Here is a 118019-nt window from a genome sequence, read left to right as displayed (position 1 = left end):
TTACCATGTTCATTTTACAAAATTTGGCAGGTTATGAATATTTAATCTAAACAGTTTATTTGCGTCTCAAAATTGTTACAAAGTATCTTATGTGCACCTGTTAGCTGTTCTGGGCTCTCTGCTAAAAGCCAATTAAGTGAAAAACTTTGTTTCGTTTTCTGACTGTTAAGTTCAGAGAAAATAGGGACTTTCCAGTACAAATGAGGGACTGCAGGTTGAGCTGTCAAAAGAGGGACTGTCCCTCCGAAAAAGGGACAATTAGGAGGTGTATTGAAGCTAGTTGCCCTCTCTAGCACCCGCACATTAGTGAGGAGAGGAAATGTCATAAACCGAGAATGTTAGCAAGTGACTGACAGAAAATACAACTGGGACGCATAATGACGAACCTACTGCAACTGGATTCGATTTATTGCTTTAAAGGGCAATTCGGCAAATATCAAAAGGAAATAAAAAATCCCTGCATGGGTGATTAATGTCCCCTTTTCTCTCAAAAATGATGAGAGAAAAGAACTATCTGTGAAGCAGATTTATACGCCATACACTTGATGTTACTTGATTCATTTATTTGGCAAATACAGCTTTAGTTCACAAAATAACAGAGGTATTGTGCTTATGGCATGTCCAGTGGGTCTTTGACTATTTTTGTTGCATCCCCCTTGCAAAGTCATCATAGAAGTCTTCTTTTAAGGAGACATTCAGTGTAAAAAATAAGATTGTACCATTGCGTTATACTAATTTAGATATAGAGCTTGAAAAAGTCAGGCTGATTTATTGAATATTTCTGCAAAAACCCTATTTATCCCTCCCTTCTCTTCCACTTCCTGATCCCTGAATTCCCAGGCTGTGCAGGGGAGCCGGTGGCTCTCAGCTCACTGCACTGTAGGACAGGAACCAATCAGCAGCTAGCAGGACCTGACAGGGAACTGAAGCCTGTCTGTGCTTGTGTGACTGCAGGCCTGTGATTGGCTGTGCCCCTCCTAACACAGACAGGTACCAGAGAACATCTATAGGGGGGCAATAATAAAGGGGCTATTTTTAAAGTTAATATTTAGCACCATGTAAAAGCAACACCATATATTACTCATAATTGTCTACAAAATTAGGGCTTTTTAATGTGTCCTATGTCTCCTTTAAAGCCTTTATAAAGAGGCTGTGATCACTCTGCTGGTGCCCATTCATTCCAATAGTGGAGAGGACAGCCTTAGAAGAGAGGCAGAAACCTGCAGCAATGTATCTTGGCATAACTTTGCTTTAAATAACAACATAAGGCAAATCTGGTTTCAATGCAGCAAAGCCCAGTACCGTTTTGTATGTAGCTTTTGAGTTACTTGTTGGACAGTAGAGGGGTGTAGTGAGAAGCATGTGAAACGAGTCAGGCAAAGAAGTTCAAGGGTTAGGAATTTGGAGGGTTAAAAGATAAGACCTTGTTAATACAGTGTTTAACCTGCACTCCTCAGTAGATTGTAGATACAGGGATGACACAAGGGGAAGATTACTACTGAACAGCCAAGTAGTCCCAATAATAAGTCAGTGGTGCTCTACTGCAATCTCACCTTCACACTGCCCACACAGAGTTTAGCCCACATTGGCTTTAAATAATAAAATGTGATTTGAAAGGATAACCAATTATGTGGGCAAACTTATATGCAAAGACTTACCATTTAGAATTCAGCATTTCTTTCAGTGCTTCTTTGAACATATGATGTTGATTTAATTTTATCAATGACTGCTTATGTAATTAAAGGCAGATTAATAACTTGTCTTTTTTTTGCTATACAGATTCTATGGCTGATAACCAGCACACGTGCAATTAGCAGGGAGCTTGCAGGAACATAGGAAAGTTGTGATGGGCTGAAGGCTCTCTGCTCCACCACCCAGGAAAACAGGCAAGGCAGGGACCAGGTACAAGCCATGAAGGAAGCTGCAGATTGGGGAAGTGTCCTGTGTATTAAACAAAGCCAACGTTTGCAGGAATTGTAAGAAAGTCTACTCTATATATTAAAAGCAGAGAAATACCCATATTTCTTGCCACTGCTACAAAACAAAACATAAATAATAGCTGTAGAAAAAAAAAATTATGACCTATAAATTCTGTATTTGGAATTTTCCTCAATGCCAACTTGGCTTAACATTGGTTCGTTCCCAAGAAGCAGTACAGTTATGTCTCCCCTATAAATGCACAGGAGAAGGTGCCCTTCATGGGGATGGTTTCTCAGACTTTTTTTGGTTGAAGCCTCCCTTTGAGATACAACATTTGGTGATGAAACACTGTGGTTATCAGATATTCAGATACAGTTCCAATAATACTTTGAAAGGAAAATTAGTGTTCAGCCCAAATTTCACCCTACTCTTTCAGGAGTATGTAGTAGAGCAAATAAACATTGTAACCCAATGTCAAATTTACTGGGACTTGTCCGATGATCCAATGATCAGCCACTTTTGTTTTTGCTTGGCTCGAATTAGCATAATGACGAACAATTCACAAACCAACAGAAGAAAAAAAACAAAAAACAGAACACTCCTTCAAAGCAGAAGGCAGTTGTGTTGTCCTTTGAAGGGTCCCAATACCTTGTTTTTTGTTAATATTTATATGCGACTATGTGAATGTTTATATGTGTTGTGTAGTTAATCAAATAGTGGTACTACAGGGCTGAACAGGAGATTAAACTGAAGTCTTCATTAGCAGCCTTGGTTTTCATATGTCCTGTACCATAATTTACAATAAAGAGTAAGCTATCAAACCAGTCTGTTGCACTAAAAATATTTCTCAAGGAAAATCTAAGGGTACTGAGATATGTCCTCTTTTCCCCAATGAAAGATATACACTTTTATACTCATTTGCCTTTTTTGGTTCAAGACTAGCCTGCATGCAAACAAAGAAAAAAAAATACTGGTCAGTGACAAAAAAGAAGCTTTACTTAAAGCCAGAATTAGTTTTTTTAAATTCTTTATTAGTCACTTTTCAGATTTTGTTTCAACCAAAAGACAAGAATACACAGCAGTCTAAGTATCCCATGAAAATGTTTACACCTTGAATGCTCCCCAAAGACTTATTTTTACAAGGCTGCTTTTACATCTCAAAAATAAGCCTGCAGTAATAAGCAGTTCATTGTCAGCCCCACTCACAGATGGAGATTCAGTGTTCCGTTCAATGAGGCTACTGGGGGGATTTGCAGAGAAAATGTTTCACTTAAAGGAAAGAAAGAGCATTTACAGAAACAAGATGTGGCAGAAGAGTGCCACAAGCAGGAGCAGACAACTCGGTTTACCAACAGGTGTCAAATAAAAAGTTAGACCAGTGCTCACAGGTATTGAGGGGGTGCCTGCCAATCAGTACCCACACCTGGAGGACAGATCTCAGCAAATTCCTGCACCTGCGGCTCTACCTTCTTGTATCCATAACAAAATTTCTGTTGTAACTCATCTCCCAAGAAACAAACAAAAAAAGGTTTATCTGTATAGCTGCAGAAAACAAAACTGGTTCAGTTCCTTCATGATTTTACAATAGAGAGAGAGAGGGTATGTACATAACTATAGGCCACAGTCTCTCCCAGTGTGCCAGGATGTAGCCTCATTGCACTCACAATTTACAGATTTATGTGGGATGTGATGCATTAGCATCATCTCTCAGGCACAGAACTGTGGGAGTTAAGAGATTTAAGAAGTCATTAGCAGCTGAAAAGTTTGAAAATTGAAATCAGGTACTGAGATTAATAAGCGCCCCTCAGATCTCTGCGGCAGAACGGCAACCTTTAATGTCATGGTTTGTATTTCAGTACCATTTATGTTGAATCAGCCACTTTATCCACTAGAATCAAATAATCCATCAATGCTGAGGCTTGAATGTCTTTTTTCCCAGAATGGTTCCCCTTCTTCGGCCTTAAAAGTGTTTTTATGAGGCACAGTAACCTGTATGCAGCTTTATAAATCAAACAGCAGGAACAAACATTCAAAAATCTGCACGTGTTGGAGGTGGACTTTATCATTACATGAACACATAACTGGGGAGCAGCAGAACTTTCTGTGCAAATGTTACGGACAGAAACAGCTTTAAACCCATAAAGGATGCGCACAAGCAAACTGAGGTGTAGAGATGGAGAAGCAAGCATCCCCAGGAAAAAGAGGTTATTTTTTAAACAAAATCCTAAAAACAGTTAATTTACATATCCAGGGGGCAGATGGACGTGAGTGGAAAGCACTGCAGGAATGTACTGTGGGAGATGGGGATGGTTAAAAACACAAAATCCATGGAGATCCAGACAGGAAAGACCAACTCTGATTCGAATTGAGAGATTTGTGGGTTGAGAGAGACCCGGCTATTTTCTCCTGAGTTGGGAAAGGAGAAGCAGCTGGATTCTCTCCTTGCGCACATGGCTTCACTTAGCTGCAGAATGTCCCTCCATCTTCTCTGTTCCCCCAAGGCCCAAAGTGCAATCATTGGTAATCCAGGGGCAGAGACTCCAGCCCAGAGTTCCTTCATCTTGGGTGAGGGGTGGGGGGGGCGCGAGTATGAACACAGCACTTTCTTATTGCCAGGATTGAGGGGGAAAGTTGCTCACTTCAGCAAGGTCCTGTATAGCTGAGCCTTTATGATTATATGTCAGCTTGACTCGCATGCGCAGCTGTTGCTGTGGGAACAAAAAAAAAACAAAAATCAAAGCTGAAGGTACACAAAAGTAATAAAAGGATAGAGAGGTGAACATTACGAAGTATAGCTTGTAGAATAAAAGACTAAAGCAAAAACAAAATACTGTTTATGCAAAGTGATAGTAACAAGTTTGAGGTTTTTCAGTTACTACTCAGTAACTTGAGGTTTGCAGTTTTACCTATTTATTTAGAGAGTCACTATTTTCTTTCCCTCTGCTGTGGCAAAGCCCTAACAAGTGCTAGTTTTAAAATGTGGGTTAGCCATTCTCTCTATGGCGCTGCCCATGGCATGATGGACTGGCCAGTATTGATTGCTTATCTTAAATAAAGCTAAAAAAGAAGTTCTCAAACCTCCTGTGTTCCACTCCCTGGATAGAATTTACAGTGACGCAGGCCAAATTAGCCATTTACTTAGTGTGAGCTGTCTCTGAGCATTTACATTCTCCTGACACTACATTTATGTATCTGAAAGTATTACCTGGCATATTAAAGATTATATAAATACATTTTCGGAATTATGCTTTTAATGAGAGTATATAGGGGAGGGCTGGATTTACCTTCTGGGGATTCAGCACTTTTATGACCTGTGTGATGCTCCCAGCATTAAAGGCCGGAAGGACGTTACTGCTTGGAGAAAGCAGCTGCAGCTGGAATGTCTGTGTGGGAAAAAAAAACATTCTAACAATGTGCTCTGTACACAGAAACATGCTGAAGCAGCTTAGTAAAAGCTTAATAAGACACACAAGTCCAATGTGGACCTATTGCAAAATGGAAAGAGACAGGAGCCACACGCGTCCAAGTTAATGCAAGCTTTGGCCAGATTAGTAGCACTTCCATCTAACAACCAGTGCAATGATCAATGCACATTCAGTGTTCTCAAGTGTTATCAAACCATCAAATATGTGATGCTACCAAACCTTGCTTAAAAGGAAAGGAAGTGAATACTAAGAGCTTTATTTTATAGCTAGCCATAGACACTTTACTTTCTTGTACACCAGATACACACAGATGTACCTTGAGCCAGAGGCTAAAGGTATAAGACAGGAGAATTGGAACAGCCTTTTAAAATAAAAAAGCAGGCCCTGAGAGAGTGAAGCTTTACCCTCTATTAAAGTCCTCCCAGACTTAGAGGAGCTCCTGAAACCTCTCATCTCCTGGCTTAATGTGTATCCTACCATACAGTATGCACATTGCTTCTGTTCCTCTGTAGTCTTCTTGCCTCCTGGACATTGTTATGGCCCAGAATAAAAGGAAGGGGGTTTGCAAATAAACAGCATTCCCAAATATCAGACCAGAGTTATCTAAGAGGGGGAAAGCTGTCCCCTCTTTGACAAGGATAACTGACAATCTAATCGACCCCATAACGTCTGTAGCACTAGAGAGGGAGATAATTATCCATCTGAAGCCATACAGGTACAATTTATCCTATCGGCCATTTTATTGTTGTACAGTCTCTATAGAATGTTCTAGCTTCCACTGCTACTCTATAAGAGAGAATACTATCATGGGAATTAAAGGGCAATTAAAGTTCCATAAAGTACTTATCTGATAACAGTGTAGCCTCTTATTCAAAGGGCCTCTGTGAACCAGATTTATGGCATGTTTTGGCTGTAAAGCTGGCCATAGATGGACTTTCACATCTCCCGACCTGCCACTAACCAGTGGTGATCCTAGAGTGGGGCGGGCCCTGGTGCGTGATGCACAGCCGGGCCCGCCCCCCTCCGTACGGCTGCATTTGCCGGCATGTTCAGCGGCGAACGGACTGCCAGGGGGGCCCTGAGGGGGTGCGGGTCCTATTTAATTTAATCTATTTAATGCATTGAAAACTATTGTGTTACTGGCAACATTCTAAGAGCAACATTTTGCAATTTTATTTCCAGTTATGAAATCTGTAGGAAAGATACTCATCCCATGAAGACAGAAGTCAGTGTTGTACTATGATTATTTCCTTACAGTTCATTGAAATCTGAAGAGAGCTCTGACATGCTACACATGGCAAATTAAGCTATACAAATAAATGGATTTAGATGCTCTGTGATACAAACCCAGCTGGATAGTGACCTCTGTTGGTCACTCTGGACTGGCAGTGGCCTTCAACAAACAGTAGATACCACATTTCCATCATGCTTCCAGTAAGCAACCAGCCTATACATAGCCAACTTTATAGCAAGTGCTCCATCTGTGACTTAAAATTACACAGATGGAGATGCTCCAACCTTTTCGACCATGTCCAAGCATTACATAAATAAAGATTTATAACCCTCCACCTTTATTCAAAATACCTTTGGTACTGCAGCCTGGAACACAAACTCTGTCATATCACTGTCTGTGCAGTTGGATGCCTGAGTTGTAATCACGGTTATACTGGCATTTGTGCTGGATCTCTCAAAACTAAAATCTATTTTCAGTCCATTCTTGTTGTACGCAGTGATTGGAGGAATACCTGCAGATAAGAAGATATACATTCAGATCATCAACTTCTTGAGAGAAAAAAAACATCATTTATGTAAAGTGTTAGGGAAGTAGGACAAAAAAGGAAAAATTGACCTGCAATATCATTGAAGAGAGGCTGTGCAGATAGTCCATCCAGCAGCAGCTGAGGTGCTGGCATCTGTGGAACTGCAGCTGGAGTTCCTAATACATAAGAAATCATTTGTTGAACCGAGACCAAAAAGAAATGCAAATTCATATCAGGGCTGATATGAACTGTTAAATCAAAACAGTGCAAATGAAGCCCACCACCAAGACTCACCACTGAGATTGAGGTCTCCAAGCAGGTCTAAAAGCTCTCCTCCTACAGAAGCAGGCTTCGAAGGTAGTGCGGTGGGTATGACTAGCTGAATATCATTTCCACCCAACAGATCTAACAAGTCATTAGCCTGCAATAATGAAACCAAACAGTCAGAGTTAAGGGATAGAAGCTATAGAAGTAATATTTTATAACAGACCTGTCTAGATCCATACTGTTACTTGCAAAACAGAGGCAGAACATGTTTTAGGAGAGTTCAGATGTTACCTGGCTAGATGGCTGTGGAGTAGACTGAACTGGCTTAGCATCAATAATTGTAGGGTCTGTTTCTCCATTAGTTTGTGCCAAGTCTGTTGGTCCATTAGTCATTGTTTTCTCCATAACCGGCATTCTTTCAAGGAGTGCAGATCTAGAAGGATGAAGTTTCCCTTAATCTCACAGACTCACAAAAAAACTGATAGGTATTTGCTGCAGTAATGCTGATATATTCCTTACCTCATGTGGTCATATTTCTTGAATAAAGCATTATATTCTACTGCTCTTTGCTGTAACTCAACATCAATGCTGCTGCCATAGATGGATACCACTTTTTTAATACGGCTACAAAAAAAACAAAATCAAATGGGACATTACAAATGCATTAGTAATTTTCATAAAAATTGGTTTAGGACCCTCAACTCTATCATCTTTTGGAGTAGCATATTAGAAAAATTATTTAAATACAGCAAATACAGGGTGTGGTTTAGAAAAGAATATTTAGGATCTGGCACACCCGTATATACAATTACATTAACATTTGGCCTTCCCTTCCCTACTCACATGGGGCAGATTTATCAAAACTGAAAAAATTCAAATTTAAATAAGTGCGACAATTTTTATTTTTTATTGATCAAAGAAAAAAAAAGAAACTCAGGAACAGTCGAAAAAACCCTGAAAATTAAAAGCTGCTGAGTTTCTACAGAAGTCATTTGGATTTGTCTCAAGCAACTTTTCCCCCCCCCCCCACAGATTATTAAAACATTCAAACTTTTCAGCCTAACTGAATGGAACAATGTGATTTTCGGTTGCAGCGCTTTTTCTGGAAGAATAGTTACACACAACTATTCTGAATAAAATATAGTTGTGTAAGAAGAAAAAAAAAAAAAAGTCATGAGTTATGTCTCTTGTTTTATTCTTCTCCATTATCACTTTTTTCCCCTCGAGATTGAAAATTGATAAATGTGCCTTCCTGGTGCCCATCACAATCTTCCTCTCCCCCAACCTTTAACCCTTTCTTAACTCAAAGGAGATACGTACTTAACAGTGCTGTTAAACCTAGTGGAGTTCTTCATGATGGCCGTCAGGGCAAAACCTCGCGTAACAGATGCCGACATGTTGGAGATCAAAATGCTTTCTAAAATATCCAACACCTCATCTTCCGTAACCTACATTTAAGAAATACAATCTTAGGCTGTGCCGGCCAAATCAAGTTATCCTACTTTCCCCAGGGACCTGGATTTACCTGTATAGGTTCCTCTTCCTCACACTGGCCTGAAACCAGCAGATCTCCATATTCACCTATACACCATGAGGATACCTGGACCAATGGTTGCTAAAGTAAAACGCCAACGGCAAAGATTATAAATCAATTTATGTTGTATACTGTCAAAGGCTTCATAGTAGACGTTAATACAGACAACATAAATCTTCTCTACTGGTTGAAATATATTTTGAGTTCTGTACCTGAGAAATATCATCCAGAATGGCCTTGTACAGCTTTTGCACAGTATACTCATGCATCTCTGTGCTATTCGTGATTAGCTGAATAAGATTTGGAACTGCATCATCTCGTACATAGCCTCCAGCCTAAAAAAGAATGAGTGCAAGAGTCAAGAAGAATTTCCCAAGCAAATGGGACAATAACAAAATAAAAAAAGCAGCCCAGCTTGAAGGAGAAGGAAAGCTATGGAGGCATTTTATTGCCAATAGATTAGCTGCAATAGCGAAAACTAGAATGCTATATTTATTCTGTAGAATATTTTACCATACCTGAGTAAAAAGCTCTAGAAGCTCTCTGTTTGTTTAGTATAGCAGCTGCAGTATTTGCTTGGTGTGACATCACTTCCTCCCTGAGTCTCTCCCTGCTCTGGGCTCAGATTACAGCAGAGAAGGGAGGGGAGCAAACTGAGCATGCTCACGCCCGGGGCAAGGAGGTTTAAGCTGACGGCAGGAAGTCTAATACAGAAGCCCATGTGTACACAATAGAAAGAAAGAAATGCAGTGTTTCTTTTGATAGAGGACTCAGAGCAGCACTACTTTGAGGGTTTACTGGTATATTTAGGTGGACCTTTCTGATAAGGCTTACTTAGTTTTAACCTTTCCTTCTCCTTTAAAGGGAATATGTCATTTTAAACTTTCTTTTTTTTTTTTTGCATTTTTATAAAAAACACACATCCATAAACACTGTCTGGCAAATTAAATGTTAATCCACAAATCCATGCATTAATTATTTTAGTTTGTATTTTGTCATGGGGGCTTCCATTTCTGCTCATTACACATTCATCCTGTGCTGCTCTAACAGCAGGCACGGCATTACCTGTGTGCTTGGAGGCAGCCACTCTGTAATGAAAAGCCAAGTCGCACTACGACATGAGAATCCAGCTGTACACTCCCCCTCCCCTCTCTGCCCATGCGTGTGATGTTTGGAGGAGAGAGGTCACATGGTTTGCAGGGAAGCAATTACTTTCACTTTCCTACGTCCTGCTCTACAGCTGCACTAGCGGCCCCTCCTCCCACATACACTATCAAAGCTCCTGACGTTCTGTAAGTTTGTTCTCTGCTTTCCTTTGGAGGGGGAACTTTCTCTCCTTGCTGCCTTCCTAGTTTGTTTTACTGGTTACTAGATGAGGTAAAGGAGCTGTGAGTTACCTCTGCTATCCACCTCACACAGACCTTGCTCCTATCCTGCCTGCAATACTTCTTTTTTCATTAACTACTTACTGCCTCCTTTCTCATGAGCTATTTTAACCCTTCCTAGACTTCCTCTTAAGTTTTCCTGGTTTTCAAGTATGTCCTCCTTATTTTATCCTTTTTTCTATTCCATGTCATCAGTCCTGGGAGTGTACTCCTGTGTTTCATTTTTGTGTAAACAAATATAAATAAACTATCTATATAAAATATTTTTTCCAGTGCCCAAAATGAATTGTGTGTGTATATATATATATATTTTTTTTTTTTTTTTAAATGTAAGCGGGGGCAGTGATCACAGGACTATATTATTATTATTTATATGTTTGTATGAAGGATTTCAGTCCTTCTGAAGTGGTGTCAGTGGGAGCTTATCTTGATTCCTGCCTATTGTTCAATTGACAGGCTCAGCAGACAAGGCTCTATTTACATTACAGCAGCTTGTAGGAGGGAGGGGTAATGACATCACTCCAACTTGCAGTGCAGCAGTAAAGTGTGACTGAAGTTTATCAGAGCACAAGTCATATGACCTGAGGGCAGCTGGGAAATGTCAAAATGTCTAGCCCCATAGCAAATTTTAAAATTAGATATAAAAAAATCAATTTCTTGTTTTGAAAAACGGATTTCAATGCAGGATTCTGCTCTAGTAGCACTATTAACTGATACATTTTGTAAAAAACATGTTTTTCCATGACAGTATCCCTTTAAGGTTTACAGGCCTTACACATTTATGTAAATAAATCCCTCAAACAATGGGTATGATTGATGCTTTGGACAGCAAAATAAGCACGATTGAGGAATTTATTTATATGTGACCATAGCATGAGAGTAAACAAGGAAATGCTTAGGGTAGTTTGGTTTGTGAAAGTTCTCATTCATCCAGGTCATGGTATATCTAAATAAATAAGTCCAATCAACTGGCCCTGCTGTGTTTTTTTTCCTTGAAGACGCTTCACCAGTCATCCAAGTGGCTTTCTCAATTCAGAATAACTTGTACATAGGCTCTTGCTTCGCTTTATATCCTCTGGATATATATATTGTCTGCCAGACACAATGCTGTTTTGGCACCTCTCCCTGGAAGTTTTAATAACAATCAAAGCTCCAATCTTGCTAATACAATCAACACCTAACTAAATGACATCATTGTGGATTATGCTGATTGGAGCAACATTCCAGAGGATATAAAACAAAGCTATTTTGAATTGAGAAAGCCAGTTGGATGACTGGTGAAACGTCGTCAAGAAAAAAAACACAGCAAGTCCAGTTGATTTGACTTATTTCTATAGATATTTAGGGTAGTCCTCTTTTAAATCTTCACTTACTGTTGTAAGAACTCTCATAATTGTGTCTATGTGCCAACGCTTTGAAGGAGCATACCTTAGAAGAGAGAGAGTAAAGTGGTTAATTAAAAAATAAATCATAAAACCCTACATCTCTTTATTAGCAATTATAAATAAAAAATAAATAAATTTAAAAAAAGAACACCGTTTTAACACAGAACACACAAAATAATGTATTGAAAATTATTCGCTCACAAGCAGTATGTGTAGGTGCTAAAATGCATGAACCATAAAGTGAAAGCAGCTATGTCTTCAGTGCCAATACACCTACTGGGCCTACATCTGTTAATGAAAAACAAGGTACAGCATGCAAAGGTGCCAGAAGCCCTACATTTTAATCTGCCATTGCCAAGGTAGCAATTTATGCTCCTACTATATTACTGTGTCCACAAAATCACTTTAAATTGAAAGGGGTGCATGACCGTCATAATGATTTCTGGAATTCTAGAGAAAATGCTGGTGGTTGATTACAGGAATCATGCTATACAATGTAAGCTCCAATTTTAGTGCACTGACATGGTTTACTACATTCCCAGCAGAGGCATGATTGTTATGAAAGTTTTTCCCTTCATTGATGGGCCTCAAATGAAGAATAATGCAGCCCTATATATTACCATACACATGCCAATCCTGTATGGTATCACAATGATCGGCCTGTAGGCCGAATAGACCAACACTGCATCAGGGGCCATACGATGTATGGCCAACACTACATTATTAAACATTTCTGGCTAGCACATACGTACAAAAATTGGGGATTGGGGAAGAAAGGTTGTAGGAAGACTTTGTTAGGCTAAGGAGATTCAGATGGCAACTTTGCATAGATCTACACTGTCACACAGTTTGTACCCCCAGTATATTAGGCCAGTATATGGTTTACTTTTTAGCCTTATTTTTTGTAGAGTTTTGTTTGTATTTTTACGACCTTGTGCAGTGTGGCACTCTATTGAACAAGGTCAAGTTTTGTATAATAAGCAGATGACTGACAGATCATTGCAAGTTACTTACTTTTCTGCAGCTAAGAAGATGCCTGAGGCACAGTCAGCTTTAAATTCAGGTTCACAGGAGTCCAGGAAATATAGAAGCTCTTTCATCATTCCACGGATATTATTCCCATTTACCAATGCAAAGCTAAGCTCCATAGCCCGCCTAAAAAGAAAATGGTATAATGAAGACAAAGTCTGGCTTTCTGATAGCAACCAGAGTAACTGTAGTCAGGTCTGGTTGTAGTCAGATTTTAGGATCTCAACATCGTATCAAGTCTCTGCCGATGGATCACTTAATAATCATCACACACCAAACTCAGAATACACAGTTAGCTACACTGTAAAACCATATAACACATAATATATTCATTTCTATCTACCAAAACAAATATCTGTACTTTGGGCATTTTAGGAAGTCTCTTACCGTTTAATAGATACATCCAAATCCTTCAGACAATCTACAATGGTGCTACGATGCCTCTGTACTGCATTGTGGTCAGTCTGTACTGTTTTTAGAAGAGAAGTCAAGGCCACATACCTGGAAAAGAGAAAGTTGCTTTTTCACATCATTCATTCTTGCACTTCATTCTAACAAGGAATAGAGAGAGATAAAACTTACCGAATATTTTTATCATTATTTAATAAGAATCTTCCCAAAATGTTAATAGCTAAAACCTGTAAAAAGCCAAACAAAAAATAAATTGTTGTAGAACCGTATGAAAAGGGAAAGCCGGGTACAGAGAAGAAACACCTGACAAACAGAAACAGCTGAGAATACACCATTCACTGTTGAGCTAGTGATACAGTAATAGAAGGCAAGGAACAGTTTTTAGACGATAGGGAAAAAAATGATGCAGTAAGGCAGAAAAGAATAAAAATTAATATACTTGTCTCTAATTTATATGAAGGAGCAAAAAGGGTGAATGTGAAAGTTTATCCTTTGATAAATATGCCTTTCAAAATCCATAGACATGAATGGAGAGGCGGTATTTCACTCTAGAGGACTGTGGCGACCTCCAACTTCACTCTTTGATAAATATACCACATAGACTTAGAGTAGCATACTGCTACCTGAACGTGTATGAGCTGGCAGACATGGGATCAGCCTGTTAGCACACAGCATGGATTTTGGTGTGAAAAGCTAAAGTATGCCATTTTGAGCCAAAGTATGCTCTTTGTGCACTGATGGGGTAATTCCGTGCCTGTAAGTGCCACGCATTCAGGGAGTGGAAGGCATTAGATTGGCTTCTCTGAAGAGAAGAGGAACTGGAGAAACAAGAGGCACTGGTGGTGTAATTGTAGAAACCTCTCTTATGTATGGAATAAAGGGATTTTAAGCAAAAGATCTGATCTGACACATACCCGTAGACCACTCTCTGACTTTATGTCCATGATTGTTAAGACCGTCTCATACAAAATGGCATTACCGACATTTTTACTAGTCTCTGTGTTGGTTGCAACCTAAAAGAGAACAATAGGACAATAACTATATAAGTGATGGAGTGTGTGATCTTTAGAACCCATAGCACTATTACTATCATTCCACAAACAAAATCCATAAATCTACAAACCAATATCATACTTACATTAGTCAATTTCTCAATCAAAACACATTCAATCAACTCCCACACCAGGCAAAAATACAAAATCGATTATCTACCTGGTAGGTGGAAACATTTATTTCACCTGCTTACCTGTGCCAAAATATCATTCATGGCTTCACTTGAGTCATCATCATTTCTGCCTAATATTCGGAGAAGCCGCAATATTCGAACCTTTAACAGCCCAATAAAAAAAGTGATTAGTTAACAAATGCATCTTACAATTTAGAAATAAAAACCTTCTTACTTTCATTGCCTACACTCACCTGCAAAAAGGGGTCACTGATCCCAGATACATCGTGTTCTGGAGAATACCCGGACATGATAAGGTTTTTAAGAATACGAACTAACTGGGGGACAAGCTGGGGGAAAAAAAAAAAAAGATTATGGGGTAAAGATAAAATTATCAAACTTTATTTTCAATCTCCAAAAATTACAGTTTTTATGGATGTGGATAATTCTGCCCCCCCCCCAAGCATATACACATTGTATTACCACCAGAACACAAATCTGATACCACAACAGACAGACTGGCTCAAGCTACAAAACATGTATTAGTTGTAAACGTCAGATTGGGTTGTGTGCATGGAGATCAAGGTAATATGACTCGGTAGTCAACACAAAATATAATGGTTTAGGAGTATAATTAGGAAAGTAAGGACAGAATTCATTGAAGGCCAACCACTGGACTCCTGAAGGTTCCACATAAACATCAAGGTTTTCTTTTTTAATTCGTGGGGGGATGGTAAAGGAGGATGGTTTTTAACATTACAAACATCTAGAAAGTCGGGATTGATTAGTCCTAAAAGTACATTTGTAAAATGTGATTTCATTAGTTTGTATAAATTGATCAAATATCTGGGCCAGAAACGACAAGTGAAATACAAGTGGAATCTTACCTTTTCATTCTAACATTCAGCAGGATCCCAAGCAAACAGAGAACAAAAGACAGGAAGCAAGCATTAGGGAGATTTGCAGAGCATACATATTGGTGCTCTGATGTGAAAGTTTTTTTATAGCGGCCACATTCAACAGGTCTAATATTTTAACATGTTTTGCAAATAAAAAAGGTAATTTTCTAATAGTTCCTGTTCTTATTTTGGTAGTTAATTGTGACAAAACAGATTATTCTCATTTTGGTACAACTATGCAAGTCCTAAAATGCCAGAATAAATTACCATTTCACTAATACTTAAGCACAAGCCTCCCAGTGACTGAGCTACTGTGAAAGAATTGTAATAAAGGTCAGAGGGGTGGCAGAAAGTATGCAAGAGAGTCACTCAAGTACAGACTAACTTAGGCTGCCAAGCAACTGCACAGCAACAGAGCAAGTTGGATGGGAGGATTAAAAATCAGAGACCTATGGCTTTGCTTAAGAATAAAAGAACAGGGCTTGAAATGGTTATGTGGTTTAGAAAGCAAGCACAGCTAGGTTTATTAAAAATACATTTATTGTTTCTTTGATGAGACATAAAAGTATAAACCTGCTCATAACAAAAGCAGGAGAAATAAAGTTCATTGCAAAGGTGCTCAGAAGAGCACTATGGGCAATTTTACATTCATTTGGTGGTGTATAAAATTTAAGTAAAAAATTATGTTTTTAAAACTACTAATAAGCTGAGGTTTTAACAAGCCAGCATTTGAGCACAGAGTTGGAACAGCCATGGACAGTTTTAGTACCAGGCTCCCTATATTTTTCAATTTTATTTATATATTTACATTTACATTTTTTAAACATGTTCAAGAAAGGCTGATGAACTCAAAATGCAAGCCCAATGAGAGTAAGCTGAAACATGTAAATCACATTAAAAAGAAATATTGAATAAAAACAAAAGGGAATGACAACACAGGTGGAAGTAGCATTTAAATGATGGGGGGGGGGGTCTATGAAATAAATTAGACCTGATGAATACGAGTTGGTCAGAAATATACATTGGTGCTTGAAAGTTTGTAAACCATTTTTAATTTTCAATATTTCTGCATAAATGTGACCTTGAATATACTATTTTATACAGGTATGCTAATAGGTTAAAAATATAATGAAGAATGATCCAAATGTGTGTGTGGAAAATGTGAACTTTTAGGACTCTCAGTTCATTTGAAAGGGAAATTAAAGTCAATTGGTGCTTTAATTAATGAGATGATATTCAAAGGTTTAAAAAAAAAAAAAAAAAAAGAGAGAGAAATCTGTGCCTTCACTCTAATCTGGTTTGTGGTTGTTTGAAATGGCACGAACAACTAGGATTTCTAAAGACCTCCGAAAAACAATTATTACAGCTCACCAGAATGGAAAAGCATTCAAAACTATTTCTTAAGTGTTTGACCACGGCTGTAGTGGTGGAGTCCAATCAACAAACACCAAGAGTAAGGCATTTAATACTCAGTCCACCATCAGGAGAACACTGAACAACTATGAAGTGTATGGTAGGGTTGCAAGGATTAAGCCATCACTATTCAAAAAGAACACTGCAGCCTGTCCACAGTTTGCTAAGGACCACGTGGATAAGCAACAAGGCTACTGGAAGGTGATTATGGGCCAAACTATGAATTCTGAATTATACCAATTCTGTAGGAAAAATGTCTGGGTATTGATCCGTTAACTGAAGCAGTAGGGCAGGGGTGCCTAAAAAGGTAGATCGGGATCTACCAGTAGACCATTAGTTGGTGATCAGTAGATCTCAGGACACAGTCAACAAACAGCTTGTCTATATCACCCTATCCTATTTCATGCTTTTTATTCAGATAATTATTATGTTAAAGTTACATAAAAAATAGTTGTTTGTTAAACATAGCAATATACTTTTTCCCATGAATCAGTATTTAAGTAATATTTTCCATGGAATATAATGCGAACAATGCTTTTATGGAAGTAGATAGGGTTGCTCCCTATTCTGGAAAAAAATACCGACCTTCCTATATATTTATCATTTTTCCCTATTAATAACAGTGGGGTCAACCATCATTTTTACCGACCAGGCCTGTAAAACACCGGTCAGATGGCAACCTTAGAAGTAGATCATAATGGGACAACATCTCTAAAAGTAGACCTCTCATTAGTTAACGGGCACTCCTGCACTAGAGAAAATAGATCATGCAGCAAGACAACCACCGTAAGCACACAAGTTGATCAACTGTAAGGAGAAATGGCCTTCTCTAAGGGGGTTATTTACTAAAATCCGAATTTTGGCTAATAAAAAAAAAGCTTGACCAAACTTTCATGCTTGATTTAGCCTTATTTATTAATAAAATAACTTGAATAGATCGAATGGTGGGGAAAAAACAATAAATTAGAGCGAAAACCCTAATCCTACAATTTTTTCAGATTCAATTTTTCCGGGTTCTTTATCGGATTTTCCTGAATTTATCTGATTATCAGCCAAAACCCAGCACAAACCACAATATCTTCAAATTGAGATAGGGACATCTCCCATTGACGTAAACTTGCCCTGGACAGGTCTGAGATGGCGGATTTTCAGGTTCTGACTTTTTGCAGCATCGAGGAATAATAAATCTCGAAAAAAAATTAGTTATTTCCCCCCACGAAAAATTCAAGTTTCTGCCCCAAAAAAGCCCGACCAGATAAATGTGAGGTTTAGCAAACAAATGAGCAGACTTACAAAATGTACAAATGTAACCCACACATACCCGAGATCAAAAAGTCCTATTTATAATCTTACCTTCCTAAAGTGAGTGAGCATGTCTGGACTCCTCTCACACATCTCTGTCAGAAGCACAACAGATGTGTGAAGCACTCCTGTGTAGCAAAGAAAATATGTTCACAAGTACAGCATTACTGATGATAATAAAAATACTGGCGTCTTATAACAAAAGCTTCCGTACCATGGTTTTTTTCATTCAGCAAATTTTTGGTTGCAGGCAAAAACATTTCCATCAGTTCTGGGACTTTTCTGATGACGTGAACAGCACACAGTGCCGCCTGAACAAATAAACAAAGCAGAGACAATAAATAGCGAAATAATGAACATAACTGACCTTAAGGGTAGGGACACACTGGGCGATTTGGGGAGTTTTAGTCGCCTGGCGACTAATCGCCGCGACTTTTCTCCCCGAATGCCTCCCCTCGCTCTGCGCCTGGCTAAAATGAAAAATCGCCTGCGCTAATCACACGCGGCGATTCGTTTTTCGAAATCGCCCGAAGTTGCCTCACGAGGAAACTTCGGGCGACTTCGGAAAACGAATCGCCGCGTGTGATTAGCGCAGGCGATTTTTCATTCTAGCCAGGCGCAGAGCGAGGGGAGGCATTCGGGGAGAAAAGTCGCGGCGATTAGTCGCCAGGCGACTAAAACTCCCCAAATCGCCCAGTGTGTCCCTACCCTTAATGATAGTACAGGTATGGGATTGTTTTTGCGGAATGCATAAGACCTGGAACCTGGAAGAGTTGTGCCAAGTTACAGGGAATGAGCTGTCAACATTTTAGCATTCTGTGTAACATGCCAACATTTGGATGTTTTATGGTCTCTGTTATATCTGTACTTCTTAAAACTGTCCTGTACATATACAAAAAACATGCATACAAATAATCCAACAGTACCTTTTTCCGTAGGTAAGAATTTGATGTTTTGAGCAGTTTCTCCACTTCTCCTGCCAGATCTCTGCACATCTCAGCAGATCCCATGCAGCCCAGTGTGCAAAGAGCCAATCCCTGCACATACTGCGTGCTGTGATTTAGGTCACTAGGAAAGAGACAAGTGTCACATTAAGGTTTTTAAAATATTAAGTGTCTATTATCCTATATACTATGAATGTTGACTTTATACATGGATAATACTGAATGCAAAAGAAGACCAACTGTGATTCTAAAAGGAGCAGGCTCCATTAAGCAACCCCCCACCATGCTGAAACATCTGGCACAATTGACAGTATACTATAGGTAATGACTATTTTAAAGTATGGCACATTAGGTCACTATGTTGATTTCGTATTGCGAACGTTGTATATTGCTAGCCTAAGAAGAAACCTCTAACAAAGGGAAGCTTAAAATGCTCCTGATTCATTTGATTAAACCATGTCAAAAGACCCCAAAACAATTACACACTTCTGACAAGAAGAATACAGGGTAAAAACCAGCGTGATGCTAGGTTGCCAAAAGTATATGTTTTTTGCATGAAAGTACAGAATGGTGAAAACGGACTGTGATCTTAAAGTCTTAATCAGAACTTTAATTGTTCAAATCTGTCTGTCAAAATTGTCACAGATCATATATGGCACCAACTGTTTACAACACTGTAGAATTAAGATGGTATAAGGCTCTTCAGAGTGACTAAAATAGAAAGATTTTTTTAATGAAGGTTTAACTGATATTCTGCAAACATCCAATTTGTCAGCTTAGCTTTTGAACAAGTGTACTAAACAGCAACTTGGATTTTTGCATGTGAATAGCACAACATTTTTAAATACGTGTGTTCAGTTTCCGAATTAGTGGAAAACACGTCACACTGTTGTCATTGTTCACACGTGAAATGACACTAAAAAAAACAAGAAACTGAAGGCCACATTTCCTTACATCACTACAGTTCTTCTACTATAGGCCATTTTTAAAGTATCTCAGCAATTTCAAGGTATGAGAAGCAAAGTACGCGCGCACGCACGCGCACGCACGCACACACACACTTCTTAAAAGTAGCCCTACATTTTACACATTACTTTTTAATGCAGTTGGTCATCAGCAAATGGACATCCTGTCGCTCATCTAGAAGCAGCATTGCTCCCAGGTACCCAATCCGTTTATCTGTGAACTTCTGAGAAGCTATGAGTTTTAAGCACTCCAACTGAAAGAGAATGAAAAAAAATCCAAATACATATCTGAAATATAATTTACAGTACAGGTATGGGACCTATTATCAAGAATGCTCGGGAACTGGGGTTTTCCGGATAAGGGATCTTTCCATAATTTGAATCTCCATACCTTAAGTTTAAGAAATTATTTAAACGTTAAATAAACCCAATGGGCTGGTTTTGCTTCCTAATTATGATTCATTAAATCTTAGTTGAGATCAAATACAAGGTAGTGTTTAATTATTACAGAGAAAAGGGAAATCATTTTTTAAAATTTCAATTATATGATTAAAATGGAGTCTTCGGGAAATGGTCTTTGCGTAATTTGGAGCTTTCTACCTAATGGGTTTCCGGATAACAGATCAAATACCTGTACACTATGAGGTCTTCTGCACAGTAAATCTTAAATTCTACATACATTTTTTTTATCACACAACTACTTTGACTTTATTGCCCTGTGTTTGGTACTGAATTAATGTTATCAGCTATTTTAATCACATCTTATGTTTTATGTGTATAGGGAATTGGGGGCAGCTAATATGCAGTCACATTTTAATAGAATATTTACTACCCAGTTTTTTTACAAATCTGCTACCCTCCCCCAAAAATCAGCTGACAATATCCACTCAAAAAAATAAATTTTTACACAAATTTAACATTGCCTGCTGTATATTTGATTAAACAGCTTCTTCAATCTCTCTCTACACTCACTATAAATACATATTAAATGCAGGATATAGGATCTATGCAGCCTAGAGAATGCATTTCCTTTACAAATTATTGTAACTAATGTACAGCATACAGTGATCAAGTCCTAGGCTTGAGTCGAGCAAGGAAACTATCTGCAAGGAGATTGTATGCTCTCCCTGTACTCACATGGCATTTGTCTGAGCTCTTCTTCGACAGGTAAATTGCTTCCTTAGAAAATTGACCATAGTCTGTGCTATATTAATAAACAATAATAAATAACAGTAATAAAGCTAAGTTAGAGTCTAGATGTGCAGTCGTCTTATCTAACTGTCAGACTACAATATCAAGGAAATACAATTCCTACCTGCCCAAAATGAGCAGGATATCCCAACATATGCATGTACAGTAGTTTGGCCACATTGCGGCACCGGTAGGTATTGTCTTCCTCACGGAAAGAAGACCGTATGGCAGCACATTCCTTCTGGATCATTTCCCGCTCTTCTGCCTGAGTACGTGCCGTCCGGATGGTACGGATAAGCTCCCGCAATCTGATGGGGGCCGGCATTCTCTACAAGAAACAAGCACAGAAAACAAAAATTTAGAATTTCTAGTAATAAGCAAAATTCATTTTTTAATATGCTTGGAAATGCTGTGAGTTTATTTAAAGTAAATAATGGAGAAAGCTACAATGGTCCAGTCCAACTCAGAAAGTAGCAAGAACAACTTTAAGAACAATCACACTAAAACCTCTTATCAACTCACTCACTTAGCAAAAAAAAAAAAAAAAACACATATAGCTAGCTTGCTTATATCTGCGTGTATTTCAGATTTGATATTTCATTATCGGTGCTCATGATTTTTATGATGTAGTTTTATTTCTAAATTACACTGCAAATAATTCACTCTACAATATAAAATTGAATTCCTGAACCAACAAGTGTTTTTTTTTTTAGTTGTAATATTGGTGTGTAGGTCTCAGGTCATTTTGCCTGGTCATGTGCTTTAAGAAAGAACCAGCACTTTAGGATGGAACTGCTTTCTGGCAGGCTGTTTCTCCTACTCAATGTAACTGAATGTGTCGCAGTTGGACCTGGATTTTACTATTGAGTACTGTTCTTATATCTACCAGGCAGCTGTTATCTTGTGTTAGGGAGGTGTTATGTGGTTACCTTCCTATTGTTCTTTTGTTTTTTGCTTTTGGGGGGGAAGGGAGGGGGGTGATATCACTCCAACTTGCAGTACAGCAGTAAAGAGTGACTGACGTTTATTAGAGCACAAGTCACATGACTGGGGGCAGCTGGGAAATTGACAATATGTCTAGCCCCATGTCAGATTTCAAAATTAAATATTAAAAAATCTGTTTGCTCTTTTGAAAAACGGATTTCAGTGCAGATTTCTGCTGCAGTAGCACTATTAACTGATACGTTTTGAAAAAACACAAACACATAAATTAGCAACTCAAAGCACAGATGTAAACAAGATATCTGAAGATATAACTAGAACTTTGTTAACTTCTTATGTACTGTGTTTTTTTTTTGTGGCAACATTTCAGTGTTGCTGGGGACATCATTAAATAGATATTTACAAAAGAATTATTCCTCAATGATGATATCTTTTTAAATGTGAAACAAGATCATGTAAATTATGCCATCATAAAAAATCCAAGAAATGTAGCAGACAGCACCATCCAGGAATAGAATTAAAAAGCCTTTATTAGTTACTTTAAGGCTTCATAGTCTGGACAGATACAATGTTTCAAGACAAACATTGGCCCTTAATCCTAATTTGCTGTACCTTTTGTTCAAATTAAATTATTTATTTATTAGGAATATTTGCAAGAAATGGTCAGTGGACCACATTTAATTGGCTATTAAAGCAATAATAAAGTTTCAGTAATACATAAGCTTTTCCAATTATCTTTAATGAACTGCAAATTATGTGGTGAGAACAAAAATGGGTTTGAGTTTAATTCGCCATAATACAATCCAATGAGAAAAGGAACTGATTTTATATTGCTAATTTATTTAAACTATAGTAGTCTTTCTGAAGCAAACACACAGATTTTACTAGTGCATGGTAATTGGTAACTGTATATTATATGTTTTAAAATTCGTTCAAGAGATATCTGACCAAAGTCTGTAGTTTACATGTGGCTGAAATCTGGTAAACAATTAACTTACAAAAAAAACAAAAAAAAACAACATCAGAATCTAATAGCGAACGAGTAAAGGTAACTGCAATTCTGTATAAAAGGAAAAATACACACACATACACACAACACTATAATTTGCAGGAGAAAAACTACAATATTCATAAAGAAAAACAAACAGGAGGTGAATTTCCTAAAGCATGAGCACACTTCAAGCATTTTATGGGTACACTACATTATTTGTCAGGGATAATGTTTCTCTAACCTCTGCTACTGACTTGAAAATCTGATAAGAAACATAATAAAGTTTAGGGCACAACCAGATCCCAATATGATACATTACTTCCTCTTATGGCCCAGGATGTCTGAGCTACTACCATTGCCAGGAGCTTCTACACCATATAGGATTTTGATTTGCAAATGTCCATGGTTTTAAAAGGAGTACCATTGCACAAATGTATTACAAATGTATTAAGCACTCAGAACACCTGTGCTAGAGAAACATCAAATGCAAAGTACAGTGGATTGGGGCCCTGGCTTATGAAGTGTAGAGCTGCTGGCCATGGGAAAAATGGAAATAACAATGATGTGCTATTGTTTAGTTGCAAGGGTCACTATACATTTTATTTCTACTTTGTAATTGTGCAACGCAACATAGTAAATTAGGTTAACTCTATTTTAACCTGATCCAGAGGAAGGCATGAAAAGCTAAATGTTTTATTGTGCTATGTAGCTGCCAGTCACTAGGCTTAGAAATCTGCGTTCCTGAGCTATAGTTACATATTATCACAATTGAATGAAAAGCTTGTTTTGAGCACACCCTGAGAGGGCCGCAATGTCCCAAACATCCTTTGAACCACATTGAACTAAACTGAATATCTGTATTTTGCAGGGGAAACGGTGCAAGTTGCCTGTAAGGCTTTACTGTTATAATTTGTGGATGAAAGAGAGTGGGGTCAAAGCAAGCAAAATATGGATGAAGGTCAGAAGTAATGATATGGTCAGAACAGTATAAAGCAATATATATATATATATATATATATATATATATATATATATATATATATATATATATATATATATATATATATATATATTATAAATATATATATATATATTATAAATATATATATATATATATAAAAAAAAAATATATATATATATATATATATATATATATATATAAAAATATATATATATAAAAATATATATATATATATATATATATATACCCGTGTTCTGAATAAGCCAAATAAATAAAAATTAATGATCAAAACATTTTCCATGTTCTAAATTATTTATTAAAGGAAAAAATGTATGTGTATTTAATGTTTTCTAAGCCACGCCACTATAAGAGAAGGGGGTGATTAAAATACGGATTATTATACCCAATATGATTGGCTCAGGCAGACAGAGGATCTTCTTACCATGTAAGGGAAATAATTTAATCTACATCCAAATTAACGATGCAGATTCTAGGTGCAGAATGTGTAAATAGAAAATCTTGCTCAAAGAAACAGAAGCCATTTGTCCACACCACACCTTGGCACTGAAGTGAAACGCAGGTGGAAAGAAAATGGAGGGGGGAGAGTTGGGAAAAAAAGGATGGTCAGCGAGCCAGGGGGGTCAAATTGCAAGAAATGTAACAGATCAAAGGAAAAAGAAATGATGGTTAAAAAAAGTCTGTTTTCATGAAATATGTTCTTTTCACAATTTAATTAATTTAATTTAATATTTTTGTTAAGAGCAGCTCCCAGTCTGGCATTGCATAGCTCCGACAGTCCTGCAGTACCAGTCACTATGTGGTTAATTTAAACTATGTGAAAGAGTAGTTTCCTATATGTTGGAGAGTGAGGCTTCTTTGATATGTAGAAGAGCCTAAACCTACACTGTTCGTATTATAATAATAAAAGAAAAAAGAAGAGAATGGCAACAGACAATAAGAAAAACAAATGCGATGGGCACAATGGAAAAAAAAACAAAAAAAAACAGATGATAGAATAAGATGCCACTAAAAAAAAATTTTAGATTTAGAGTCGATACACACAGGGACAGTACAAAATGACTAAAGCTTCCAAATGGCAACACAATAGTCACAAGGAACATGAGACTGTTGCCGAATGCATTTTCCAGAGGATGTAACGTAATACATGGAGCACATTGCTTCCAACAACCAATATGTCACAGCAGTTTTTTGTTTTAAGGGGAACCAACTGGTTCCTGAGGTCTGTATATAACAGATACAGATATTACAGATACAGTAGTTCCTGAGGTCTGTATAGAACAGATACAGATATAACAGATACAGTAGTTCCTGAGGTCTGTATAGAACAGATACAGATATAACAGATACAGTAGTTCCTGAGGTCTGTATAGAACAGATACAGTAGTTGTGGGACAGAACGGTGCGCTCTGCACCTTCATATTAAGGGAAACTCACTTACATACAATTCTTCATAGGACCAGGTGTTGCACAGTAAGCAGAATTGTATGACAACACAATCTGTCAGTGAAACAGAATAAAAATCAAAACTTTACTTTCGCATCAGTTTTCTAGTACATGGGATCTATTATCCAAAATGCAGTCATGTAACAACCTGGGTTCAGGGGGGACCCGACTCAGACATTTTCAGTGCAGAGGGAGACACTAGGGTGTGAGATGGACACATACTATAAGTGAAGGGGTGCACATACTCGGAGAGGGGGTGGGGGTCCAGGTGCAAAACCTATGCCAGGGCCCATGCAAGCCTAGTAATGTTCTATTATTACACAGAAAAAGTAAATAATCACATTTAAATTATTTTTAAAATGGATACTATAACTGATGGCCTCCCTGTAATTTGTAGCTTTCTGGATATGGATGTTCTGGAAAAAGGATCCCATACCTAAATCATACTTCCAGGTTTGCAATTTGTGAAAGAGCATATATAGAGTTAAAAGTTTGGAAATATCATTGCCAAAGCATTTGATAAGGTCGAAGGCCGTATCTGTGGGAGGTAATAGCAGCCAACAGTATAGGTTCAGTGTATACTGCATATGTGAAACTATTGTACAACAAGCCACAGGCCTTCCTCAAGGTAAATTCATCATCAATGACCTCCTTCAACCTAGCCAGAGGTACCAGACAGGGGTGTACCCTGTCCCCCTTTTGTTTACACTAGCAATAGAGTCGTTTGCCCAGGCATTGAGATTGCATCTGCAGATAACAGGCTTGGAACTAGCTGTTAAAACCAAAAAAAATTCAGCTGTATGCAGAGGACACGCTGATATACATGGGGACAGGGGCGTCTCTGTCACTGACTTGACAGACCTCACTGACCTGTGTGTTAGCCAAACCAAATCTGGACTATTTCTGATTGATCCTCTTACAACTTTCGAAAACCTGTAAGCATGCCCCCTACAAATAGTTGACAAATTCAATTTTCTAGGGCAGTACAGGTTTCTCTGCCCCTAGAGCAATACTATAAGTTCAATATTAAATCATTATTAGCTTGGGCAAAGCACAAGATGGAGGCGTGGGCCACATTACCTCTGGGTCCAGTAAGGCTGCTTACAATTAATAAAAATGGTTATTTCACCAAAATGTACAATACCATTATGGAATTCCCCAATATGGGTCACGCAAAACTTTTTTAAATCCCTTAAAGACCTCCTAAAGTGCTTTTTATGGGGCAAATGCCGTAGTAAACTTCCACTAGAGAACCTCCAGCTGCCACAGAAAGCAGGAGGCCTAGCCTTTCCCCGACATGTTCTTACACTTTATATCAGCCCAACTCACACAAAGTAGGCAGTTACTGCCCCAATTTGCGGGGAAAAAAAACTATATTTCATCTGTGGGCCTGTACTGCACCTGAATGCGCCACACCTAACTACTAAGGAAGGCGTGGAACACAGCACACCAACTAATTGAATTCCAAACATGTCACCCACAGGCCCCAGACATCAATAACAAGTTTCCCAGCTATGGAGCGAGTTACGCTGCCTCTGATATGGTCAAAACTAGGGCTGTGCAAAATAGGTAAAGTATGGGAGTCAAACAGTCCAATACCTTTTGCAGCACTTAAAGCTAGTTCGGGCCTACCTAACTCACAAGGGCTTGTATACAGTAGCCTTTGCTTGGCCCTGGTAAAACAAAACCGACTTACCCCAATCCAGATAAGAAGCTCACCAAATAGCAGCTGCCAAACACAAAGGACTAATGTCGAAGTTATACAGGACTATACAGAAACATAAAGCTGAAAAGAGAGCATGTCAAGTGGGACCAGAACTTACCTCACAGAAAACAAATGGTCTCAGGCACTTTTGACCCCATCCCAAGTATCCCTAAACTACAAATACAGGCTCATTCAGATATACTTTATCCATAGAGCCAATTACACCAAGACCAGACTGCATAGAATGGATCCCACCATCTCTCCCCTTTGTAACCGCTGTGTTCAGCAGAATGTTACCCTTTTCCATACTCTATGGACCTGTACAAAGTTGGTCTCATACTGGACCAAGATCCTAGAAACACTATCTAGGCAGGTAGGGACCCCCTTACCAAAAGATTCCAAGATGCGTCTCCTTGGCATTACTACCCCGTTTGCGCTCCCTACACCTTTGGTAACGTATCTATGCAAATTGTTATTTTTGGCTAGGAAATGGATAACTCTCTGCTGGAAAAACCCCGACCTTCCAACTTATGAACAGTGGTATAATTCTGTGAAGGACCTGGCTACAATTGAAAAAGCTTTCTACACTAAGAATGGACAAGTCTTATAGGACAATATGGGAAAAGTGGAACACATCATAAATTACTCTAGTTACTAATGTAATCCTAAACCCAGATCACAGTGTGTAATCATTGATAAATGCTATGTCAAACCATGGTTTGTAAACATTTGCTTACATTGCGTCTATTCCCTGTAGTTAATGCATGTATGTATACTATCTTAAATAAACTGAGCAAAAAAAAAAAAGGTTGGAAATATTTCTAATTTAGAAATTGATGTGATGTGATGTCTGCTTGCATTCTGGAAAAGCACACTGAGACACACTGGCACCAAGCTTCTGCCTAGAAGTCTGGGGGGCAGCTACAAAAACACTAATGAACCCAGAAATAACACAGCCTATTGCAATATACCTTTGAGAGAGTAACTCTTTAAAAGCAAAATACTAAAATAAATCCTTAGCCAGAGCAGGTGAAGCAACCCTCCATCAGAGTTACAAGAACATATAAATAAAACCATTAAAATGATCTAGCCCAAAATCAAATTAAGCACCTATTATATTAATAGAGGAAAATGGGAAATGGAGAAATATGCCAAACAAAGCAGTATGCACAATCGCTAAAGCAGTAAGAAGTCAGCCCTTCTAACACATGAGGAGGAGCAACTGGCAAAGGCCACAGTGCAGAACAAATCAACAGGAAAGCCATACTGTTAGAGGAAACTCTAGGTTAAATTTATGAAAGTTTTAGGCAAAAACATCCACCATCAGCCACTTACACAAACCACCACCCATCTCTGTCTTGCTCAGTACTCCAGGAAACCTACCAATGAAATAGTATACAATAGCAGTTGTGTATCTCCACACTATGTAGGCATATTCATGTAACCTTTTTTAACATTAACAGAAATGTTCGTTCCTCCTCTCCATGGATCCGTGCCTGGAATGTGACTCTGTAACCTTGTCATGAAACAACCTGAGCAGCGCCCGTGAAACTCTGACTCCATGTAAGCCAATCTATTTGCATGTCGCAGGCTGTCACACAGTGTTCCATGCTGTTGTTACACAAGATGCAGATTATTCAATTATTTTTAGAAAACAAATGTAAAAAGCAATTTGTGAGAATGAGGCTGCTTTTCATTCAAAATCAAAACAGAGGTAGGATGCACAAATCCATGGCCAAAAGGGAATATCAGAACAAAAAATAACACAATCAAAAAATGAGGAACGACTGCTATACATTTCTACTGAAAAATGTATCCAAATAGCTGGTGCTACATGTAGGAAACAGTGGTGTGCAGGATGAGAAATTCTCGCTGGTCCCCTGCATTTCGGGCCTGCCCACACATCACTAGTAGAAAAGGTATTGCTAATCCCAAACTGTATTATCATTCAAGCCCAGAATCCAACATGCCTATACATTAGTAAGCAGAGTACTCTGACTAGGCAGACTAAGGGGGTAATTTAAGAAAGGTTGAATGTTAAGAGTTTTTTATACCTTGTATGAATGGTTTCTTATTTAAGAAAAAACTGGAATGGCAAAGCCCCCCAAAAAAACTTGAACATAATGAAGGCTATTACATAATGGTTCAAGGGAGCTCTGCTATTGACCTCAAGCTATTTCCAAGGTCGGGGTATAATAAATCTTGAAAAATTCATGTTTTTTTTTTAACCTGAAAATGTGAATTCTGACCAAAAATATAACCTTGAAAGCTCAAATTTTCATGGAAAACAACTTGATCCATAAAAAATAACCCCCTAAATCTGATATCCCATGTTGCCCACTGCTAGCTCTATCAGCAAGAAAAGGAGAGACAACTCGTTTTCACTTACTGCTTCTTAACGGAATAATAGAAAAGTGTCCATATCATGTATGGCCGCTTCTACGTTCTCAGTCTTTCAGCTTGTGGGCTGATCAGTCAGGAAGCATACACAATTATGGCAGCCTACACACTTGTGTTTGAATTTAAATGTATCAAAATGCATATAATGCTTTTAAGCGTGTTTTTGTGAGTTTAACATGAATTTCTCTGTTTATATATTCTCAGTACCCAGTTTATTTGCATAAAAATACAAATCTGAATACTGAAAAATGGAATCAATTAGCGTATATATTAACAGAGCTGTGGAGTCGGGAGCAATTTTAGGTATCTGGCGTCAAGAGTCACCAAAAATGTACTGACTGATTCCTAATAACTTTAAATACAAGCACTGAAAATAATCAAATCAGATTTAAGAGCTTCTATGAAGGAGGATATGGCAGGAGCAAATTAGGGACGGGAAGGGAAAAAGTGGGGAAAAAAAATTAACTTTTTTTTTTTATTACAAAAAGTTACGTGATTTTCACTTCCCGTCCCTAATTTGAAATAGGTTCAGCCAAGCACTAGGATATAGCCGAATCCTGCTGAAAAATACCAAATTCTGGCCCGACCGAATCCTGGAATCGGAAGAGTCTGAGTAGAAACGTATATGTACCAACTCCACTACCCTGTGCGTTTTATGCATTCAAATGAATGAAAAAAGTAGAAAGTAAAACGTTCAATAAACAGCACTATCAAAGTTAGCAAAATGTTAAAAAGCCTTTGCTGGAATAACATGACATTGACATCAAACAAAAAAAGCTAAGTTTCAGGCCACCATTGGTCTTTTTTTCAAGAGCCCTAACTGCCCCAAACTTTGCTTTAGATCAACAGAATCATCATCTGAATGACAATGGATTCTACAATACTCTTACTTTCATGATTCTCAATGCAAAAACCCAACTGTTCATTAGTTACTATGTATAACTAATGCAAAGACAAAAGCGGGTCTCAAAGTTTCTTCACTCACCAAATATCGGAGGAGGTTCAGGTTCAGCTAAGGGAGTGGATTCAAACCATATTTGTAGCATGAGCAGGCACTCAAGGACCAATCCTCCACACAAGCATGTAAAAAAAAAAAAAAAAAAAAAGGAATATTTATTTGGTATATACAGCATGGCCTTTACACGTTTTGTATCTCTAGACACACTTAAGCGTCTGAATATACGAAACGAGTAAGGCAATGCTGTTAATACCAAATAAACACTACATCATTTTACAGTCTGCGTGGAGGATTGGTCCTTGAGTGCCTGCTCATACTACAACTATGTATAACTAAAGCAAATTTACACTGTATTGGGTAATAACAAAACACCTCTAGAATTTTAAAGAAGAACTGTTACATCTATAAAGATATATTTATCATGCCTTGTTAAACAAAGTAAGAGGGGATATGGACATACATCAAACGCCACATTAATGCCATTGTGTTTTCAGATTGTTCTCCAGAAATAAAGACTTTGTTCAATTTCTTTACATTTTTATACTTTACAGTTTTTCCAAAGTTTATAGTTTAAGCTTCAGTCTGGTAGCTCATTGATTCAGGTGCAGATTCGGTGCAGTTACATTTTTGCAACATTTAGTTGTTACAATTGTATCAATTATAACAGCTGACTTTAATGAAACACAGGGATTCTTGCTCAGCAGGGACAAAGATAATAAATGTATTAACTAAATGTATCAATTTAGAACAGTTTACAGGGTTGGCAACCCCCAATCTCTTTAGAACTGCTTTAGAAAGGTGAAAAAAAATAAAATTTACACTTAAATATTAAAACCATTATCACACATAGAAAAAAGAAAGTAGTTGGAAAAAGTCTATTTCTGTTGAACTATCTGAAGCCAATTGAACTGAAAAAAGTATTGGATGGTAAACAACCCCTTTAAAAGAAAGGTTGGCTTGAAAAAAAAAAAAACATTAAGGGAAATCTTTTTATGCCACAATTTCTAGGCTAACTGAATTTGATTCTTTTTAAATATTTATTTTACAGTATGTCTTTTTTGCCATAATCATCATTTTACACAACTTTACAAATACAGCAGTTAGCCTGCTTCCCTTTAAAGTGTTCTGCGCCTTAGGATTGGGACATAATATGGTCCCAATGGGGTGATTCATGATACCTTTGAATACAGTGACTTGTACTATAGACAACATTAATAAAACTGATACTGACACATTCTAGTTTGTCAGTACCAATTCCTGGCTACTCTGATAATCTGTTAAAACTACAATTTGCCAAACACATCAGGTCTGTTCTTCTGGCCAACAACTGGATCATAATGGGGACCTATGTAGACACGACAGGACAGGATTGCATCAACACACCCTTGTGGTCCTCATCGAACAGGATTTTCTAATCTGCATTTTACATATCTGGACAATCATCAGCAACATATCGATTAGACGTGCACTCAATATATTATTCATTCACCCCTATTTGCTCACTTTTTGTCCCAATTAAATGTTTGAAATGGAAATTTCAATTAAATGCTGTCATTATTGTTTTAGTATGTAAAAGATTGTCCTCTCAATTTTTTTGGTCACACTGCATGAGCACAGCTCTATGTTCCCACTGTTACAGAGCGAATAGTTAAGTTTCCAGGGTTACAATTAGCTGCAGGCAGTAGTATACCAAATACCTTTGCCTATAAAGGAATTAAATAATTAAGGAGAGATTCCAGGCAATGCACATTTTCAAAATATACTCTCAGGAGCACACTGTCAACCAGTAGCATAGACAGAAGTTGAGAACCCTTGCAATTATTTGTCTAGAGTTAGTCAAATGTAACAATGGTTCTTTCTGTGGTCTCCAATTCTATTTGAAGATAGTTTAAAAGGATTCTCCAATTTTGGAGCACTGCATTTTCGGGAACTTCTACACCAGGACTCCATGTTGTTATCTCTTGTTCTGATTCAATTTTTTCTCTGGTCTGTCATCACTGCCGCTTAGGTTCAGTGGATTCCAGTAAAATTCCAATCTCGGCTCCAACTACCTACTTTATCTCATTTGCTCTTTTCAGTATAGCCAGTCTTAATTTCTCTGATACAAAAACCTTGTCACTTCTCCACTTGATCCAATTCTACTCTCAGTAATTCTTTCCATCTTTCCCACTTGATCCAATTCTACGCTCAGTAATTCTCTCCATCTTTCCCACTTGATCCAATTCTACTCTCAGTAATTCTCTCCATCTTTCCCACTTGATCCAATAAACAAAGACAACAATTATTCCAGCAGTCTACATGCTTCCATTGTCGGTGTCCATTAAGATAAGATTATTAATTTTCATAGCAATATTCTCTCTTAAAAAAAAAAGTTAAAATTTTCTCCTTTCTTATGACACAGCTTTGTCAATGTTATACATACATGAATATGTGACTCAACATATATTAGGTATCATCTCTTAGGTACTACTTCTATCTACTATGAAAATGTGTTGTTTATTTTTCCCTTGTCACCAAGTCTGTGCTCTTCATATCAACCTTCCTGCTCAGAAAGAAAAAGCAACGTTGTCCTCTCTTTCTGGACCGTTACCTTATTGTCATGCACCAATGGAAATCATCTAATCAAATTGGCGTATACTTGGAAATAAAAATGTCCATGGCTTACAATGAACCATCATTACGCGAGGTTCTATGAGCACACTCACAGAACACCAAATAAAAAAAAATTAACAGGAAGAAGTGTAAAAATAGAGGACACAGCTATGTCATATAAGCACCCTGTGTGAGCCAGAAGGAGGTACTTAAGCAGTAAGTGCTTGATTTTGGGAAGATACATAAAATAAGAGATATATGTTTTTCATAAAAAGCAATTTACAAAACACTGAAATAAGTGCCATGTTATAAAGCAAATATTCTGCATTGTCTTTCATTTAGGGGCCGATTTATAAATGCGAGAGCTCACCTCAGAAAACTTCTCCCACTTCTATTCATTCCCATTGGATTTGTAGAACTGTATTTATCAATAGGTGAAAATTAGAGTTAACCATTGATAAATACACTTCTTAAATGGAATTAATTGAAAGTGGGTACATTTTTCTGTTGTAAGCTCACTCACATTTTGATAAATCTGCCCCTTAGAATGTGCATGTCATTAATAGTGCTCTAAATTTGAACGGAGGTTAATAATTGGGACACTGACCTGCGCTTGCTCAGAAAGGGCAAAAGGAGAACATTAGTTGCAAGGGTAGTTCCAGCTAAAGGGATGATGGATGTGAATTCATTTATCTGAAATGTATCATCATTTTCTGTAGTGTATCTACCTGATGCAGGCAAATATGGAGGACAAATAAAACTGGGAAGCATGACTAAGGAGGTCTATTAAGCACATTGCTGAAAGCAGCAGACACCTGTCTGTTCCTGACAGATGCTTTTAATACGTGACCATTTGTTGTGATTTAACGTTTAAATAAATCTTCTTTAAAGGGGTTGTTCACCTTCCAAACACTTTTTTCAATTCAGTTGTTTTTACATTGTTCCCCAGAAATAAAGACTGTTTCCAATTACTTTCCATTATTTATTTTTTACTGTTTTTCCAAAATCTAAGTATAAAGTTGAATGTTCGTGTCTCTGGTGTTAAGAGTCTGGCAGCTCAGTAATTCAGGTGCAGACTCTGAACTGTTACAATTTTGCAACATTCAGTTGATACATTTCTCAGCAGCATCTCTGGAGTATTAGCAACTATTGTATCAATTCTAACAGCTGCCTGCATTGAAACCCAGAGATTCTGCTCAGCAGGGACAAAGATAAAAAATGTATCAACTCAATGTATCCATTTAGAACAGTTTACAGGGTCGGCGACCCCCCTCCCAGAGAGAAATGATACTTGACACGTCAATATTAGAAAAACGGTCACACACAGAAAATTGAGAGTCATTGGAAAAAGTAATCATTTCTTGTGATCTATCTGAAAACAACTAGTTGTTTGAAGGTGAACCACCACTTTAAAAAGTTCACATATATATTCATTTTCATATCCAAGTATAGATCAAGATATTTTCATTTGTACCTGCGGTTTCTGAGGGAAAAAAATGTTACTAGAAAGAGAATGCAATTTTGTATACACACACTTGTATTTATCTGCACACAGATAAATAGTGACCTCCAATGAACATTCAAGTGTCCCTAATGCACACAAATCACAACATCCACCTCAGCTGTCACAGCCCCATGTAATCTAACATGGAAGCTAATCGAGTGCAGCCCATAAAATCCACAGAGAAACACTAAATGACCCTGCCATCCATTCTGTCACTTGTGCAACAAGTCGAATGCCCCAGTCTCTCGACAGATCACTGTTAAGCTGCACGGAGATTTACTGACACAGCGCCCATGCACACATTATCGCGCTTCCTTCCTGTCAGTGTCCCGTCACACTTGCATACAGCCTCTGGTCAGTGCTCCTCCAATTTCTTCCTCACGCCCCACTCGTCACAAATTCAGTGTTACTGCTGCCCAGAGCGAGCTACCATCCCCACTATTACTATCCGTTCCCTCCAACCTGTCACTAGCCTACACCTTAATCACTAGCCATTAGCCAAGTGTCTTTCCTCTCACCGCCCGGTACTGCTGCTCTCTACACGGCTCCGGGACAAACCAAAATGGCGGCTGCTGGGCCGCAGCACCGCGGCTGTGCGGAAGGATCCCGTAAAGTCAGCGGCCTTCAGACAAGCGACCAGCACTCTAGATCTTGAAATTCACGTCAAACGTGTATTCAATGACGGCCTGTATACCGATCTGCTTCTGAACTCAAGAAGTCACTTAGGGCCGGAACTCTTTCCTGTACGCGGAGGGACACTGGCAAGTTGACAGGGAAGCCAGTGATGACGTCAACTCTGTGCCCCGTCACTAGCAGACCCGGAAGTGAGAGAGGGCGGTGCCCTGATGTCACGTGCCACCTGACCCAGGTAACTATGGGCGGGGATCGTGTCATCTAGAATTCTGGGCTTGTCATTGAGCCTCACTTCCTGTCATTGCGCCATAGATTGGGTGCACCAGCCAAACCAGTTTCTCTAGCAACGTCTTATTGGAATATGGAAGCTGGAGTTAGCCAGTAATGTTTGTAGCCGCATCTGTGGGCAAACAGTGGACCCTGTGCTCCTACAAAACACATTTTCTTTGTGGCTTTGGAGTATTTATTCACATTATACAATTACGTATATGCATTTCTAGCAGCCATATGGGCAAATAGGCCATATTTAATTCTGCAATGCTTGATCTATTACAAGCCCTCTGTTCTCATTGTATTGTAAAGTGCTGGGTAACTTGTTTTAAAGGGGTTTACCTCTGAATTAGCTCTTAGTTTAATGTAGAGAGGGATATTCAAAGACAATTTGCAATTGTTGGTTTTCATTTTTAGTTCTTTAGCTTTTTATTGAGCAGCTCTCCGGTTTACAATTTTAGCAATCTGGTTGTAGGGTCCAAATTACCCTAGCAACCATGAATTGATTTGAATACGACTGGACTATGAATAGAGAGATGAAGAATAAAAAAGTAGCCATAACAATGAATTTGAAGCCGTACAGAGCATTTGTTTTTTTAGATGATGACCCCCTTTTGAAGAAGAAGGCAACTTTTTCTAACCCTGTAGAAATGACAAGCCCATTGGTTTTTTGTTGTTGTTTTGTTTTCATATTGAGATACTACATTTCTTGAATAGCACAAAATAGAAAGGGTGGCATGTGTCCATCTCTACAAGGTCTGCAACAAGTTAAGCTCCCGCACACCCTAATACAAAGAGCAATAAAGATACCTGGTGCTCAAAAGGTAGAGGCTCGGCCACCTCACAGGAACAGTTGAATAAAGAAATCCAATTGCACACAGGATTAATGCAAGCAAATCTGCCTTGCGTGTTTAATGCGAAGTGTTTAATGCGGAGTGCATTAAAAACACAAGGCAGATTTGCTTGCATTAATCCTGTATGCCATTGGACATCTCTACAAGGTTCCATGTAGTGTACTCACTGTGTGCAATGCCACAAATATGATACTGTTAGCTTTAGATGTACCAAATCCCTGATTATATTAAAGTATATAGACACTTGCGTATATTCTTGCGTATGTTCTTTGTTAGATTAGAAGTGTTTCCTTATAAATTTCTCCTTCACACGTCCAAATAATGACTTGTTTTACAAAGCAATGTCAGAGTAGTGGCACACAGGTCTGTTTCTCCTATGTAGAAATGCAGGTAGAGAAAGCAGATGCACTTCCATCTGCATCTTCATGCATGTTAATTCACAGGCACAACATTAGCCTGTGAGCACACAGAGTGGATACCAACATGAAAACGAAAAAGTATGCATTTTTGTGCCAATATTTACTCCCTGTGTGCTAGCTTAGATATCCAATGGAGACTCCTTAGCACTGTGCAATACAAATGACCCTGGACAGCCACAAGAGATCACTATGAAAGCCAATAGTGTAACTAGATGAAGTAGACCCTGCAGTCACAGGGGGGCCCACACCGCAGGGCCTGCTTCTGCTGAAGATGGTGGCATGACATTCATATGAAAAGTACTCAAAAAGTAGTTGATTGAATGAAAAAGTGATTGGAATTTTTTTTGTTTCACAGTTTTTCTACCTAGCTACGTAGGGAGCGCATGGGAGCTGGTCCCCAACCGTCCACCTATGCCACCCAACGCATTTCACCGGTTCACTTATGCCCCTGAAGAAGCCGGGTAACCGGTGAAACGCGTTGGGTGGCATAGCTGGACGGTGGGGGACCAGCTCCCATGCGCTCCCTAAGTAGCTAGGTAGAAAACTGGGAAACAAATGGAAGGGAGGTGTTGGGTTGGCAAGAAGTACCTTTTGAGGTTTTGTTTGTGTTTTGCCAATTTGCAAGTGGCACGATAATTCAGTAAGATTACTCACAATGAATGTATAATTTTCAAACTTGAAGTAAAAGGGTGTACTATATAGAATACTGAAATAGACACATAAAGAGTGGAAATAATCCACACTCGATCTTTACTATCTTTATAATACTGTGACTGAGAATTATCAGTTCACTACTGCGCCACTGTTCCATCCTATGTGTTTTTAATCTTTTTGTATTTTATGGACACGGTCCAGCATCACTATGGTTAATTTTCAGTGATGGGTTTTGTCTTTGGTTTTTTGTCAGCGTGGTTTTTCTTTTTTAATTTATTCAATAAAGGTTGAGTTTTAACATTATTCCTATTACTTTAGCACCTGAACTGGTTAACTGGACAATCACATAGTGCAGTGCTGTCCAATTTATATGGTACAGAGGGCCGGAATTTTTCTAATCTACATGGTGGAGGGCCGATAACGGAAGCCAGTGCCACTCCCTGTTTTTAGACCACAACCACTTTAAACCGCAGCTGTCTAGGACACCATCATTGAGGAGGCACTTTTAATGTTCGTTTTTTTTTTCAAGCGTTTATTTAATAATTTGTTTCAGTAATCATGGTCACTCAGTCGGGTGGAATCCTCCTCCTTCACCTTCTCCTCTTGCCAGCAAGTAATAGCTCCTTCTGTGCGGTGCGGCAGTGCAGCGCGACGTGCATATACGCGTCACTGATGTCACTGATGCAGTTGGATGACAGAGAGAGGCAAAGAGCTGGCGGCCTACTTGGTGTGGCTCCCGCTTGCTGCTCTCAGCCTTGCACAGTTGCACTGAACTGAAGACATTCATTATATTACTGTGAAAGTGTAAAGCTTCCTGCTGACACAGCCAGGTACAGATTGGGCTGGGCGCTGGCACAGGTACATAAATACTTGGGGGCAATATGATGTGATCAGATTTTTGGCTGCTGCTGACACAGGTAAAGATTGGGGGCAATATGATGGCTGCTGGAGGGCTGTATGATGGATGGCTGCTGGGCTTGCTGGTGCAGGTATGGGGGGCAGTATAATGGATGGCTACTGGCACAGGTATGGGGGGGCAGTATGATGGATGGCTGCTGGGCTTGCTGGTACAGGTGCCAAACTACCTTGGCCCGGCACCGGCAGGGATGTCACTCGTGAAAAAAGTTAAGTCATATTAAGACATACCCTTAAATCCATATGCCTCCTCCTCCTCCCCTGTGTATAATACAGTACCACAGCATATGATTAAACACCTTAGGGGCTCCTAACAATAATTTTCAAATGCTAACAAAACCCCAGAACAAATACCAGACTTACATTCCATAGGGATCATAGGTTAGGCAGAGTATGGCAAACACAGGGTGCAAAGAATGACACACACAGGGAGCACAGGGAAGGCAGAACAGAGCAGGAGAGAGGAAAATCAGGACCAGTCTAATATGTACTACATACAGTGACACAGTGCTGGTGACCCATTAGCATTTTGAATAAGGTGTGAACAGGTGAACAATGTGGGCAGTTTCAGTCTGGGTCTCAGGTGTGAACAGTACAGGCCTTTAGGATGTGAACAATAGAGGTGTCACAAGTGTGAACAATGCTGGAGGATCACAGGTGTGAACAATACAGGAGGATCACAGGTGTGAACAATACAGGGGTTTAGTCTGAATTTGAGGTTTAAACAATGCAGGGGCCAGTTAATCTCTGTAGTGATACCTTTTAAAATTTACATATGATAAACAGACACAGCAGGCAGACTTTGATATGGAGGGCCACATAAAGGGGGTCCGCGGGCCGCCAGTTGGACAGCCCTGACATAGTGGATACATAAATTACTAGGTGTCCTTCTCTGTGATTGCTCGAATGTAACACGTTTTTTTTTTAATAGTAACTTTTTATTGAGTTTTCATTAATAACAAGAAAGAAGGAAGGAAGGAAGAAGAAGGTAGACATGATAGGATATAAAGACAATTCTCAGTAGACCTATTTAGTCATTGTTGAAGGTGAATCCAACCAAGGAGACCATATTTTATCGAATTTCTGTGGACAAATTGTAACACATGTTTGATACGTTTAAAGGTTATTAACTTGCGGGTGCATTGATACACTGTAACATACTTTGTTGCTACTCTACAAGTCAGTGATAAACCAGATCAGACACACAGAAACCGGAGAGTTGCTCCCCTGGTTCTCATATCTGCAACAAAAACAGGCCTTTTGCCAGAAATTCCAAAGGACCATAGTGTCCTTTGTGGTCACTGAAGTTAAAACTACTCTCAGAAACCCCTCCTTTAAAAAGTTGATCACCATACTATACTCTCTACTATTCTCTACCCTCCAATCTCCCTTTCTCACAACTCGCACAGTTTGGCGTCAAGCCCTACTGGAGCTTGATGATGAAGATTGGGAGGAAGTGACAGACTATCTTCAGGAGAGACAAATGAATCCAATTTAAAATCACCCACAGCCTTTGTGGGAGCCCGAGACTCGTCTTATAGCCCTAAATGCTGTATCCTCGATGTGGACTACCTCCATCTAATATGGCTTTGTTTTATGCTAGGAAGTGTATCCTCCTTTAATGGATGGTTCATTCTCCCCCAAAACTTACTAGATGGCAGAACCTACTTAGAGCCCTTTTCCCTCTGATACAACTGACCTACACTGCAAAGGGGTGCCCCCAAAAGTACATCAATATATGGGGAGAATGGGCTGAGGCTATATAGACACTTTATGCCTCTGAGACTATAGCCTCTCCCTCCAGTGAGAACCCCAAAGCCCCCCTTTTTCTCTAGCAGGTGACTGAACATCAACTTCAGTAGGTCGTCACTGACTGACTCATATAGGTGTACTGGGTGTATTTAAGACACAGAAACAAAACATGTTTGTAGAAACAATGTTGTATTGTTTATTGTCTTAATCACAAATGTCAGTTACAAATGCTTTATAAAAACCTTTTAAAAAAATTTGGCCATACGCCGGCAGCTCTGTATTTTGGTCTGGTTACGCCCCAGGCACTGGACCTCCACACACCCACCCCCAAGCCCCAATGCGCATGTGCAGGCAGTATGGGGCCCTTCGACAGGCCTCCCTGACTGACCGATACCTTGGCAAAATTGGCAAGATATTAATATTGGCAAGGAGCATGTTGGTTTGTCGATGCGGTTCTTCAACTGATGACCTGATGTCTGTAAAAGATCTACTTCTTTGCTGACCTTGCCAAACAAGCAGACCTTTACATATATGACCAGCGGTAGATATTCATTTTCTATGACTAGACTGCCAATCCAGGACATATAGGTAACATTTCCTATGGCACACATTTTGCATCAGAAATGCCTGATACTGCGTCCTGTTATTTGCATAAATGGAAACCACCTCTCCTGACAAGGTGGTTTTCAGCCCAAAAATGCTCATTTGCCCTTAACCTTGCCCACATTTTGTTAAGTCCTGCTGTTAGTGTGGGATGTGATAACTATATCTTTATTTGAGTTTCTTGGTATAATTGTATATGTGTATTTTAATACATTTCCCCGACACTCCCCCTACACTGATAGTAATGCATAATTTACTGTACAAATGTAGTTTAAGTTTTGTGACACTGGGCTCATTTTGGCCCATGAGCATTTTTGTGGTGAAATCTGCCCCATGTGTCATTTTTCTCACAACTGACATTTGGCAGCAATAGGGCCTTAGTGTTTTCTCTTCTGGCGAAAAAACAGTTGACCAGACATAAGAACTTCAGACTTGTTTGAATACATGGGCCTCCAAAAACCTTTCCTCTTGTTTTGTTAACCTGTGACTTGTTCCATAAAATCGCCTTCAGAGAATGCAAGCTTGGATATGTTTATCTCCAAACAAGTGAGCTCAATCAGTATCTTTACAGGTTGTCTTGGTGTTTAATAAAAAACAGATTATATCTAGGTCAAACAGAGAAATAACAAAAATCAGCAGTCCCACCCATTGTTGGGGGCCCTGGGAATAGACCTGGGTCAGGATTCAAAATAGTCCCTGGCATTTCAAGTACACAGAGGTCCAAACAACCCCCCCTCCAGCCCACTTAATATGGACTGTCTATGGCAGTTTACAGCAGCCCCTCTGGTATTTGGTAGAATCCACAGATTATCAATCAGGGACTGCCTGGGAGCATAGAGGAGTCTATTTGGGTATCACAAATGCAAATTTTGCATATATGTAAATAAAGGGATTAGTTTACAAAATGTTTGAAGCATGGAGGAGACCCTAAACAAATTAGTGATATCCAGAGATATGTAACTGTGCCTCTATAAGCATATGTCAGGTCACATATACTTGGGCTGAACCATAATTATGTACAACACAAAATCTTACTTAGCTCAGTTTAAATGGGAGATGTATGAGGTTCAGCTTGTGAGCATATTGCACATATTGCTATTGCATGTATGAAGTCATATTGCTGTGCTTTTCAACAGTTTTATCAATGAATAGAATCCAGTCATGATTTTCCTTCTGATTTAGGTGACATTATTATAGCATTGTTAGTCATCCTACAACTCCTCTCTCTACGGAGCAGGGGAAAGGTCCTAGTCTGATGCAAAATCTGTCAAAAAAATATTTATTTTAAGTAGTTCTTAAAGCTCTAATTTTAAGAGAATTAAGTAATAGCTAATACCAAACAATGATATTTTCCCAGCTAGTTAGATTGTATCAGCAACTCCCACCAACAACTAGTTACATCTATTTTCTGGGCTCTGCTTCCATAAGCTAGTGATCCCTAATGTTGTGTTTTGGAAAAACAGAATATTATAATCTGCAGATTTGTAACACATCCTTGTGACATGGACTGAAGTACTTAACTTCATGTGGATGCCCTTCAAAGAGAAAAATAAATACTGTAGGCTATATTTTTAAGCTTTGAAAGGATAATAGATGTTAGCAGAGGAATGGATTTGAAATTGACACATTGCTATTTTAGAAAACACATAGTCAACTGAATAGTATATTGCTAAAACTGAGGTTGGCCTGTAATATAAGCTGATCCTACAGGGCTGATTATTAAATTCTGATGCTAGTTGCACTGGTTTCTGTTTTACCATGTAGTAATTATCTGTATTAATTATCAATCACCATTATATTTCGAATTTATATTCTATATGTACTGTATATTGTGAGTCAGTCCCTAAGCTCTGTAAGTGACAGCAGCACAGAGCAAGTGCAGCAGCGAATCAGCAGAAAAGAAGATGGTGAGCTACTGGGGCATCTTGGGTGGCACAGATCTTCCCTGCTTAGGGGCTGTGATTACCATGGGCTAGTACAGAAGTCCAAAACATAATGTACAGCATTTCTAGCCTACTTCTTTAGTTAGGCTTTAGTTCTCCTTTAAGCAGTAGCATAACTAGAAACTGAAGGCCCATCCCCATTTTATCTGCATTCCACCAACAAACCACCCCTTTCCTCTGGGACCCATGAGCACCTTCCGTTGTTCATACTGGCTAGCCGTTTAACTTCCTGAAGATCCCCCCTTGTGGGCCTGATGAGTGACTGGACTCTGGAGCAGTCACACTCCCTGCTCCATGATACTGGTGTTTTAAGGGCATATTTAATTAACAGTTGAAAGGTTGCAAACCCAAATATACAATTATGCAGATTGAAAGCACACTTCTTATATGCATTAAAGATTTTCAATGATCAGAATTATTATAAATGCAATTGCTATTGTACTTTGTTGTTACTTGCACTGCTGTATCACTGAAAATATTTTGCCTTTGCCAACAACCCTCCAGTCAAATCTTTAAGAATGGGAAGCGAATTGCAGAATAGTCTCGAAATTCTGGGATCATGTAAAGCAATTGCTATCTAAAATATTGCACACTAATTTCCCCAAAGACTCGGCCACCATGATCTTAGGTAAGCAGCCTAACAGATTCTCCAATCCGGCCCATAGGTTGTCACAACATATCCTCACAGCCGCAAGACTGATCATCGCACAAAACTGGAAAAAGGCTACTATACCCATGTCTATGCTAAAAGCAAAAATAATTGATATAGCAGCTAATGAACATATATGTTACAAAACGACATGAAAGCTTATGAAAAGATCTGGTTGCCTTGGCTAGCCTATGAAAATGATCCCTTGCTTTTTTCAGTACTGCATTTATAACTGGTCAGCATTGTTGGCATGTAAATATTCTTAGTTTTGAAACCAGCTACACTACGGGGCCCATTTACGTAGTTCGAGTGAAGGAATAGAATTAAAAAAAACTTTGAATTTCAAATTTTTGTTTGGCTACTTCGACCATCGAATTGGCTACTTCGACCTTCGACTTCGAATCGAACAATTCAAACTAAAACTCGTTGGACTATTCGACCATTCGATAGTCGAAGTACTGTCTCTTTAAAAAAAAACTTCGACCCCCTAGTTCGTCACCTAAAACCCTACCGAAGTCAATGTTAGCCTATGGGGAAGGTCCCCATAGGCCTTCTACGTATTTTTAGGTCAAAGAAAAATCATTCGATCGATGGATTAAAATCCTTCAAATGGAACGATTCGAAGGATTTATTCGTTCGATTGAACGATTTTTCGTTTGATCTAACGAATTGCGGTAAATCCTTCGACTTCGATATTCGAAGTCGAAGGATTTCAATTCGGCAGTCGAATATCGAGGGTTAATTAACCCTCGATATTCGACCATAAGTAAATTTGCCCTTACATGTCTGTACTTGTACTTGTTAGTATTTAGCCCAGCCGCCGCAAACTACCTTTTTATTTATTTTTTACTTTGATTTATTTTATTTTATTTTATTTTAATTTAAGACATAATTTGCATTTATCATGACATTTTATGCTTATGTGTTATGAAAATCCAAGCAATGATATGTTAAACTTTTCTTTGGAAAATCAATAAAACATTTCAGTTTAAAAAAAAGAATGGGAAGCTAAGTCTTGGCTGGAAGAGAGCTGACTATTGCAATACTGATTCAGTGGGACAACAGTGCAGGCAATAGCAAAGGTCAGACAAATACTGCATTCAATAGTAATTACATTATGCTTGGATTCCGATAACTATAAGAAGGAAATCCAGATCTTGTGAGAGGTCTTGTCAGAGATTTGCAATATAACAATGTGACAAAGAAGTCCTAATTAAAGTCACCTGATACTACCCTGATAATGATAACACATCTTATCACTGAAATGTTGAATGTTCTGTAGTTAAAGGGGGGTTATTTAGTAAACCTTGATTTTGTTGTGATCTTTTTGGGCAAAAACGTACATTTTTAGAGAAAAAAAAACTAAAATTTTTCAAGATTTATTATACCCCGAAGTTGGTAAAATCCACCATCTCCAACGTAGAAGTCAATGGCAGATGTCCCTTTTACAGTTTGAAGATATTGTGATCTGCACTGGGTTTTGTCTAATAATCCGAAAAATTCGCAAGATTCAAAGTTTTGATTTTATCTAGTCTTTTCCTGACTTTAAATAAGATAAAATCGTGGATGGCAGTTTGGTCAAGCTTGGTTTAGTAAAAAAGTGAGATAAATCTCTAATTTTAATAAATCTGCCCCAATATTCTATTCTATTTTCTATTCCCTTCCTACATAACAATGTTATGTAGCCTCGGTTGTAAATTATATGATTATTTGCTACAACACATACCTGCCTGCATCGGACTTCCGGGTTCCTTTTATAGACCTGCACCGCCCGCCCCATCGATGATGTCACAAAAGGGGTGGGGCAAGCAGGCGATCGGCTATAAAGCCGAAAGTCGGAAGCCATCATTTGAAGGTGGCGGCAGGGAGCAAAAGAAGAGCTCAACCCGCACCATCACCCGGAAAGAGGAGTGCGAGGTCGGCCCGAACCGGTGGTATCGGGCCAGCCCGCACATCACTAGTGTTGATGTACATTATCTGACTATATGTATCTCTGATTCTTTTAATTATTTTACAAGTGATACATAAAAAAGCTGCTTGTAATTTGCTTTCATAATGCAAAATGGTTATATTTGAGTTTACTGTTGTTCCAGTAGGTTTGTATATAATTGCTTTGTAAAGTAAACATTATCTCCAAAAAAAAATCTATACACTTTACTGTAGAAATTACTGTAGTCATGCTTGAGTAAATTCTCAAATTTTATTTTTTTCCAGATAAGCCTCATGTATCTTTCTGTGTAAATTTGGTAATTGTGTGTTGAGGCTGATAACACATATACGATATCAGGTATTATATACAAGGGGAGCTAATTATTATTATCACATATTTACAAAGAGCTGCATTATCATGCAGTGCGGTACAATTAATTGGTGTGTACACTGAACATACAGTTTTTATACAAAACACCCAATAACTGATACAAGAGGTAAAGAGGGCCCTCCCTAACAGAGTCTTACAGTCTAAAAGGGGAATGGGTCTGAGACAAATTGTCAGAAACATCTACAAATGAATGTACAGAATCTAGCTTCCTTCTTTTGAACATGGATGACTATCCAAGTAACTAGTGCAAAAGAAACTTCCATATTTACAAAGAGACAGTCTGCTCTATAACTGGAGATGACAACAGATCCTTTATGTCTTCTTTTTCAAGTCATCCAGCCTTTTTGACAGATCCTCAAAATCAATGTCTTCATATGGTGCTGTGTCAGAAGGTGGGGCAGTGTGAGCCGGACTGACAGGTACAGATGGGAGTTTAGGAAGTGGCAGATTATTATACTTTCCTGCTGCATTTTCTCCTTGACCTGCAATCAACATTACAATTACTATAGTACGTTTTAAATCATAAATTAATCATGACACCCACTGTATTTCTTAATGCATTTTTCTATTGGTCCTGCGATTTTGCCTTTTTTTCTATATTAAGTGGCAGAGGTGAACCCCTTCATGCCCCTGGGGTTGTTATGTTTTTGTATATATTTATATAGAGTTAACGTATTAAGTACCTTTGACTGTGAATATCACCCTATAGTACTTTGTTTTTCTGTCTCAGTAAATATTTGCTCAATTAAACGGGATTTGTGCTTTCCAGCCCAGTACTTAATGCTATGGTACCTGGCAGCTTTGCCCTCTGCACTAGATTTTTAATTTAACAAAGAAAGAAAGTGCAGCAATATCCCAAACATTGATGTTGGGTAACTGAGCTCTGAGCCCCTTAGTGCTATTTGTACCACTAGCATCTGTTTATTTTTTTTAATTTTTTTTTTATTGCTTTCAGCAATAATGCACATTTACAAGATTCATCCAATGCTTCAGATAATTCAATCTGTAGTAAACTTTACTGTTTTCTGGTACTCACCAGAATTCATTACAGGACTGGCTCCTGAGTCTCCACCTCTGTTGTTCATCTTTAAAATAAAAGAGAATGACCACAATAAAACTTATTTACCTCATCCCATTGTCTCTGTGGTAACCTTTGGTCTCAGCAAAGAAACTTAAAGGTACAATAAGTGATAACCTACCATGTTAGAGGAAGGGGGAATGTCTGGAGCATGAGGAACCATTTTTCCCCTTGGTGGTGGCTGTACAAAAGCACAAGGCTCATATATCCCTACGGATGGATCAGGAAAGGATTTCTGTAGGATTCATAGAATACAGTATGATATTAGCACTGAATGTATCAAGCCATTTATCATCATCATTTATTTATTTATTTATTTGAAACATAGAGAATATGAAAACAATTGGTGATTTATTATAAGTTGATGTCTGATAAATCAAGAATCAATGTATATACTTCCCTAAATAGGTAGGCAGAGGGGAGGGAGGGGAGAGTGACAAAGGGGAGGAGGGGAGAGTAACAGAGGGTGGGAAGGGAGACCAACAGAGGGGAGCAAACACAGACATGGGGAACGTGGCAGAATACCCTTTAACAGGTACCTTCCCAGCACCCCCTCTATTGTTGTGTCCTAGGCAGATGCCTCTTCTGCCTACCCCTAGTTCCGGCTCTGACAGGAAAGAGAGAATTTTATAGCTCAAGACAGAATTCTAGAGACAAAAGTCTTGCAGTTATCTCTGTTTTTGGTAATATAGTGTTCCCCTCTGACCTCTTTCTCTATAAGAAAAATTTTTCATTCTTAAATTGTCTGACTCTTCCATCTGTAGAATCAAATCAGCTTTTCCCAAATCAAGTCATTGTTTATTTATTTCGACTTAATCAGTAATTTAAGTATAATAGCATACTGTATCAGGCCTGAAGAAGATACTCATTTCTTTTGTATGATCAGCAATGCATATTTTTATGAGCATTTAACACAGAATCTCTAATGGACCCAAACATCTACTGTTTCAGTCAGTGAGATGGCAAGCCAAGCAGCACAACAGTTCCATTCTTGAAGGAAGATGTATTTTAGCATTTTAATAGTAAACCATTTATAGTTATATACAGTTATTGACTTGTATTGTACTGTACTTGATCCAAACTAAGATATAATAAATAATTATTGAAGGCAATGCAAAACAAACCTATTGGGTTTGTTTAATATTTATATGACTTTTTTAGTAGACTTAACATATGAAGATCCAAATTACGGAAAGATCTGTTATCCAGAAAACCCCAGGTCCCAAGCATTCTGGATAACAGATCCCATACCTGTACCTCTGTACAGGAAATTAAAAAAGCCACATTTATATATGGGGTAATTTTCCTTTTAGCATTTCTGTCCAAGATTTTCCATCCCTTTATGTAGCAGGACATCTGCTATTTTACAAGTTTGGGGCCAGATTATTATAAATAAATGATGTCACACAAAAGGGTCTATGGAATTTTTAGGCATGCTGGGCCAATAAAAATTTCTTAAATGGGCATACCCAACCAACATGCTTCCAGTTCTCCTTCCCCTATTATGGGGTAAATTTGCTAAGCGGCGAAAATTCGCCAGCGACGGCTTCGCACCCATAGCTACACTTCGCCAGATGAAAATTCGCTCAGACAATGCTAATTTACAAAAATACTAAGTTGTGTCCAGGGTGCCGAATGCTGGCGAATTTTTGCTAGCGTTACTTCGGCAATCAAAGCGAAGATGTGCTAGCGTTGGCTAATTTGCATATGGCGGGAAATGATAAAGTTGAATTGCACGTATATGTTGCAGCAAATACATTACATTACACAAGTCCAGGGAACCTTAATAAAAAAAAATTGAGTTATAATGCACTACACATGAGCCCAGTGTATAGTTTATGTTCCATATGTTACAAAATGTAGGGGGGAACCCGGGTACTATTGCAAAAAGATGCGAGGACCTCCAATAATAGGGAAGCAATGAATTAAAAAATTAGAACATTTATAAGAACATAAAAACCTAACACGTTTCGTGCCTATTGGGGCACTTACTCATAGGCCTATGAATAAGTGCCCCAATAGGCACGAAACACGTTAGGTTTTTATGTCCTTATAAATTTTCTAATTTTTTAATTCATTGCTTCCCTATTATTGGCGGTCCTCGCATCTTTTTTGCAATAGTGTTTTGGATTTGCACCCTGGGACTGGGGTGAACTGTGAGTAAATCCTCCATAACTAATTCAACAAATTTAGATTTTGTATTTTTTGACTTATTGATTATTATTTCTTTGAGTAGTACCGTATATATACTCTTTTTGTGTGGCATTAGCACAAACCTTGTTATTATATACACGGGAACCAGGTACCCAAAAAAAAATTTACGGACTTTTGCAACCTCCCCTGAAAAAGTGAAAAGACGCCTGTGTTTTTTGGGACTTAGAAAATTTTTCAACAAAAAAATTAAGGAAGTACTATACACTCCATTGCCTGGTCTGAGCTGGCGAAGGCAAGTCTGGCGGAACAGCTAATGTTCAGTAAAATCCGCATCTTAGTGAATTTCTGCAGTTACGGCAGTTTGCCAGAGCGAAAGTGCGAAGTTGCGCTACTCTCCTTCGATAGCGAAGTTACGCCTGTGCCCGTTAGTAAATCGGCGAAGTACTGAAATGACATCAAGCTGGCGAATTTTTGCCAGCGTTAGTCACTTCACCCTTTAGTAAATTTGCCCCTATGTATCTATTTTGCTTCCATTTACTTGAGGATGGGGTTTGATTGCATTAGAATACTTACTGGATCATTTGGACATGGGTAAAGTTGATTACTTCTGAAGTCTCCTCCTCCAGACCCTCCTCCAGTGCCAGGACCTCCCTTCTTATCGTCATGAACAAATCCGATAATACTGGGGTCCACTTCAGAAAATGTGGGAGCTTCACTCTAAAAAGATATCCATGTACAGAACAGCGATCAAAGTTTGCCCATACCTGGTATCACTTAAAAGTCAAAATATATGGACTCTTAAACCAACAGTGTTAGCATAGAGGTAATAATGTTGTTCACCTTTGTTTTAACTTTTATTATGATGTAGAGAGTGATATTCCAAGTCAATTTGCAATTGGTTTTAATTTTCTATTATTTGTGTTTTTTTAGTTATTTATTTTTTTATTCAGCAACTCTCCAGTTTGCAATTTCAGCAATCTGGTTGCTAGGGTCCAAATTACCATATTACCCCATGCACTGATTTAAATGAGAGACTGGAATATGAATAGCAGAGGGCCTGGATAGAACGATGAGTAATAAAAAGTAACAATACATTTGTAGCCTTACATTACAGAGCATTTGTATTATAGATGAGGGTCAATGACCCACATTTGGAAGCTGGAAGGAGTCAGAAGAAAAAGTCAAATAACTAGAAAAAAGCTATAAAACATAAATAATGAAGACCAATGAAAAAGTTGCTTAGAATTGGACATTCCATAACATGCTAAAAATTAACTTAAAGGTGAACCACCCCTTTAAGTCCATATCTGAGGTATGTAGTATTAAGAATACATAATGCAGAGCAATCATTGTTAGTGATGGGCGAATTTGCGGCGAATTTGCGCGATTTGCCGCCAGCGAATAAATTTGCAAAACGCCCGCGAAAAACGAGACACCGGCGCCATTTCGCGAAATTTTCGCCATTTCGCAAATTTTTCGGCGAAGCGGCGCAAATTCGCCCATCACTAATCATTGTAGATTGTTATGTAAATTGAGTCATTTACACAAATGGAATAAAGTAGAAGCACTGAATCATAGAGAATTATTTACATGGGTTCATGTTTTAACAAGAAACAAAAGAATGTTCATTTCAATGTTATTAATAGTATGAAAAAAACAGCTTTTTTATTTACTATTGTTAATTTAAATATTATCATCTGGCATTAATAATAATGCAGTACCTCCCCAAAGTAAAATAAAAACAAATTGAAATAGAAGACTTCTATTAGCCTTCCCTTGCTTACTATACATGATATTTTCTAACTCCTACTCTGCCATTAGAATATACAGTATTTACATAGGATATTTGTGGTGTTACTCACCATAATTACTGCATCTGGCTCATATGGGACTTTGTAATTCTTTGCAATCTCAATCAGGTATTTCTCCACCAGGATTCTAGGAGGTGCGGCAGCACTTAATTTATGCATTAGCTGTGAGAAGAAAATGACATTTGTTTTCATTAAAACCATATATCTTTTTGTTCTTTAATTCAGAAGCTTATTTTAGGCATGATCTATCTGTAGGTCTTTCCTGGAATCCTACACAAATGTTTTAGGGCTCAGTTGATTAAAATGAGGCATTTATAGGGGTCATTTATAACTACCCCTGCATGCAAAAGCACATCTCTTTGTTCTCATTCAGGTTAGACTTGCATCCGGAAAAGTGTCTTGTTTTGCAACCCGACGCAAGGTGCAGAGTGCAGTGGGTGTGGGCGCAGGACAGCATTGGGGTAAATTTACTAAGCGTCGAAAATTCGCCAGCGACGGCTTCGCAGCTATCACAACACTTTGCAAGGTGTAAAGGACAACGCCAAATCCCTAAAGCGAAGTTGCGTCCAGGGGCCCGAACTCTGGTGAATTTTCACTAGCGTTACTTCGGCAATCAAAGAGAAGATGCTCTAGCATTGCTTAAATTGCATACCGCGGGACATGATAACATTACATGGACGTATATGTTTCAACAAATACATTACATCATACAAGTCCAGGGAACCTTAATAAATAAAATAGAGTTGTTATAATGCCCTACATATGAGCCCAGTGTATAGTTTATGTTCCATATGTTAGAAAATGTAGGGGAACCCGGTTACCCAAAAAAAAAAACTTTGCAGGCTATCACTCTGAAAAAAGGAAAGGACGCCAGCGTTTTTTGGGACTTAGAAAAATTTTGCACTAGAAATTGAAGAAGTCCTATACACTCCACTTCGCCTGGTCTGACCTGGTGAAGGCAAGTCTGGTGAATGAGTTAATCTTCAGTAAAATCCGCATCTTAGTGAATTTGCGGAGTTACGCCCGCTCGCCAGAACGAAAATTCACCTGGCGTTAGAGTGCGAAGTAACGCCAGCGTCTATCTCCTTCACTAGCAAAGCAATGGCTGCGCCCATTAGGGAATCGGCGAAGTTCCTAAATGACGACATTGTCTTTACTGGGTTTATTATTGTTGTTGCAGTATCACTTTTAAACCAGTTTCTGGTTATAATGGAGTCAATTTATAGCTTGTCAACTTACCCTTTCACTGACTGTTCCAATCTGATTTGTACGACACAGATTACCATACTCTTTGCTGTATTTGTGGCATAATTGACTGGCCACCTGTAAAAATATGCTCAGTATCAAATAATGTTGATTAAAAAAACAAAAAAAATTCTCCAGTTTTTATTTATAGCGGTTTTTTTTTCATTATGTCTAGTAGACGTAAACCTAGAGCAACTGGACTGGCTGATTAATCATTGAAGACGTTTTACTAATCATCCGGGCAGGTCTTCAGTTCAACTGACTGATTTTTGGCATAATAACTCTTCTAATAATCCTATCACAATGGTGCAGTGTAACTATCCAACGATGAGGTGACAAGTGAAACTCACAGCAGTTGTGGATGCTGTGTAGTTACTGTGATAGAATGAATTTGACCTGAAGAAGCTGCCTGGATGAGTGGTGAAATGTCTTCAATGATTAATCAACAAGTCCAGTTGCTCTAGATTTACTTCTACTAGATATACTATGACCTGGATGAATGAAAATCTTCATATATATTTTTTCATTATGTTATCCAAACTAAAGCCTTTGAAATGAATACAAATATAATTATCAATTTTACACTGGAGTCATACATCCTAACTACAGTAGGTATCAGTCTGTGCCCACAGCAACATGCCAAGCGACAGAACTGTATGCTAGTAGGAGCATACATATCTCATTCCCCTTCTACTTTAAGGAGAAGGAAAGTTCATATCACTGGGGGTGCCAAATGTTAGGCACTCCCAGTGATTACAATAGTTTACCAGAAAACGGCACCAGACCAGGGTATTTCTGCAGGAGTGCCAAGGACCGATCTTCTTATGCTTCTTTATTCTTCTTTGGCACCAGACCAGTGCATGTGCAGTAGAGTGAAAAGTCCAGCTTTTTACTTTTGGAGTGGCTTTTCACTCTACTGCGCATGCATACCATGAGAAATAAAAAGTAACAATACATTTATAGCCTTACATTACAGAGCATTTGTTTTATAGCTGGGGGTCAGTGACCCACATTTGGAAGCTGGAAAGAGTCAGAAGGAAAAGGCAAATAATTAAAAACAGCTAGAAAAAATAAATAATGAAGACAAACTAAAGAGTTGGTTAGAATTGGTCATTCTATAACATGCTAAAAATTAACTTAAAAGGGAACCAAATGTATTTGTTGCTCCATGGTACTTCAGTGTGATGTTTTTAGTCAATGGAGACTTTGCCTGACAATATACTGTATTTAGGCAACTCACTATCTTCAACTCAGAAACCTCCGACTGGAGGCGTGGTGCAGCCCAGATCAGTGTTGAAACAGCTTCAGCCAAACCAGGGTCCAGTTCCCTTTAAAAGAGAGAAATTACTTAAGATTTTAAACAGATTCTACCAAATTATAAAAATATAAATCACAAGTTTGCTCAGTTTGCCTCATTGTTCTTAAAGCTCATGTTTCATTCTAATCCCCTTATTTGCTAATTTATGTTCTCTGGTTTGATGTAGTATTATTATTATAAAAAAACACTGTGTAATATGTTGACATTATATTAATGTGTGGTACTGTAACCCAAATTCCATTGATTATCCACTTTCTGCAATTTGCTATTTCAACCTCGCAGTTCTCTTGCACACTTGTTTTGAGTCACTCAAAAAGTATAGCCAAGTTTGTTAAGGAGTATCTCCACGCAGCAGTTCCTTAAAATCAACAAGCTTTATTCAGGTTACATTTAAAACCATGAACAGGGACTTCAAAACAATCACACTTCCTGACAAGTGTGATTCTTGTGAAGTCCCTGTTCATGGTTTTAAATGTAACCTGAATAAAGCTTGTTGATTTTAAGGAACTGCTGCGTGGAGATACTCCTTAACAAACTTGGCTATATGTATAATTGGCTGGATTGGAGACCAGCGTGTTGAGGAGTGAACAGGAACAGGAGGTGTGCCAATGAGTGAGGACTGGGGGATGTGGACACGTGAGTTATACAACACTCAAAAAGTATGGCATTATAATTATGGCAAGGTACAAAGCATGCCTGTTTTTTGCACTTTGCCCCCCCCCCATTCTAATGAATTCCATTTTGTGCCCACTTCTTTTATTTTCATGCTCATCGGAATGAGCACAAAAAGAGTTGTAGGGTTTTCCTGTATCCTGTTTGCTCCCTCTACATAGGAGTGTGGGAGGGACGTTAGGACATACAGTAGGTATCTCCTTTCACACTTTTGTTTGTATGTCATTTTAAAGGGCAAGTTAGGGAGCACACAACAGCCCTGTACTTACTGCCTGCACATGCCCAAGATTCAATTGTTCTGTGCATGAGCACAATTTTCTACCATTAGTGCTATTGCACTTGCATCTGGGGCAATAAAAAAGGAGTTCTTGATACTGGCATTATGGTTACAAGAAGTAGAGATCATGGCTACTACAAACTGGAAACAGTTTACTGTAGCTGGCCATTAACTCCTATCCAAAGAGGAAATTGCAGGCTACTGGAACAGTTGAAATAATCTGTTTTTTCACGATCAAAAACACACAACATATTCTTATCCATAGTAGTTTTTCTCCATAAAAAATACTATTTAAAACCCAATCTTACCTCATTGACTGGATTAAACCATAACGTGCCAGTAACAAATCACAATATAGTTCCAAAATCTCCATGGCCTCTACAAGGTAATCTTCTCTAATAATATGTTCAACTCTGATCCGTGCTCGCTCATCCTTCCGACAAGACAAGTAGTCAGCAATCTCCTTTCTGGCCTTCTGTGCCATCTCAGCTGCAGAGATAGAATTTACATGGAATATGTACCTTGTGCTTTGATCAACATGTTTAACTGTCAAGGGTCCCCAATAATGCTGGAGACATAGGGCATACAGGTCTTGTAAAGAGACGGGTACAGAAATTTACGGAACTGGCTAAACATTAAGCTGAGCAAAACATGGCTGCCAAAGGAACCAAACCCTGGCCCCAAATCTGTGGCCAGTATTCCACATAAATAAAAGCTTTGATGGAGGAAATTAGGCTGCAGCTTTATTAAATAATTTCACATAACAAACTTACACCTGCCAGCCAGCAGTGACAGAATTAAACACAGAACAAGATTCCAGCTAAAAATTAAGGCAAGTCAAATCTACCACCCCACATGCAGCTTAAAGCAAGTGCATCTTTAAAGTAGAAGGAAAGTCGTTTACCACTTGGGGGTGCCAAATGTTAGGCACCCCCAAGTGAATGTATTTATCAGCAGAAAACTGCACCGGCTCGGGGTTATTCCAGCGAGCACTACGGAGCGCTTCTCTTCTGGCTTCTTCTTTCTTCAAATTTCTCAGGGCATACACATGCGCAGTTGAATGAAAAATCCGACTTTTTAGTAAAGTACGGCTTTTCACTCTAATGCGCATGCGCAGCCGCGAGAAGAAAGAAGCTGGAAGAAAAGCATTCCGTGGTGCTCACTCCGTGCTGCACCGGCCTGGGGTTTCAGGTAAGTAAATACATTCATTTGGCACCCCCAAGTTGTAAATGACTTTCTCCTTTAAGATAACTTTTAGTAATTCTAATTGACCTTCATTTTTACTTTTTATTATAGTTTCTGAATTATTTGCCTTCCTCTTCTTCTGACTCTTTCCAGCTTTTAAGTAAGGGTCAACTCCAATAAACCCCATTTTCAGAAGTGCCGTCTGCCTTTCGATTTTTGTTGAGTGTACAGTGGGGACACTGTTTGACTGAGCACCTGTCCTGAGGGGAGAGCGGTGAGCTGTTTGCGGTCCTTTTTTTGCTCTTTTGTCTATTAATTCATTTGTTGCAAGAAAAACTAATCACTGTCACTGACCCCATCTAAAAACAAATGCTCTCTGTAAGGCTACAAAATTATAGTTATTGCTACTTTTTATTGCTCATCTTTCTATTCAGGACCACTCATTTCAATTTTCCAGTCTCTTATTCAAATCAGTGCATGGTTGCTAGGGTAACTTGGGTCCTCGCAACCAGATTGTCCAAATTGCAAACTGGAGAGCTGCTGAATAAAAAGCTAAATAATTAAAAAAACACAAATAATAAAAAAATAAAACTAATTGCAAATTGTCTTGGAATATCACTTTCTACACCATACTAAAGGTTAATTTTAAAATAAACAACCCCTTTAAACTCAACAAATATGTACTGACAGTGGGGAAAACATACCGGTATATATATATATATATATATATATATATATATATATATATATATATATATATATATATATATATATATATATATATATATATATATATAATATATATATATATATATATATATAAAAAGAACAGCAATATAGTTGTGTCTCCCTGAAGGAATAGAGGACATTTAACCTCTTGGCCTGCCACTGGTTATATTAACAAATTATTGTCTCTTACATCTGAGCATATTTTGTGTGTGGCTTGACTGTACAGAAACTGTGGTTTATATGGATATAGCTAGCATGCTAACCCTAATTATACCATATTGGCAACAAACTTGCAACATAGTCATGGTTAGGCTAATTAGCCAGTACAGAAACTACTCTTATTGTATACACTTTCAATATGCTAATACTGTTACTGAATGCAGAGAATGAAAACTATTTTTTCCTACTGGGTTGCTACAAAGCAAGAGAACCATAGGGTTCTTGGGACCAGGTCCAGACTGAGAATTCAAATAGGCCCTGGCATTTCAGGTACATAGAGGTCCAATCAGCTCACAAAGAGGCCCAAACAGCCCCCACCAGCCGACTAAATACTGACTTTCTATAGCAGCCCTTCTGGCATTTCCCAGAACCCACAGATTGCCAGTCCGGGCCTGCTTGGGACCAACATCAGAAAAACACTAGGTTGCCTTGGGCTTGTTATTAAGGCACTTCATGCTCCTCCCCCCATTGAACTTACTTTTCTTCTTCTCCAGCAGCTTTAGTCGATTAATGGCAAGTCTAAGATTAACACGAAGTCTCTCTGCCTTAAACCCCGAACCCAACATGGTGGAATGTCCTGCAAATAAAAAATAAACTAATTAGAGTAACATATTCTTCATTATCATTTAACGGATCTTTTGACAAAAATCACGTTTTCTTTTTTGATATGCATTACACTGTAACGTAACTAGACTTTTGATTTTTGCGGTCTATTATACATTTTTTGGAAATAAATTGGTGACACAATACACCACACATCACCAAGCATCACTGTGTAAAAATGGTGTATTTATCAACCTGTGTATTCATATCTAATGATCACGTTCCTCTGTGTAAAAATCTGGTGTAAACCAAAGAAGCTGTTTGAAAATATGGTGTTCATAGATTGTGTTTTTTTTCATATCTTACAGGCTGCTTGAATTTTTCCCATTGACTTTAATGGATTACTTTAGGTTGGAACTGGTGCAAAATGATGTCACAATTTGGCGTTAGTTCGTGCAGAATAACATAAAACACACACCTTGATAAATTCACCATCTATTTTATGTAGCTTTTTACACAATGAAAAACACTGTTTTTCTGGTGTTTATTGTTTTACACAGTATGATAAATAGGCCCCTTATTCTTTTTTCACTTTTTCAAATTAGTAATACAAAAAAAAAAGATTGTTTTGAAAAATATGAGTGCTAAATTACTGTATAAAATGAGATTCAGCATAGTTTTAACAAAAACAGACTAATCAGTTGTTGCTTGCAGAGAGTCATTTGGTCAGATTAATACTAAATTATTTGTATTGTGCTTTCACACCAAATGTGTCCATGTCGGACTATGCCCTATGTTCATTGATAATCAGATTAAATTAATAGTACACTAGTATACTTTAGTCATATAAAATTTCATTTGCTATGATACAAATATGTTACAATTAAGTTTGGTTAAAATATATACATTTTGAATTGGTTTACCTTACTGGATTTCTGACTTCCTAGTGAATGTCTCTGGATTCCTGTTTCTTTGTGAAACTCCCAGCATCGAATCTAACATCAAAACCAGCAATCAGAGACAAAAGGGTGTTTACCTGAAACCAGAAAGACTTGTATGTGACGTGTATTCAGTCAGCTGACAAGGCAATAAGAAGGGTTTGTGTAGGCAGATTGGCTTGCTTATGTTTATAATAGAGAACAGGGAACAAGCCCAGTTTAAGAAGGAAGTGGTCTTTGTGCAATGCTGGGCCAACTTCAGTTATATACTTGGCTCTCTTGTAAAATTGTAACAGTTCACAATCTGCACCTGGATTACTGAGCTGCCAGACTGAAACACATTCTAACATTACTAACTCTCACATAGCATAACCTGCTTCCTACAATTTGATAGATCTATTTAGGGTCCCCTCTTAAAAAGCTACATCAACACCAAAATACAGAAATATGCTCTGACCATTGGTGGTGCTGGAGTGCAGTCTTTTCTATCTTTGGCTCTATAGAAGCTTCTAAAACATGGGCTTATTAAATGTACAAGCTTCTGGGAACTGCACTCCAACAAGATTTGGGGACCCAAACTACTAAACAACAGTATAATAAAGAGACTTCTCAATAGAGCAGAAAGCGTTGTGTGCCTAGCAGTGGAATAAGCACACAGCTACCAGAAGGAGGCCCACTACACTGTTAGGAAAGTTTTAGAAATAAACAGACCTTTTTTTAGGGGGGGGCAGATAAGTACACTAATGGGTCTTAAATCACTGTTTTAAATGATCAGGGTTGAATAATTGGGTTAAGTACTATATTTCTGGTGTCTATAGCTCCGATTTGTACTTCTTACCATTTATGCAGGTGCAGAATGTAAATTGAACTTCCAGTTCCAAGTTTCATCCAAATCCCTGTAATCGTATAACACACTCCTTTCCTTTATCTTGGAAAATATTGGTATTGGTTCACTCTTATTCTATGAATACTCTGTGAATAGTACACAGGCAGTATGGACCAAAGGTTCCAGGATAAAACCCTTGCCTGGTCACAAAGCAGTCTGACTGGCTATATAGGAGCCTGGGCAAGTCACCAGAATAGCACATGGAAAGAATAACCTTAGCTGCAGCAGAACAGGGAGTTGTTTCATGTGATTAGTGCAATGTCATAGTATCACATGAATTCCTCATGTAGGTGTGTGGATATTTTCCTCTCGGTCATGCTCTTTAATATAATAAAAATTAGCAGAGTGGCTAAACTTCCATCCTGTTCCTATTTACCTCACACTATACACATGCATTTATGTATAGGCAATGAGAAAACTTAGAGAGGGTGCAGTGGCGTAACTACCGGGGGAGCAGGGGTTGCGATTGGGCCAGGGCCCGCACCCCCTCAGGGCCCCCCGGCAGCTCGCGCCCCACTCTGTTCTGTGGCCGTTTCCGGCCGTACGGAGGGGGGCAGGACCCGGCTGCACGTCCTGTGCCTTGGCCCGCCCCCCCCTCTAGTTACGTCTCTGAGAGGGTGTTCTGCTAATGTTATGCTTATGGAAAACAAATAATTCTTATTGAAAGCAAAACCAGCCTATTGGATTTATTTAATGTTTACATGATTTTCTAGTTGATTTAAAGGGATATTGTCATGGGAAAACGTGTTTTTTCAAAAAAGCATCAGTTAATAATGGTGCTCCAGCAGACTTCTGCACTGAAATTCGTTTTTCAAAAGAGTAAACTGATTTTTTTTATATTTAATTTTAAAATCGGACATGGGGCTAGACATATTGTCAGTTTTCCAGGTGCCCCCAGTCATGGGACTTGTGCTCTGATAAACTTCAGTCACTCTTTACAGTTGCACTGCAAGTTAGAGTGATATCCCCCTCCCTCCCCCCAAGCAGCCTAAAAATAGAACAATGGGAAGGTAACACCTTCAGTTACATTGAGTCGGAGAAACTATTGCCTGCCAGAAAGCAGTTCCATAGTGCAGTACTGGCTCTTTCTGAAAGCACATTACCAGGCAAAGTGACCTGAGATGGCAGCCTACATACCAATATTACAGCTATAAATAAAATTTGTTGGGTTAGGAATGAAATTTTACATGAGTTAATTATTTGCAGTGTAATTTAGAAATAAAAACTACACCATAAAGATCCCTTTAAACGTTTAAAGATCCAAGTTACAGAAAGATCCATTATCCGGAAAACCCCAGGTCCCAAGCATTCTGGATAGCAGGTCCTATACCTGTAGCAATAAAATGTTTGTGGAAAATCTTTAGTTTAGTAACAGCTCTTCTATCCTGTTATATAACATGACAATGGAGATGATAAGGAATATTGTAGCCAGCCAACTTAAGTGAAGGAACAAGGACAAGTTAGACAAGAGTATAAGGAAATGCATAATCTTCTCCCATGAGCAGAAAAGCTCAAATGTAACCTTTTCTGTGCCCTGCGGCATATGGACAATGTATGGGATTCTGCATCCCCTTCCAAATGCACCTGCAGATTAGTTTTATGTTTCAGTCAGGCAGACAATGCTGTTACAAAGGCAAACAGAAGGAAACATATTATTTGCCCTAAAAGTACAAGACAAGCCAGGAACACCTACGTGCAATAGATCATAAGGAAAGACCTCTGGACCTTTTAGTCTGACCGCAACAAAAATAATTTTGTGCAAAATTTAATTTTCACATTTACATTCCATTTAGGGTGGAACAGCTTAGGCCCAGCACACAACTAGGAACCAGGGTCTCACTGCTTGTGTCCAGTAGCAGACTGGTTAACCTTAGGTTGCCTGCCACACTGGGTATTTTCTAGGTATAAATTGAATTTATGGGTATGTGTGCCAGTTAACATCAGTACCAGGTTTATTATGATGTTGCCATTTCTAGTGTAGTAAAGCAGATCTGGTTTTATAGTTGTCAGAAAGTAGCAAGTTAGGGGGGAAATGCAGTTTTAAAGCAGTTGGAAGCTGGATGTGGATCTGGATTGCAAAAACAATCTTATTTCTTGCTAAAGAATCTTATGTCTTTTAAAGTGGAGCAGAATTTTTGAAATACAGGTATGGGATCTATTATTTTGAAAGCATGAGACCTGAGGTTTTCCTGATAATTACTCAAAAAAAATAAAAATTAACCATTATATAAACCCAACAGTAGGGCCAGGCCAAGCCGTCAGGGCGCCCTAGGCCCCCGCCCCCGTGTGCGCAAGTGCATGTGGTATAAGAAGAAAACAAAGGGGAGAGTAACGAAGTGAAATGGAAGGGCAGGGAGGGAGGGGAGAGTAATAGAGAGGAGGGGAGGAGAGGAGGGAGGTGAGAGCAGCAGGGGAATAAAACCACCCGGACTATGGGTAGGCAGAAGACTTTTGAACAGGTACCTGCCCAGTGCCCCACATTGTTGCGCCCAAGTGGCTCTTCTGCCTACCCCTAGTACTGGCCCTGCCTAACAGCATTTTGTCACCAAAATGGATTCATAGCTTACATAGGATCAAGTACAAAGTACTGTTTTATTATTACAGAGAAAAGGGGAATTACTTTTAAAAATTAGAATTATTTGCTTGAAATGTAGTCTATGGGTGATGGCCTTCCTTTAATTCTGAGCTTTCTGGATATCGAGTTTCTGAATAAGGGGTCCCATACCTGTAAGCATGGCATGTATCTAGTTGACATCTATGCTTCTGACTTCAGAATAAAACCTGGTAAACTGTGTTAAAACAAAACACAAACTTATGTGATACTGTGAAAGCTGTATAAAATCGTTAGAAACTGAGAATGTCATGTTAATAGGCCGCCAGAGTCAGAGAATAGTTCTTGCCTACATAAACGCCCAGCTAGCCACATCTGGCAGAAGAGGCTCTGTATCATTTTTCTCCTTTCAACTCTTTTTTTCCCCCTTTCATTCGCATAGTTTGAGCATGCCTCACAGCTGGGGCACTGGACAACAATTTCCTGTGAGGGGAGAAGCAAAGGAAGCAGTTCAGTAAATCTCCTCACTCGCTAAGCACAAGGAATGCAGTCCAGGATGCCTGCAAAAATATTCATCTGCCAGCTGGCACTTTTTGTCATTCTGATCCAGGTAACAAAAATTGGACCAGGGGGGCCTTGAACTGATATGTGGGGGATACAATATTCCATTTATTTAACATTTGCTAATACTACTTAGTCTGTTGCAGAGTGGCTGCCTGATTATCCTGAACAGCGAGTAACACAAAGATTGGGATATGTTTACCCATTAATGCAGCATTTTTTTGCACCAAAATTAGCACAACTTCCGTGTTTACTTAAGTGCAATGTACCTAATTTATGTTGCAAGAACTGACGTTGTTTGTGCACGTATAATAACTAATTTCAACTTTATTTGTGGCAAAGTTTAATATTTTTGTCGCTGTTTAAGTCATCTCTATAACCTACTATAAATATTTCTGTTACTAAAATAAAAGAGCCAGCGCCAGAGGCACGGGAGACAGACAAACAGGCAAATAGGGTAATATCGTTTTGCAATGTTGCCACCTCTTGTGTAGGGAACAGATCGCTTGTTACACCATATATGTGTGACCTTTCTTTACTGTTAACCTTCACCAAAAAGGGTTAGAAAGGACTCTCCTCAGGAGCTTGTTTAGGTGGGTACTCACAAACAAATAGTATCAGCTTGCACGTAAAATCTGGAGCGTTTCCCTTCGTGTAGACTGTAGATCAACAAATAGCAGCAAATAGTGTAAAAAACTTTTTAATAATTGTAAAACAAGATTAAAATGCACTCACATGGCAATGGTTAAAATAGAGCATATCTATGCACCGTCCAACTGGAGGCCCCCCTGATTGCACCAGTCCACAGCAACAAGTCCCAAGATGATCAGGCTTGGGAAAACGAATAAAAGAATGTTTTCGTTCGTTCCTTGTATGTGATGATTGTTTGCGTTCATTCCTCGTGTGCAATACTCGGCGCCTACCAGTGACGTCACCTGCCTTACGCGTTTCGTCTTGCGACTTCCTCAGAGGCTTGATTTTGGCTGCACATGCGTTGATCTTTTATTCCGTCTTTCCTTGCGTCACTTGACGCTTTCACTCCACATTCGTTCGTTGCTATAGGAACGCGTCGCTTTCTGATCGTTAGGTCATTCGTTGCCATAGGGATACATAGTCAAGTGACGCAAGGAAAGACGGAATAAAAGATCAACGCATGCGCAGCCAAAATCAAGCCTCTGAGGAAGTCGCAAGACGAAACGCGTAAGGCAGGTGACGTCACTGGTAGGCGCCGAGTATTGCACACGAGGAACGAACGCAAACAATCATCACATACAAGGAACGAACGAAAACATTCTTTTATTCGTTTTCCCAAGCCTGATCATCTTGGGACTTGTTGCTGTGGACTGGTGCAATCAGGGGGGCCTCCAGTTGGACGGTGCATAGATATGCTCTATTTTAACCATTGCCATGTGAGTGCATTTTAATCTTGTTTTACAATTATTAAAAAGTTTTTTACACTATTTGCTGCTATTTGTTGATCTACAGTCTACACGAAGGGAAACGCTCCAGATTTTACGTGCAAGCTGATACCATTTGTTTGTGAGTACCCACCTAAACAAGCTCCTGAGGAGAGTCCTTTCTAACCCTTTTTGGTGAAGGTTAACAGTAAAGAAAGGTCACACATATATGGTGTAACAAGCGATCTGTTCCCTACACAAGAGGTGGCAACATTGCAAAACGATATTACCCTATTTGCCTGTTTGTCTGTCTCCCGTGCCTCTGGCGCTGGCTCTTTTATTTTAGTAACAGAATTTGCAGACTTGAAGGGATACAAGTGGGAGCCGGCTGGGATCTGTGGACACAATCAAACCTGGGCCTATCTTTCTGGTTAAGAGATTTCCTCTATAAATATTTCTGATTTTTCTTGCACATTGCAAAAGACAATGGGATCTATTATCTGCAATGCTCAGGACCTTAGGGTTTCTGGATAGGAGATCTTTCTGTAATTTAAATCACCGTACTTTAAGCCATTTAAATAAAAATAAATCCAGCAGTATTGTTTTGCCACCAATATGGATTCATACAGCTTAGATAAGATCAAGTACATAGTACTGTGTTATTATTACAGATAAAAAGGGAATCACTTTTAAAAATTAGAATTATTTGCTTTAAATGTAGTCTATGGCTAATGGTCTTCCTTTAATTCAGAGCTTTCTGGATAACTGGTTTCTAACAGGTGTCACCATTTAGGGGGCCCAAATTAGCAATCTGTGGGTTCTGGCAAATGCCAGAGGGGCTGCTGTAAGATGCCATAGACAGTCACTATTTAGTGGGCTGGTGGGGGGCTGTTTCAACCTCTGTGTACTTGAAATGCCAGGGCCTATTTTGACTCCCAGTCAAGACCTGCATTTAGATCATCTCAATAACCTGCTATAAATATTTCAGATTTTTCTTGCATATTGCAAAAGATATTATATCCATGGGATCGAATTTGCCACAATGCGTAGGCCCTTGAGGTTTCCGGATAAGACATCTTTCTGTAATTGAAATCACCATACATTAAGTCATTATAAATAATAAATAAATCTAACAGTATTGTTTTCTGCCGATATGGATTCATGCAGCTTAGTTATTACAATCAAGTACAAGCCACTGTTATATTATTACAGAGGAAAAGGAAATCCTTTTAAAAAACAGAATTATTTGTGGGAGAGGGGTTTTCTGGATAACCAACATGGAGCAGGCACTTAAAAGGCTGTTTGACACGATAGACTTCTTCACATTTGAACATTTGCCTGGTGGAGGTTTTGCCTTTTGAGTGCCTGCTCCATGTTGGTTTTTCGGTTTGTCCGCCCCTTGTGCTGAGGGCTCAGGGCGGTGCATCTGGGCCACTTCGTTGATGTGGTAAGTGACCATTGTACTATCAAGAGCATACCTCCCAACTGTCCCTTTTTCGGAGGGACAGTCCCTCTTTTGACAGCTCAACCCACAGTCCCTCATTTGTACTGGAAAGTCCCTCTTTTCTCTGCACTGAACAGCCAGAAAAAGAAACAAAGTTTCTCACTTAATTGGCTTTTAGCAGAGAGCCCAGAACAGCTAACAGGTGCAAATAAGATACTTTGTAACAATTTTGAGACACAAAAACACAGTTTAGATAAGGAGAAATATTTTCAAACTTTCATAACCTGCCAAATTTTGTAAGACAAACATGGTAATTAGGGGGTGTGGCCACAGAAAGGGGTGTGGTCAAAAAATTGCTGCACTACATGCGGAAAAAAATTTTTTGTCCCTCTTTTTACTTCCAAAATGTTGGGAGGTATGCAAGAGACCCTACAATACAGAAGCTTTTTTTAGGGGTTTTCTGGATAACAGGTTTCCAGATAAGGGATCTTTCAACATATTATGAAAGATCAATGAAAAAAATCCAAACAGCAGCTTGCTTGAATGCTGAAGAGACATTTCCCATTGGCTTCTATAGCATCACTGCAGGTTTTAGGTGGCAGTTTTTTCTTCAGATTTTTTTATATTTGATAAATGTCATAAATATAACTTTAGAGAACGCAATCACAAATACGTTCAAGATTGCCTTTTTGTCCTGCAATTTTTAGATATTACAGCAAAATCACAATCTCAAATTTTATGCTTCTTTATGTCAGTTATCAATGACGTTTTCATTTGATTTGATAATTCTTAATGTATTAACTAATAATATAATTATCATTCTTCTCCAATTAGACCCACTAATGTCACAGGTGTAATTACAGAAGTGATTTCTGGCTCTGATGTTTTTCTGGCCTAATTTCAGACACCTATAATTATAACCCGCTAACATGCTTTAGCAAATATTTGGGAATTTCATAACCTGATGGCCCTTGGTGTTTTGCCTGCCTCTGCCTGCACAGCGACAGTGAAAAACCCTGTCTGTCTGTTACCACTTGTACTGTTTATCAATGAAAGTCTCCCTGTTCAGCTGTGACAGGCAAACCTTTGCTCAAAAACTGGGACAATTTTTTGTCTGGCTACTTTTGACCAAAAATGAGTCCAGATGCTTATGGCCATGTGGTTCAGTAGTCCTGCCTTGCCACTTCTTTCAGCAACAAACTAATAATATTCCAGGGAAGTTATTGAGTCCCAAGGCAGTGACAAGGACAATATCTTGTGTATTGTTTGTTATACGGTGCTGTTATATTTACCTGTTTTCCAGGTGCCACCAGGAATATCTGAGGAGCAGAAACAGTGTGAGGCTGGATTTAGTGAGTCACGCTATGCATTTTCGGTGATGAGAAAGGTACTGGAAAGGGGGAGAATCTTAGGAAAAGGTAGGTGCAAGGCAAATGTATAAGCCTGTTAAACGTCTACTGTTGCAAAGGAGGAGGAAAAATATAATCACTGGGAGGTGCTAATTTGTTAGGCACCCTGCAGTGATTATAATTGCTTACATCAGACCCTCTTGTTTGCTGACAACTGCAACTGCCACGTCTCCACCTTCTTCCTCTTGGTGGATCTATGTACAGCTACTGTGCACAAACTGACTGGGAAGGGTTCCTGGGAAACAGAAGGAGATGGACACATGGCACTCCTACAGTAGTACCCTGGGTTGGTGCAGTTTTCAGTGAACAGGAGCCCCAGACACAGGGTCTCAAGGGAGCAATTATGATCACTGGTGGGTGCCATCTTCCAGTGATTATACCTTTTCTTTTCAGTTATGGTTATACTTCAAGTCACTTTATATTGCCTAGCTAGAGTAATGCTGTCCTACTTTTCTGCAAGGCCATTTCCCAGTCTAATTTAGGCAAAAAAAGTCTATTTTTCTCTGTAATAATAAGACAGTACCTTGTTCCTAATTGTAACTTAATTGTAACTATTATACTTCAAGTCACTTTATATTGCCTAGCTAGAGTAATGCTGTCCTACTTTTCTGCAAGGCCATTTCCCAGTCTAATTTAGGCAAAAAAAGTCTATTTTTCTCTGTAATAATAAGACAGTACCTTGTTCCTAATTGTAACTTAATTGTAACTAAGCCACATCAATCCCTATCCCAAGGAATTCTAGGTAATAGATCCCATACCCGTATTTACTGCTACTTATATTACTGCTTGTTCATCTTCTGCTTTCTCTGTCCTTTAGTGAGATTTGAGTCTTGTTCTGGAAGATCTCGTTCCCTGTATTCTTCTGAAGACTCACGTTTCCGGGTTCTTCCCGATGGGACAGTGTCAGTGAAAAGGCAGCTTACCCTGCACACTGGCTCAGTCAGCTTTGTGCTTAACGCATGGGATAGTGCAGGCAAGAAGCACTCTGTGCCTGTGTTTATCTGGAATGAGAGGGAGCAGCAGGTAAGGACCAGAAGGAAAACAGTAAGCAAGCTTTTTTTGCACTCCCTGGTGTGCATAGTGCAGGATACATTTTTACATTGGCAGTAACCAATGGCAACTAATCAGTGATTGTTTCAGCCAGCTGCAGGAAGAACAATTTAAACAAAAATGTCATTAGTAACCCAGGTGCAAATCTACCCTGTGTTGCTCACTGAGGAGCTCAACATCAAGGCAAATTCCTCATATTGCTTATGGTCTGATTGTGCCCTGTACAGCATTTATCCTATTTACAATGCCACAGTAGTGCTTTGATGCAGGTATAGAGGACATCTTTCATAACCAAGTTTTTGAACTTTGCACCCATTCATAAATGAGCTCTCATACCTGAATACTAAAATGCCTACCAGAGGTCAAGAGGCAGGGTGTTTGGCTTGGGGAAAATCTGAATTCCTCTAATAATGGCTGCTCACTCAGAGGGTTTTTTGGCCAATAAAGAGTAATTTACAATGGCCCATGCATTTTGGCCAATTAAGTTTGCACTTTGCACACTGCATGGGGTTTTTGAAGAATGAATGCAGGCATCTGCACTCCTTTTCAAGAGCAGAGGCCTGTGGCATGACCTGTGGATTGAACTCTTGACTGTGTTAGTCAGTGCATGATCTAAGATGGGCAGGGGGAGTCGCGTAGGCATCCCCAGCCTGCTTCCTGCTATTTGCATATACAATGTCTCTCTACAATTTGCTGCTCTATGCACCTTGCGCCAAATTAAAAATTCTACAGAAGATGTAAAGTGCAATATTGTATGCCAAAAGGCAGCCCTGTACATAACCTCTGCTACAGTACAGAATTCTTCTGCACCTTGGGCTCTGAATTGCTCTTAAAAGTGATACTGACACTAAATTTTTGTTTTCAAAACATTAAAGTGGACCTATCACCCAGACATAAAAAGCTGTATAATAAATGTCCTATTCAAATTTAACATGAAATGCAAATTCTTTTTTTATTAAAGTGTTCATAGCAGTTGTAAACTCCTTTAAAAATCTCAGCTGTCAATCAAATATTGTCTGCTCCTTCTCTATGCCTTAGGCATAGAGGCGGGGTAAACAATTACTATTATTTCCCATTCGGCACTTCCTAGATGTCACTGCTCTCCCCACATTCTCCCAGCTCTCTTAACCATTTAATTGTGTAGCCAGGGCACGGGGATGGTCATCAGGCACCCATTCTGGTGCTCAAACAAGATTCTGAGATGATTAAAGGCTTGCCTTAATAACAGTGTCCACAAAATGGCTCCCGTCTGCTTGCTATAATTATGAGTTCCCAGACTGATAAAAAACAAGATTCAAATAATTTATACAGTGTAATTAAAGTTAATTTTGCTTGTCTAACATGACAAAATAGGATTTGGAATAATTTTTCCCCTTTAATCTACATTAAAAATTACCTATAGGTTATGTTTTTTGCTGATAGTTCTTCTTTTGTGAGTAATAGTTACCTGAAGTTCCTAGTTTCTAATGCTAATGGACTTCTGCTGCACAAATATGGCAGCCTCTCATAGAGCAACATGGGGGTAAGAAAGGTAATGTAAAAACATCAGGCAAATACTTTTATGGCAAAATTATAAATAGCATTCAAAGACAACATTATGATAGATATAAAAAAGTTTATTTTCTGGTGTCAGTATCTCTTTAAGTTACATAATATGTGCCACCCAGCCCCTATGAACAGAGCACTGCAGAACACAGGCAAATCTGATTTAGAGGAATGCACAGCTCTTTGTGCTCAGTTATAGGCGTGCAAAGAGCTTTAGTTTCGGGCATAACCCATAAGCAGGGTGCATAATTTGTAAATTACCCTCCTCGTCTTTAAAATTTGCCATGTTCCAGGTTTGGTGTGTTATTTGATTGTTTCTATATACATTCTTTTCAGCATGTATTAAGAATTTGACAGACTGTGAATATTGTTTTCTCTCTATATGATTTTAGGAGGCCAGGCTTACCCAGTAAAGTATATGGGATCGAGAGGCAGCCAGTTGGTGGGAGCTGAAATATAGAGGTCATGTTCAACTGGATGTTTTGGATGGGGCTTTGCACTCTTCGCAACTGATAGTAAAAACAATATAATATTAAAATCTTAATCAAATCAGAATTCTGTGTTTGAAGATTTATTTGCATTGTTTTGGATTTCACTTGTTTAGCCATCTTCCTTTGACATTTTAGAAACGATTTCCTTTGATTTACCTTTAATTTCAGGTATGGTGCTACCAATATAGTCAGTTCATGTGCATTTCAGCAAGTGCATGTGTAAGAAGGTGATTGGGGTTGTGTGCATGAAAATGTGTATTGTATGTGTAAAGTGAATGTGAGTGTTGTAAAAATGTTGAAATGATTGGAAGTGTTAAATGTTTTGGAGACTGTAATGTGTAAAATGCACCACATGGTGGCAGTGTTGTCATGCAAATGTATGATAAAGGTTTCATGTGGTGAATTAGGGAAAGGCATATGCACTGCAGTGAGGACAGTACATGATAGGGAAATGTTAAAAGCACATGTACAGTGAATGTTAAGGGGATGGTTAATTAGGGATAGTATATAAAGGGATGAAACACAGTAATGGGTGTTCAGTGGATGCTTCTGAAGAAAAGTAGATAGTGATAGGCTACCGTAAAAGTACTAGGTACTATAGATAGTGAGTGGACCAGTAGAATGGGTAGCCAAGACCCCAACGAGGAGTAAGTGGCTTAGGAGCCAAGGCTTTGCCAGTGAGGGCTGGAGTGTTAGGGGGAACACGAACATCCTGAAGGAGGGGTGCAAGAGAAATCCTATCTGGAGTAGGCCAGAGGGGCATAGGACGTATGCCGGACTGGTAGGACCAGAAGGTGGAAAATTCCGATCCTAAAAGGTCAGCGGTGCACTGCTGTGGTGTCAGCCCGACTGAAGTAGGAAGGTGGTAAGTCGCCTTGGAAAGGGGTGTTCCTGTGTCTCCAGTGGTTTCGTGTGAGGGGTTCATAAAAGGAAGTTATTGCTCTGCAAGGAAGGGAGTAAGTGAAACCCATGGGACTGTGTATGGACTGTACAAAGTTAATGGATACTGGAAAGCATTACCAATAAAAGTTCTTCATTTTTGTGATTTTACCATCGTGTGGATATCCATCATTCCAGTGAAGGTTGGTTGCCATGGTGACGGCGGGGCATTAACCCTTAACCCCCCTTACACATGGACACTACACTAATTTGTATTTTGACTGTAGTTCTTTCACTGCATCCGCCTAGTGTTTGTGGCAGAAATGAATGGACTGAGTGCAATTACAATATGGTAGAAATAGAGGATGTTTGGGGGAAAGGGGAAATTAGTGAACTGGAGAGAATGGCAATCAGGTTTGCCCTCATTGTCCATTCTACTTTGTGACCACTAGAGGGCTCTCTACACATGCATTAAAGTTTGCAAATCCTAATAATGACATTTTACAGTGAAACCTCCGTTCTCAAAGCCACCTAGAGAGTTGGTTGAGAGGCCTAATTGCTTATGCCTATTCACCCTTATTCCCTGCTTTACTGTATTAGATAATATGATATAACATTTGTTGGACAAAAAGATACAGCAAAGATACAGCAGGTCTGGAATGATACAAAAAGATACAGCAGGTCTGGAATGAATCAAAATAGGCTTTGGCACTTCAGTTATACAGAGGCCCAAACAGCCCACATAGAGATCCAAACAGTCCCCCACCAGCCCAATAAATACTGCCTATGGCAATACTGTCTATGACTATCTATGGCAACTTACAACAGACCTCTGGCATTTGCTGGAACCCACAAATTGCCAGTCCAGGCCTGGACAGGAGGAGGACGACAAGACAAGGCAGCTGCTGCACTTGTTATGCCACACATTGAATGTGGAACCATGTCAACAATCTCAGGATATATTTCTTTTTAGAGCACTGAACGGCATTTGTTAATATTATAAAAAGCAGTGTGATAGTCAGTAGAGGGGTGCAGATGATGGTGCCACTGCCAGGTGATACTGATTCTCATATAGCTATAGATAATTATGGGAATTATATCATACATGTAATGTTGCTATCTGTTTGATAATGTTGAATGTGTTGCACTGTAAAACATTTTTCCTGAAAACAGTTTGGCTACTGAATGTCAAGGGAAAATGTAGCCGCGTTATTTGGCACCACAGAGAACAAATTTTAGTGCACACATGACACTTGTGAATTAGACACAAAAACAACATCCTCATTCATATGACACTTTTGAAAATGTTGGGGCCTTATAACAAATATAACTGCAGTGAATTAAACATATTTATGACACTTGTTTGAAAACCTTCACTTTCAGACCTGAACACTAACTGAAACTCTTGGGAATTCCCCCTTAGATTTTAATTTTGTTTAAGTGTCCCATGTAACTATTTGCCCTGTTTCTATGGGCTAGGTATATTTTATGGGTAAACGTCACATAAAATAATCTGAAAAAATGTTTCCTGAAAACATTTTGGCTACTGAATGTCAAGGAAAAATGTAGCCGCGTTATTTGGCACCACAGAGAATAAATTTTAGTGCACACATGACACTTGTGAATTAGACACAAAAACAACATCCTCATTCATATGACACTTTTGAAAATGTTGGGGCCTTATAACAAATATAACTGCAGTGAATTAAACATATTTATGACACTTTTACAGTTTGAAAACCTTCACTTTCAGACCTGAACACTAACTGAAACTCTTGGGAATTCACCCTTAGATCTTCATTTTGTTTAAGTGTCCCATGTAACTATTTGCCCTGTTTCTATGGGCTAGGTATATTTTTCAACTTTTTATTTATATCTTCCACAATCAAGTCAGATAATACAGCAGGCAGGCCACACTAAATCAGGAATTCCTGGCAAGTAGAGGTAGGTGGATTGTGAAAGTATCATATAACAAAAAGTAAATACAATAGAAAGAAAAAAAGAAAAGAAAAGAGAGTGATAGAGGAAAGCAGGGGGGGGGGGAAGGGTGTAGGACTCTCGCCAATTGAAAACATACAGCATGCATATATATGAAAAACACATCACTTCAAGTTGCACCGGGAACCTTACAATTATCAGTGAACCTCATGAAAGACATTATCAAAGGACAGTCACACCACAGTTGCTGGCAAGTTGGATGGAACTCGTAAGTCCGTCTCAGTCCAGAGCATCCACGGGCTCCAAATAGTAGCATAATTGTCCATGTTATGTTGGATCATTGCAGTAAGCTTTTCCATAGAGGACACCCACCATATTTTGCGTTTGATTTCCATGATTGTGGGAATACCTTCTTTCCATTTTCGGGCAATAGCACATCTGGTAGCCAAGCATATATGTGAGCAGAGTTTAAATTCTGTCTTAGAAAGAGACGTAGATGGAAAGGTAAGAAGAGCAAGCCAAGGATCCGGCGCGATCTGTTTGTTTAAGATATCACTCAGAAGAGCAAATATGTCTTGCCAAAGATCAGAAACTAGTGGGCATTCCCACCACATGTGTAAATCATCCCCAAGTGCTTCACAGCCTCTAAAGCAAGTAGGGTCAGAGTGGTATATTCGGTTTAGCTTTACTGGGGTAAGGTACCAATCATATAGTAGCTTATAGGCATTTTCCTTGATAATGGTGTTAATGGATGCTTTCCTGATATTGTCAAAGGCTCGTTCCCATTGTGCCTTCTCCTGTATCTTATTAAGTCTCGTTTCCCAGCGTTCCATATATTTGTTTTTATCCGGAGTGGCAGAGGAGCGGAAGTGAGCATAAATCAAGGAAATTTGGCCCTTAGTGTGAGGGTGGGCGCAGAGAAATTCAAAAAAAGTTTTCGGGTTCGAAGTTTTACCTCTGTGTGTTCGGAGAAAGTGGCTGAGTTGCAGATAGCGATAATGTTCACGCAAAGGAATAGAGTGTTTGGATCTCAAGTCCTCCCAAGTAATAATTTTGCCAAGTGGAGTAAGGCTATTGATATCAAGAAAGTCATTGTCTATCCACCACCTGAAAGAAAGCAAATCCTGTCCTGGAGGAAAAACTGGGTTATAGAATAGTGGAGTAAATGGGGACGGATTCGAGCAAAGCCCTACACTATATTTATGCTTCAATCGATCCCACAACATGGAGGTATGTTTCAAGATAGGGTTAGTAGATACAATCGGAGGTCTAATCTCACGTGGGTACCACAGGAAACCCCTAGGGGACAAAGGTGACAACAATTGTGCCTCCAAGGATACCCATCTAACCGTATTCGTGGGCAGGTGAAGTTTAGTCATTTGAGCCGTCTGATCCGCACACCAATAACTATAGAGGTTAGGAAAATTTAAGCCACCTTGATGCAGAGATTGCATAAGAATCTGTTGAGACACCCTAGGGCGTTTGTCATTCCAGAAAAAAGCTACCATTGCACGTTGAAGTTTATCAATATCTGGCTTACAGATAGGAATCAGGAGGGTGCGAAATAAGTACAGTATCTTGGGAACTATAACCATTTTCAGAGAATGTAGTCTACCTAACCACAAAATCTTTTTTTATTTTTCCAAGATCTGAGGGTAGACATAAGTGTCTTAATCATCGGAAGATAATTATGGGAATATAAATCAGTAACCTTAGGTGTAAGGAAAATTCCCAGATATTTAAAGGACATCTTCTGCCATTTAAAGGTAAAATTCAACTCCAGTAATTTCAGAACAGGTTTAGTCAACGAAAGCGCCAGTGCCTCAGACTTTGAGTTATTAACCTTAAAACCCGAAACCGCAGCATATTTGTGCAGTTCATTAAATAGATTAGGCAATGTGGTCTGTGGGCGAGTAAGTGAAAGTAGAGTATCATCCGCAAAGAGGGCAATTTTATAAGTGTCAAGCCCCGCATTAATCCCGAAGATATCAGGGTTAAGTCTGATTTTCTGAGCTAGAGGTTCCATGCAAAGAGCAGGGGTGACAGAGGGCAGCCTTGTCTCGTCCCATTTTGAATAGCAAAGGGTTTCGAGTAGTGGCCTGCAGTACAAACTCTGGCTGTGGGGCCGTCGTACAAGGCCATGATAGCCTCCCTAAATGGAGAAGTACAGCCCACAGAATCTAAGACTTCTCTCAGAAATATCCAGTCCACCCTGTCGAAAGCCTTTTCCGCATCTAGGGAAAGAAAGACACTGGGGATCTGCAGGCTTTCGACATGGTGGAGTAGGTGCGTCGTCTGCCTGATATTATCCGCCGCATCCCTCCCCAACACAAAGTGGGCTAGGTATATTTTATGGATAAACGTCACCTAAAATAATCTGAAAATTTGAATAGCCTTTTTAGTATATAGTCAAATCCATCCCTCTCTGTTTAGTGTGTGTGTGTGTAGTGCAAGTTGGGTGAAAGTGCAGTGTGCAAATGTACTTTTGGGAGAGCGTGTATATAGTGAACTTGTGCTTCATTCCTCAGGTTGATGACCTCCTCTGTCAAACAGGAAAAAGCTGACCAGGGGCCAATTAGCAGAATAGCAAACTGTGTTAGTTAATCCTACATGGCACAGGGGAGATAAATACAGTCCCCTTAGGGCACATGATCTAAAGTTCACTCTGTGTACTGTCACTGCAAGTATGAGCAAAGGGCGCCTGCAGCTTATTCAGCAGCATCTACAAGGGACAACGGAAAGAAATCAGGTAATAAAACATGCATCAACTCGCTTGGCAAATGATGGGGTTAAAAGGGAAAGTTATTGCTAAGTTTACTGCCCAGGGAGACCAATAGGTGCTTGAGTACGATAAATATGTACGTACATAAATAGATAGTCAGGCCACATACAGACAGTTAGATAGATAGATAGATAGATAGATAGATAGATAGATAGATAGATAGATAGATAGATAGATAGATAGATAGTTGGATAGATGATAGATAGAAAGTTGGATAGATGATAGATAGACAGATAGATAGATAGATAGATAGATGATAGATAGACAGACAGACAGACAGATAGATAGATAGATAGATAGATAGATAGATAGATAGATAGATAGATAGACAGTTGGATAGATGATAGATAGATCGATAGATAGGAGATCGATATAGAGATTTAGATAGATTAGATAGTTAGGTAGATAGATAGATAGATGCAGCACACTTGGTGGCAGTGGAATGCTGTGCACATTTCAAGGTACAAAGTACAAACCAATGTTCACAATTTCATTTAAAATTTCCAAATCTCTGGCAATATGCTTTTCTATATGCGACTGATCAGCCTGCAGCTCCAGTGAAGGGATACCGTACAAGTTGGGGGGGGGGGACAGCAGGGTCAGCTTCCTCTATAGCCCTTTATTCTGAAACTTTGCACACCCACTACAGGCACGCACTCAAGTGTGCAAGGAGGTGGGAAGGGGGGGCAAGTTGCAGTATGTAATGGGTCCTTTTGAAGATCTTTGCATGGAGGCCGGCTTCATGTCATTACACTGTGTGTACAAGGGTCATACACTATATGGGCATCTTCTATTGTTTAGTATTGTTGAATAAGGAAGTGAAAAGGAGCTACAACTCATCTCCGCTTCCTCTTAATTGTTGCAATCTTTTTAATGTTACAGTATTTATGGTTGGGGATATTACATCGCTACTAAGAAGATAAAACCCCTGGCGAATTGGTGGATAAATTTATGGGATTTGGGGTTTATTGCACCTTTGCACTTGGACTAAGGAAAGACTTTCCTAATATTTCAGGACCAATTGAAGGGGCAAATTCACTAAGATGCGAAGTTGCGCCAGGCGCAACTTCGCCGCACTTCGCCAGGCGTAGTTTCCCCAGCGCTTCGCAAATTCACTAAAATCCAAAGTTGCGCACAGGGTTAGCGTAAGGTTGCGGAGTTGCGCTAGCGTTGTTTCGCTATATGAAGTGAAGTTGCGCTAGCAAAGGCTAATTTGCATACGGCGCGAAATTCAAATTTCAATGGAGGAACACGTATCTGCACTACAAATGCCTAGAAAACCTTCAAATCTGCAAATAAAAATTTTATTTTGCCCTACACATGTGCCCACTGTCTAGGTAAGTTGCTATGAGTCAGGAAATGTAGGGGGGAGGAAGGGGAGCCCCAAAAAATTTTCAATCTTTTTCAGCCTATCAGCCATCATGTAGAAAACACGCCAGCGTTTTTTGGGACTTAGAAAAAATTTTGACTTTTTTTGAAACAATCCCTATCTACTCTATTGCACTTCGCCAGGTCTGAGGTGGCGAAGGAAGTCTAGCGTAAAAGGTAGAGTTCACTACACTGCGCAAGTTAGTGAATTTGCGTAGTTTCGTCGCTAGCGAAGATTCGCCTGGCGTAAGGTTGCGAAGTAACACTAGCGAAACTACGCCAGCGTTCGTAGTGCGCAGTAGCGAAAATGCCAAACGCTAGCGAATTAACGCTAGCGTTCGGCGCTTCGCGCCTTAGTGAATTTGCCCCGAAGAGTCTGTGATGTCACTTAAGGAGGAGTTTCATGGTTGTGCTCTGTGTTAAAAAGTTTCTGTGGTTTATTGTATTTTACACTTGAAAAAGGATCCATGTAGATCCGAAACATGTCGTGTTAATAAATATTTTGCAGCAAAGTCTGCTGAATTGCGTGCTCCATCCTATGTATGTATGTATGTATGTATATTTTTATTTGTAAAGCGCTCCTTGAGGGCAAAGCACTGTACAACAAAACAATAAATTAGTAGTAACAAACAAGGGGTCATTGGAATAAAAAGTAACAATAAGTGCATTATTAGAATACAATTCACATAAATATAAAATATAATTACAATGCAGATTAAGTGCTCAGTGTCAAGGAAACAGAGGACCCTACCCCGTAGGGCTTACAGTCTAAATGGGAAGGTAACATACAGACACAATTCAGAGGGGTATTAAGGGGCTATGGGTTACAGTTTGTTACACTGTTATATAAGTGCCAGTTCAGGTGTTATCCAGGTGCTCCCAGAGGTAGTCTTTATCTACATAAGATTGGTGGCTGTGGCAAAAATCAACTGGCGAAAAATACACCGCAACAAAAAAAATTGCTGCGTGTCAAATTGTCACACGTATAAAAATTGATGCATGTGAAAATTATTCTGACGCCCATTGACTTTAATGCATTTGGACAAAATAGTCACGCTTTTAAAAATCAAGAATTGACGCACGTCAAAATTATTTTGATGCCCATTGACTTCAATGCGTTTTGGGAAGTTTCACTGTTTCACAAATGTTTTCATCATTTCGCCAATAATTCGGTGAAGCGTAACGGGACAGATTCGCCAATCACTAATGTTCGGCTTAAAGCCTTGACTGAATTCAATATAGTTGTATGTATCAATCCTGAGCACCCAGGTGTGTATGGGTGCTGCACACCCCTCCCTATTATTTTGTTGTCACCACAGTGCCATCTGGGGGGTTGCTCAATTATAACCAGGAAGTAAAGGAGGATTTATCCAAAGCTGAATGCGAGAGCGTGTGGTGAGTCCTGAAAAATCAGGTTTTCTTTAGCAGCAGAGCTTTGTGGGACTGGGGCAGTAGAGTAGTACAGTATAATAATATTGGAGTAGCTGCATGTGCTTACGTGATGTAGCAAGTGTGGGGCAGTGTAGGTATAGAGATGGGGGAAGTGTGTAGCCTGGGGGTTGGCAGTCAAATCAAATCCCTCTAAAAGCTTACAGCTGGTGCAACTCTCTCCCTCAGCAGGGTCCTCACCGGAATGGTAAAGGAAAGGGTGTTGTAGCTGAACTATAACTCACATGCATCAACACGAACAACAGATTTCTTGGCAAATATAAAACAACACCTACCTAGTACAGTAGTAGTCAGAGTTTACCAAAAATAGCTATCTTGTACACAAAAAAATGACAGTTACTACTTAAGTTAAAGGGCAAGTGAACTCCAAAATAAAAATTTGCCAAATAAATGAAAACATAATTCTAAGCAACTTTCCAACTGACATTTGTTAAAAAAATGTCAGTGCTTTTAAAATTATTTGCAAAAACTATTACTATTGAAAGCAGCATTTGCTTACCTCCTGGTTGTTACTTTTTAAACAATGTTGCAAAAGTCAGTTCCCCAGCAAAGACAGGTCTGTTACTCAGCAGCCTTGTCTTACATTATATCAACAGTCTGAGGTATCAGAGCTGAGAATAGAAAGGGGCAGACAAACACTGTTTTCAATAGCAATACAAAACCTAAGTGTGTTAACTTATAGCTCCGGGCACAACATGTTTCATTTTAAGTAATTGTATAACATTATGATGCTTCAGGCAAAAAGTTGGATCTGGGAAATCTGTAGGATTCCCAAACATCGTAACTTGATGTAATCAATCCAGGCAGCAGATAAATTCAATCATCTGTCAGCTGCCTGTTCTGGTGCTGCTTTGGGCAGCGAAAATTAGGAGACAGAAGGGGCTGGAAAAGGCAATTCCATACAGCAGACCCTGCGGCCCGGGCCCTCCTGCAGCCGTGGGGTCTGCTATATGGTAGTTAAGCCAGCGAATGCGGATTTATGCAGTTTAGTTACCATCAAGTACAAGCTGCTGTTTTATTGTTACATAGAAGAAGCAGGTCAGTCACTGCATTTTGGTTCTGCATAATGGATTCACCCACAGGACTGCAGGTATATAATGAATAATGACATTATAGCAGTAATGATACTTTTACTTTCAGGTAATGTCTGCAGGTAGCGCCAGTCAGCTAACGACACATGTCCTGAACGTTGCAGAGGGGATCCCTGCTAAGGGACTAACAATGACCCTATCAAGGCATGATGTCACTCAGGGGAAATGGGTGCAAATGAGTAGAAGGTAAGCCCCTTTTTATTGACTAAATGACTTATCACTCTTCACTCACTAATCACATTTCCTCCCACAGTGTCACTAATGAAGATGGTCGCTGCCCAGGGCTCTTGCGTGGGGAGGCCCTATGTGCAGGCACTTACCAACTGTGTTTTGATACTGGGGACTACTGGAAGCAAATGCACAAGGAAAGCTTTTACCCTTATGTTGAGGTACGTATGCCAGAATATCATAGACCAAGGAAAACACCAACCTATATTATTAATAGTGTTATAATGGTGCTTCTTGGCATCCAATGACATCAGTGCTAAGGTGTGAACAAATGCCATACAAAGACCTGTCTGTCCTGTCACCTACACATAAAAAAACTGTATAATAAAATTCCTTTTCAAATTAAACATGAAACCCAATTTCTTTTGGTTAAATTAAAACCTCCAAAGCTGTTATGAACTTGTTTAAAAGTCTCAGCTGTCAATCATATTTTATCTACCCCTCCTCTATGCCTTTTCTATTCAGCACTTCCTAGATGTGACTATACTCTCCACATTCCCCCACCCTCCTCACCATTAAATTGTGTAGTCAATGCATGGGCAACAGGTGCCCCATTCTGGCACATAAACAAGATGCAAAGCTTGCCTTAATAACAGTTTCCACAAAATGGTGCCTGCCTGCTTGCTGTGATTGTGAATTCCAAGTCTGAAAAAAACAAAATTTAAATAATTTTAATAGTGTAAGTGAAGTTTATTTTGCTTGACTAACATTATAAAATAGGATTTGGAATTATTTCTTAAGGTGACAAGTCCCCCCTTTAAATGGCTGTAAAATATAGCCATACGAAATAAAAATTAATTATAAAAATACATACAAGATATAACTGATTTGATCTTTATTCTCCAGTCACTCCAGTTTGGTATATTAATGTCTTCTCAATTTTCAATGATTATCTCATAAATAATGCATTCACACATTTATAATTCAATTTTATTTTTTTTAGCAATATCCATACATCATTTAAAAGTATCTTAAAGGAATGGTTCACTTTTTTTCTTTTTTTTTTTAAAGGTTAGGAATGGTTCACTTTTAAGTTAATTTTTAGTATGTTATAGAATGGCTAATTCTAAGCAACTTTTCAACTGGCTTTTATTTTATTTTTTTCAACAGTTTTTTAATTAATTGCTTTCTTCTTCTCACTCTTACCAGAAATTTAAATAAGAGGCGCTAACTCCATCTAAATAACAAATGCTCCATAAGGCTACACATTAATTGTTATTGCTACTTATTATTACTCATCTTTCTATTCAGGTCCTCTCCTATTCATATTCTATTCTATTATTCAAATCAATGCATTGGTTGCTAGGGTAATTTGGGCCCTAGCAACCAGATTGCTGAAATTGCAGGCTGGACAGCTGCTGAATAAAAAGCTAAATAACTAAAAATACTACAAATCATAAAAAAGGAAAACCTATGGCAAAGTCTCCGTACATAATACTAAATGTTCATTTAAAGGTGAACAACCCCTTTATTGCTATCAAATAGGCTGTCTTTAAGTATTTTTCTACATCTGTGAGCTATGATCTGTTGGGAATTATTAGTACAGATATATGTACTTGGAATAAGGGATTTGGATCTCCATACAGTAAGTCTGCTAAAAAATGTCTAGTACAAGGTAGTACAAGTTCAATATATATCTAATATAAGGTACTGTGTTACTTATTTATTATAGAGGGGGAAAAAAAGGATAGCCTTAAAAAAATAGAATTATTTGCGGTGCTGGGCTTAGGTGGAATGGTGCCCAAGGCAAGGCACTGAACTTACCTGGAAGCTGCGCATTTTGTCCTTGTATGCATGCTGCCGGATAGTTTGGCACAATACTGAAAAAAAGATCAATGCTGTTGTGTTGGAGCACAGGTCTGGACTGGGAGTCAAATTATGCCCTGGCATTCCAAGTACATAGAGGCCCAAACAACCCCACACCAGACCATTAAATAAATACTTTCAATGGCACCTTGCAGCAGCCCCTCTGGCATTTGCCAGAACCCACAGATTGCCAGTCCGGGCCTGTTGGAGCATGTTGGGCAGGCAAAGAATCCTGTATATATGATCTGAGAATTATGCACAAGCTCCTGGCAGCTACATAATTTTATTTTATACGGTATTTTCTTGGTGGCTTAATTACTTAAATTTGTATAGCAAAAAAGTGGTCTCTTTTCAGGGCAGCCTCCGTATCACTGCACAAATACTGTTGTAGTATTTCCAGGGCCACCAATAAGGGAATACAGGGGGTACTGAAGTTAGGGGCTCCATGGCACAGGGACCACAAAAGATGTTAAAAGGGTGATTTACAGCCATGAGTGGCTTGTGAGGAGCAGGCTGATTTTGGGTGGATTTTTGACAGAATTAGGCATGATCTAGGATCAGGGGCATGGTTGTGCATGCTCAGGCCTTTTATTTTATAATTGGGACCCTATTGTACTTGTACCAGAGAACCACCAACCAGGGGCCCAGGTGACTATGGGGGGGGCAGGGCCCTGCTAACTTAGTAGTATGGTACTCTGTAGTTCCTGATGGCAGCTGAGTGTTTCATCCAAGCCTACAGCACAATCACTGGTGCCTAAACCAATGTCACCAAACTAAGCAAACACCAAAGGTGGCCCACAATTAGCTGTTTTTTTTTAAAAAAGAGTACTCCTGAAATGTATAAATATTTTTATAGAATATGTAATGGAAAGAGATTAAAGAAATAGAAATTCTGGAAAAAGGGATCCCAAAATGTAACAACAATTGAAATTTACCAGGGCTAGATTTAGAGGAAGGGCCTCAAGGCAATATGGGGTTACTATTATGTATGAAACCAAGGTAAACTCATCTTCAGACTGATGCTGCATTGTAATTTGTATTCTTTCACCATATAGATTGCATTTACCATCACAGACCCGAAGCAGAAATACCATGTGCCTCTGCTGCTCAGTCCTTTTTCATACACCACCTACAGGGGCAGTTAAGGAGCTACTCTTCCCATGATGCCTTGCAGATATTTCAGTATTAACCCGCATTAACTGAACTGAATCCAAAATAACTCCAAGTATTTTTTAGCTATATTTCTTCAAATAAAATACATTTTTTTTCTGCTGCGTGCATCCAACTCTGTCTGGGTCTCCTGTAATCTTTTCTCTTCTGAATATGTGTTGGGAGACTATGTGAGCTACTTTTACTCACATTTGCTACTTCTTATTTGGATACTGTACTCCTTATTGCTAAGTGTTACTAGTGCAGGACCCTGGTATTTAAATACAATCTTTATTTTGGGCCACAATATTCCAAAGGATTGTAAACAACCATGTGGTATGCCCCTGAACTAATTACTCGTTATCGGTTTTAACCGGAAATAACGTCCTTTTTTTACCCTTAAAAGGATGTTATTTCCGGTTTGGCGGTCTCTTGACAAAGCCGCAGGTAGCGGCGAAACAGCTGTCGAGGCACAGCGCTGCAAGGGGAACTTTGAAATCCCGCTTCCCTTCTCTCCTCTTGAGGATAATGCGCAATAGAGGAACAAGTGATTGTGAACTTCGGATGTGAGTATGGAGCGTTGAGCATTCGGTGTAGGAGGTAATCCACTACGGTCAGTAATTTTTCTGTCTTTGATCAGCGGTCTGCTGCAGTGTGGTTGGACGATTATGACAGCATAGCGATTGCTATACCACCAAAGTATTGGGATCTGGATGCCCATTGGATACACATAAGCGATTCCCTCCTTTTCAGCGCTTTATTTTCCTATCATATAGCCTGAACTATTCTGGGCAATAAATGTTTAACCCCACACCGGCTCCACCCTCACATACCGTTATACATTATACCACCTATTAATTTTACTGGATCAATCATCTCTTCCGCCACTAAACTGAGTACTCTATTGGCGATTTATACTACAGATGCGATGATGTATCGCTTTTCATTTCTGATGAACATTTGACTACGGATCTTTCCAGATTGATGTTCCGTGCACCTGATTAAAAGTTTGTTACAACTGAAACAATTGGAGGCCTCCATTCACAGCGTGCACGCAGCCTCTCTCACTGCATTGTATCTAATAGTAACTAAATAGGGATAATGGGATTCTTACCCCCAAGCAGCGCAGCTTATTTTAAATGGTTTTAGTAATTTTGGCATGGTGAAAATAAATATTGCTTTTTAACATCATATGTATGGCCTCGGTTATCTGGTATTGTTTATTTGCATTTAGAGGCTAAGTCCCATATTGGAGTGGGTAAATATGTCAATGTAAAGTAAATGTGGACACCTCTCTAATGCAGGCTACTAATTAGCCATTACCGATTGCATGCACCTTGCTTGTGTTAAATGGGTACTTCATTATTTTTTTTTACCGTTTTGCTGCTATAATATCCGTTAGGTTCCCTGTAAAAATGTAGGGACTCTCCACACACAGTCCGAAAATCGTACGAATCCTCGATTCTTACGATCGGATCTTTGCGTCTATGGCCAGCTTAACTGATGTTCCCCCATCTACTGTTGGTCACCCAATTAGCAGCCCACTAAGCATGAGCAGCCTCAACCCGTGATGAACATGCTCCCCATCAACTAATGTATCAAGCTGTAACAGTTTACTGTGGATGACCAAATTACTGATCTACTACAGGAAATAAGAGAGAGAGGTTAATAACACTAAATTATTTTTAAAACACATTTTAGTTTAAGATGGCTAAAATAGCATGCAATTTAAAAATCATTAGTTGCTATGTGCTTTTTGCAAACATACTGTTTTGTGAAGGTGGTGTAAAAAGTTGTATTCGGTCATAAAACAGCAGTTAAGTGCAGACACCAGTGGCTGTTGGGATGCGGTAGCTTTGTGTATAATTAGTGACATACAGTCCCTCATTTTAATTGGTGCGGAATTGTAAAAAATCGTACATGTTGCTTTAAGCCACACTGTGGCTCTTTCCTAGATTTCAAAACAATATAAAAAATTTAGACTTACCTGAAATTTTCCTTTTCTTTAGCCCGAAAGGCAGCAAATCACAATAGGGTAATCAGTTTCTATTCCCACCCTGATAGGACAGAATAACAAGCTTAATTAATAACATTATAAGAGTTACCTCCTCCCCCCAAACCTCCATGTTTTCTGTCCTTCCAGGATAGGACGGCGATGAGCAAATATCTGAATGACTTGAGGCTACTTAGCAGAGTTAGGGGCCCAGACAGGTTCTTGCTTGTGGGTTTATGGTTTTTGTTTTCTTTACCTAGGGGGGCTCTAGAAGTGTCTCTCCCTGAGCTGGTTGGTAAATAAAACAGGAATAATGGGACTGAGCAGAAGCTCACGTTATAATGTTGTGGGGTTACTGGGGACATGACTATTAGCACTTAAAGAAAAACACCCCATTCCATAAAGACATATCCATCGCGCAGGCTTTAACCCTTCCCTGCCACAGGGTCCCAATGATGCGCAGAATAAAAGGGCACAAAGTTGTGTGAGTGCCAAGATGATTCCCTCACCTACTGACTGCCCCACCCTCCTGTCTCAGCCCTTATAGTGCAAAATTTGCATTTACTCATGTCACACCACGTCACTAAGCACCCATTACAACTGATGACATCACTAAGCACCCATCATAATTGATGCCATCACTTATAAGGATATTAATGGCTCTCTTGTATAATGTGTATATATAGTAAATAAAGTACCCTCTTGTAAATTATATAGTGAATAAAGTACCCCCTCATAAGGATATTATAAGTAACCGAGGACTCCTCGGTAAAATGGAACTCCTCTGTAACTTCTAATATCCTCATATTTTCAGCTGGGGGGGTACTTTATTCATTATAATACACAAGTTTCAGTTTATAACTGATGACATCAGAACTCACCGTTTATAAGGATATAAGTTACAAGATATTCATGGCTTTTGTGTATTATATAGTGAATAAAGTACCCCCTCTAGTAAAATATAAGGCTATTATAAGTTACAGAGGAGTTTCATGACCATATAAAAACACGAGGCCGAAGGCCTCAGTGATGTCATCTGTTATAATCAATGCTTAGTGATGTCAATTCTGTCATCAACTTCTTTCCAACAACTTATATAGAATTTATTTCCTAAATCTGGGCCCAATGATATCTGTCTCTCCCCTCCACCCCCACCAAGCAGTTAAGATCGACAGACAGACAGGCATTTGGGAGCTTGCATTGCTGGTTTTGACTACACATACCATTAAAACAGTGCAGCAGTATTCAGCTCCTCTCCAGCCAAGACTGTTATCATATTCTGTGATTCATAGAAATGTGCAAGACATGGTGGGAATTGGAGCCTAAAGAAAAGCTGCCTCTAGCTACATTGTTTTTCAGCTACACATAGTCAGGACCAGCAGTGCAAGGAATAGCAATTACATTCACATATAAATGTGTGATTAATGTATATTTGGAAGTTGCTTAGAGAGCGTTACCAACTGTGGTGCCACCCAGCGCTGGCTGTATAGCTGTTCTAGCTGGAAATGTACAGTGAATTACATTCTGTATTCAGCCAATTTCTCCCCACAGGGCTGCAGCAATTCAGTGCCAGATTTTGATCCATGCCAGGCTGATGTATGCAGTGTAATAATGTTATTAGCCGGAAGAGCATTGCAACACTCAGTTTGCCTAATAAGCAATGTCATTAATAAATGTTATATGGAATTAGCTCTTATATAGAACTAGCGCTTATATGGAATTAGCTGGGAGCACCGGGTCCCTTCATTTTCCATTTGACCGAACACCACGTCCTCCTCATGCTGAAATGAAGCCAAACGCTAATTTACATATAACAATTTAAGCATCAATGTTGTGAAACATTTTTGGGGTCTGGATTTGGTTTGGTTGAACCAGATCCATTAAAATCGAGTTAAAGGACAAAACCGTAAATTAGTGGAGGGTGCACCTGTCAAGGGTGTGGTTGGGGGACGATGTGGAGGCAAAGGTGGAAAGGCGAGTCCTTCAGGCAAGAACAGGCTGTGCCCATGGAACACAGAAAGAGAAAGGGCAGGAATAGTGTGACAAGGGCATAGTGTCTGTCAGGGTGGAAAAGGTGCAGAGCGGAACAGGAGGGAGCGGGTGTACATCAGGACAAGATGGAGCGGGTGTAGAACTGAGTCAGAAACAGCGTGAAGAACCAGATCAGGATGGGGGATGAGCAGGAGGACTGTAGCTGTAAACCAGAAGCTAAGGACAAGCCACGGTGCTCAAGTAGGCCAATGCTCAGGCATTGATGGTGAGGAGGGCTGGCCTTATATAGGGCAGGGTCAGCCCTGATTGGCTGACCTCAACCCACCAATTAGGCCTCTACTGGGGAGGGGCTGCAAGGGCCATGTTACAGAGATTGAGCAACCCTGCAGGCTACTAAAAAGACCAGTAACATAAAAAAAAAATTTTATATAAAAAATTTGTTTCTACATAACGAACAAATAATAGCAAGAAACATTTACCTTTAAATTCATAATGTCTTTATAAAGAAATAACTTACTGATTCTTCACTTGCGCTCCTCTTCAGAAATGGCGACAGGACGACGATCCATCATGCGGAGTTCGATTTCTCCTCTCTATAAGAGATAGCCAGGGAGCAGAAATTGAGCGCCGAACGATGGATCGTTGCCCTGTCGTCGTTTCTGAAGAGGAGGGCTAGCAGAGAATCAGTCAGTTATTTTATTCGATAAAGATTTTGCAAATTTCAAGTTAAAAGTGTCTTGGTGGGTTTTTTTTCGTTAAGTAGAAACAAATTTTTTCAATTTTTTTTTTCAATGTTACTGATCTTTTAGGGCGTTGAGCTAGAAACCCGAGGGTCCCTGATTTAGATCCCAGCAGAGCCTGACAGCACCCCCACTGGGCATAAATGTTAATGTTTTCCATAGTTCCCTGAAAAACAAACCAACCCTGGGGAAGCTCATTGGGGGCGCACATGGGCACCATCTCCTTACATGAGGCACATCAACAGAAACATTTCCATTATCACCTCTACCCACAGGAACATTTCCTCCAATAGAATTATTAATGTCATTCATTCTGGACCAGTTTTTGGGTGGTGATTCTGGGCAGGGATGAGATTTAGAGGTAAAAAAACAAAACCGTGATCCAACTGCTGTATTTATTTAAAGAGAACAAAGGCGGACAGTGTTGTTTTTAGCAGAAGGGAAGGAGTCAGTGGAAGCCTTAAGTTGGGTGTGTTTGGCACACAGTTGTCTGTGTTGTGTTGTAGAGTAGGTACATACAGTATATACAGATGGAAACCAGGCCCCCATGTTTATAATTCAGTGCAGAATTCATTACAATGTCTTAATTTTTTTGTACAAAACAAAAAACTATTTTGTATGATGTTTCTATGTGTGTCCATTTGTGGGATGTTTCATTATCGGATCCCAACCCCCTGACACATGTCCTATTGAATATATAGATATATACACTGTATTTGGATTTGCTGTTTGATTCTTTGTAAATTTTATTATTTTATACATTTTTATACATTTTTTAAATATGCTCCCTGGCTCATTCTTTGAGTGGTGGACAAGTCTGGACAATGGACTGTACAAGAGCAGGGCACTGATCAGTGGCTACTTCAGTCAAGGGTCCATTTCAAAGCTGCCCAGATACATATGGCGTGAGTGGTGAGTTTCAATCAGATATGAATGGGGTTGGCACCTGGTTGGTATATCACCAGCCTAACCGGTAATCAGTAGATCAATCACGGGATGGACTGATGCCCAATGAAACTTCACACAGACCTGCAGGTCTGACAAGGGATGCTGGGATTTGTAGTTCAGTAACAGTTAGAAGACCAGATGCTGCTGGTCTGACAAGGGTTTCTGGGATTTGTAGATCAGTAACAGTTAGAAGACTACAGGCTGCAGGTCTGACAAGGGTTTCTGGGATTTGTACTATAGGCTGCAGGTCTGACAAGGGATGCTGGGATTTGTACTACATATGCAATATCCAACAGACCTTCATATATTACAAATCGATGAATACAAAATTTTGTGTACAGGATTATGCTTAAAGCAAGGGACTAACTGCTGGTATTTCCAGTGGATTAAATAATTTTTAGTTCTTTATTTTAATTTGATTAATTGTTTGGCATTTGTTAATACAATAAAATTGTTTATATTAATATCAGATTGATGTACTAAGAAACACAAGTAATGAATATGGGCACTGTTCCAGGATTACAATGGTTACTAACAATCTGATAAGTATGCACTATATGTATCCAATGTGTGTTTCAATGTAATTGTTGTTCCCGCCCATCACTTCCCCTGACCTTTCCCCGCCCTCACTGATCACTATTTAACACAGAGTAATGAAAGTAACCACATGCTTGATAAAGGGTCCTGTGAGACTCGAAACGGTGCATTTTTGTCTACTGATAATGAGCCAATAAATCACAAAAACTTTACAGAAACAACGTGTCCGTGTGCTGCGGTCTGTTGGATATTGCATATGATTTGATACCCATGGCAGAGTGGGAAATTGACTGCTAAGCACATGGTCCCAAAGGGAAAAGAAACAGAGGTGAGCGCTTCATTCTTGTGTGGGATTTGTACTGCACGTCTGACAAGGGATGCTGGGATTTGTAGTTCAATAACAGTTAGAAGACCAGATGCTGCTGGTCTGACAAGGGATGCTGGGATTCGTAGGTCAGTAACAGTTAGAAGATTACAGGCTGCAGATCTGACAAGGGATGCTAAGATTTGTAGGTCAGTAACAGTTAGAAGACCATATGCTGCTGGTCTGACAAGGGGTGCTGGGAATTGTAGTTCATTAAGAGCTACAAGACTAAAGGCTGCAGGTCTGACAAGGGATGCTGGGATTTGTACTATAGGCTGCAGGTCTGACAGGGGATGCTGGGATTTGTTCTGTAGGCTACAGGTCTGACAAGGGATGCTGGGATTTGTACTACAGGCTGCAGGTCTGACAAGGGATGCTGGGATTTGTAGTTCAGTAACAGTTAGAAGACCAGATGCTGCTGGTCTGACAAGGGATGCTGGGAATTGTAGGTCAGTAACAGTTAGAAGACTACAGGCTGCAGATCTGACAAGGGATGCTAAGATTTGTAGGTCAGTAAAGTTAGAAGACTACAGGCTGCAGGTCTGACAAGGGATGCTGGGACAGGTCTGACAAGGGATACTGGGATTTGTACTACAGGCTGCAGGTCTGACAAGGGATGCTGGGATTTGTAGTTCAGTAACAGTTAGAAAACCAGATGCTGCTGGTCTGACATTGGTTTCTGGGATTTGTAGGTCAGTAACAGTTAGAAGACCATAAGCTGCTGGTCTGACAAGGGATGCTGGGAATTGTAGTTCATTAAGAGCTAGAAGACTACAGGCTGCAGTTCTGACAAGGGATGTTGGGAATTGTAGTTCAGTAGCAGTTAGAAGACTACAGGCTGCAGGTCTGACAAGGGATGCTGGGATTTGTAGGTCAGTAACAGTTAAAAGACTACAGGCTGCAGATCTGACAAGGGATGCTAAGATTTGTAGGTCAGTAACAGTTAGAAGACCATAAGCTGCTGGTCTGACAAGGGATGCTGGGAATTGTAGTTCAGTAACAGTTAGAAGACTACAGGCTTTGTACTATAGGCTACAGGTCTGACAAGGGATGCTGGGATTTGTGGTTCAGTAACAGTTATAGGACCAGATGCTGCTGGTCTGACAAGGGTTTCTGGGATTTGTAGGTCAGTAACAGTTAGAAGACTACAGGCTGCAGGTCTGACAAGGGATGCTGGGATTTGTACTATAGGCTGCAGGTCTGACAAGGGATGCTGGGATTTGTTCTATAGGCTACAAGTCTGACAAGGGATGCTGGGATTTGTTCTATAGGCTACAGGTCTGACCAGGGATGCTGGGATTTGTACTACAGGCTGCAGGTCGGACAAGGGATGCTGGGATTTGTAGTTCAGTAACAGGAGACCAGATGCTGCTGGTCTGACAAGGGATGCTGGGATTTGTAGGTCAGTACAGTTAGAAGACTACAGGCTGCAGATCTGACAAGGGATGCTAAGATTTGTAGTTCAGTAACAGTTAGAAGACCATAAGCTGCTGGTCTGACAAGGGATGCTGGGAATTGTAGTTCATTAAGAGCTAGAAGGCTGCAGGTCTGACAAGGGATGCTGGGATTTGTAGTTCAGTAACAGTTAGAAGACCATAAGCTGCTGGTCTGACAAGGGATGCTGGGATTTGTACTATAGGCTGCAGGTCTGGCAAGGGATGCTGGGATTTGTTCTATAGGCTACAGGTCTGACAAGGGATGCTGGGATTTGTTCTACAGGCTGCAGGTCTGACAAGGGATGCTGGGATTTGTACTATAGGCTACAGGTCTGACAAGGGATGCTGGGATTTGTACTATAGGCTACAGGTCTGGCAAGGGATGCTGGGATTTGTTCTATAGGCTACAGGTCTGACAAGGGATGCTGGGATTTGTTCTACAGGATGCAGGTCTGACAAGGGATGCTGGGATTTGTAGTTCAGTAACAGTTAGAAGACCATAAGCTGCTGGTCTGACAAGGGATGCTGGGCATTGTAGTTCATTAAGAGCTAGAAGGCTGCAGGTCTGACAAGGGATGCTGGGATTTGTACTGTAGGCTACAGGTCTGACAAGGGATGCTGGCATTTGTATTTCAGTAACAGTTAGAAGACTACAAACTGCATGTCTGACAAGGGATGCTGGGATTTGTACTATAGGCTACAGGTCTGACAAGGGATGCTGGGATTTGTAGTTCAGTAACAGTTAGAAGACTACAGGCTGCATGTCTGACAAGGGTTGCTGGGATTTGTTCTATAGGCTACAGGTCTGACAAGGGATTCTGGCATTTGTAGTTCAGTAACAGTTAGAAGACTACAAACTGCATGTCTGACAAGGGATGCTTGGATTTGTACTATAGGCTACAGGTCTGACAGGGGATGCTGGGATTTGTACTACAGGCTGCAGGTCTGACTAGGGATGCTGGGATTTGTAGTTCAGTAACAGTTAGAAGACCAGATGCTGCTGGTCTGACAAGGGATGCTGGGATTATCTAGGTCAGTAACAGTTAGAAGACTACAGGCTGCAGAGCTGACAAGGGATGCTGGGATTTGTACTATAGGCTACAGGTCTGACAAGGGATGCTGGGATTTGTACTATAGGCTACAGGTCTGACAAGGGATGCTGGGATTTGTAGTTCAGTAACAGCTAGAAGACCAGATGCTATTGGTCTGACAAGGGTTTCTGGGATTTGTACCTATAGGCTGCAAGTCTGACAAGGGATGCTGGGATTTGTACTATAGGCTGCAGGTCTGACAAGGGATGCTGGGATTTTTACTATAGGCTGCAGGTCTGACAAGGGATGCTGGGATTTGTTCTATAGGCTACAAGTCTGACAAGGGATGCTGGGATTTATTCTATAGGCTACAGGTCTGACAAGGGATGCTGGGATTTGTACTACAGGCTGCAGGTCTGACAAGGGATGCTGGGATTTGTAGTTCAGTAACAGAAGACCAGATGCTGCTGGTCTGACAAGGGATGCTGGGATTTGTAGGTCAGTAACAGTTAGAAGACTACAGGCTGCAGGTCTGACAAGGGATGCTGGGAATTTTAGTTCAGTAACAGTTAGAAGACCAGATGCTGCTGGTTTGACAAGGGTTTCTGGGATTTGTAGTTCAGTAACAGTTAGAAGACTACGGGCTGCAGGTCTGACAAGGGATGCTTGGATTTGTACTATAGGCTGCAGGTCTGACAAGGGATGCTGGGATTTGTACTATAGGCTGCAGGTCTGACAAGGCATGCTGGGATTTGTTCTATAGGCTACAGGTCTGACAAGGGATGCTGGGATTTGTACTACAGGCTGCAGGTCTGACAAGGGATGCTGGGATTTGTAGTTCAGTAACAGTTAGAAGACTACAAGCTGCAGGTCTGACAAGGGATGCTGGGATTTGTACTATAGGCTACAGCTCTAACAAGGGATGCTGGTATTTGTAGTTCAGTAACAGTTAGAAGACCAGATGCTGCTGGTCTGACAAGGGTTTCTGGGATTTGTAGGTCAGCAACAGTTAGAAGACTACAGGCTGCAGGTCTGACAAGGGATGCTGGGATTTGTACTATAGGCTGCAGGTCTGACAAGGGATGCTGGGATTTGTAGTTCAGTAACAGTTAGAAGACCAGATGCTGCTGGTCTGATAAGGGATGCTGGGATTTGTACTCTAGGCTACAGGTCTGACAAGGGTTTCTGGGATTTGTAGGGCAGTAACAGTTGGAAGACTACAGGCTGCAGATTTGACAAGGGATGCTGGGATTTGTACTATAGGCTACAGGTCTGACAAGGGATGCTGGGATTTGTACTATAGGCTACAGGTCTGACAAGGGATGCTGGGATTTGTAGTTCAGTAACAGCTAGAAGACCAGATGCTATTGGTCTGACAAGGGTTTCTGGGATTTGTACCTATAGGCTGGAGGTCTGACAAGGGATGCTGGGATTTGTACTATAGGTTGCAGGTCTGACAACGGATGCTGGGATTTGTACTATAGGCTACAGGTATGACAAGGGATGCTGGGATTTGTAGTTCAGTAACAGTTAGAAGAATACAAGCTGCAGGTCTGACAAGGGATGCTGGGATTTGTACTATAGGCTACAAGTCTGACAAGGGATGCTGGGATTTGTACTATAGGCTGCAGGTCTGACAAGGGATGCTGGGATTTGTTCTATAGGCTACAAGTCTGACAACGGATGCTGGGATTTGTTCTATAGGCTACAGGTCTGACAAGGGATGCTGTGAATTGTAGTTCATTAAGAGCTAGAAGACTACAGGCTGCAGGTCTGACAAGGGATGCTGGGAATTGTACTATAGGCTGCAGGTCTGACAAGGGATGCTGGGATTTGTAGTTCAGTAACAGTTAGAAGACCAGATGCTGCTGGTCTGACAAGGGTTTCTGGGATTTGTAGGTCAGAAACAGTTAGAAGACTACAGGCTGCAGGTCAGACAAGGGGTGCTGGGATTTGTAGTTCAGTAACAGGAGACCAGATGCTGCTGGTCTGACAAGGGATGCTGGGATTTGTAGTTAAGTAACAGTTAGAAGACTACAGGCTGCAGGTCTGACAAGGGATGCTGGGATTTGTACTACAGGCTGCAGGTCTGACAAGGGATGCTGGGATTTGTAGTTCAGTAACAGTTAGAAGACCAGATGCTGCTGGTGTGACAAGGGTTTCTGGGATTTGTAGTTAAGTAACAGTTAGAAGACTACAGGCTGCAGGTCTGACAAGGGATGCTGGGAATTGTACTATAGGCTGCAGGTCTGACAAGGGATGCTGGGATTTGTAGTTCAGTAACAGTTAGAAGACCAGATGCTGCTGGTCTGACAAGGGTTTCTGGGATTTGTAGGTCAGAAACAGTTAGAAGACTACAGGCTGCAGGTCTGACAAGGGATGCTGGGATTTGTAGTTCAGTAACAGGAGACCAGATGCTGCTGGTCTGACAAGGGATGCTGGGATTTGTAGTTCAGTAACAGTTAGAAGACCAGATGCTGCTGGTCTGACAAGGGATGCTGGGATTTGTAGTTAAGTAACAGTTAGAAGACTACAGGCTGCAGGTCTGACAAGGGATGCTGGGATTTGTACTACAGGCTGCAGGTCTGACAAGAGATGCTGGGATTTGTAGTTCAGTAACAGTTAGAAGACCAGATGCTGCTGGTGTGACAAGGGTTTCTGGGATTTGTAGTTAAGTAACAGTTAGAAGACTACAGGCTGCAGGTCTGACAAGGGATGCTGGGATTTGTACTATAGGCTGCAGGTCTGACAAGGGATGCTGGGATTTGTAGTTCAGTAACAGTTAGAAGACCAGATGCTGCTGGTTTGACAAGGGTTTCTGGGATTTGTAGGTCAGTAACAGTTAGAAGACTACAGGCTGCAGGTCTGACAAGGGATGCTGGGATTTGTTCTATAGGCTACAAGTCTGACAAGGGATGCTGGGATTTGTACTACAGGCTGCAGGTCTGACAAGGGATGCTGGGATTTGTACTACAGGCTGCAGGTCTGACAAGGGATGCTGGGATTTGTAGTTCAGTAACAGTTAGAAGACCAGATGCTGCTGGTCCGACAAGGGATGCTGGGATTTGTACTCTAGGCTACAGGTCTGACAAGGGTTTCTGGGATTTGTAGTTCAGTAACAGTTAGAAGACCATAAGCTGCTGGTCTGACAAGGGATGCTGGGAATTGTAGTTCATTAAGAGCTAGAAGGCTGCAGGTCTTACAAGGGATGCTGGGATTTGTAGTTCAGTAACAGTTAGAAGACTACAAGCTGCAGGTCTGACAAGGGATGCTGGGATTTGTACTATAGGTTACAGGTCTGAGAAGGGATGCTGGGATTTGTACTATAGGCTACAGGTCTGACAAGGGATGCTGGGATTTGTAGTTCAGTAACAGCTAGAAGACCAGATGCTATTGGTCTGACAAGAGTTTCTGGGATTTGTACCTATAGGCTGCAGGTCTGACAAGGGATGCTGGGATTTGTAGTTCAGTAAGAAGACTACAGGCTGCAGGTCTGACCAGGGTTGCTGGGATTTGTACCTATAGGCTGCAGGTCTGACAAGGGATGCTGGGATTTGTAGTTCAGTAACAGTTAGAAGAATACAAGCTGCAGGTCTGACAAGGGATGCTGGGATTTGTACTATAGGCTACAAGTCTGACAAGGGATGCTGGGATTTGTACTATAGGCTACAGGTATGACAAGGGATGCTGGGATTTGTAGTTCAGTAACAGTTAGAAGAATACAAGCTGCAGGTCTGACAAGGGATGCTGGGACTTGTACTATAGGCTACAGGTCTGACAAGGGATGCTGGGATTTGTAGGTCAGTAACAGTTAGAAGACCAGATGCTGCTGGTCTGACAAGGGATGCTGGGATTTGTAGGTCAGTAAAAGCTAAAATTGGCCGGCCCTGAAACAGTGTGGGGCAACCACTGGGAATCTACCTGGCACTGATTCTGCTTTTTGGCCTCGGGGATAAGCACCAGATGAAGGCCATTTTTGTGGCAACCATTGAGGGGCTTAATGATACTGGTTTTGTTTCCAGGTCAGGGGGTCACCCTACAGGAGAAGCCCATACATGTATAACATAACAGCTGCCTACATGTCTACTATAACAGCTGGTGGTGGGCTTGCACATTTGCAACGGTGCAAGTTTGTTATCACTCAAATAGAAATGATTTCAGGGGCCGGCATTTTTATGGTTTGAGTTAAATTTTAATAAACATGACCTCCCCTTTTTATCCAAACTAATTTATTGTCTGAGTGGTTATTTGGTAATGGTTTATGGAAAATGTTTGGTGGAGGTTTTTTTTCATTTTGAGTGACAGGAGGTGGATTACACACTACAGACCTTAGGAAATCGAATAATTTTACTTCCAAATCCGTCAGCTTCCCCTTATCTACTCTTGCCATTTGTCATCTCTAAATATATCCTTAGAAGCTGTTAGTTTCCTTTCTAAAACGCTCCTCGCTGAAAAAACGCTTAAACCCCACTCAGCATCTTGGCTACTCTTTTAGTGGTAGTGATAGAAAGCAACAAGGTATTCTGGCAACAAAGTATTGAAATCTCACGAGTTGTGCACTTCCGGTTTGATCAGAAGACGGGAGGTGTAACCAGTGGCAACCAATACACAACTCCCATAGCAATAGGACCCATACAAGTAAGAACACCAGGCTTGCGGGTGTTTTCAAAGAGGAGTGCCTGGATGTTTTCATTTTATAAAGTTATTTAAGATAAATAGCTAAAAATCAAATGATAGATTGTGGTCTTGAATAAAGTACGTCTTCTAAAACTGGAATCTAAATTAAATAAATGGTGAATATTTTGCACATTTGTAATTATGCTGCTGTAGCAAGAAGGGGGCTATATTAGAGGGACCAAGGGCGAACGTATAGCTTTTGCATCTGCACAGTCAGGGACCCTCAGGAGGCTATATAGTGAGTTCAGTGGTGTAACTAGATCTTATTGGGACTGGGCCCCACAGAAAATTCATTTTAGGGCCCTCAACATGTCCAGGGGTTGTCCTGTTTTACCAATATATGTCAAAATTGCTCATTAATTAGGGCATCGTGGGCCCCCCTATACCTCTGCCCCTCTGAGGCTGCAGGGTCTGCTTCCTCTGTAGTTATGCCCCTGAGTGGGTTTCTTCTATTACACCAGAATTCTGATAAAAATGCTGCATTGTGTGTTTAAAGAATGGCAAATTGAATCTGGTTTGTGAACACCGTTGTTTCCTCCAATTTTTTTTTTTTTTTAACTCTTTATTTAACATAGAGTTTTCATTTTCATCTTTACAACATCCATGCAATGACATTATATACCTCAGATCAGCATATTATTCCACATTATATAAAAAAATAAAGGAGCATGGCATCTATAATAGAGAAAGAAGTCATATGCATCCTAGGTTTACCTGTCCCCAATAAGGGGAAAGCTCTTCTGAGTGATTGCAAACAGTGTCAGCGTTCCGTAGATGTATGCAGAGAGGAAAAGGAGAACAGAAACAGCAGGTGGAGGAGAAGAGAGAGTAGAGGAAGAAAAAGAGAGGGAAAATAAAGGAACATCGTAAAGGCATCAAAACTGTCCGAGCTCGGGGGCGAATTGAAAAAATAAAAGGATCCCTATCCGGGAACAAGTTAAAATGTCGTCAGGGGATGTAAAGTGTCCCAAGGAGACCAAACTTTCTCGTAGTTTGATAAACGGGAGGTGTGCAGAGCAGCCATATATTCCATTCTTCGAATTTCCTCCAATTTTTAAACTATTTTCATAATGAATCTATTCCACATTAATAAAAACAAAAGCATAACCAAAAAGCATCTGTACAATGGGCGTTAGTAGATTTACTTCAGTTACAGTTTGCTCCTGAGTCCTCTTGAAAATATATATATATAAATAACACTGTGTTTTGGCATAAAACTCACATCAAGCATTTATTTAGATATCGGAAGGATGATGACAGAACTGCATAAGGATAGTGGTCCCTCTATTACTAAACACAAAGGCCAGCCAATGCAGTTCTGTGTTGCCCCTTTGCCATTAGTATACCTCAAATGATAATGGTTGCTGCACCATGAATGCTTCCAGTTCATAATCTCTAAGAATTATGCATTTTGCCACCCAGATCAAATGCTAATAATGTATATGTAACTTCATGCATCAGATGCAGAAAAAAAATAATTAGTGCATTTTTGCATTGTGGTGTTGCATAAAACCATTGTATTTTGGGTGCAAATTAGGGATGCACTGAATCCAGGATTCTGTTTGGGATTTGGACAAGATTCTGCAGGATTTGGCCGAATTCAAGTACCTGGCCGAGCCAAATCCAAAAAAATATCACGTGATTTTTCATCACACAAACAAGGAAGTCAAAACAAAACACTTGCCCCCTTGTTTCCCTAATTTACATTTGCAAATTAGGGGTCAGATTTAGTTTGGTATTCTGCATAATCCTAAAATAGTGTTTCGGTGCATCCTTAATGGAAATAGGTATAGTTAGCATTCTCCCCATTCACCATTAAATTAACTTTCAGTATGTTTTAGAATGGTCAGTTCTAAGCAACTTTTCAAATGGTCTTTGTTATTTATTTTTTATAGTTTTTGAAAGATTTGCTGTGTTATTAATCTTTCCAGCTTTGAAGTAGGGGGAACTGAACCCATCTAAAAAACAAATGGTTTGCACAGCAAGAAATTAATTGTTAATGTTACTTTTTATTACTCATTTTTCTATACAGGCATTCTGCTATTTACATTCCAGTCTATTATTCAAATCAATGCATGGTTGCTAGGGTACCCTATCAACCATATTACTAAATCTGCAAACTGGAGAGCTGCTGAATAAAAAGCTAAATAATTCAAAAGCCACATATAATAAAACATTTAAAACCAATTGCAAATTGTCTTAGGGGCCCATTTACTTAGTTCAAGTGAAGGAATAGAGGAAAAATAGTTCGAATTTCAAATGTTTTTTTTGGCTACTTCGACCATCAAATGGGCTACTTCGACCTTCGACTATGACCTTCGACTTCGAATCGAGTGATTCGAACTAAAAATCGTTCGACTATTCGACCATTCGATAGTCGAAGTACTGTCTTCGACCCCCTAGTTCGCCACCTACTGAGGCCAATGTTAGCCTATGGGGAAGGTCCCCATAGGCTTCCTAACAATTTTCTGATTGAAGGAATATCCTTCGATCGATGGATTAAAATCCTTCGAATCGTTCGATTCGAAGAATTTAATCGTTCGATCGAAGGATTTAATCGTTCGATCGAACGATTATTCCTTCGATCGTAGGAATAGCGCAAAATCCTTCGATTTCGATATTCGAAGTCGAAGGATTTTACTTCGACGGTCAAATATCGAGGGTTAATTAACCCTTGATATTCGACCCTAGGTAAATCTGCCCCTAAGAATATCACTTCATCATACTAAAACTTAACTGAAAGCTGAACAACCCCTTTATAAAAAAAAATCATGTGGCTCCCCCACTACTTACACCTTCTTAGAACAGTTCTCTGAGGCGGCCAATAGGACTGTGCGTAACAGCAAATAAAGTGCGCAGTCCTAGCTGCTTGAGAACGAAAACCATTAATGTGGGGAACGCAGGGGAGCTGGGGAAAAAGTGCCATTGCTGATCAGTCTGGCACAAAGGGCCTGGGGAGAACACTGCTATTTTTAGGCCCAAGTAAAAAGAAAACAATCTATTTCACTGGGTGTGCCAAACATTTTTGCATCCCACATTGAGCTTTATATGTACTTTAATAAATTCCTCCTAAGATGTACAGTATATATATGCTGATCTCAAAATTGTTACAAAAGTATCTTATCTGCAGCTGTGGCTGTTCTGGGCTCTCTGCCAAAAGCCAGTTAAGTTTCTTTTTCTGCCTGTTCAGTGCAGAGCAGCGCCGGGCCAACCCGGGCAGGCGCCCTAGGCTGTCTGGTCGGGCATAACGCCCACAGATGCGCATGCGCAGAAATACCGAATGTGCGCATGCGTGGAAAACCGGATGCTGGCTTGCGAGAAAAAACTGAATACGCGCATGCGCAAAAAGCCAACGCAGGTATTCGCAAAAATAAGAAGCCGAAAAGAACAGTGCACATGTGCTAAAAAGCACACACACGCCGGATTCATCTGCAAGCGGGACCGGACTAGGGGGTAGGAGAAGCAGAGAAGGCGCGTGCCTGGCGCCCCCCAGCTTTGCGCCCTAAGCACATGCCTGCTCTGCCTACCCCTAGTTCCGGCCCTGGTGAAGAGAAAATTGGGACTTTCCAGTACAAACGAGGGACTGTGGGTTGAGCTGTCAAAAGAGGGACTGTCCCTCTGAAAACGGGACCGTTTGGAGGTATGATATGCTCCTCTGGAATTTGGATAAGTCCCTGCATTTTCAACACATACCGTTCTGCTCTTCTTTAAGAAATGGTCCATGGTGCTTTTTGTCTGAACACCACCATATTATTCTTATGTCTCACAAGGAATCACTGGGGAATCATGGCACCCCCTAGCAATATCACCTTTCGTTCCCGTTTACTGATTTATTGACTATTAATTACATTGATATTCAGTCATTTTTACCAGCCAGTCTGGCAAAATACTGGGCAGGTGGCAACGCTGCTTGAAAGTGATAACAATTATAAGATGAAGAATGGAGATTTCTTTATTTTTAACTGGTCCCTGCACTCATGAATAAATTATAAGCTTTTGGTGAGCCGCTATTCCCTTTTAATTAACACAAACACATGCTAGTACCTTTGTTTGAGTCTGGCGAGTTCCCAGATGCTGTTAGGCTCTGATTTAGAACAGATTTCTGCAGTTCTATTTTATTCCTTATGCTGTAATTTTACCCTTTTTTCTCAGACCTAACCTCCAAGATGTTACATTGGAACTAGAGGTTTGTCTAAGGCATGGTTTGCACCCACAGATTTCTATATATATATTATTCTGTTGATAGATTATAATAAGAATTATGGTGTCACCCCAGGGCCTCTGGCTGCCAGTCAACATTTGGGACATAATTTTGTTATATGTAGACAAGCTTAATGATATCCCAAATGATATCCCTGTGTTCTGTAATGTGATATGAACACCATTCACGAGTTGAATTTTCGAATGAAAAAAATTCGAATTTTGAGCTATTTTTGTGTACTTCGACTAGGGAATATTCCAAATTCGAGTTGAATTCGGCTGAATACAGACCTATTAAATCAAAAACTGACCTATTTGACCAACAAAAAAAATTTGACTTAATTTCGGTTGGAATTCGAATTTCTACGTTTTTTCGAAATTCGACCCTTGATAAATGTGCCCCTTAGTGTAAATATTTTTCAGGAATATCTAGTTCCAATTTCAATTTATTAAATGGGTGGTTCTCCTCTTTTAGTTTGTTATAGAATGGCTAATTCTAAGCAACTTTTGAATTGGCCTTCATTTTTAATTTTTAAAGTTTGTTTTGCCTTCTTCTTTTGATTCTTTCCAGTCTTCAAATGGGGGTCACTGACTCCATCTAAAAAAACAAAATGCTCTCTAAGGCTACCAATTTTTTTTGTTATTACTATGTTTTATTACTCATGTTTCTATTTCATATGCCAGTCTCTTATTCAAATTAGTGTATGATTGCTAGGGTAATTTGGACTCTAGCAACCAGATTGTTGCAATTGCAAACTGGAGAGCTGCTGAATAAAAAGCTAAATAACTCAAAAAACACAAATAATAAAAAATGAAAACCAATTGCAAATTGTCTAGGAATATCATACTAAAAGTTACTTTAAAGTTGAACAACCCTTTAACAAAACCTAATTTTTTAATTCGTCAAATTCATTGTCTTCTTGTAAATTGAAGCAATTGTATGTTTTGGTGCATCATTAGAGCATAATAAATAAATAAATGGGTAAACAGGGCATTTGCCCAAGCCCCTCAGGATGGGAGGCACTATCTGGTTTCACCTGCAATTTGCACTAACTTTTGAATACATGTGGAATAGTTCTGTCACATAACCATTTTTTAGGAAAAGCTTCCTATCTGAAATTTAGCTCTAGGGCTGTGAATTTGATTGCCAGTTACTAGTGGCAATAAGACTGCTGTGAATCCCTCATACTACTTCTCAGTAAACAAACTAGAAACCCCATCAAATTGCATGAAGGTTACGATTAACCAGAAGGCATGGAAAATGTTTTTGGGGAGGGGCTGGAGGGTAGGTTCTGCCAATGCTTGAAACTTTACTTGCCTTGTTGTTGACTGTCCGCCCCCATCAAATGTTGGAACGGAGCAGAAAATTCTGGGGTGGCCATGGCTTCCCAGTTCTGATGCCTATGCATCAGTCATCTCTTCATGTATGGAACATGAAAATATTGAACAATGATTGCCTGGGGATGGCTATAAAGGAAAACAAAGGTCTGATCAATTTGTGTAACAGAATAGAATCATCCCACATGCACTACAGGTATAGGATCCATTATCCGGAAACACCATTATCCAGAAAGCTCCAAATTACCGAAAGAACATCTCCCATAGGCTCCATTTTATCCAAATAATAAAAAAATTTTTTTTTAAAAAAATTCCCTTTTCTCTGTAATAATAAAACAGTACCTTTTACTTGATCCACACTAAGATAAAATGAATCCTGTTGGGTTTATTTAATATTCCCATGATTTTTTAGTAGACTTAGGGCATAAAGATCCAAATTACAGAAAGATCCATTATCCGGAAAACCCCAGGTCCCGAGCATTCTGGATAATAGGTCCCATATCTGTATAAAGGTTCTTACACATAGGCATTTTATGCATCTGAAATGCTGCAATAAAGGGGATGGACCCCTTTATTAATATTAATAATTTGTATGAATTATCATTGTTAACAAATATTAATACAAATATGCACGATCAATTATTCAGCCTTCTGATGAACTGTTAGTAAACAATAACTTGCATACACACAAGTAAGATAGAATTTACAAACATTTACTTAACTTTGTAGGTTGGTAATCATAAGAAATGCAAAGTTCAGCATGAGTTCAGCACAATCAGGGAGCCCCACAACATTTGGTGCATGACCCTCAGGTTCCCGACAATCAAATGATGATCCGAAATCCTGGCACCCACTCATGGGTCCGAAGCGAAGCTCCTGACCCAAAGCAAAGGCTGTGCTTTTATGAGCAAAGTGGTTGGAAAACCCCAACTGTTGATGTAAGCAATATTGTTTCCAAAACAGAAAATACTAGGCCATTGTTTTAAGAACTTTATGCCTCTTCAGCCAGGTCTTAATCAAATAAGTTGGTTTTATGAGGCTATTGTCTGCCTGCTGTCTGCTTGGTATTATTAGGGCTATTTGGTGGGTAACAATACCTTTGTTTACTATATAACAATAAAAATGACTATGACTGTTTACCCAGCAAGGCACACACATGGACACTGGACTCCCCTTATTTTCAGTAGGTTTCTAGAATGAGCTAAATTTACTGTACTGACTAATCCTTTCATATATCAAAGCAGATGTAAATATATATATATAATTTTATATATTATAGGTCAATAAGCCCAACTCAGTTTGCATTCCTTCTGATAAGACATGATCACCTATTACACCTTTTGTTATAGCCTATAATTTAGAAAGTTGTAATCTCGGGGTTGAGCTTTACTGAAGAATCTGAAATTTTCAGGAACATTAGGGGATTGTTATTTATTGCAGCAAGTGGGTTAAAGGACTATGAGGCTGTAGTTCCCAGGAAAATGAGGTGCTATGATTAATTGTCACTTCACACCTTTTCCTGTGCTGACTGTGCATACGATACTGTTAAATCAGATTTACAGTATAATGAAGCTTGATTTAGGGCCTGAAGGAAATGCCTTAGTCATTGCAAAGGATTAGGAAGAAATCATTCACACTTGCTTCTCAGAGGAACATTTGGAATCTCCAGACTTCCAGAAAGTCTTTCTTTCCAGAACAGATTTTAGGGGTGTTCATGTTGCTTGTACTTAGGTAAAAAGAACTGAAATTGGCTTTTCATTTACCAGTTTTAGTCATGTATTTTGAAACAGTAGAATGGGCATAGGTACTATAAATTGGCTATTTTATATAACACTACAATATGGATTTTACAATCAGAAAAGTGGTTAAACCATTGTGCAGAGAATATAGGCAAATGCACGCAACAAGGAAACTGTGTAGGAGTTTTGTTGTAAGTATGTGAAACTTGTCAGCAAAGGGGTTAAGTCAGTGTTATGTGGTAAACTGCCAAAAAATGAAACTTATCTGGTATCATCTTGACATATCTTTGGTTTGAATTTCCCTGGATAATATTATAGAACAGTCTGTTCCATAGCTCTGTTTTCATTACTCAAAATGGTACTGTATTTCAGTGCAGCCGCTACACAGTGGTCAAGCCCTTACATTACTGCATCATTCAAGAACTTATCCCTGGATACTGGTAGTCAGATTACATTTGAATATGGCTGTGGTGTGGAAGAACCTTTGTGTATGGAAGGGTGCTAGGTTTGATTCCAGCCAGGGTTTGCAGTGAGGGAACATGTTTTCCCCAAATGCACTTGGATTTCCTCCAGGTAATCTTGTTTCCTCGCTGTAAGGATTGGAAACTGAACTTAAATAATCAGATGGGAACTTGTAAGGTGATGAACTAGGGGTATAACAAAAAATAGAAGTACCGAGTCTTAGAAACATGGTGAAAGAAAATAAGGTTTAATGAGGCAAAAATTAAACAGGTCAGTAAAATAAGGAATTAACAGACTAAATCAGTGTCCAGTAAACAGGCCATGGTCAGGTCAGGCAGCAGACAAAAAGAGTCCAGTAATCAGACGAATGTCACAAACGGGAAATCCAACAAAACAGGTAAGGAGGGAGCAGGAGAACCAGAGCAAGACTGGGAATCAGGAACACCTGAGGGTCTCGAGAACAGGAATCAAGGCACGGAATAACAAGGACAGGAATCAAGGCACGGAATAATAAGGACAGGAATCAAGGCACGGAATAACAAGATCAGGGCTAGGATGAAAAATGACCAAGCAAGGAGCTATGGTCATAGACAGATTTATAAGGGGTTCTTATATTAGGGGGATTTGAATACATGAGACTAATCAGGTGAGCATAAACAAGGGAGCAGACAGAACAAAATGAATATGAAAATGGGACTGATCAGAAGCAGCCATGAGAGCCTCCAGTGGCTCAACTGGAAAGTGCATAGTCCCTGGAGCAAACACCCCAGAGTTTGAAACCCAGTTAATCCAGACACTTCAAAACATACAGGGAAGTAATTGACTTTTGACAAAATTCACCCTAGTGTGTGTGAATGTGATAGGGACCTTAGATTATTAACTCTAGGGTAGGGGTCGCCAACATGGCTTGTTTTATATGTGAGCTGCATTAAAATATAAATAGAGTTTAGGAGCAACACAAGCATGAAGAAAGTTCATGGGGGTGCCAAATAAGATATGTGATTGGCTATTTGGTAGCCCCTATGTGGACTGGCAGCATATATGAGGTTCTGTATGGAAGTATACCTTTTTTATGCAACTAAAACTTTTTAGTAAAATTTTTTTAAAAATAAGCCCCTGCTTTGAGGCCACTGTGAGCAACATCCAAAAGGTTGGTGAGCAACATGTTATGTATGAGCCACTGGTTGGGGATCACTGCCCTAAGGCTTGTTGTGAATGATAGATAATCACTGTAACGCCTGCAAAATGTGTTTGTTCTACAGGAATAAATAATAATAATTATAGTCAAATTTTCATTGAAGCTTGGGGAGGCCTGTCTGACAATAATATAAAAGAGTCCTGTACAAAGATCCTGTACCTAGGGTTGTCACCTTTTCTGGAAAAAAATACCGGCCTTCCTAAATATTTATCTTTTTTCCCTATTAATAACATTGGGATCAACCATTATTTTAAAATACCGGCCAGGTGGCAACCCTACCTGTAGCTGATGGAGGAATGCATGTGGAAGATAGTCCACCAGAAAAATGGCTTGTGGTTGACAGAGACAGCTATTCTTCTTGTACAACATGAATGGGCAGCCTGTCTGGTGGACACTGTGGGGGGCCAAAGGGGGGCACCCCACTAAATCATTTTTATGGAATTAAAATGCCACAGTTACAGTCTCCCCACATGTGGCATAATATAGGCAACTTTCCTTTCATTAAAACATTTGAATAAAAGTTTTAATATGTGCTATTACTGCAATTTTATTAATGCAGGTATAGGCGCTATTATCCAGAATGCTCGGGACCTGTGGTTTTCTGGATATTTCTAGGGGGCGTAACTACAGAGGAAGCTCCCTATTCTGAATAGGGAGATGGGCTTCAAGTAATTCAGAGCTTCCTGACTAATTTATTCAGATGAATATTAAAATGTCAGATAGAAAACACAAACCTTAACTTAATGTAAAATTCTACATAATAATCAAATTATTTATATAGCAACATTATGTTACACAGTACTTTACAGTAACTTATTTCACGCAGGGATTTTACATTGATTAATCAAACAAGGGTTGAACAATAAAAAACAGGCTTTGAGGGCCTTGCTCTCAAGAGCTTACAATCTAAAGGGGACTGATTGTCATTTCTCCATTTCTCCAGTTTATGTGACTTTCCATATAGTGATAGTAATCCTATATATACATGTAATACTAAACAAACACTTGTTACCTTACAAATGCATACAGAGCTGTGCAAAGCAGGTAGGGATTAGTTGCTTCCTAGCTTAGATCCTGTATGGGCTGCTGTTTGTCTTGGTGCATACTGAAGGCACAGAGGGATATCTTTATGGATAGGTGTGCTTACTAGGAGCCCTGCAGATGTCCATTGCTCCGCACTGAGCTGCAGCACCCTCCCATCCCATTAATCTGGGATCTGTGCCAGTTCCTCCTATAAACACACACGTCTCTGACACTCAGACACACATCTATTCCTCCCTCCCCGCACAGCCTCTCACTCCCTTTTTGTCTGCTCATTTGCAATGCAAGACTCACTTCCCACAGGGGCTCTCAGGCTGGGGATGTGTGTCTGTGTTGCAGATCTTTTAGCCTTCTGCCTGCTGCAGGGAGGAGGCTGTATCTGATGCTGCCCTCTACCTTTTCTCTTTCTGCTCAGCTGAAGGTGGGCGCAGCCCGTTGTTCAGTGTCTGGATGGAGTCCCAGCAAGGGCCTTCTTCACCAGGTGAGTCATGACATTTGTATTAATAGGAGGGATGTTGAGGCAGAGGTGCACCCTATACCCCATAACCCTTAAGTTTTCTGCACTTGATTTGTTTTTTATCTGTAGTAAGTAATAAGGTGTGGGGAGTGGACAACCAGTGATGCTGTGCAGGCAAGTTGTGCCGCATTGCACAGATGGTGTTAGCCCAGCTGGAGTAATGGTTTGTTAATACTGTATCAGGAACAGAAGAACACTGAGACAAGAACTGGATTCACCAATCTCCACTTACATGGAAAGGGTACATACTCTTTCAGAACTTTTGTGATGCAAAGGGAATAGTTATACACAACCTTTCCACAATGAACAGTTAGTCTTCTAAATTAAAAGATGGGTTATGGAATGGCTTTTCTTTTCTCTAATTTCAGTCTATTTCTGGATCTGAGAGGGGCCAGTGGAAGGAAAGAGGATGAGCAAGTTAGGGAAGTGGGATAAATGAATCTTAAAGGGGAACTTTCGCAAAAATGAAAATTTCATATGCAGTATGCTTCATCATACTGAAATGAGAAATTCTCTAAATATAATCGATGAAAAAATCTGAACCGTTTCTGAAATAATTGTGTTACTCTTCACTCTCCCCCTCTCCGCATCTTTTTCTCTTCATTCTGTATTCTTGCAGGAGAAGGGAGTCTGATTTTGAATGACAGTTGAATCCAATATACAGGCAGGACCCGGGTTACGTTGTAGGTTTGTTTTAAGTTGAATTTGTATGTAGGTTGAAACATATACATTTACTTATTAAATGCAACAAGACAGATGTTTGTCTTAACATAGTACTTATTTTTAACTTTCTTTGCATATGTATTTTTACCTTTCTGTGCTTTGCTGTAGACAACACACACACCAGCAGGGATTGGGGCAGGTGGTTGATTAAAGCTAAATGTTAATAAAGGCCAAGCAAGCAAAGCACATTACGGTAATACCCTCTGTATGTAAGTATGAGTTGTATGTAAGTCGGGTGTATGTAATCCGAAGACTCCCTGTATCTTTTAGGGCGGCTCCTTTTTCCTAGAAGATATATTAGAGCTCACTCTATTAAGAAAACCAGCAATCCTGTTTCTCTACATGTAGAATTTGTTATATTTTGTTTGTGCTGAAGTCAGTCATTTGAATGAGATCTAATACATCTGCTAGGAACAGGAGCCCCCCTAAAAGATATACTGGATCCAACTCCTGCATGAAGACAGAATGAAGAGAGAGGGATAGTGAAGATACACTTGATTATTTCAGAAACGGTCCAGAATTGTTAATGGATTATTTTTGGAAAGTTTCTTATTTGAGTATGAGGAATCTTATATTAAATTTAAATGTTCACGGATAGTTTCTCTTGATTCAGCATTCCATTCTCTTTAATTAGATCTTGGGGTTAAATATGCATTGTGGGTCATCTATAGTAACATATAGCCATGGCCCAGAGCTGAATAAAGATGAACTGTCGGTATTATTTTTTTTCTTGTTCTGTGGTCCTTTCTTGTATTTTTGATGTACAACTTTCACCATCATCATCATCATCATCAGGGTGCAGTTAGAGAGCGGGTCAGAGTTTGGACTCCTTGTCCCATTGCCTTGAAATCATAGGAAAATGCACAGAGATGTATTTATCACAGCATGTCTTTCCTCACTGAACATGTTTCTATGAGTTGTTACAGTATTACTGCTGGTTTACATATCCCATATTTATTTGGTTCCCATAGCTGATACTGTATGGGGTGTACAGTGTAGGGATGGGGATGCAGAAAAAGATAGTGCATGTTAGGACTTCTTTAAAAGTGTAAGACCACAGCCTGTGACTTTTAAGTGATGGCTCACAGCAACAAACAGGGCTGTGATGGTGACAGCTGGATTTTGTGCAAAGTGACATTCAGACAGGAAAGTCCCCAGGCGCATACTGTTATCTTGTAAAGCTGTATAAGCCATCACATTAATCCCTGGAGCAGAGCCTTTTAGCCAACAGCTGAACAAGTAGGAAGTAGGGAGGGCAGGGGAGGTGATCTGGTCTATAATGTGTATACCAAAAGGAACATACTTCCCCCCATCCAGATGAAGTCTATAGGATGAGCCATGAAATCACAGATAACAGATAATTTGTAGATTAACAACAACAGAAGACACATTCTACATATTAATGAGAGGCTAAGCCTGGCAATGCCCCTGAGAGTGACAAGCTCATTGATGCCTGGGAGACCTGTGTTTGCAGAGAGAGAGCAGAGCTGGAAATTTGCCTGAGAATAAAAGTGGGCAAGAATATGCCTACATGGCCTGGGTGATGACAGGGAATGGAGCATGTATATACTAGTAATGGGCATTGCTACTGATAAGAACTCTGTAACTGTATTGAACTATACAGAACCCTAATTAAATCAGTAAGTTATTTGTGTTCTCTAGAATTTGTATATATTAATGTGTTATGGGCAAGGCTATGCCAAAAGGCCTTCGACTGTCTAACACCGAGATACATCAAAGCTAGAGCTCCTGTCATCCTTCGGAATTGCTTGTGAGAAACACTTTGTCTAGCCCTAATTTAACCTCCCCGCTGTGGCAAATTATGTAAATTTTATGCAAAGCTACAAGGAAGGTTGCCTGATTAAAGAGAGGACAAGTCTGCAGTTAGGAATGTTCCAAATCCAGTATGTTTCCTGAATATCAAATCCTTTATGAAAGATTTTACCAATTCACATACTGAATCCTAATATGTATGATAGAAAGTAGTTGTCTTAATCAAAAATAATTTGACAATCCAAATTTCAGCTTCTGTGAGTAAAAGTCATTTGGTGTCACGTGACCAGCACAGGAAAGCCTGATGATAGCAAGGATTCCTTTTGCTGGTTATAAATATTCACACAGCTCTAAATTTGTACCATCCATATCTTTAACCTTATTAAAATAAATTATCTGCAATCTCTCTTACTGAAGGTGATATAGATCAGAAAAAATAAGGATCAGGGTTTGAGCTAGCTATTGACAGACACATAAGAATACATTTCAAGATTCAGAAGCCATTTATATTAAGTACCTTTTTATTGTGTCTGTAGTCCTTATGGAATCTCATTTTCTGCTTATTTGTACCCCATGCCGTATAACTACATGCTGATCTCTCTCAGAAGAGCAGTGATCTGGGATATTTCTACCAATTGCTACAATACTTAGGAGTGCAACCAGTTGAGTCTTAGGAGCTGTTCTGTAGCTACAGATTATCACCCCAAAAGGTGTTAAACTGCTACCAGATTTTGTCTCCCATCTCTTCTCCTCAGACCTAATATATATATAATAATGTCTGCAGCTGTTCTGCATTGCTCACTCTTCTGAATTATTAGCTCATCCACTAGCCATTGACTAAGAAAGAAAAAAGTAAGTAGGGCCCTTAAGTGTATAGAAATAGCTACTTTTTTTATCACAGTCAATTGTGTATAAAAGTTAACAAGAATTCTATTTCATCAACAGCTCACAAATTTCTATATCCAACAATGAACACACAGACAGAGAGAAAAAAGGAAACAGCTGGCTGAGAAGATGTGATCCAAGATTCAGTCTTAAGGTGGCCGATAAAAGCTGCCGACAGACTGAGACATCAGCTTATTGGCCGGCGTGTAGAGCCCTCCGATGGGCTTTCCAGATCTATATCTGGTTGAGAGTATTATAAATGTCCGTGCCCCAGTGTCCTCTTATTTAGGAAACATACCATCACAGATCAGATAGTCCCTAATAGGATTATTTATTTATAGAGCACCAACTAGTTCTTGCTGTGCTGTAACTGCATATACTGTACAAATACAGGCTACCTCAACTAAAAAACAAAGGGTTAAAGGGGATCTAAACCAAAAAATTAATTCATGTAAACATACTTCTAAGAGTACTTTCTGAGATATTAGCAATATACACAATGCTCCATTAAAGATCATGCACTGCATTACAACCAGCTTAGAAATGGCAATGTTGAAATTACTTGAAGCAGCAATAAAACAAAAGGAAAGCAATGTTCCTCCTCCTGCTGCTAGCTTTATAAATGAAAATATTGTTCTTAGCAAGTCTGAAATAAATCATTTTCTCCATATGTATGATTCTAAATGCTAAGCACAGTGCACCTGAACTAGTAATAACAGTAGGAACAATGGTAAAAAAGAAAGTCGGTAGAGGGAAGATGCTGGTCCTCTTTGCTCTCTGTTTCAAGAATTAGTTTAACCTTGTGGTGTCCAGCAAAATACCAAAGAACCAGGAGCAGCTCAACCTATAACGCAGAAAATTTAGATTTAGGACAAAAGGAAGGGTAAAAATAATGTAACCATTACATAATGGAAATAATATGAGATAAGCTTTGCTAGTAAGACAAAATATGCATAAGATGAAGATATTATATAGTCATAGCAATTTATTCTTCAGGCTATTAGTAGAGACTTGAGGAGTAGGAACCTAAGAATGGCAAAGACATAAAAGAATGCAAATGCAGCCTGCCCAATGTTCTTTCTCTGTTTTTTATGTAGTCAAGTAAATCTGCATGCATAGAATTAAATAAGGATTCTTAGATACAAAGAAGCAAAGACAAGGACAAAGACAGACAAACATAAATGATGTCAGGAGAACTGGGTAGATATTAACCTTTAATTACCACTGTCATCCCAATTCACTTGCTGTGTTATCTTCATATTTCTTTATATTTTAACTATACAGCGCAGAGCAATGAACCAGAAGGCAATGGAAACCCACATCCTACTGCCTCCACGGAGGTGACTGTGGAAGGGCCTCAACAAGCTCAGGGAGCAGAAGAAGATTGTGGGGTCCTGGCTCCCACTTCTAGTCTCCTGCAGGTCACAGAGAGAAGGCGTAAGTTACTTAAAATTACAAAGCAAAAATGGAATCTGTTTCCAGCCTTCAGTTTGTGCTTTGTAAATTACAGGTAGACCTATTCTAAACCAATATTTAGTTTGTGTTCATTCGTGTGACTTGGTAATGGTGCACAAAACAGCATCGGTAGGTGTAACCTCAAGTGAGAGAAAGACACTGCAACCCTCCAGCAATATATACCGGTCTATACATCATTTGACTTCGTCCCTTCATAGAAGCTGTTGTATTCCCATTTTGCACTGGGCCTTAGCATTTCATCTAAGCAATTTAATGAGTTATGGTGGCCTGATTAAAACATTTCATGCTCTATTTATTAAGTATGGGAGCAGTAAATTGAACTTAACCAGTTTCTGATGATGTTGTTCTATTTACAAAGCTTCAAAATGTTTCAGGCAAATTCAGAGTGAAGCTTTTGTCAGTGCGGTCACGAATATTTAGTAAACATGGTCAAAGAGAAATCCCATTATTTCATTGCAAGGACGTCAACAAAATTATCACTGGGTAGTAATATTTCAATCACTTCTCTCATTTTGCCCCAAATCTCACAGGAAGTGGAATTTTGCCAGAACTGAGCTGCAAACAAATTTTTATTGATATTTTTAATCAAAGAGGGAGTAGAAGTTATTTCTAAAAAGGGTGAACATAGAGAAAAAAAATGTCCCATGCATATTATTTGTGAAATAATAGAAACATGACTATATTACAGTTATGTAGGTTGACATCAGTGATATACATTCCAACAATGTAACAAGAAATACTCTCTTAATGATATGCCGTGCTGAGCTTCAAGTATGAGTTGAAGCTAGATTAGCTTTAACAAAGGAATATAGCTAGATTACACCACCCCCAAAACACTACACTGTTATACATGAGCTGGTATACACACATCTGTATTACATGAGTTGTGTGAATTTTTTATTGGCCAGGGTACCACTAAGCAAATTCACTATTATGCCAAGTTGTGCCCTGGGTGCCGAACGATAGCGACTTTTCGCTAGCGTTACTTCGGCAGTGCGAGCATTTCATTGCGAAGATGCGCTAGCGTTCGTTTGTACCTAGCGAAAATTCGCTAGAGATCTTGAGGTTAGGTCAATTTGCATACGGCGGGTAATTTAAAGTTGTATGGGGGTCTTTATTATAAATGTTTGCGCAAATACTTGAAGATACCACTTTTTATTACAAATGTCCAGGGAACCTTAATAAAGACAAGAGAATTTATATAATGCCCTACATATGAGCCCAATGTAAAATTAATGTTCCATATGTTAGGAAATGTCTGGAGAAAACCGGTTCCCCAAAAAAAAGTTTGTTAGGACTTTTGTAGGCAATCCCGCTTCAAAAAAGGAAAAGTCGCCAGCGTTTTTGTAACTTTGATGCATTTTTGGCACACAGGATATGATAAGTGACAGAAGATTGAGTAAGATCTAGCTTCTTTTTAGCACTTTAGCCTGGTCTGAGGTGGTGAAATCAGCTCTGGTGAAAGAGGTAACGTTCAGTAAAATCCGCACTTTACTGAATTTGCGGAGTAACGACCTTTTGACAGAGTGAAAAGTCGCCTGTCAATAGAGTGCGAACTAATGATAAAGATGTCCTCTTTCCCTAGTGAATTGCCAATGTCCCTGCGGGTGTCAACGCTGGCGAATTGACGCTAGCGTTACCCTCTTGTCCTTGTGAATCTGCCCCATTGGCTGGTACAAAGTCCGACAAGCAGACCATTAACAAACAAACAAACCCTATTCATGCCATATTAAACCCGTACTTTGGTCTACTTGTGCTATATAAGCCTGTACTCTAATGGAACCTTCAGCTTTATCTTGTGTAGTATATCAGTGTCCCACATATAGATGACTTTCATATAGCCCCACAACGATGGTTAATTTCAAGGGTTAAATGCGCCTATGGTATGGCCCTGACACAAGAAATGTGCACAGCACGATCAAATATGACTATGCTGTTCACTACATCTAATCCAGAGTACTCTTATTTCTGCAGAGCCTCTCAGCAGTGTGTCATCTCTTGAAGTACATTTTGACCTCCTGGACCTTACAGAACTTACAGATATGTCTGACCAGGAACTGGCTGAAGTTTTTGCAGATTCTGATGATGAAATCCCACAGAATGAGCCCCCACCAGGTGAGAGCGACCCTTGAAATCCAGGGACGCAGGCCGAGCAAAAAAATCACATGCATTTTGGTAACTGTTAACTGCAAACTTGAAGCTTGCCTAGATGACTCAGCACATTGCTGAATACTAATATTTCCTTTATTTAATGAAGTAAGAGTGAAGTGGATATGTGTCCTGGATGTGCAAGCATTGTAAGCTCTCAAATTCATTCTGTGACCTTGATTGCTATGAAGGTGAAACTGAGAGAATTAAAGGGAATCTATTCTTCACATACATATGGATTTAACTTGACATGTTAAGTTCTCTGCAGCAACTTCTGGCTGTAACAGAAACAGATTTTCCCAAGGACAAACAAATCTGCCAATGTATGTGAATCTCCATCTAGTGTATCATGATAGCAATACTTTACATCATAAACAATATGGCAGATTTAGTGGCAGTAATCAACCAAATAATCCAATGCGTTGAGCTGAGAAAACACAGCCAACTGGGGCATAGTCTAGAAGTGTAAACTTCAGCTGGCTGATTCCAAAATAGGATCATTTAACTCACAACAAAAGTTTCAGAACTGTTTGGCTCTGACAGCCATCTTTTCAAAAAATACCAAGAAGCTAATTTTCAGTTCAGTTCCTACAGTTCCTTAAAAGCATTGCTTCTCCATACTGCTGCTTTTGAAAGTATGGATTTCCAAACGAGACTTGCAATGATTATTCATGTTAAATAATAATACATCTAACTGCAAATTTCTCTAGGTCTCCTCGGTAAACTCTGTAATTCAAAGCAGAAGAAGTTGAGAAAAAACACAATTCCAGTCTTTCTCATCCTCCATGTTTTCATCTTTTTCATCCCAAGGTCTGCAACTGCCACCCTTTCCTCGAGCTGGTTATCTCCGTTCTCCATCTTGGACCCGAACAAGAGCAGAAAGAGAAAAGAAACATCTCAGTGACTCGGAGCTTCATGGAGGCATTCTAGACACTTTCCTTGCTGCAGAGAGATCCAAAGAAAACTAAACAGCCTTTACCTTCTCATAAACTGGCCCTTGCTGCCCCATCCCTATCAGTGCTAGGGATCGGACAACAGAAAACTCCAATAACTACAGCACTTACTACAAAGATTCACAGAGATACACTGCAAGATGGTGCCACACATAGAAGGAAATCCCTTCTGAAACAGAGAGAAGCCCTGAATCCTACATGAGGCTAAAGCAAGACAAGAACAAGTGTAACTTATAGACATGGAACTGACAATTCAGAGCTTAGATCTAAAACAGTTAAAAAGTTGAATTAAAAAGACCAGCATACATGTAACAACAGGACATGATTTATGAGTGCACAATATATCAAGCAGTATGAAATGCATACCAAACTTCCTAGGCTGGATGTAGAAACAGAGACTGTAGTATCTCAGCGATTTCCACAGGTATTTCCGGTTAAGAACAGATTGTAAACAATCATTGGGTTCCATCCATGATATATTTATGAGCTGATAAGTCACATGGTATGCTTATGCAGGTGGGCTATACAATACACATCCTGTAAAGTAGGGCAAGATCTAGCTTGATTTTAAAGAAAATTGTTAGGGCAGACTTGCTGTGGCAGTTACAGAATGTATGGGAATGATTCCTACTAACATGGCCTCTTCCGCAAGCACAGAATGTTCCCACAGCCTTAAATATGCCCACTCTATCACTCATAGACCTGTCGGCAGCAGCAAAAGACATCAGATTGCAGACCACTTGCAAATGCACCTTGGCTGCTAAATGTAGCACATGAGTATTCCATAGACTTCATGTGGATGTTGCATTTTAGCTTGAATGACACTTTTGCACTTTAAATCACATTATGTGGCTGCATCCCAAAGCACAGGGATTTCTCCATGATTGTCTTGTAATAATCTGCGTGGACTGTATTCAAGATAACTGACATCAGAGCCTACAGCATATTGCACTATGGGTGCATCCCCCCCAATACACCTAAAAAATGGCCTTTAGCACAATGTGTGTAAAAAAATAACTTAGGAAATTAAATTAATATCTGCCACAATCTTAATGTGAATACTATCATTAACAATAATAATAATGAACAGGGCCAGATCCTTCCCCTCTTAGTGTGGAAGGGTAATGTCACACGGATTACTCTTAAATCTATGTTGATTTGATGTGTACATGGAGTGCAGCAGGGTTACAGAGCAAGTAGTGTTTCCATTTTTAAAATAGAATCAAAACCAGTTTATTAGATGCAGTGAAACTGCACTGTTACTAAATTGTTTTAAGTGTTCCCTTCTCTCCCTCTTATGTGGCATAACTAGAAATCACTGGTCCCCACACCCAACCTTTTTAGACCCACTATCCCTACAGACCCCTAGTAACATTATCACATATGCAAGGATATACAGAATATGTCAGTCAATCCCTTACCATGATCTCCATAATTCTGAGCTCCCAAGTAGCTATTGGGTATATTGTCTTTATGGTTACAGCAATAGCTCTTTCCCTACCTTCCCGGTGTTTTAATCCAGCCATAGCGTGAGTCTCAAACTGCATTGGATTGGATCTATGTGACAGGATTATTAAATCCAAAACACTGCCACATGAAATAACTGAAATAGGGGTTGAAATATATTCAGTGACGATAATTCAAAGAATAACAGCAATTATGAAGCTAGGAAAAGTAATGTTCAGTGATTTTGCATCCAGTATGAAAATTAAATAAATGAAAATTGTGTAATTGAATTTATAATATAAATCACATTTTGTTTCCCTTGTTGTCTAATTGACTGTAGGGGGACCTATTTATTAAACCTCGATTTTTTCTGGTCGAGTTTTTAAAGGGGAAAACTTATTTTTAGAGGAAAAAAAACTAGAATTTTTAGAGATACCCCAAAGCTGCTAAAAATCCAAGTCTGAAAATACTCCAGCTACAACCTGTCAATATCATGTAGAAGTCGATGGCAGATGTGCCTTCTACAATTTGAAGATGTCATGATCTGCGTTGGTTTTCGTACGATAATTCGGAAAAATCAGGGTTTTCGGGCGATAACTTGAAAAATGGGTGCGATTCGAATTTTGATGAGAATTTCTCGCAACGACATTTTCTGATTTTTTTGATAAACGAGTTAAATTCGTAGATTGAGTTAGGTCAATTTTGTTTAAATAAAACATTAGATCAATGCAAGTTTTAGTAAAAAGCCCCTAGGACTGGTGAATGAATATAATTTTATAGAAATTAATGTGTTCTTTCCACTAAAACTGAAATTGAAGTGTTATCAAAAAAACAGTGGAGGAATAGTCAATGAACAATTATCTTGCAAAAATTTTTCTATTCATCAAGCCGTATACTTAAAATACATAGGAAATCACCCCTTTAGCGCCTAACGCGTTTCATGCTTACCCAGCACTTAGTCATAGGCAGAATCTGTATGCAAAAATGCAGTTGAGTTACTGGGATCAAAAAGTGAATTGCTTAGTTGATAAATGCAAGAGTGAACTGCCACTGGAGTATATGAACAACTGAAGAGGAAGACTGCATAGCAGTGTTGAAAATCAGTCTTGTTCCTACGAGATTGGTTTTCAGTTACGGCTGAGCAAACAATATGCAAGCTCCCATAATTATGAAAGAGGATGATAATTTGTGCATTTATCTGAAAGCATTTACTGGCAGCTCCCAAATGAATTCTAAAGCAAATTTAACAAACTGCCACCATGAAAGCTATATTTATCTATTCTTTCTGTTTCCTTGGCTTCAAATATGGCTTGTTTCAGTTCTCAGAGAACATTGTTAGAGAGAGAGATGATTAATCTGTATGCTGACCCAGTATCATTAAGGAAAAGGCAGATCTCTTTGTAAGTAGCACTAGTGGCATGATATTTTTAAATAGTGTTTTCACAAAGGTGAATCCCAAACACAGCGTGTTCCAGTCCAGCAATTTGTCAGGCTCTCTTCTGCCTCCAAACAAAACCTCAATTTTAAAAAAAAAAAACGCTGTATACCTCAAAAAAGTTTGAGGGGGAAAAAAACAGAAAAGAACTATAGTGTAGTATTCTTAATTAAAATAAGCAACACGTTTTTCACTACTCACCACAGTAAAAGACAATCTCTCTGGTGCACTAATCTAAGTAAAACTAAACACTTGTTTGGTGGCAAATTAATTAAGAATACTACACTATATTACTTTTCTGTTTTTTTCCCCCTCAAAATTTTTTGGGGTATACAGCGATTTATTTTTTAAAATTGACATTTTAAATAGTGAATTGAGACTTTACAACTTCACATGCTATTGATAGATGGATTTATGACATAGTAAGTAACTGCAAATAAATAAATGGTCATAGCTTATTTTATTCTACTAGAGCCAGACATAAGAAAAATTACTTCAAATTAGTCAAGAATTCTGAAAGCATCGTAGTTTGAGATCTACTGATTTAAATACATGCACCTTACAGTTACTTTGCCAAAACAACACATAACCCAGTATTATCTCACTGACCACCAGTCCTTCTCTTGGCTTTGATGTGTGAGGATAAGGGAAAAAAAGATATCAACCAATTCCATTCATGAGGATGATAATGATGCACTCCAGGCCTTTGTTAGTGTGAAGAGGATTTAAAAATCCAAGACTGGATCAGTATCACTCATAAAATGGGGCTGGTTGATATCCCTGGGAGAACATTGCTCAACTTCGCCCAATGCTGTGAAGCATTGGCAGTTGCATAAAAATTCAGGTCACATTGGTATTTATTGAAAAAAAAAACAAATTCTAATGAAAACCAGTGTCTTTATACAATGATGTTTAGCCTTTCATTTTGTTTTTTCAGAAAATAAGTGTTTTTGAATGTAAAACCATCATTAATAGCTACAGTTAATCATGGGTTTACATTAAATGTTATCTGTTATTCCCTTTTGATATCATAATTAGCCATCTTGTTCTGAAAGCCAACCTTGCAGTCAGACTAAGGTTCTATTAAACTGTCAGAACTAGAGCCTTTTTTTTGATCCAGTACTTATGATTGTAATTGAAGCTAATGAATAGCAATGTTCCCATTGATATACCAACAATGCATACGGCACTGTTGGTCACATTCCAGATTTCAAAGGGGGCAACGTTTATCTCACCACTCTGTTTGAATT

At 39.4% G+C, this 118019-nt stretch overlaps 5 protein-coding genes across 14 annotated transcripts; 3 read left to right on the top strand and 2 right to left on the bottom strand.

The window, feature by feature from the left end:
• Positions 1–2930: 2930 nt before the first annotated feature.
• ap1g1.L (adaptor related protein complex 1 gamma 1 subunit L homeolog) lies at positions 2931–35243 on the bottom strand. Of its 3 annotated transcripts, XM_018242201.2 has the most exons (24): positions 35031–35243; positions 21120–21323; positions 19934–20058; positions 18822–18963; positions 18110–18206; positions 17947–18023; positions 15169–15177; positions 14536–14631; positions 14363–14443; positions 14031–14129; positions 13288–13343; positions 13093–13206; positions 12691–12831; positions 11665–11719; positions 9119–9241; positions 8898–8987; positions 8693–8820; positions 7892–7996; positions 7664–7805; positions 7400–7526; positions 7195–7281; positions 6930–7090; positions 5205–5303; positions 2931–4628 (listed from the first exon to the last, which is right to left on the bottom strand). In XM_018242201.2, exons 2-24 carry the CDS (start codon positions 21318–21320, stop codon positions 4527–4529), a joined length of 2457 nt encoding a protein of 818 aa, XP_018097690.1. In that variant the 5' UTR covers positions 21321–21323; positions 35031–35243; the 3' UTR covers positions 2931–4526.
• Positions 35244–35301: 58 nt separating this feature from the next.
• Positions 35302–69091, top strand: XB5750836.S (blastomere cadherin-like S homeolog). Of its 2 annotated transcripts, XM_018242217.2 has the most exons (5): positions 35302–35380; positions 61573–61740; positions 65836–65950; positions 66759–66964; positions 68929–69091. In XM_018242217.2, the coding sequence occupies exons 2-5, from the start codon at positions 61675–61677 to the stop codon at positions 68947–68949; spliced, it is 408 nt and encodes a 135-aa protein (XP_018097706.1). In that variant the 5' UTR covers positions 35302–35380; positions 61573–61674; the 3' UTR covers positions 68950–69091. The 2 variants fall into 2 exon arrangements, with proteins under 2 accessions (XP_018097706.1, XP_018097707.1); XM_018242218.2 differs by lacking the exons at positions 35302–35380; positions 61573–61740; positions 65836–65950 and adding an exon at positions 65988–66294.
• XB5993342.L (provisional ortholog of IST1 factor associated with ESCRT-III L homeolog) lies at positions 45391–58292 on the bottom strand. Of its 4 annotated transcripts, none has more exons than XM_041589471.1 (10): positions 57792–58292; positions 56691–56789; positions 54388–54568; positions 53053–53140; positions 51807–51890; positions 50619–50729; positions 49330–49473; positions 46724–46837; positions 46561–46609; positions 45391–46006 (listed from the first exon to the last, which is right to left on the bottom strand). In XM_041589471.1, exons 2-10 carry the CDS (start codon positions 56776–56778, stop codon positions 45837–45839), a joined length of 1029 nt encoding a protein of 342 aa, XP_041445405.1. In that variant the 5' UTR covers positions 56779–56789; positions 57792–58292; the 3' UTR covers positions 45391–45836. The 4 variants fall into 4 exon arrangements, with proteins under 4 accessions (XP_041445405.1, XP_041445403.1, XP_041445404.1 ...); XM_041589469.1 differs by having other exon boundaries at positions 57679–57810; XM_041589470.1 differs by having other exon boundaries at positions 57684–57801.
• A 5203-nt stretch (positions 69092–74294) lies between the features above and the next one.
• Positions 74295–82910, top strand: urah.L (urate (5-hydroxyiso-) hydrolase L homeolog). 4 transcript variants are annotated; one of them, XM_041589550.1, is made up of 4 exons: positions 74295–74593; positions 78584–78720; positions 78788–78923; positions 82124–82910. In XM_041589550.1, the coding sequence occupies exons 1-4, from the start codon at positions 74531–74533 to the stop codon at positions 82151–82153; spliced, it is 366 nt and encodes a 121-aa protein (XP_041445484.1). In that variant the 5' UTR covers positions 74295–74530; the 3' UTR covers positions 82154–82910. The 4 variants fall into 4 exon arrangements, with proteins under 4 accessions (XP_041445484.1, XP_018097711.1, XP_018097712.1 ...); XM_018242222.2 differs by lacking the exon at positions 82124–82910 and adding an exon at positions 81624–81839 and having other exon boundaries at positions 74376–74593; XM_018242223.2 differs by lacking the exons at positions 74295–74593; positions 82124–82910 and adding exons at positions 77314–77389; positions 81624–81839.
• A 22811-nt stretch (positions 82911–105721) lies between these two features.
• On the top strand, positions 105722–115650 carry dbndd1.L (dysbindin (dystrobrevin binding protein 1) domain containing 1 L homeolog). Its single transcript, NM_001092931.1, has 4 exons — positions 105722–105894; positions 110596–110748; positions 112762–112902; positions 113746–115650. Exons 1-4 carry the CDS (start codon positions 105864–105866, stop codon positions 113901–113903), a joined length of 483 nt encoding a protein of 160 aa, NP_001086400.1. The 5' UTR covers positions 105722–105863; the 3' UTR covers positions 113904–115650.
• The last annotated feature ends 2369 nt before the right edge of the window (positions 115651–118019 follow it).

This window comes from Xenopus laevis, chromosome 4L (genome assembly GCF_017654675.1).
Source record: "Xenopus laevis strain J_2021 chromosome 4L, Xenopus_laevis_v10.1, whole genome shotgun sequence".
Lineage (NCBI taxonomy): Eukaryota > Metazoa > Chordata > Amphibia > Anura > Pipidae > Xenopus > Xenopus laevis.
The sequence above is the reverse complement of the archived record's forward strand: the minus strand, read 5'-3'. Positions and strand labels throughout refer to the sequence as shown.

Excerpts from the sequence above, each read along its gene's own strand:
- dbndd1.L (NM_001092931.1), top strand. The coding sequence starts at position 105,864 with ATGGAGTCCCAGCAAGGGCCTTCTTCACCAG. Across the intron at positions 105,895-110,595 it reads GCAAGGGCCTTCTTCACCAG|CGCAGAGCAATGAACCAGAA; the intron begins GTGAGTCATGAC and ends TTAACTATACAG. Across the intron at positions 112,903-113,745 it reads ACAGAATGAGCCCCCACCAG|GTCTGCAACTGCCACCCTTT; the intron begins GTGAGAGCGACC and ends TTTCATCCCAAG.
- ap1g1.L (XM_018242201.2), bottom strand. The coding sequence starts at position 21,320 with ATGCCGGCCCCCATCAGATTGCGGGAGCTTATCCGTACCATCCGGACG. Across the intron at positions 8,988-9,118 it reads TTCTGGATGATATTTCTCAG|CAACCATTGGTCCAGGTATC; the intron begins GTACAGAACTCA and ends GTTTTACTTTAG. Across the intron at positions 7,997-8,692 it reads AGGTTTAACAGCACTGTTAA|CCGTATTAAAAAAGTGGTAT; the intron begins GTACGTATCTCC and ends TTTTTTTTGTAG.
- urah.L (XM_018242222.2), top strand. The coding sequence starts at position 74,531 with ATGAGCAAAGGGCGCCTGCAGCTTATTCAGCAGCATCTACAAGGGACA. Across the intron at positions 74,594-78,583 it reads GGACAACGGAAAGAAATCAG|GTAATGTCTGCAGGTAGCGC; the intron begins GTAATAAAACAT and ends TTTTACTTTCAG. Across the intron at positions 78,924-81,623 it reads GCTTTTACCCTTATGTTGAG|ATTGCATTTACCATCACAGA; the intron begins GTACGTATGCCA and ends TTCACCATATAG.
- XB5750836.S (XM_018242217.2), top strand. The coding sequence starts at position 61,675 with ATGCAGTCCAGGATGCCTGCAAAAATATTCATCTGCCAGCTGGCACTT. Across the intron at positions 65,951-66,758 it reads GGGGAGAATCTTAGGAAAAG|TGAGATTTGAGTCTTGTTCT; the intron begins GTAGGTGCAAGG and ends TCTGTCCTTTAG. Across the intron at positions 66,965-68,928 it reads GGAATGAGAGGGAGCAGCAG|GAGGCCAGGCTTACCCAGTA; the intron begins GTAAGGACCAGA and ends ATATGATTTTAG.
- XB5993342.L (XM_041589471.1), bottom strand. The coding sequence starts at position 56,778 with ATGTTGGGTTCGGGGTTTAAGGCAGAGAGACTTCGTGTTAATCTTAGA. Across the intron at positions 54,569-56,690 it reads GCTGCTGGAGAAGAAGAAAA|CTGAGATGGCACAGAAGGCC; the intron begins GTAAGTTCAATG and ends CTATCTCTGCAG. Across the intron at positions 50,730-51,806 it reads TTGGAACAGTCAGTGAAAGG|CTAATGCATAAATTAAGTGC; the intron begins GTAAGTTGACAA and ends TTCTTCTCACAG.